This window comes from Lagopus leucura, unplaced genomic scaffold (genome assembly GCF_019238085.1).
Source record: "Lagopus leucura isolate 7727_CA_CO unplaced genomic scaffold, USGS_WTPT01 Super-Scaffold_1, whole genome shotgun sequence".
NCBI classification, from domain to species: domain Eukaryota; kingdom Metazoa; phylum Chordata; class Aves; order Galliformes; family Phasianidae; genus Lagopus; species Lagopus leucura.
In genome coordinates, this window is record NW_024962250.1 from 5,157,789 (window position 1) to 5,300,069 (window position 142,281).

Here is a 142,281-nt window from a genome sequence, read left to right on the forward strand (position 1 = left end):
GGAAGAGTGACTCTGGAAAGAGTAAGCCTGCTAGGCTGGAGCTGCACAGGCAACTAGGGAAGTAAATGTGGCCCCTCGGAACTCCCTTTGGATTTCCTCTCACCCAACCCCACAAATGTAATGGCATGTTAGTGGCAGGGAAGCAGTAAATAACTGTATTCCACTCTGGGCTCCAGGCTGCAGCAATCAGACCCTTGGGAATTCTGACTTCTCCTCCTGCTCAGCTGAAAGAATTACTGCAGCAGACTTGAGGGGGTTCCGCTTCATATTCCAGCTCCCTCGCCTCCCTAATTACTTCCATGTGTATTTGTGCAAGGCCGCGTGTTGTCGGGGGTCTGCAGGTGGCACAGTGACCTTTGGGATGGAGGTGGGTTTCCATGCTTTGCCATATGTTGCACAAATAAGCCAAGCATTCAGAAGGTAATTGTAAGCATGGAGGGCCAAGAAATCTCTCTGCACAGTGACTGTTGGATCCTGTTTCTCTGTCCTCGCTTCCCCCTTTATGCTTTCTCCAGCTGTGAGAGAAGAAGGAATTTCTGGCCTTAGACTATAATGTTTAATTAAAAAGAAAAACCTTCATGCAAAGATAGCTTGTTTCTTTGGCTTTGATGTTGGTGCCTGTGGGAAATAGATGAGTTGGAACAGCATGCTGGGTAACAAAATGTAAATGAGCGCATTCTCCCGAGTTGTTCAAATCTCAGAACCAGATCCATGCATTTTCTGAGTTGATTCTATTGCACTCAGTGCTGACTGTTTTTTCATGCAGCTCCCTCAGAAGGCCTTCCCAAAGGGGTTTTGGAGCCTATTTTTCCCTGCAGGGAGGCTGTGCAGGGAAAAAAATGCAGCAGTTCGTGCACGAACTTCTCGTCAGTGAGCCCAGAGATCCCCCAGCACTGTAGTGAGCCTGGGGCTCGGCAACCGTCTCTTTCATTTGTCTAATGGCTCTTTGAATATGGTTTGGTCATGCAATAGAATATTCCCCCTTCATTTCTGCCTTTTATCATCTTAATCTTTTGACAGTTAAAAAAACCCCTGACTTCTGCCTTTGATGGAGTAAACCATGTGCCTCCTCAGGGCTGTGTGCATCCTGCCTCCTGGCTTCATTGGATTTGAATCTCCCTGCAATGACTGTGTGCCCTGGTAGTTGTTTGCCTCCTTCCTGGTGCTGGGTTGCCACAAAGAGGCTGCAGGAGAATCCCTGCTATGTGGCTCAGTGGGCATGGCCCATGGTGCTCTGCTGCCTGAATGTCATGTGGAGGAAGCCTAAGAGGACAGGTTGTGCTGGGGACAGTTGATTTTACATGGCCAGCAGCCTCTGGAGGACTTCCAGACATGGGGACTGTCTCTGTCAGTGTAGGTGCAGCATGTGTGGCTGTGAAGATCTGTCAGCAAGATGCATTTCATCTCATTGTAGCTGTGTTCTTCTTCTGGACAAGTCAGGAAGGGAATTCCTCTTTGATGTGGGATTTCTTCTTAGAAGCATGCATCCTATGGCTGACATATAATGCTTCCTGCATCTTCATGTCCAGAGTGGCTGAAATGGTTCAGAGCCTTCCAGGCAGAGCAATATAGTCTCTGCAGAGTGGCTTGTAGAAGTGCTTCTGTGGTCTGTGTTGTTCTGTGCATCACTGTGTAGGGGGCAGATGTTATGAGTCAAGCTTAGGGACATGGTTTAGTGGGCATGATGGTGATGGATCAACAGCTAGACTAGATGATCTGAATGGTCTTTTCCAACCTAAACAGTTCTGTGATTCTAATCTCACACAAGTGAGATCCTTCTTCCCTAGGATTCCAGCTGAGGCACTTTCCCACTTTCCCTTAAGGGCTAAATAGTGGGAAAGTCAGGAAAGAGGCCTAAAGGGCATCGCTGAGCACTGTAACTATATGATAGAGGCCTTAGCCAGCAGCACTTTATTCTATAGGGTCAGGTTCCCTGCTCACCTTGCAGACCACCTGAGATCCTGGCTGTTCCCTGATTGTATTTGTGGGTAAGCTTAGTCAGAGGGACATGCGCAGAGGAGAGAGTCTGAGTGGATTAGGGTTGTTTCAATCCATTTGTTTTCCAATACGCTCTGTTTGGTTTGGGCCATGTGGGGTTTGTTTGATAAAGGAAGAACCATTCTAATTGAATTCACTGGGTCAGCGGCAGTTCACCCAGGGGGGAGGGCAAGGGTTCTGCCAGGGACCCTCTATTGGGCAGGAAGCTACAAAAGCTTGGCCTTTCATCCTGGCAGAACCCAGGGGTCAAATCTGCCAGCAGGTCTCATTGCAGGGGGATGCCCACTGCCTGGGAAACTCCCAGCTCTGTCAAGGCTTTCACCTGGTGCAAGAGGATAATGTGAGCTCAGGTAATGCCGCTGTGCTGCTGGGCCTGCTTGGTGGTGGGGAATAAGGGGCCCAAGGGAGCTGAAGAAATCCACTTAACTGTTTTCAAGCCTGCCCTTTCTCTGTGCAAATCTTATCCTAAGGGGTCCAGTGAGCAGCAGCAGCAGCTGTCCTACAGATTTTCCTGACCCAACGATTCCATGCTACTGTATTGGTGGCAGGGAAACACAGGCAAACAGGGAAGGCAGGAAGTAAGTGAGTGTCTGTGCCATGGAGTGGAACTGGGACCGCTGTGACTAGAAGCAAGAGGTGATGCAAATTATTGTTAGAAAAAAAAAAATAATTGAGAAGAGGATCTTTCATTTATCTGCTAGAAATTGCCACAGGCTATGTTCAAGGGCAAAATCTATAGCTCTGTATCTGCATCATAGTGGGGAATATTCCATCTGCCCTAGTAACCTCTCTTAATAATCTCTACTGGCTCCAGGGGAGGCTGGCAGCGCACACTGAGCACAGCTCTGTCTGATGTGATTGCCCTACAAATGGGCAGTGAGCACAGGAGCAGCGGGAGTCCCTAATTACTTCCACAGAACATAAATCCATGATGGCTTTGACAGCTCCTGGAGTTAAGAGCAGCGTCCCACTGCCTGACGCACCTCATGTCAGAGAACAGCTGGCTGAAATCCCACTTCCATCAGCAATACCACCACTGCTCTGGGAGGAAGGGGAGAAGCAGGAACACACCAACAGTCTGACAGTTAATAGAGAAATTGCCTATCAGCTACAGTGGAACTGGCGTTATGGATCCTGGAGCTCTAATGCTATAGCTGTACCTTTCCTCCTTGGCCAATGATTCATGTTTCGTATGTAATATTTCTGCTAAGGACATGATCTGACATAAGCAGAGAGAGTCTTGTTATTGTGGAGTCACACTAGACATTGGAGGTGCTGGTCACCTGGGGACTCAGCTTCATTAAAGTGGTGGATTCGATTAATGCTCAGGACAAATCCTGGAAGATAAGTCACGAGTCTGCGCTCCTTTTCCTCTTCCATAATTACTCTTTATAGTGATCCTGCTAGAGGAAGCAAGCTTTAATGAATGTGCCTGATTGATGAGGAAACCCATTGTGAACGGAAAAAGAACAGTTGCTCCTGCCTACTCTGGGAGCCACTTGGCCTTCCTGTTGTACATGGCCATATTCCAGTGCAAATCCACAGGTCGGGATAAATTGCTTTGGTGTAGGTTTGTCTTGGTTTCAAGAGATATGACAGAGCATTTTGATCTCCCGATGCTGTTGGCAAGATGTCGTTGAGCACAGTGACATCTACTCTCTGCATACAGGCAGCAGTGCTCACATCATCCAAGTATGTAACTGGTTAGTTGTTTTCTTCTTGCTGAAAGCAATATTGGTAATGTGACTGAGAAAATTTCACTAAACCTTGGAATTCATGCAGCCTATTGAATATGTATCTAAATCTTACACTTTGGAATTTTGGATGTATCTCTAATGTAGTGGAATTACTTTAGTCTTTATTGGAATGCACTTTCCTTTGGGTGAATCATGGTAGATTGGCAAAACTGTTAAATGACACTCTGGCAGGAAGTAAAGAGGATAATATTTCACTGAAGGAAAATTACAGGAAATCAGTAGAATGTCTGTTATCTTAGCTGGAGCTGGCATTTGGCCTGGTTACTAAAGATAACACCTTTTTTTTTCCTCCAAGTCTTGTCACTTGTTTTTTTTATGACCAAGTGTCTTGATTTACCTCTCAGTCAGAACACCTCCAGCCACAGGGCATCACTGGAATGACTCAGGGCTTCTCAACAGCATAGGCAAGGTCGAATCTTTCAGCCTCCAAGATGAGAGACTGGGGCAAGACTGCTTTTTCCACAGGCGAGGAAAGAGTAAGAGGAGGGGATACAACTGTAATTGCAGACCGAAGGGGAGAACAGTGGGGAACTTCAGCTGCTGTTGCCAGATACCTTAGAGCTCAGGTAAGTGAGGGCTCCACCTGTTTGGAATTATCTCAGGCTCTGCCCCACAGCTATAGGCACAGTCTCTCATGAGGATCAGCAGCATCTGAGGAAGCACAGGAAGTCCCTGGGCAGACTGATCTCATAGCAGCTGTTTTCCTTGTTGCTGTGATTGGCATAACACTGATGCTGGGGATCCTCATTGGGAGTAAAAGAAGAAAATGACATTTGAGTCACAAGTGATTATGAGATATAGATTTTATTTTCCAAGGCCTAGGAGCTAGAAGCTGCTTGGTTTCGAGGACTGAAAGGGTCTGCCTCCCTCAGAAGGCATGTGCATGGTGTGTTTAGTGATCACTTGTGCTTTTCTAATATATATGTATTTTTAATCAGGCATAGGAGTTTCAGAAACCATTGATTCTGGAGGTGTATTTGTGAGTTGCACCGTGTCAGTCCTTCTGAGCACTAGGGAAATACTGCTCTTGCTTCACAAAGGGCTGATGGGGTTACTGGGGAGAGTTACTTGTCAAGGGACACAAATTTGCTCTGCAGCCCGTAAAGCAAAAAGGTTATCTCTTCCAGCTGATACTCTCGTAAATCAATCTCTAGCGGAATCCCTGCTGACTCTGACAGGCTATGGCAAGAGCTTGCAACTTCTCTTGGTGGAAGGGGGAAGTTTCCTCATCTCTACAACAGGCATATCCTGTGACCTTGATAGCAGCTCATCTCAGGCCGCTGGTTTCAAAGAGCTTTGAAGTGGATGTTTTGCTGCTTTGGCATTTTTGCTCGCACTCCTGTATTAAACTCTTTCACCAACTTCCTTGAACTTTTTTCTCTCTGTTGCCATAACGTCACGCGTGCTTCTGGGAGGCATTCCAACTTGCAGTTGCAGAAGTGGGTCACTCCTCACACAGACACATGTGCAATCTGTTGCAGATGCCCAGGCTGTCAGCATAGCACTCAGGGGACCTGAGAAGCGCGATCCCAGCCTGTTGCTTTAGAAGATTCACAGTACTGCCAATCTGCGTTAACTCTTATGTTTGTTCTCTCTGCCAGTCTACAAAAAGGGGCTTGTAATGATCACCCAACTAAAGACGAATTATTAATTTCAGATGCTGAAGGAGATTTGTGTCAGAGCCCAGCTTTGGCTGGGTGACTTACGCAGAGCTTAAAAGCATCTAGCTCATCTCCCCGCCTCATTCTGCATTCTGTGCCATTTCTCTCACCGCCTCAGGGCAGAATGTTTCAGAAAGTTGGAGCGGGAGTATTTTTATTCATCCTGTTACATGAAGTTAATCTCGTGTAGCAAAGCAGCTGTGTAATGTTTTGTATTAAATCTCATGTCTTCCCTTGGGTGCGATTAAAATTCAGGTGAAGGGGTTTTTTAATTTTATTTTCATTTCCCCACTCCTGAAGTTCTCAAGGGGCCATTAGACTTCATTCTTAATAGCTTGCCATCCCCTTGCCTCCGTGGATCTTGCTGCACACCCAACTGCACTGCTCTGACTGATGGAGGGTGAGGGCTCTTTAGTGGCTTGTGCTTACTCTGTGTGTTAGTGAGGCCATTTCTGGCTCAGGTACGGGGTGGCTGCTCCCTGGCACACTGAACACAGCCTTGCTTGGCAAGTTGTGTACTTGCCTGATTACAGCCCTGGAACATCACGGATCCCAGTTGGAAAAAGACCAGCTGCTCTATCAATACCCTGGCCTTCGCAGAAGTGTTGCTTCATTTCAGTGGCTGTTTCCAAGGAAGCAAGAGTTTCTGCTCTCAGCCTTTCTAACACACTATTGCTTCTGCTTGAGATCGGGGTATTCACACCCACTCCGTCAGGTTAAACAGAAAAGCCCCTTTTTTTCTGTCTCTGGCCTTCCTTTCCCTGCTCAGTCTCTCTGCTTTGTGTTCTTCCCTATGCAACCCAAATCAGATCACCTGGAAGAACACTGTGAGAGACCTGACAAAAGTGATTGAGAAGATATTATGGGAGACATGAAAGAAAAGGAAGAATTAGCGAAAGTCCTACAGAAAACAGAGCACAGCTGGAGACAGTAAAAGAGTTCAGAGAAGAGGAGATGAAAGCTGGAGAGAGTACAGGCTGAGAAGGAGAGATACAGAAAATTACAGACTATTGCAAACTGCACAGGAAAAGCTGACCTGGGGGCTGGCACTGCTTTTTTTTTCCCTCTGAACCTCTACTAGAAAAACTGCAACTGCCTTAAAAGCAGTGCTGCAGAAACAGTTTTTGCAAACCCATATTTGATTCTGAACTCTTGAGTCTCAACTCTACTTCACTTGATTTCAGAAAGCCCAGCTAATTTTTTCTTATCACATTTTTAACTTTCACAGCCTCTCTTGCAATTTGTTATCATAGACAGCATCACAAGTTCCAAACCATGGCATGAAAGGCCACTGAGAGGGACTGGTTATGAGAGGGAGGAGCAGGAAGCATCAGAGCCTCTGCCAAGCTTGTTTCAAGGGTATGCTGGATTCAACATCTAGTGGTCTGGAAGAATATTTTGGGGATGCTTGAGAACAGAATCTGCATTGCCTGCATTCTGGATACTTCTCTTGTGTAGTTCAGAAAAACAGGAAACATGGAGAAGCTTTTTCTTTTCCTTGCTTTATAAGCTTTTGCAATGTATGTACAATAAGTTAACCCTGGTAGGTAGCTAGGGGCTGCTTAGAGGATGTGTCCTTGGCATTTTTCTTTCATTGAAATCAGTTTAGTTAAACCAGGGGTGAAGTTGGCTCCAACCTACAATAAATCCAGTTATCTCTTCCTGATAGGAAACAGCAGCCAGTAACTTACAATGTTGTTTAGAATATTCACAGCAGGAATCAATCAGATAAGGGGCTTGCATAGTTCCAACCTGTGTTCCACTTAGGCCTACAATAATTCATATTTTAGTTGTAAAATAACCATATCTGTGTAACAGTCATTCTGATAAATGACCCAGTGGAAGGTTTCCATTGTCAAGTAAAGACACCTCATGTCTCAAAAAGCTGCGAGGTGTGATCGTGTGCTCTGATCACAATTTAGGAGCTATGAATTCTAATCTTGATGCCCTCTTGAGGAAATCACCACCCATCCCTGTTACTCATTTGTCCTCACTTGTAAAAATGGTTGGCTAATTAACTAGTGCCTGGTGAAGAATTCACAAGGATTGCTCATTTTATTACTACGTTTTTAAAAATAACTCAACCTAGCCCAAAGTCTGCCCTCAATCCCACCACACAGTGATCAACAGCCATTCTATACAGTCATGAGCACTTATCCCACATTCAGGCACTGGACAGTCCTACACTCTGGATTTAATGAAGTTCCATTTTATCTGACAACTGGAGTAACTTTAGGTCTTATCACGCCAAAGATCATTATATCAAGTCTCCCAATTAACTCAGCAGTCCCTAACTGCTAGGGATGCTAACTCCTGCAGAACAGGGACTGGTTTTGTTGTAGGACACCACTGAAGAGGTTGGCAGGATGGCTGAGTTCTGATGACGTGTTACATGTGCTTCAGAAGGACATGCCTGGATGGGATCATCTCTTGTGTTCAAGGGGAGCTCTCAGCACTTTTCTGGCCAAGGATCCCTTTGTGCACAAAGACGGTAAGATCCATTGCTTCAGATGGCTCTCTGGAGGGAGTCATTTGGGGAGAGGGAAGCTGTGAAATAGTTTGATGAATGGCATCAATTTACATCCCCCAGGAGGATTCCATATGTTTTTAGCAGATGTTTAACAAGTTACAGCAACACAACTGACTGTGTTGAAACAAATTGCAGGGTGACCATCTCGCTGTTGTCAGAAGTGAAGCTTTCAACACTTCCATCTGCCCCTTGGCAGTTACTGCTTTCCTCTGTAGATGTCTGTGAACTATGTCCCTTCAATTTGTCAGAAAAAGCATGAAGAACACTAATTGTCCAACAAAGGGTTATTTAATTGGAACATCTCCTGGAACAATAAACCCTGAAGTTACGTTTGTTAGCTTCCTTTTTTTTTTAAGGAGGATAGAGGTGCTTTGTGAAATCTTATAAAAACAAAAATAGCTTCAGATTTTAGTGTCAGCTGGACTTCTAAAAGTGCATTTGAGCCTCCTCCCTTAGTGTTACAAGAGAAATGCAAATGCCAAGAAGAGTCAAAACATTTCGGGATAGATATTTGGATGAGTAAGGCATTTGTATGGGATCCAGGATCTCCTTGCTCACGTCCTGGAGCTGCCACAGACCTCCAGTAATTCATTCATTCTTTGTGTCTCAGTGTCCTGTTTGCATATAGGGATAGCAGTTGCTCTGTCGTCTTTTCAGGGCAAAGGGACCATCTGGTACAACAGAGTCTTCCATGTGGCTAGTCCTTAATGAGTGAAAACAGCTAAAAATGTTGTGGGGAAACAAATTTCGTTTACTTGTCAAGTTCAAGAAGTACAGGAAATGATCAGCTGCAAGTTTCAGAAGAAATAAGAAAGTTGAGAACTTTCTCAAAAGATGTGCAGTTGAAAATCATAGGTTTGGGCAAAAGCTCTTTTTTAGAAAACAAAACAAAACAAAATCCTATTTTCTATTTTTGTGTGTGTTGGTTTTTTTTTTTTCCAGCTCAATAATATAGAGCTTTATCTGTTGTTAGCAGTAGAAATGTTTGTAGTCTTAAGTACATTCAGTTTTCCTTAAAAGTATCCCTTCAACTGAATATTAAAATTAGTATTAAGGATTCTCTTAATACAGAATGTTATGGACAATGACCAAAGGTTCATTTACTCAGTGCTCTGTGGGATTTGGCTTTAGGCACCAGTGCCAGTTCTTCTTATAACTTCAAAGTTACAAAGAAGGATGGGGGTATGCAGACAAATGGTTAGCTAAGTGATGTCTACCTATTTGTGTATGGCAGTGCACATGGAGCTTCATGGACTGGAACATCACAGAAAGAGAGTGTTCATTGCCCTAGGATACAGGGTCCCATGTTATGGTCTGTGAGTCATCATGGATCTGACACAGAAGAAGGCTGTATGTAGAATTGTGCTGCAGCATGCTTTTCCCTCCAGAAAAACATACGTGAATGTTAATGGGATCAAGCAAATATGAAAACAAAATTGGGGAAAGATAAATCTCTTACTGAATATTCAAAAAACAACTTAATTCTTCATTTGAAAAAATTCAGTGCAAAGCTGCTTGAGGGCCTGATATTTCTTTCTCCAGAATGCTAGCTGTTGCTTGGCTTAAGAAGGTTGGGAAATGTGGATATTGACAAAGAAACCAAGTCATAGGCATTGTAGCTTCAGTTTTTCCAGCTGAGCCTGGGAAAGAAAAACTGGGTTGAAAAATACTCTGGCAAGGTTTTAATTACAACTGTAATGTTGAAGCTTGCTCAGACCTCTTGCTACCAGCACAGTGGCCGCCCGCTTCTGCTGCTCTCCCAGGCTGGCTGAGAGCCCTGGGATGCAGTGTGATGGCAGATGACAGCAGCCTGATCAGTGGAGCTTCAGTCAGCACACAAGTGCCTGACATTTGGAAAAGTGTACTTGCCAACTTTGGTGCCCTTATCTGGGAGCAGGTGCTGGGCCTCAGACAGTCCATTTGTTGCTCTCTGTGGCTGAGATTGAGTTTGCTTCGAGCTCTCAGAAGTGCCATTTGGTCTTGTGGCAGAGTTAATAATACTATGCGAATTCTGCTGAGCACAGACCGCTCCTGGAATGTGCCACAGATATCTGGAAATAGACTGACACTCGAGTTTCAGCAGGCAGATGCCAGCAGCTCTCTCTGCTCATGTGGCTGGGCATGGAACTGGTGGAGGGCAGGCCAGCCCTGGGGACCCCAGCCAAGCCGGGTGTGGCCAAATCACTGCTTTATGGCAATTCCAGACATTAGGAGGAGTGCTGAGAGAAAATAGTAGGGAAAGAAAGGGAGCAGTCTGCAGGCAGTGGAAGTGGGAGGGAAGGTAGGGAGGACAGGAAAGGAAGCAGAAAGGAAATGGTGCAGGCATAAAGCAGAGGCAGGAAAGAGTTTGCAAGTGCCGGATTAGCTGCATGGAGTTCAGTTCAACTCCTTCGACATCCATGTAGTCACACCAGCGAGTGTTCAGCCCCACTTTGTTTATGGCTTCCCAACACAGCAGCCTGAAAACTTGTATCTATCAGAAATACAGGAGATGTAATCGGTTTTATCCAAGGTTGGTGCTGCATGTTCAGTTTGCAGAGGACATGCAATATCCCTTACATGCAGTGACAAATGTAAACCCCGGCTTTAAATCCAAAACCCAGCTCAGTGCCGCCGGAATTCACAAAGGAGCTCCTTCATGGTGATGAGAGCACGCTCGTCTCGGGAAGCTTGTTCTCAGCCATGGCCCCTTAAATTGCACAGTTGAGCATGTAAGAGAGCTATTGTGTCGATGCGAGCATGTGGAAGATGGAAAGCCGGGGTCACGTCTAGTTGACTTCTGTTCATTTACAAAACTGTTTCATAGAATCAGGATGGAAAACAGAAAACACATATAAGCCTTTGGATACGTTGCTCAGTGCATTTTTCCAAAATAGTTTTGGAATAATGATGTCACTGGAGTACAGGGGATTGTTGGAAAAATGTAAGGGGGCCCCCAAGGAGGAGGGGACCTTGTCTATAGAGTGGAGCTGTTTAACACTGTAGTGTTTTGGGTAGGGCCGAGGCTACCTGTTTCCCTAGGAACCCTCAGCACAAGACCTGTGTACGAGACCACGACACAGGGCAGGACGCATGCATTGAGGCTTTTCCCAGCTTATTCATTGCACACAGCAGAACTGCCTGGCACGGGGGTCTCACAGCTCTGCTGGTCGTGGGTGTTATCTCTGTCCAAAGGAGCCCTGAGGTGCTCATGGAGTGACGAGCCTGGAAAGCTGCACACTGAGCCCTGTGCACAGGAATCAGAAGAATGAGGCTATTACCTCATGTCACACTGTGCCTAATAAAGACATGTAAATCCCCTGCACTGCCACAAAGACGGAGTTGAGGTAGACTCATGCTGTGACACAAATAAATGAATGGTGAACTGGCAGTGGAAAACATGGCTCAAACGTTATAAGAAAATATCAGACCTTAAAGTGATTGCCTGTCTTAAGCAGCAATGGACTGTAGCAAAACATATGTTACAAATATGATCTGGTTGTATAATCTAGTTTTGCTATTACACAGAAATGTATTTGGAGGCTGTAAATGTTAGATTCTGTGTATATCTCCTTGTTTTTATTATTACATTAGGAAAGAAAAAAATGAAAACCAACACCAGCAAATATTTGCACCTGGGGAGTCCTGTATCTCTTCATTATCCCATATGCGAGGCATTAGCAGAGATGATCAGACAGAGAGGCTGATGAAGAGATCTTCTTGCCTTTGCACTACGCTGCTAGAAACTGGCATTGTGTCTGGTTTCTCTACTAAGCTGGCAGGACCCAGATCCACATTCCCATCTTGTAGAGCATTGGAACAAGGGCTTCCTGACAGGATGTGGCCCTGCAGGACTGCAAATCCTTTAGCACTAGCTCTGTTACTGTGCATGAGTGCAGTGACCACTTTAGCAAATTCGCTCCCAAGTATTGATTGTTATTATTAATAATGGTGTTCCTTCTACATGCCTTTTCCTCTCTCGGTTTCTTTCCCATCAATGCAGTCAGTACTTCTGTGACCCCGTGAAGTGCTGTTTCCCCCGAGGACAGGTTACAAGTCTTTTGAGGAGCAGCTAAGGGAACTGGGATTATTTAGTCTGGAGAAGAAGAGGCCCAGGAGAGACCACATTGCTCTCTACAATTGTCTGAAAGGATGTTGTAGTGAGATAGGTGTTGGCCTCTTCGCCCTGGTAACAGAAGTAGGACAAGAGGTAATGGCCTCAAGTTGCACCAGGGGAGGTTCAGAGTGAGTATTAGGAAAAATTTCTTCTCAGAAGGATTAATGAGGCATGGAACAGGCCGCCCAGGGAGGTGGTGGAGTCACATACCATGGAGGTACCCAACAAACATGTAGATATTGCACTGAGGGACGTGGTTAATGGGCATGGTGGAGATGTGCTGGAGTTGGACTGAGTGATCTTAGTGGTCTTTTCCAACCTCAACGATTCTATGATTCCAAGTCACTTAGGTTGGTAAAGGCCCCTATGAATCGCCCTGTGGATTCTGTGTTGGACCCTGTTGGTCTCAGGATAGGCCTTCTGCGTGCAAAAGCCAGGGATGACCTCTCCCAGGCAGTTATCTGTTTTCCTCAAATCTGTGGATGCTGCACTGAATTGAATTTGCTCACCAGACTCGGAAGTTGCTGGCACGCACACAGAGCACAACAGCACTGCCTGACTTCCTTAGGAAATCAGGCTTAAAAAGGCTGCTTTCCTGTGTCACAAACACGGGCAGTCTTTGCCTTGCTGTGTGCTTTTGAAAGGTTTGCCAGGGGTGCCGCGGTGCCACTCTCACGTGCCCTCGGCATATCTCTGCGCGCACTTCGGGAGTGCTCCGTAAGTCCCAGGTCCGCAAACCTCCCATCCCTCACTCGATTCTGCGAACACGGGACATCGAGGCGCCCTCGGCTCTCTCCGGGCCGGGCACCGGGGCGCGGGACAGCCACTAGCGGGGCGGGCCGGGGCGCGGCCAGGAGGCTGGGCCGGCCCGGGGGCGGAGAGCAGGGCACGGCCGGAGGTGGAGCCGGCTGCGCTGGCGGCTCGGGCGCTCCGTGGCTCCGGGCACGGGGTGCGTACGGCGACGGGAGCGCAGCGCAGCCTCCGAGAGCCGCCCGCTCGCCCCAGCTCGGCCGGGCTCCGGGAGCCGCCGCCGGCAGGTAAAGGGCCGGGACTCGCTCTGAGGCGAGCCGCCCGCCTTGCCCGGAGACTCGCGGTGCCAGACGGGGTACCGGCTCCGCAGCGCCCGGGGCGCGGGGAGGCGGCTCGGCAGGCGCGGGGAGGGGGTGGTCCTGAGGCTGAAGGCTCCGACCGGCGGCTCCGCGGTCCCCACACTCAGCATTTCGGTGTTTCCGAGACCCGTCGCCGTAAAAACAGTGGGAGGGTTCGCTGAGCGCCGTGCCTCGGTGGTGTTGCGGGTGCGCGGCCGCCCCTGGAGCCGGGCTGAAGGAGGGGTGAGTTGGCGGTGGGAGTGTGTCATCCGCTGCTGATGTGCAGACCGCTGTCCGTCCCTGCTGTCTGATAGGGATTTAGGGCGGTAACAGCGCGTTGGTGAGCTGCCATCCCGCTGGGATGGGCGGGCGTTGTAAGCCGGGCATCTGGCACCTGGAGTCTGAGCCTAACTTTTGCCTTTATGTGTTGTAGCAAGCGAGTAGGCAGCGTTCTCTATGCATTGCGCTCTTTGGTAAGTGTAATTCATTTATCCATCATGCTTTTCTTGGCAATTGGTAAGATCTGCGTGCTTGCTGCTTGTATTTCTTTAATAACAGAGAATTTGGATGCAATTAATAGATCGTAGGCACGCATTCCCTGGAATAGCCAGTGGCTACCAGCTCTGGTTGGGCAGGAGCGTGCTGGCCATGGCTGTGTGCCCAGCTGGCTGCACTCTGTTCTGAGTACCGGCTCGCCCTGGCTTTTTACTAGCAAGTAAAAAGTGTGTGCTCTTACTGTAGAGTTGTCTCCGTTTCATGGGATATGCTCAAGTGCTTCATGGGCTCCGCCAGTAAAGTGGTGTTCAGTGCTTTCATAAGGGGCAGCAGTTGTTTAGTCTCAAAAGTATACGAGCTGAGAGCAAATGATAGGAATGTTGTTGGGAGACCTAGGTGCGCGCTTTCTTTTGCATAGTTTGGGGAGAATTTGTCAAGTGTAGGCTGTACAGTGTGATGTATGTGCTTCTTTGCCGCCTGCTGTCTCTGCAATACTTGTGTTGTATGTTCAGAGGGTTCAGCCGGCCGACCCTCCTGGGAAGGCAGTTAATATTTCATGTTTGTTGTGGCCGAGGCGCTGCTTTTGTTGGCGCTGGCTGAAGCACCAAGCAGTGCTGTTGCCATGAATGCAAGGGTTGGGGGGTGAGGAGGGGCAAGGAAGAGCCCTAACTTCTCCAAGGTAGCCCAGGCTGCCCCAACATTGAGAGAAGACTTCTGTTTCCTGCAGATTAATTAACTGGAGGAGCTGAGTCTAACCCCAGAAGAGACGCAGGTGAATGGAGACAGGGGAGGCACAAAATGTCAGTGTGCATCTGAGTGGCAGGGCAGGATCAAGCCCCAGGTGGGAGCCTGGCCCTGGGGATGCTGATGGGAGGGCTGTGTGCCATGTTGGATCCCCATACTCTGTACAGCTGCTCACCCCACAGGTACGGGCAAGCCAGCCAGCTTGGGGGCTGCCTTCATTCCTAAGGCAGGAATGCTATATTTCCTTTGTAAATCATGGGGAAATCCCTTTATTCTCTCCGGGGCGTGAGGATGCGGCATGCTGGGAAGAGTGTTGGACTGTCATTTCCAGACTTGCCTAAGATGTCAGAATGGAGCCCAGCAACTTTATCTCCCCCCCCATGCTGGACCAAGAGGAGGCTCAGGGGTGTTTTGTCTCGTTTTTTTCTTTTCCACAAAGAAGAGTGGGGATGTGGGTGTTTGCGTCTCAGCTGATGGCAACACACAGCTCTGTCCTGGCGTGATCTCACTTTTGGCTGCTCTCACGTGCATTATACTTCTCAGGGTGGGGCTGGGCAGAAGGGAAACAGGAATGGCTGTGTGCGTATGAAAATGCTGAGCTATCTTTAATTCTTTTGCCAAGTTGTCTGTATGCTGTTTAATTCAAACGATTTCATACACACAGCATTGCAGGTCTGTTGTTAAAAGGCAGAAACAATTGCTGTAACCAGGAATAACACTGCAGTTCATAAAACATGAGTAACATCTGTCACTGTGACTCCAATTTGTTTCACTGTTTGTGGAATAACCGAGGTGACAGCTCGGGCAGCCAGGTTTAATGCCCTGTGCTAAACCTTTGCTCCTGCCTCCTGCGGCTCACTGTGATTCACAGGATCGATGGATGCAGCTCCTGCTCTGCAGTGGGGGAGCAGGAAGGGCTCTGGACCACCTCACTGTGTGCAGCAGAACCCCGTTGAGTTTGCTTAGTTTGGGTCCCTGTGAACTGGTCTACCTCGTGTGTTTGCCACTTGCAGTGTGAGGGACCTGGTGGGGTTGACGCTTTGGGGCCAAACTCATGAGGGGTCTGTGCTGCTGTACGGGCAGCATTTTCACTCCTAGCACCTTTTATCTCCCCTTAATCTATCCCAGGTTGAATACTGTAGTCAGTTGAAGCAGAGCCATTTCATTCTTTGATGTGTGTTTATTGGCTCTAGCTTCTCATTCTCATGCTTTTTTTTTTTTTTTTCTTTAAACTAGTTCTCTCTTCCCACCCTGCCTCCCCAAACAAAATAACTAAAGCAGAGGAGGAAAAAAGTGAATCAACTGTCTTGGTGATTTTTGTGAATGGATTTTCTTGCCTTCCTTGCTGCCTTCTGTGAGATCTCTTCATAATTAAAATATTATGACTGTCCTTATGGTAGTCCTTTACTAGTGGCAAGGATCCTAATTTGACGTCAATGCAAAAATACTGGGTTCTGGCATAAGGGCAGATGACATTTCATCAACTGGTGCATGCCCATTTTTTTAAATCATAGTGCTAAGACCATATGGGCAGATAATGAGTTTAAGCTGATAAACAGCTTACAGATTTGCCCAAATAAAGGACTTTCTTCCTAGAAGACGCGTTTTCCTTCAAAATAAATAATGCAGTTCCTGTGTTTTTATTTAATTATCTCTAGTCCTGTCCGTTCTCACCAGGCTGCAGGAAAACAGACACCACTGCTCTGCAAACAGAAGCTATTGGCTTTATGGGGCCGTGGGTCTTGGCTCAGGAAGGACTTGAAACAAGAAGTTCAGATGCCGCAAAAAAGCTGAGGCTCCAAATACCTAAATAAGCAGACGGTGGTCCATGTTGTGCTCAGGGGGTTCTGTGAGGCAGTGCTTAGTTCTTGACATCTTGAGGATGAGTCACTGCATGAGGTGGTGGTAGATCCAAGGTCTGTTTGGGAGCTGTAATTAAACCAGATGAGCATCTATACTTCTTGGTAATCCTTAGAGGCTGGTGAAGTAGCTCTTGTTTGGCATTTGTTTACAAACCCAATGTTGTATTTTTAAACACTACTTTTTCTTTTCTTTAAAGAGTCTTTCTGACTAATGTTCACGTAATTATTTTTCCAAACTTAAATTGGTATCAACAAAACCCGAGGGAAAGATTTTAAATTCATTTTTCTTGGTTTTTTTTAGTAGTAAAATGGAAATTGGAAAGGCACTTGCTTTGGGAAGTAGAAGTTTGTAGTTGTGACTTCAAAATGGAAACTTAAAACCAAGTAGTGTTTTAGTGTAGAAAGGACACAGCCTACTTGTTTCTGCCCTAAGATGGTAGCAGTAGGCTATTTGCTTATTCCCTTATAAGCAATTTCTTAGGTTGCTCAGAAAAATTGGTCCAGATATCTGTACTGTGTCTCCTGATGCTTTTTCCTTCTAAAGCTTCCTTGGCTATGTTGTGTTGTTGTCTCCCCTCCCACCACTGGAAGTATTGCTGGACTTTCATTATGGTTTCCAGTGAAGGGATGTTCAGCTGACTAGAGACTCGTTGTCTCATGATCATTTCTGTCTTGTTTCTAATTGATATGACAGCAGAGTTGCATTCAGCCCTACCATTGTTTAGGTCTGCAGTGCTCATAGAATCACCATGTTTGGAAAGGGCCTCCAAGATCATCCAGTCCAACTGTCTACCTACCACCACCATTTCCCCACTAAATCATGTCCCTCAGTACAACATTTAAGTGTTTCTTGAACACCTCCAGGGATAGTGATTCTACCACCTCCCTTCCATTGGCAGCCCATTCCAGAGCCTGACCACTCTTTCAGAGAAGTTTTTCCCAACGTCCAACCTGAATCTCCCCAGCACAACTTGAGGCCATTCCCTCTAGTCCTGTTGCTAGTTACACAGAAGAGGCTCAGCATCCCTCACTCCCATTCCTTCCCCTGCAGTAACCTTTCTTATTTTCTGTTCCCTGTGCTTGAGGAGTCTTGAGTTTCCAAAATGATGCATGAATTACCTTGTCCCTTAGTTCCAGAGAATTCACATAAATTTGGTGCCTATCAAATAATCAATGGGACTTTTTTTTTTTTTTTTTTCCCACCTCTTGCCATGGAGCACTGAGCCATTGCTTAGCTGTTGGTGCAGATTCCTCATGGTCTGATTTAATATAAATGACCCAAGACTGAAAGAAGAGGCCATAAGAAAGTGTTGCATTGATCTTGTTTTGTTAACGCACCAGCTGCTGGACTAGTTTGTCAGGATGCTTTTATTTATTTTTTTGCACAGATAAGGTTTAAAGAAACAAATAATTTAAAGGTGTTTTATGAATTGACCCCAGATGAGATTTGCTTTTGCACCTCTGCCGCCTTTGCTCTTTGGGAATGGGCTTGGGGAGTTCCTTTCAGCCCAAGCTGAGAGGAAGCAGCATGTGTTTTCCAGGGCTTTTCCAGCTGGTAGAATCCTTCACTGGTCTTCTGCAGAGCTAAAGACAGAGGCCAGGAATTCTAGTGAGTTCTGTGAGATTTGGGGTCAGTTCCCCTCTGAGGGTATCTTGATGCAGGAGGCCTTGGATGGTCACATCTCCATGTGGATGATTCATGATTGCTGGGCAGCTGAAGATATCCAGCCTAAGTTTTAAAAATAAAGCAAACCACAAACCTGATATTTTGTAGCTGTCCTTAAAGATAATAGAGCAGTCAAGCTTCTGGGAAGGCTCCTATTTCTGTACTGGATCCCTCATGACATGTAGGAATCCCTACAATCAGTTTCGTTAGCGGTTTTTGTCTTTTATGTCTGTGGTGGTTTATTTTGCTGTCAGGGTGTTCCTTTTGCTATATATTTACACAAACTTGGTCTGAAATGGAAACATGCAGCTGTCTAGTAAATAAATAGGCAGGTCACTGTAGAAGTACCCATTGCTAAACCCACACGGATTTCCATTTTTTTGAGCAGTGTATCAATTCAGGAAGAAAGAGAGGATGCTTTAGATGAAATGCAGCGCTGAAACTGTCATCCGTGCCCTCACTATTACTGGACATGGTTATGAAAGGGGCTGCAATTATCTTGTGAATCAGGACGTAGGTTTGGATTTTCTCAGCTCAGCTGCTGTCTGTATTCAGCTTGTTCCCCTCTTTCTGTCCTTCTCGCTCTCCCGTTTGGTTGAGTACAGCCCTGTTGGAGCAGCCATATCTCTGGGTGCTGTTGTGCTGCCTCGTGGTCTGCAGCTTGCCCCATTTGATCCTGAGGAAGCAGTGCATGGAGCAGCTTGTTGATCACAGGGAAGTGTAACGGCACCGAGCTGCTAATGTGAAAAGTCATGAAGTACAGCAGAGATAATAATAGCTCTTATATTCTTTCAGACTTCTCGCTCGAGTCATAAACAGCTTTAAATAAATTATATGCCATTCCAAATGCCTGGAAAGCCAAGGGGACAGCTGAGCAGGCGGGGTGGGGGTCCACATGGTGACTTGTTCCCTGCGGTTCAGGCACAGCCTGGCAGGGGCTGAGGGGCCCTGGGCTGGGTACAGCATGCAGCTTTCCCGCGCTGACTGCTCCAGCTCCGTGCTTCTCACAGGGCTCAGCAATGCAATTGTAGCGCTAGCAGCTTTCCTTCATGGCCCTGTGCCCAGTTTGAAGAGGGGTGATTTTGGTCACGCTGCTAGACATATGTATTTATGGCCCTATTTCATCCGTTGAATTGAATCTGTTAGTGTATTTTTAACGTTATTGTGGAAACAGTTACTATATTTACTCTTTATGAAAAGCTCAGTGTAATGCGGAGGGAGTTTGGGATAATAAAGATTGCACTAGATGGTGATGTCCGCGCTTCTTCAGGGGAAAAAATGGACCAAATGAGCTGACTGGCACTGTGCCTGTTCTTGAGACAAGGCCCTGGCCGGGCACTGAGCTGGAACACATTATGCTGGGAAAACAGGGAAGGGACTTGTTCTTGGCTCACTTAATGGCACATCTCATTTCTTAGGGAGTTCAGGGAACCAGATCTTCTTGTACTGAGAGCTGCTTGGCTTGGTTGGGCTGGCTCAAACCTGCTGGGAACTCCTTGCTCAGGGACCTCTCTGAGGCTCACAGTACCTTCTCAGTGAGCTTCTCTGAATTCACTGCTGGATAAATGAGATAGCAACGTGGACACTCAGCATTTGCAATGGGAGTCGCTGTTGTCAATGTTCTTATTTCAGTAAGTTCGTGAAAACAGTGCTTTTTGTGTCCTTCTTGGCTGGTAATAATTGGTGGGGCTTTAACGGGGTCTACAGTGCACGTGCATGAGAAATAACTGAGAATGAAGGACTGAATGTCTTCAAGTGTTCTTAGAGGGGCAGACTTTGGATCTGGTGTATTTCTGAACTGCTGGGTGTCCTTTGTTCCTGTTAATGTCAGAGGGGAATTGTCAAAGCAGGTGCTTATCTTGTGTTCATCAGCAAAGCTTTTGCTTCCTATGGGGCCGTGGCTGAAGCACAGACACGTAATGGGTCTTCTGGAGTTGAACCACACTGTTACATACAGATAACATACAGGAAGTGCTGGGATTCTTCTGCAATTAGTTCTGCAAATGCTCAAGGCATGAGGCTGGAATCACCAATAGGTCTTTGACCTATGTTTTCCTTCAACAGCCTGAGAACTGACAATGTAATGCCTTGCTGATGTGATGCTGACTCTGGGTCAGCAGTCTTGAAAAAAGACCATACAGACTGGGGTGGATTTGAGCTCAGAGTGGCTCTTTGCCACTCTGGTGTGAAGGTATGAAGAAATGATTTTGTCCTTTTAAATGTTTGTTGGGTCACATCAATCATGAGCAGTAGTCTGATGAGATTAAGAAGGAACAGACTTCCTAAAAGCTGGATGGATGAAGGTCTTTATTGTTTTTCTTTTTTATTCCCTCACTGTGCTGGAAGGAATAGAAGGTCTAGTGCTTTGCATTTTGTGTTTGTATTTTGATACTGCAATGAAGATGGCTTGGCAGGAGAAAAGTTGGTTTAACTTTAAAACACTAATTTTATTTGTTAATGCCACTGCAGGTATTTCCGAGCATCACAAGCAGTGGATTTCAGTTAGTATTTCTGCAGTGTGATGGGAGCAGCTTTGAAGTATTGCATGGGAATACAACAGAATTGGGAAACAAGTGGGCTCTCCCTCTCAAGCCTTGTCATTGATTTTCATAGAATAATAGAATATTTCTAGTTAGAAGAGACCAATAAGGATATCTGAATCCATCTCAGAACTTGTGCTCAGAACTGAGCAGTGCAAATGCCAGTACTGTTAGGATCAGGCTGCTGTGAATAAAGCCTCTTCAGCTGCGGGCGACTTGCATTCCTTCTCTGAGCATCTGCTTTGCCAGCTGTGTGGAGACAGAAGCCTCAGTACACGAGTATGATAGGTGTTCTTGTTGGCTGATCTTGATAAAGGGGCTGGAACTGAGAAGCCCCATGGTCTGCAGTTTGGAAGTGCGGAGGTTTTATGTGGTGTAAACCACCAGCTTGCATCTTTGTTAGGGAAGAGAAGTACCAGCTTAGAGTCATTCTGGAGCAACAGGGTCAAAGGATTTGTGGGCTGGAAGAACTTGTCTAGGATACGGATCCCAGATAAGAAGTATTTCTCGTGCAGTCTGAATGGATTTACTTGGAGCTTTGTAAAGCATATGTCCAGGGCTGGATTTCACCTTTGCACCACAGGGTGATGCAGTTGCATTTCCTTTTGTGGTTTTTCCAATTCCCCCATGCTCCACGCTCTTGCATTTTATGATCAAAGCTCTGCTCTTTAAAGATATGCCAATGCCTTGTAATAGTGCTCAGAAAATTCCCTATGGGGAGCAGTTCTGATTAGATATTGAGGAATTCTTTAATTCTCTTCAGACTTTTTGCCATTAGGAACATCTTGCTTACAAAAGGTGTGGGTTTTTTTCCTGGCCGTTGCTGCCTCTCCTCCAGCTTCCCTCCTTTCCAGACAGTGCACTCATTCTTTATGCTCTCTCGTTGCCTTGTCTTATATCAACTTGGTTCCTTGGTTCTTGCGTTCAGCTCATTCTTTTATCTTCTACAGCACTCAGTGAATGTTTAAAAATAATAAATATTAATAATAGAGTCCTTTGAACCAGCAGGCTCTTTGCTGCTTAAGCTCACCTTTTCCTGCTGCTTATCCCCTATTAAAAGTTGCTATAATCTGCAGATTGTAACCATAATAACTTCTGCCACAGCGGCTGGGTTTGTGACAAACGTAGGATTATAGCTCCGGGTGGGGAAGTGGCAGTGGGAGCAGATAACCTCAAAGGCACAAAGCTGTTGTTCCACTTGAAATATTCATGGCAATAAAGGAAGAGAAGCAAAAAAAACCTTAGTGTGGGAATAGAGCTGTCTATCTAAATAGTCCTTCTTTTACAAGTTTCCATGGAGTGTCAGTGACCTATATAGGATAATCCTGTATTGCACATAAAACCCTGCGTTTAGAAGGGGAAAAGCATTCTTTTTGAAGAACCTGGCTTAAGAAGGCCTTAGTTTTGGAGGCACTTTCAAGTGAGCTCACAGGAAGCGTCTTAAAACAGCAAGACAGACGGAGGTACGTTTGTGCCATTACTGTGTGTTTTCTTTTAGCTCGCTCTCTGTCAGGTTTCCTTACAGCCACAGAGGGGAAAGCTGCCCTAGCGTCTGGCCCACATAATACGCAGGCTGGGCTCTGGAGCTTCCCCCATGTACATATGCTTACATGTTTCTGGACATCAGCAACATTTTGACTCTCGGATCACACAGACAGAGGAACAAGTGATGTAAACAGGAACGGAGTGTGTGAGGTTTTCCCACCACGCCTCCTTTCCGCTGTTAAACAATACAGTTAGAAGACGAAAGAAACCTGAAGTGTCAGAGGACAGACTTCAGGAAGCCTCGCTGGTTCCTTTGGCTTGGAGAAGTTGAGGTGTTCTGAGCAGAGCCGTTGCTGGGCAGGCTGCTTTCCAGCGTGCATCCTCAGCTGAAACCACATTACTTACTGCTCAGGACTGGGACTGGCTCGGAGTTTTTTCAAGGAAACGATTTGCCTGAAGAAAAATGCTGATTGATTGAAACCAGTGCTGCTTTGTGGGAAAGAGCTGGTCTCCACTCAGTTCTCCTTGGGTGAATTTCTTGGGTTTGGAACAGAATTTCTTAGTCAAAACAGAGATACTGGCCAGATGTCAGGCCGTTGGGGTTTTTCACCTATGTACACAAATCCAAAATGGGGTCCTGAAAGCAGGTTCCTCACATGCCAGAAATGCATGTCCTAACCACAAGACTGCTGTTCCAGTGCATGAGAGGTTTTGCATGAAGAGTTCCAAGGTGGATTTCATAGCTTCATCCCTAAGGGAATAAGAGAAAAGGAGAAGAGCAACTGTCCACGAAGCACTTCTGGTGTTTTTGGCAGGGTCAGGACGTCACAAGAGATTATAGGATGAAAACACTGTTAAGCTCCTGCCCTCTCTGAGGAGCATTGTTAGAAAACCACCTGAAGCAGCCAAGGAAAACAGAGCTGAGCACTGCTGATATGTTTGTGCCTGGGCCATTGTTGTTGGGCAGGGTATGAAAAATAATGCTTAGGGCAAGAGAGGAGCTGCCTGGAAGAGGATGAAACACACGCATGCTGGTTGATTACAGTGAGCTCAGCAGAGCCAGGGGTAACACGTGGTGCAGCAGGAGGCCTCTCTCCTCCACTTTCCTCACTCCTCCCATTTAATGGGGAGGAGAGCAAAATGGTTCATTCTTCATACTTTCTTAATCCTCCTTGGAGAGTGAGAAAGTAGCCAGGCTGAGGTCTCTAGGAAGTGAGATGTGTCTTACCCAGGGCATTTGACCTCTGTGGTTGCTGTCTGTGACCAAAGCTGCAGGCCGTGGGTGCTCCTGGGCCCCTCAGTCACGTGCATCCCGATGTGCTGCATAAGGTGCTTACCCAGATCTCACTGTGTCAGAATCCCACCCTGCCTATTCTTTGGATTTTAATTCCAGCTTTCAAAAAAGGAAGGGTGAGATGTGGCAAAGTGGGGGAAGCTGTTATTTTAAGTTGCTTTTTTGCATGGGCGAAGAAAAAAACGCTCCTTTTAAAGGCAAAAGGTTCCAAGCTGTTGCTGTGTAATTGAGGTTTAAATAATGGGAGTTTCCTGTTTCCAAAAGCCAAATGCATCCTCTGATGGTCTCTGCTGACCTGTTTTAAGAAGCCTTTTGTTCACACTGTGGTAGATGAAAAGCCCGAGCTTGCCTTTTTTGTTTTTGCTTCCTCCTTCAAGTTGAAGCAGGAGGCATGAGGTGTGTTCACACCAGGTGAAAGCACAGGGCAGCAGACGGCCTGAGCAGCTGGCAGCCAGAGCCAGGATATCTGTCCTGCAGCTTTGATGGCTCTGGGACCCACAGCAGGCTGTCAGCTCTGTCGGCTCTGGATCCTCTGTGAACTCAAACTGCTCCTGGGTGTGAGAAGAGCTCCAACGTGTGTGAGGGGGGCAAACCCCAGATACAAAGCCTTTAAAAAAGAACAAAAATGCTTTAAGCCTTGCTTTAATGTTTTTGGTGATAAGTAGACAGTATCTCTTTTGAAATATTAGATGACAATGATCTCTTAGTTTTCATATTTTAGATTGGTGTTATTTCTTACGTCGGTATTTTTAACTAATTAAGTCTATCTTCAATTGAAACATCAGCAGTTTTCTGCCTCTTACTTCTTTTGGTTGCAGTCATTGAAGGAACCTCTAAAGGAGCCTTTAAGAAGCTGATTGCTGAGGTTCCCTGGGTACCCAGGAGGATGAAGATAAGCTGCTGCTTTTCTTCAGAGGCTTAGATTCTGCTCTGAGTGACGGCTGGTATTTCGGGATGGTCAGCATGCATCTTCTAATCAGTGAATGAGCAGACTGCTCTGCATCCATTGCATGCCTGTGTTCTTTATATTAGTTAAATGTACTTGAATTACTGAGAAAAGTAAACCGTTGATTTAGGATTCTCCAGAATCAGGGTGGAGAACTGAAAAAAAAAATTCATTAATGAAATCATTTTCTCACTAAGTTGTCAACTTAAATACATGTCTCAAAGATGTGATCTGGAGCCAGAATTCAGATGAGGGCTGCACACTCAGACTGACATGCAAAATCCTTTCTGTGGCTGGAGCTGTCCTGAAGTCTTCAGTGTTGCAGTCTAGGGCTGGTCATGTAAAGCTGAGCAGCCCAAAAGAAGCCATGGAGTGGACCTTTTTTCCAGTATCCAGTATAAGATTATATCTATAGGCTGTCACTCAGCTCTGATCATTGATTCTTTATGAAGTGCAACAGTATGGAGCGAGCCCAAACATTGATTTTTAAATAGAATGTTATTAAATGCCAGATGGCCTCTGTTTGGCTGCCTTGCAGCACCGTGACTCTGCGTGGACAGGACTTATTGCTTCCTCCATCTTTTCTAACCTCCCTGAGCCTTTTTCCTTGTGATGAAGAATGGTAAGGATATGTCCAGATACACTATTGCTTAGCAAGGAAGTAGTGAAACAGATGCAGTTGTTGAAATTGATGATAAGGTAATTTTCTCACCCTTCTGATAGCCGTAAATGCAATTGACAGAAGATTTGCATTGGTAGAAATGTTTGTGATTGTGTGTATACTCCTGGACATCACTTGGAGATTGGTTGGTAGATAATGAAGTGGGCAGTTTGCTTGAGTGAGTAGCATGGGCAGGCACCTGAACTGCCTATATGTGCTTTCCCTCCCTGAGTGGTGCTCAGATCACCCTGGCACATGCAGCCTCTCTGCTGTGAGTCGCAGTTGTTGCCTGTCACTTTGTTATCAAGAGTTTATGTGTGGTCCACAGATCTCAGCATCTCGCAGTTGCAAATGGACTCTTTGTGACACCTTTTGCAGGCAGAGAATTCTGTTTACTGGCAACTGTTTTACTGATGTGTGTCAAATCTGAACGACTTGACAATGGTGATGCAAGAAACTTGGGACAGATAAGAGAATAGGAAATCTATTATTATTATTATTATTATTATTATTATTAGAAAGAGCCATTATCACTTTCTTCCTTAGCAGGACTTATCCAAATTCTGCTCCTAGAAGATATATTTTGGGCTTGAAAAATGGGTAGGGAATATTTCCTGTCTTAGAGGGAGAGTTTTGCCAGTTAAATCAATAGCTTTCCCTACTAATTTCATGGAGCTGAATGTTCTGATAGCTCAGAGTTCTGTTGTTAAAGTCTTCCCTTTTCTTCACTGTGTTAATTATGCATTCACTAAATTTGGATAAAGCACCTTTTTCTCTGTGAAATAAGCTCTGGTTGTTTGTTTCTCATAGGAAAAACAAACAGTTTTTGAAGTTTTGAGACGATTGATTGGAGTTTCTTATCTCAGCCAAATTAATGCACGTTTGTGGTTTGGGGATGCACGAACAGAGCGTGGGAGACTATGGGTCACAGCCCTTGGATCTGAACCTCAGTTTTCTACCTCCCACTGCAGTGCATGCGCTGCTGCTCTTGGCTTCTTTTGACTGCACTTTTGACTGGTTAACCTTCGTTAGAAGTGTGCACAGGTTTCTAATGAACATTGCTGGGTAGCAGTCTGTTCAAAGGAAAAAGCCTGTGCAGGGAAAATGTAATCAGGCCTAATTGTCCTTAACAAGTTAGTGACTCCTCAAGTCCTGAAAGATGGTGATCTCTCAGATGTGCTGCCGTCCTGCAGCACCCAGCTGGTTTCACTGCAGAAATCCTAATCACTGGCAGGAGGTGATGAGATGGCTGCTTTCCTCGCCCTGAGGCAGTCCTGGGTGCTTCCCTGGGAAAGCAATGTGCTTTAGAATTCTTAAGGCACACACCGCAGAAACTTCCCGGGCACAAGTTTGCAGTTGCTGAGTATTAATGCCAATTATGCAGTTCAAAGCCACAGCTTTGCTCTTGAAATTGTGCTAGTATTAACAAATTCAGCCTTGATCCTGACAAGGAGCCTCCAGTCCCCGAGCTTGTGCTGAATCCGGGTCAAGGTTTTAATTTGCTCATTTTAAGAAATGCTGAGTGCCCTCGGTGGTAGCTGCAATTAGTGGATGCTGGGAGTGCTTTGTGCTCTGAAAGAAAGGCAGCAGCTGTGAGCTGTGGTGTACAGAAGCCAGGGTCTCTGGGGGACTGCAGTGTCTAAGATGATGCCCCTGTGTTTGTTTCTTAATTCAACCTCAGACACTTCACATGGCTTCTCTTGAACTTCAGGACTCTGCTTTTCTTGAGTGTATTTGAGACCTCTAGTTTGGCGGCTCCTTGGAGCTTCCTATTAAGGTATTAAGAGGCAGAAAACCCCTTGGTTGCCTCAAGCTGAGGAGGAAATCTAGACTTGAAGGATTATCTCAATGCAATGAATTTTAAAGACTTTATGCTATACTTGTGTGGAAAGCTATCAAAATGCTAATGGTTCTGCTGTCTATTTTAACTCTCAACATACAGAGCAATTGGGGGTGGTAGTGGGGAAGAATGATGTTTTTTAACCACAAAAAAGCATGGTCCAGACAGAAATTAAGTTTCAAGTGGCTTTTTACCTCTGTTAGCCACAACTTCTCCTATCAATAAGGAATAAGGATGGAGGGGTTCTGAATGCTCATTTGTTCCAGTCTGCAGGTGTGGTGTCAATCAGGTAATGCTGCAACCTGCGCCCTGTGGGGAGGGTAGCACCCAAGGAAAAAGGAAGTGGAAATCAGGCTGGATAACTCCTAAGACTCTTCCCAGACTTGGTAAATGGTAGTGCAGACACTCCGTGCTTCCCCAACCAGTTTTTAGGATGTGTACCCTGTCCACAGTGTTGGAGATGTATCTGTTGTGTGAGGGGTCAGCACAGCCCATTCAGCCATGTCCTGGCACTGGATGGCTTGTCCCAGCTGCAGGTCTGATTCTTCTGGATTTCATACCTCACCATCTTCACTGAGGAAGGCTCAAACTCTGGATTACAGCTGGGAGGGCTGTGTGTGTTTGCCAGAAGGCATCTGTGATCTGGGAGCAAGGACCTGCCTAGCTCTGTGCTGCTGGGTCTGTTCAGGAGGCAGGGCAAGCATCCTCCTCCTGGGATATTAACTGTAGCTGTGACAAACTTCTGCTCTATTTATTTAGGTTTTCAACTGAGATTTTTGACATGTTGGAAATATCTCATTCAGCTCTCTAGAGATTCTGTGAATGTTGTGCTTTGGAGCCAGGTAAATACTTAGATAACTGGCAATATAAATAACTGAAACTTTGAGTGTTATTAAACCCATGAGATTCTGTCATTCCTTTAGCTGTCTCTGAAATGTCTTGGAACAATGGAGCTGTCTGTGCTTATCTTTAATCATGCCTGGCCAGATAATTTCAGCCCCTAGAAGTGCCTGAATCACTGAGCTGCAGGGATATCCTCGCCGTTAAGACTGAGACATTGAGGTTTCAGTGAACTTTCAGTGTGTGTGTTTGTTTTGTTTTTAAGGCATACTTTCTTCTAATATTAGCTCTCTGCCCAATTATTTCACAGCTTCAAAGTAGCAGCGCCTTCCCTCTTGAATTTGTTACCTAGAGGAGTGTGACTGCCAGCGCACACTAGGGCAGGAACAGGGGCAGGTAGTAGAGGAGGGCTTGCTGCAGGGGTGTCCTCCAGGGACAGAACCAGGAGGGCAGACAAAGCAAGCCAAAGGTAAATGGACTGGGTAGAGAAGAAAGGCTGGAATATGCTTCTTTCCCTTTCAGAAAGGGTATCGTGAGGTATTGCTTTGCTTGAGGCATCTCAAGCTGGGGAAATCAGCATAAGGGGTTGTTCTAAATGATATAAAGACAAAGCTATTGTGTAGTGAGCTAGGAATGGGATGCTTTTGAAATCCAATCTGTTTGTTGACCATAATTTCCTGTGTGACTTTTAACACATTGGGTGTGTGTGTATATATGTGTTTGTGAGAGGGAGTAGATTTGTTTTCTAATTCCCTGTGCTTTGTATTTTTCCCAGCATGGACAGTTGCAGTCTGCTTGCCATTTATGCTTAAAGATTGTTTCCATTGGGCTCATCTCTCTGTTTCTTACATTTCATGTTGGGCAGCTTTAGGTACTCTGAACAGTACCTTTCAATAATAAATGATTTCCTCTGAAATGTTAGTGTTCTATTGGGAAAATCTCATTACTTTTTTTGACATAAAGTTACTTATTTTTTTGCACAAAGTGTATGTTGGTTTATGTTGAAAATATGAGACTGTATGCATAAATAAGTTGTTTCTGTTGTTTCTGTAGTTGGCTTTGCATGTGCAAGGAGAGTGGATCTTGAGTTGCATTTTCCCACTCATTACAACCCCTTCTTCCATACTAATAGATGACGTTATTGGCAGTAGGAAAAGTAGGGCTTAGAGGACTGTATGTGTGTGACATATCAGCCTTACTTCTGTGATTAAGGATGCAGTTAATCTGCAGATTAAGTACTAAGCACAAATGCAAAACAAAATCCTCTACCATTTCTGAAGGTGCCCATCATTCAGAGCTGGGCTTTTGGATGAACTTGAGAAGCAGGCTCCTGGGCTGCCCAAAAAGGTGTCCTGCAGCCATGAGCTGTGGAGGGTGCTTCTTGCATGGGAATGGGTTACCTTCTCTTTGATGGAAAACAGTGCAGGTGTTTGTTTTATTTACAGTTGCCTTGGGAGAGTAATTATTGTGCAGAATAAAATGGGAATGTCTGACTTCTTCCTTTTTTAATTGCCTGCGTAATTTAAAAGCCCCAGTTTTCCCTGCTGATGACTGAATGCAGAAAGAAGGAGTGCCGAAACGCTGATTATCAGAAAACACAATCTAAAACCTGCAAGTCATCTGTACTGGTTTGTAGCTGATGGCCCTGTTTGCGTGTACTGGTCTTTTTCTGAGGTGAGAAGGATCTTGGATCCAGCTCATCACTGAGGAGGCTGAGAAAGCTTCCCTATTTTCTCACCTGGACAAATCTGTGATTTTGTGTCAAAGGAATAATGGGTTGGCATATTGGAGCTATTCTGCTCAGAGAGATCTCTGTAGTTGTTAGAGCAGTCATTCTTTCCAACAATTCCATTAATTCCTATTTGCAGACTGACTGAAGAATGCCCAGGATAAGCACCAGCAGGATGGATAGGCTACCTTCTGGGAAAGTCCTTGGTTCAAATTTTGCCTTGAAGTTAGGCAAAAAAGAGCTATGAACCAGTTTGCAGTATTCCAAAAGCCAGGCACTCAGTCAAATTACCAGCTGTTAGATGAGCTGTAATTGTTGTCCATGTGTAGTCTTCACCCATGGCAAATGCAAGGTAATGTAATTCAGCTGAACTCTATCCCATTAAAGTGAATGGGCTCCTATTAGCTGTGGGCCAGGAACGTGCACTTGGGGAGCTATCATAGCTTGGTTGTTGTGTGGATGGCTGTTATTGCACTGTACCACAGCTCTGCTGCAGCCTCTGTTTGTGTGGCCTGTTGATCAAGGGACAGGTATGGCCTGCCCCTAAACCTCATACTATTTGGTTGGGTGTTTTTTTGTGTTGGTTTTTTTTTTTCATTTGTTTGGGGGAGGGGGGATAAGGGGGCTGGGAGGAAGTGGTCAACATGCTGAGTTTGGAATTGATGGAAATAGTAGTTTGCCATTTCCAACAACTACGGCCTCCTCTTCCAGTAGGAGGACCTACTGCCTGTAACAGGTACTGTTGCCAAACACGTCTTTCTTCTCCTGGGAGTGTGCTGGCCTGCAGGACTCTACCTCCAGTCAATTCCCGAGCTTCAAAAACAGGAAACATTATTGCAGTTTTCACCTTCCCGAAATAACTGTGTTAACTTTTAACAGGACTAAAATTGTCCTGCTAGTAATAGACCAAGCAGCAGTTGGTCCTAATCTACGGTTTCTTTGTCTCTTGCATCAGTACCTTGCCCAGGAGTAGCAGAACAAGCAGAATGTCTCACCCACAGGCAGTTCAGCAAACCTTGGCAACATGGAGCCATATACAGTTTAGTGATCGTAAGGGTGTTTTGGAAGGAAATTGGAATAAAATGGTGTAGAAAAGAGTCTAAGGTGGTCTTGTGTTTGCAATTTATGATTATAGTTTGCTTTTAGGCATTTGGAGTAGATGATTTGACACACAGCACCACTGCATTGTTATGAGGTCAGGGTTGCATATACCTCTATACCCTTGTGATTTGGTGCTTTCTTCCAAGCCAGGGCTGACATCTCCAGTTACTGGCTGCTAAAAGCTTTCAGGTTATAAGCCATCCCATTCCAACTGTCTCCCAGAAATCATTTCAGTTTGGCTTTTTTTTTTTTTCCCCAGCCCTATTCTTCTTTACTGGGATTCTCTGGAAATAAAAGTCAGGATGTATTTCTTAAGCATACATGAGGTGTAACATCTGTTGTTTGCGACACAGATCACTGCACATGGCAGGATGTATGTGGAAATGTGTGCACAGCCAGCTTTCACTGCACAATGAAGATTTGGTTAAATGGGAATTAGGATTAATGCTGGATTTAAGAGTCTCATAGTTGGCTGGTAATAACCTAATCTCCTCAAAGGCTGCAGGCAGGCTGGCAGCATTCAGCCCAAGGCTGTTGTTTGCAAAACCTGAAAGAAATTGAATTTTGATACTAAGAGATCTTTAACCAGAGCCTTTCAATATAATGTATGCTCTTCTCATCCTTGTGTCAATTGGAGACATTTAATTTATTCACCTATGCTTCTAGATCTGATGGGTATTTGACTCTTTTTTTTCGTTTCCCTTTGTAAGAGATTAGAGCTTCTGATTGATTTTTTTTTTTTTAATATATTTATTTATTTTTATATATTTATTATATATTTATGAATAAATTGCATTCTGGAAGTTGATATACCAGATTCTCCACATAGGCAGAGTGAGATACATCTATGGAGGGCAGCAAGCACTACCTGGTTTGAAGCGGTTTAGGGTGCAGAATGTCTTTCGGGTAAGGAAGCTCAAGAGTCTGCAGAGGTATAGAGCTTCTGGTGTGTTGTGGTCAGTTCTCTCCTGTCTGATTCAGTTGTTGCTATGGCAGAGACAGCCTGTGAGAAATGAGTTGGTGAGTATGGGCAGGTCATATGAATCACTGCATTTGACAGCAGGTTGGAAATAAGGCATGTTTTGAGGTTAATTCTTGCTTCAGTTTACTGTGGCAGCAGTGCAGTTTTCTTTGTGCCTGGTCTGGAGTGAAAGTCAGGTATTTAGTCATCGAAGTAATCAACATTTAATTGTAAATACAAGTTAAGGTAGTGTTTTGGCAGGCTCAGTCCTGCGTTCTCAAACAGGATGGAGGGTGGTCCTGTGTGGAGCCAGGAGTTGCACTCAGTGGTCCTTGTAGGCCTCCTGCAACTTGGGGTGTTCTTGTATATCTGCTTTTGATTGCCCCCTTCCAGCCTTCTCTTGGCTAGCAGTTTTGTCTGATTCTGCCCAAACTGTGACAGCTGTCTTTTGCAAAATGTTCCATCTGCACTGTTGTTTATGGTAGCCTGGAAGATGATGTGCTTGCTCTCACTGCTTTTCCTCTGTTTTAAACCAACTGTTCTTTCTGTGAATGTATTCCCTTTGCAGAAGGTATCAAAGGCCTCTATAAAATGCTGTTGTGTGGCACTGACAATTGAGGTTTCTGTTAGGCCACTGAGGCTGGAAGAAGCAGAGATGTTTTGATTTGAGTGTAAAGCTTGTCCTGACACTGCTGATACAGTTCGGTATCTTTGTTGCCCAAATGAAAATGACTTATCTGCAGAGGTGATGGTGAATAGGCACCTTTATCAAAACCTGTCTTCTGTTTGTTTTTTTTTTCCTTATGTCCGCTCATTCAACCCCCACCTTGATGGATTTCATTTTATTTTGTTGCTTTTTGTTATTCCTCCTTGCCTTTTCTCTCACCACCACCTTGTGCCAAACCTACTATCAAATCCTCCTCTTAAAACAATCAATCTTTAAAGCATCGGCCATAAGGAAGGGCATTTCTTCTGAGGATTCTTCAGTTTGCTGTGTCACTTTATCGTCATTGGATGTGATATTGAGAAAGGCACTGAAGTTCTGCTTTCCCAAGGGTGAAGGCCCACATGATGACTTGATTAAAATTTGAAAGATAGTGACTTAGTCTACTGCTGCTAACACCCCAGTTCCCATTCATTTCAGAGAATGTGAAAGTGTCAGTTTAAATTCAGATCTATATAGTGGTTCACAAATCCCCCCAAAAGCACAAGTTTGTTGTAGGCAGGTTAATGGGAAAGTTGCTGTTTTAGTAAGTGCTCTGTTTTTAGAACTATAATCCAGCCTAATCTTTTCTCTTTCAGCTCTTTTTCTTTTTCTCTTCCACAGAGATTAATGGGAAGGAAAAGCGGGTAAAGAGGGAACCCAGAGGAGCCTGGCACCCAGCAGTGAAGGTTAGTAGAGAGCTGCATGAGCTGTCCCAGCACAAGAAGGTTTGTTTTGGCTAATTAAAAGCATCCAACTGTCTCTAGGAGACCTTAGCCCTCTGCAGGAACCAAACGGCTTGATTTAAGTCATGTCACAGTTCAGGGAAGAGCCTTGTGAGCATCTTAAAACTATTGCTTTGTTCAGTAATGTGAGCGGTTGGAGAGTTTGGTCTATGGCTTTTCTGGTGTGTGCTGCGAGGTGGCAAGGACTGCTTAGAACAACAGTGTGTAATGAGACAGAGCCGAGCCCTGGGGCGAATGAAGCTGTGATTTCTAAACCTGTGAAAACTCAGGAGAGCATGCATTAATACTGTAGCTCTCAGTCCTAGCCTCTAGTAAGGAGATAGGGGCCATTATACCCCTCTGAGCAGAACCTGGGATGAGGAGGAATCTCTCTGTAAAATCTTGGAGAAGAACGAGCATGGTGACAGTGATTTAAAAACAAGCAAACAAAAACCCTCTCACATAAGCAGGATATTTCTGACCCAGAATGTGAGACTTCAGCCAGCATGAGGCTTTGAGTCCTCTTAGTGTTGACACGGGCATTAGCCAGCGGTGTGTCCTTCTGCTGGTCTGAGCGTCTCATGAAGTCAAGGAATTTGTGATGACTATTTTGGCTGATGCTCTTTGTGTTACAAAAAAAGAAATTGTGCTGTGTGTGTTCTGTAGTAGCTGGTAGAGATGGATGGGTGTGAGTAAGCTGACTTGCCGATGGTACCTTTGAGAGTCCAGACTGATGGATCTTACAAATACTCAGTGGCAATTCATTATTCTCTCTCCAGTGGAGTCAGCTCTGTGTAAGACTGAGAGGTCTGCCAGAGACCTCACCAGCACGTGAAGCTGCACCTCAAAGCTAAGTGCTTGGAGCAGATCTAGTGGATGATGCTCTGCTTTTCTGTATTTGCAGTCTTGCCTGTGCTAACCCAGCCAATGTCACCACAGCTAGCATAGCTCCATCAGCAGTTTTTCCTTCAGGATTTCCTAACTGTGGCCAGGAACATGCAACATGAGCTGTGCTCTGGCGTGTCTGTGTTGTGATACCGATGAATGTGGTTGGGTGATCTGTAAACACTGCTGCATGTTCTGATGGTGAATGTGTGCAAGCTGTTTGCACAGTGTTACTCATTTATCCCCCTAGTCTTTTCCGTGCTCCCTGCAAGCTCAGCTGCCTCTCTATCTCCCCTGATAAGCGGGTGTGTGATCTGAGACAGAGCCAGCAACCAGAGCTGAAGGTGGGTGGGAGTCCCGCATGCATAGTTTGGGGGCAGCTTGGTTTCTTTTCTGATAAGCCTGTGCCTCTTGTGGCAGTGCTGTGCACGCTCCTCTTAAACTGTAATCATAATCCTCTTTACAGCAGGCGCTGCTATCCCCACAGGAGGCATTAGCAATATCACAAAGTGCGGAGACTTCATTGTTTTCCCCTAATCTGTGAAGGGAGTTGAGACAAGACAGAGGAAACTTTAACCTATTCTGTGCCTCGGTGGTAAATAATTATTTTTCTACCAGCTGGAAGAATGGAGGAAGCCTCTTAGTATAGATAAAATAAGTGCAAGGCTCACAGGCTTATCTTGTTCTGTGGAATTCAGGAAAGGACACGTCCTTGAATTCGCCTATCTCACATGCCCCGTTTTTTGTGTTTGGGAGAAATGAGTCTATTAAAGCTGCCCTAAGTGACTGCTGGATGGAAGGCACCTCTTGCCAGGAAACGCTGTAGCTGCGCTTTTGTTTGAGGACCCTGAACAAAAGGCTTTGGATGCTTAATAATGTGCAAATTTGGGTGGGTGGGAAGTAGAGAAGGTTAATAGGGCAGACTGACAGAGGAGGAGCTGAGCTTGGGAGAGGAGGAGAGGAATGCTGAGGACATGGCAGCACGCACGGGGAGGTAGAACAGGAGCAGCAGCCCCTTTTTGTCATGCTAAAGTTCATGTGGTCACCACTGGAAATTTTGGGGTAAGTATAAGCTGTCCTCTGAAATAGTGGGACCTCCAGCCATGGGGTGTGAGAGGCCCCTGTGTGGCTCCACATCAGCTGTGGGTGCGCAAGGCTGCGCTGAGCTCTGCCAAGAGCACATCTGTCATATAGGGAGCTGGCTGTGACTGCGTGTGTGGGTGGGAATTCACTTTGGGTCACTGCTTTACGTTCAACAAACTCCTCTTTGCAAGCTGCCTGCCATAAAATCTGTCGTGTCACGCTTGGCTGTGTGCTGCAGGGCAGGCCTGGGAATGGGGCAGACAGTGAGGGGGCCTGGGAGCTGCTTGCGGTGCGTGATGTCTGTGAAAGTTCTGTAATCAAACCACCACAACAGGAGCAAAGAAACAAAAGCCTCTCAAAACTGGCATGAGACAAAGATCCGGAGAATTTGCTTTTTATTTTTCTCGAGAGCCCCTGGAGATGACTTCTTTCAAGGGAAAAAATGTAGCTTTCAAGGTCGAGCCTTTTTTCCCTCTTTTTCTCCAGGCTTCAAAGGCAGCCGGCTGAGAGCTTCTTAGGAATGTTATATCTATGTGGAGCAACCATAGATTGGAGGAAGGACACTTCTTCCTCTTCCAGGTGTCCAAAGTTTCTGCCTAAATTACCTTGAAAGTGCAGTAAACAAGACCAGACCTCAGTGAGCATGGTTGGCACGACACAGCAGAGGGCTGGAAGCTGGCAGTGGGGAGTGGTGTTATGCAGGGGAATTCAGTTGTGATGCGAGCTTTATTTTCCTGGTACCTTAATAGAAAACCTTTTAATGTCTGTGCCTTGAAATAAAGTTGATTCTGAAATTGAAATTGAAGAAATTGACTGAAATGTAAACTTGTAATGCCTGCCTGCCCAGCCTCGAACTCTTAGCTTTGGCTACTTCAGTCGCTGCTGACACACGCTCTTTTTTTCTTTTTATTGGACTGCTTATCCTTTTTCCTTTTAATTTTAATCTGTGTGTATCAAACAGTGAAATCAACCAGTTTTGCTTCCTGACTTTAACGTCAAACTATTGTTCCTTCCTTGTGTTATCCAAACGTTGCTGGCAGTGAAGGGGCTTTGGATTGGGCACCTGACATGCTGCAGATAGAGGACAGAGCAGTTTGGAACAGGGGTTAGAACTTTGGAACTAGTTTAACACAGTTCCACTGGTAATGGGTGCAGATTTCTTGCTGATTGTGGTAGAAAGCTGATGTGTAGCACTGTCGAGAGCATTTGGAAATCTCTGCAGTAGAACCTATGGACACAATCTGGTTTCAAGCAGTCATTCATAACTGCCTCTTTACATCTCAAAAGTGTAACTCAACTGCAAATGGCTTTCACACCAATTATTTCACTCTTCCTTTTGAGTTGTTTATCCCATTTGCCCTGTGCAGCTAAAACTCAGTTTGTGCTGAAGCTGCTGTTTCCTCTGCGTTTGCCATACTGGGGACAAGGTGTGAGACGTGAGATTTGTTGCATGGGTACCCAGGCTGGCAGTGACAGTTGTCTCACTGCAGATTGGGTGAGTGTAGTTCATTTTGTGTGTTTTTTCTTTTCAACTAGGCTTCTTAAATGAAGAAGAGCAATATTTAAGCTTCTGAGTAAATAAGCAGAGCACCCTGGCTTCATCAGCCCAAATATTTACTCTAGGCATTGAATATCTGGGCAGGGTAATTTTGATGCTAAAACTCATGCGCCGAGAATGCTGTAGATTGACTAATCCTGCAAAATTCCAGAAATCCCTGTCTGTGTAAATAAACTTCCTATGTGAAGGATTATAGCTAAATAAATGCCATGGATTCAGATCAGCAGGGCAGAAGTGTAGAAGTTGTGTCTTGTGTCTGCTTGCTTCTGTATTTATTTATTTTCAATAAGGATATTCATCTTAGCCTAAATAGATGTATGAAGAAAACTGCATACACTGAAGCAGAGTGCTGTTGTATATTTCGGAGAGGAAATTTACCACTCTGCCTTTTTGTTAGCAACTTTTCTTTTTCAGATTTGTCAGCTTGATTTGCCTGGTCTGGGATTTTTTTTTTTAATTCTTTTTTTTTTTTTTTTTTTTTTTTTTTGGGGGGGGATTGGGGCATGGGGTTGAGGGGATGACATTTCTGGTGAATGTGTTCTGGAGGTCGTTTTCTCCTGCTTGTAATTGGCCAACATAAAGAGTTGATGAAATTGCTTTGTTGAAGATCCAAACATTGTAGCCCAGTTGCTGAAGATCCGTCTCCTCATGCTCCAGTTGCTGAGCTGAGCTCTCAGCGTCTGGAATTGCAGCAGTAATGTTGGCACCTCTGGAAGACTGATCCATTGTGTTTCCTGCAGGGAGGCCCCATTGTAAACCCGTTGGTGTGGGTATGGTGTAAGCAACCTCCTGAGCCATTTGGCTTCTCTCCTATTACTATATTAATCATCTGTTCTTTGTGAGACTTGTTTCAAGTACAGACTTATCTGGGATCCTTATCTCAGGGGTGTTCTGTTAGTACCCCTTGATGTTGCCATCTCTGTTATTTGAGATGGTTCCAGAGATGAGAAGGCTGTAAACACCTGGGGGAGAGGGATTAGTGTCCCTGTTGTAAAGGGAGTAACAAAGAAAAAGAGCGTAAAATTAGAGATATAAAATCAAAACTGTCTCCAGAGAACCTCCCAGCAGTGTTGTTCACTGAGTTCATGGAAAGCAAATGTGTGTTCTGCCATCTGAGAGTTTTGAGAATTATATGTAAAAATAACACAGGAGAACATGTGGCTAGAGGGATTTGTATTTTGCAGGCAGAGAAAGATCCCAGCCATTCTTACTCACTCCTTCCTACTTGTGAGGTAGAAAACTAGAAGAAACAATTGCCTGACTGAAGTTTCAAGAAGGTGTCTAGTCAGAAACTTGTGCCATGCGTGGCCACTTTGTCCTGGTAGATGATGCTCCCTGCTTGAAAGGGACCAGCAGGGGAGGAATTTAACTTATTTTACTTGCCAGCGTGCTCTGTAGGCAAACTTCCCTTCTATCCCATGTTGCATTAGTCAGTGCTTCTAACACTCAGTCTGAGGAAGAATCACTGCAGCTAGGCAGCTAATCTCATTTCTGTCCTGAGGTAAGATTGTTATCGGAGTAATTGTCTGTTTTCTCCCTCTCCTGTGTCTAATCAGTGTGGATTGTGCCAGTACCTCCTGGAGCAGAGCAACTCAGATGCTGATTGCCCTCAAAAGAAAGAAAATGCTCAGTGTATATTGAACATAAACTTAGTTTTGTTAGATGTTCATGGAGAAAATTGTCTGGAAATAACTTGCTCAGACATGTCTTGCCTATTTCACAGTAATATATTTTGTTCTGGTTTAGATTTTTAAGCTAAGGCAGGCAAGTTCATGTAGTGCATGCTGCGGTGAGGCTTTCAAAAGACAGTGCTGCTCACCAGGGAAGCTGGTACTTTCCCAAGCCCTGGGATAGAGCAAGTTCATGTCTGCGGAGAATGCATACTCTTAGATGTTGGTGTTTTGGACAACAAATAATTCTGAACAATTAGTATTTTTTTTTCCTTATTTCAAAGCAAATTATGGTGGTGGGTGGATTTTGCTGGTGGGGATGAAGGAGGCTCAAAGATATTAATTTTTCATGTATCTTTCAAGTTGGGACTAGAGTTTGTCTCTTGATGTGTCAACCCAAGGAAGCCCACTGTTTGGTCTCCTTTTAGTCATGTACAAACCATGCATAATGAAGCACTTTGGTAAGATACAGAAGTGCTATGTGCTCCCCCTGCTTTGTGGATGAGAAAGCTGAGACACAGAGGCACCACGGACTGCCATGGGAATTGCCAAGGCAGAACTGCATGCAGCGAGATCAGGAATTCTGCACCAGAGCCAGCAAAGCTAGCAGCAGCAGCAACTCCTGATCCCATGTCGAGGCTGCCATGTCTCAGCTCCAAAACCAGCCCAGTGCAGAAAGCAAAACGTGTTTTGTGTCCATGTTGCAGTTACAGAGATGATGTCTGTCTCAATCAACCCTGTACCTCTGGATAGCTTAACGAAGCTCTGTAGCTTTTGTGTGACACCTGCAGCAAGCTTTAAGGGAAAGAGTGTAACACTGAAGAGAATGCTCGTAGCTGCTGACTTGTATGCCTAATGTGTGAGAGCCACTGAGACTCAATCCATTCAATCAGGTTAAAAAGGGTGAATGAAAAGGACGCTTTCAGGTACATGCGGATGTCATCTTGGTACCTTGAAATAAATCTGTATGGCCGCAGCTGCCTCAAACCTAACGTGTGCTTCTCAAGCGTACTGTGAGTACTCTCTGAAACTTTCACAGTGTAGTTTTGCTGTTTCCATTAGACCTAAAATCATTAATTGCAATTGTACCTTCATGGTTGCAGTGCCTCTTATAGAAGGAACCATAACCACTTTACATTTGCTGGATGACTTGACTGTTATTGCTCTCCTCTTTACAAAATGAGAAACAGAAATACACAGAGAGGGGAAGAGAAGTGTAAAGGTATATGGAAGCTATTTTTACTCTTGACTGTGCCTCACGGAGGAGATGGTAGAACTGATGTTTACAAATCTGCTTTTGGAACTGAAATCATGCAGCTGCATCTGGCTGGCTAATAAACAGAGCCGCAGGTAGGTAGGCTGCAGCATTCACTTATCTGCAGATGTGAGTGTCCAGCAGTAGAGCTTGGGGTCCAGCAGACTCCTTGGTATGGATTATGCCTCATACATAGGGATGTAATGCTGCCCCACCAGCCCTGTCTCCACCTTGTGTGGCTTTGTGTGGCTTTTTTTGAGGTTTGGTTTCTCTTTTCCATTTGAAGTATATTTTTGTCAGTCTTTGGTCCTTTAATAGGCCCCTGTGTTATGGGGCATTATGGCTATACGTATATTAAATGTGCTCTGTTATCTGAGTTAAGTTCACTCTTTGTGAGCAATTCATATTTCAGAACCTTGTCTCCAGCTGTTTTTTCTGTAATGACACTGAGGCCAGTGCTGTAACTCACTTTGCTGCTTCTGCTGGTATAGCACTTCTGAGCCATCCCTGGTTGCAGTGCTGATGGTGAAACTGTACATTAAGGAGCTGTTGGCTGATTTACGGAAAACATGCTTTTGGAGGCTAGGAGCAGCCTATTCTTCCTCTGGCAGCTGCAGTCCCTGCCAGCTCTCCTTCCCCAGTGTTAGATCTGTGTTGCCCCCAGCACATGATACCCTCATGGGTTTGCTCCCTTGTCTAATGTGGCTCATGGCTGCACCCACCCTGTTTAATGCTACCCTCCGGGCTGTCACCCATGGTACTGTGGCTTTGATGCTATTTTGAAGCTGTAACTTAAATATCCCTATAATAGTCCCTGCATGTTCTTCCTAGGACGTACCTACTTATTTGCACAGTGGTGAATCACAGTTACTCCTTAAAAAAAATTACCCTTTAAGTCTGAATCCTGTCCTGGTCTAACCTCCCTTTGCAGTATCCTGCGCCAAGGAGCTGAGGAGCTTTTTAGGTGCTCTGCGTGGGATGGTGGGATGCTGAATGCTTGGGTTCATTACCAACAAGAGCAGGACCCTATAAACTGAGCATTCTCTGGTAAGGGGGGCCTACTGTGTAAATTTATGAAAGTGTACCATTAATCCAAGCATGAGTGAAGTAAGCGTAGCACGAGCTTATCTCAAGTTACTATTACTGTTTCTGCCAGCTACCATAAAAAGCTTTTCTAGACTCTATTAGCAAGTGAACAGAAGGGATGTCACAGAGTTGTCAGCTTGATCTCACCACGTCAGGAGTACATGACAGGACTGTGGCATTCCTGTACCCAAGTTGTAAGTGTGGGTCTCTCCCACGCATTCTCTGGCTGCAAAGCACTTCTTTCAGTAGCAGCTGGAGCTGTTAAAAATAATTGAGTATTGGCCATAAACTAGTTCTGCTCAGCCATAGCAATGGCCACGCATAGTGCAAATGGAGGTGATCAGTCTTGTTAAAAGATAATTTTAAGACAGATTGTGCGGAGAGGTTTATCGGCAAGGCCGAGAAGTAAGCCTTGCGCAAAGCACAGTGGCACGTAGCAGTAAGTTGTAGATACTTACTGCTTGTAACTTAGTGATACTTACTGGTAACTTGTAACTTAGGCGTGTTGTCAGAAGACTTTCCTCATGTTGCAGGGCTTCAGTTATCTATGACAGTGGTCTTTATTCAGTTGGATTAATCTACAGAAACTCTGTACAAAGTATGGACACGTTTACATATATACACCGTTTAAATTAAGATGCCAGCTTGTAGCCTGGTGGAGGAAATCCAGCTGATCTCAGCCGAGCCAAGAAAGGTATCAGCCTACTTTTGAAAGAGAACTTAAATAGAAATGACTTAGGGCATATGGAGATGTCCATTGTGATAATTGCCTCTTGCATACAAATGTAAAAATAAGGAGAAAGCAGAGAGCTTTTTAACTGCAAGGAGAAATCAACAGCACATGAGAGAGAGCAGTGAATAGGAAGCTGTTCAGGTGATCTGGAGGTCCAGGATCTCCTTGAAGGAAAGATGTGATCAAGGTTAACTTTCTGGTTACTTTCAGGTGTCAATCCCATTTTAGGATATGGATGGCTTGCTTCTAGCCTTGTTTCTAATCAAATGTATAATATTTTGTATATTTCCATCTGGGTCATGCCTTTGGGAATTTCTCAGATGACAGATCCCAGAGAATCTTCCTTTTCTCTACTGAAAGTTATGAAGAGACCTAGTTTGTTCTTCTTCACAAGATTTGTTTTCCTTCTGGTGGTTCAGGTCTATCAGTATAACGCTGGTATTGATGCACAGCAATGCCCATATTTTAAGAACCATAGTTCACAGCTTCCTTATAGTGAAAGTGCTGTCCACTTCCATTCTATTCCAAAAAATATGTGGTAGAGAAAGTCTAGAGAGAGCCCTGTCTTCCTACCTATATGCTTATGCAAGTGGAAGTGTGATGGTGACCGTTATATTTAGGACTGGTGCTTTCCTAGCCCTGTGAATTCACCGTTGTGACCCAGAAGCTCCCCAAGAAGCTTCCAGTGAAGGCCCTGGTCAACAGATCACTCCTGCAGTTTTGCTGTGGTGTATCTTCAGCTCTCATGGCATTTGATGAGATTGGTACCTGAACAAGGGCTGTGGTCACCCCATTCAGTAATAAAGACTGACAGCTAGCTGGCTTCCTGATGGCTTTTTCGCTTTGTATTTGCTGCCACTTCTATCATTAACAGCACTAAAGTGGCATGGGGTGAAAATCAGCACTAATTTGGGAGCTTGATTGCCTCCGTAATAAGCTTCTGTGTTATTCTTTGGCAAGAGCAGCAGCTAATATAAATTTTTTGCTGTCAGTTCTGGATGGGCCGTGTAACAGCATCAAAGTTAATCCCTCAAAATTGTGTTCCCTTGTAAATCTCTCTTCACGGATGAAGTGGGTGCAATTAGGCAGAGAGGTCCAGAAGTGTTGGAACAAAATAAAAAATAATTAAGGCTCTGAAGGACAAAAGCAGTCTGCCTGTGCATCACAGAATGATGCAGTATCTTCTTGCCAGTCAGCTCCAGAGAACACTCATTGCTCACAGTGTTCCTGGGACTTGTTTGGCAGTCACAGTATATTCTGAGCTGACCACACTGAAGTTCATCTTTTTGTATGCACAAGGCAGGGGGTCTTAGGAGTTACTTGAAGCTGCTTGTATCAGTTCTCTCTCATTTCTTTACTTTCAAGTACACACAGAATATTTAATATCGTTATTCCTGCCTGAGCCCTGGGAAATCAGAAGAAGATCATCAAGAGTCTGGTGATAGGTTAACAAAATCCCCAGCATATTTAATTAGAGATTATTCTTTTGATGTTTGGGTTTATTTTGATGCTTGTTTTTTATCAGGTTACTCTTGGGTAGCCTTCTGTATACTGAACAACTTCCCTGCTTTCATGAATGTCAAAGGATTGTCAAGGTTTGAATGTACTAGCGTGATTAAATTACTTTCATTGTTAAGTTTTAATGCTAATGTTTTGGTGGATAGGGTAGAGAAAGTGGAAATACTACCTCTGTTGTGACAGTGAGGACTGTAGGATGGCTGACTTTCTGTGCTCGTCTTGTAGCCCAGCTTAATACAGAGCCTGTTGGGAGTCCATGCTTGTCTCCATCTATATGGGGATGATAGCAAGTAACTCAGTTCCTGTTGCCCCCTTGGTGCAAACCCTAACAATATATGAAAATGAGATGCATTGCTATTCTCATAGAACACAAACTATCCTTTCAACCTCGCTCTCTGTCTTTCTCTTGGGAAGCTGAACAAGTGTTACGAAGTCTACCCTAAGAACCTTCCCTGAGGTGCAGCTTATGCAGTCAGGAGGCAGACTAGGCGCTGAGCCAGAGGAGTAGGAAAGCGAAGGCTAAGAATATGCACTGATGTTGGGTTTTCTTGGTGTGACCAAGAGGATGCTTTTGTCCATGTATACAAGAACTGGAATAAATCACTAAGTGGATTTTAACTACAATGGTAGTTTTGGTCTGTTTTTTGAACTTAGAGATGCTGCATTGTGTTCTTTGTACATCTTGTTTTGAAACGTGTGACTAACCAGCAGCAAGAGCCTATGTGTGCTGGAGTCTGCAGGACTGGAATCCTTGGCAAGCTTGAAAACAATGAGTTATAGTTGATAACTGATGCTGAGGTATGTACAGTGTTAACCACGGGAATCACAGGAGTGGTTTGCTTCCTCCTGATGTACCAGAGCTGCTCGTGGTGTACTCAAGGCTGCTGCTTGGGTTGGCAGAGAGAATTCAGCTTTGCTGCACACCAAATGGAGTGGTGAATAGCTGCCGTATGCAGAATCCATCATCTCTTGTGAGAGATGGGGTTGTGAAGTAGCTGACTTCTGAAAAAAAGCTTTCTGCAGATAGTTTTTCCCACCCAACAACAAAGGTCTTGTTTGGGAATGCTTTTTGGCTGTGGTCCTTGTGACCCCCCTGGGAAATGCACTGTGCATTTGCTTGCACTCACCAAAGGAAAAAGCGAAAGTAACACAGCTGTAGTGATTTACTACAAAGTTTTGAGGCTAATTGCTTCATATGTTTAATTAATAACTGACACATTCTGTCCCTCAAAGAGCTTGGAAAACTTCCATCTGGACCCCTGGTGATTACAGCCTGGAAGCCATCCCTGTAATTAAGGAGTGGGCTATAGGAGGCCTGTTCCCATTAAAGGCAATTACTGTGCCTGCTACTTTTCTTCTTCCTTTCTTACAAAATCATGGAGGAAAGAGGGCTCAGAGGCTAATCGGACAGAAAACCTTGACTAAAGAGGTGCTTTGTGTTGTCCTGTGGCAGAATGATGGGGTTATGTTTTGGTGCCAGCACTTTCAGAAAGCAGTCAGGAGGCAGGTTTTCCAAAAAGCCAAACGTCTTGCACCAAATAGAAACATTTGTTGGTATTAATCAACAGTTCAAGGAGCAGATTTTTGCAAAGAAGTGGGCAACTGAATGTTTTTGCTGTTATTTATTTCTCTCTCTTGCTCACAAGTTGAAACTTTGGCAGGCTTTGACAGCTGCTCGTCTGCAGAGCTGGGCTGCTCGGCAGCCCCTGGAGCAGGGGATGCTGTGTCTTTAAGCCTTCCGTACAGTGCTGAAATGTTATGACAGAGCATCTCACAGGGGGATGCGGTTCCCATGGCAACCCCACACTGTAAGATAAGCAAACTGGATTTTTTTTTTTCTGAGAGGTTCAAGAGCAAGGAAGGAATGAGGAGATCTGTCAGCGGGCGAGACTTGAAAAGAGGAAACCATGTCCATTAATCCAGCAGCCCTGGCTGTTTTGTGTTTTAATTAGTGAATGTTGTTACGGCAGACAGCATGGGCGCCTCACCCTGTTGTGGGTTTTTGAGGGCTTTTTTGTTTGTTTCCCTTTTTACAGCCCCAATTAAAAAAAAAAAAAAAAAAAGGTTTTAATAAAAGCTTTACTAAGCTTTACTAACACATTGAGTGAAGGTCCGAAATAACAAAGCCTCAGGATCTCTGTTCCAGAGCTTATATCCCAAGCCAGGAATGAGAAAAGCTTTCTGTTAGGAATGAATCTGCTGTTCTCAAATTGGGTGCACCTCTTTGGTGTACTTTGCCTTGCCACTGATGCTTAGCAGAATGGAAATCTGCCTTACCCTGCTACTTCCACAACCGTGGCAGCGGGAAGCAAAGCAATGAAGTTACCTCAGCCTTGTCCTCCCCAGCCTACCCAGATGCATTACGTCTTGCAGAGCTATCCTGCCTTCCTCTGCCGAGGGCAATGGATACCTTTAGGTTCAGCAGTGAGCCCTTGGATGAGAACCTCTGCTCTGCCCAAATGCCCCACTTCTGAGAGGCAGGGCAGTGAGCGGGCACCTCCCACTGAGCTAAGCAGAATCTCAGCACACAGGATATCTGCTGTAGCAGTCAGTGCACCAACTGGGTAGGGAACCACACTGGTCTGGTGAGCGCGCTGCGTGTAGGAGTTTGTTGTGGAAAATATTTTGACAGCCTTCATTATTTTAAAGCTTTTCTATGTCACCAGACAATTAGAGCTAAAGTAAGTATTGTCCCAGCAGTGGTCTTGCCTGCTCAGTTCTCTGTCCATCTTTCATGGAGTACTGCTTGCTTCTTGAAGGGAATTAAAGCCCACTGTAAATCTAACGGTGGAATGAAAGGAAATCATTCTAGTCCTATGAGAAATGAATATATGAAGTTCTTGACTATTTTACTAGAAGTAGCAATGTCTCAGCCTGTGTTTCAGGGGTTGGTGCTTACAAGGAATTCTTGTCTTCTCTACCACTGCCATCTTCAATACCCTTTCACCAAAATATATCTGTATATGTTCTTGCCAAACTAAGGTGCAAAGACCAAATGTGGTATGGGGATGTATTCCTCTGCTGGTTTGAATTTTCTCCACAGTGTATGAGATGGAAAACTAATATCCTGTTCCTGTGACTAAGGACAAGAACTTTTCAAGGACAGAGGGAGGTATGTGTCCGTTTCACTCTCTAGCTACACACCCTTCAAATACTACACTTGTTTGTCTTTATCCTACTGTTTCCTCATATTCTGCTTGGCCATTAGCTTCGCTGGGGTTTTCATGAGATCCCCAAAGAGGGAGGTGAATGTAGCAGATAGGAGAGAGTTGTTGCTCTATATCATGTATGCATAAGGAGAGTTGGAGGATTCCCCTTCCCTACATTTTTCTCAATGGCTGTTCTCTGCTGTTTCTCTCTTTCCCTCTACCTAAGACAAAGGAGGTGCCTTTAAATTGAATAAGCCAGGTGATATCAGCATTTAGCTAAGCAACCTGTTCTTCATGGAACGCTTCTAGTCATCATTCAGGTGTCTTACAAATGGAAGAGATCTACAGAAGGGTTTGAAGGTCAACAGCATCATCTGAGAGTGTTTGTGCTGGAATGTGTCGCTGTCTAGAGGCATGGGGCTTGTGTTCATTCTGTAGCAGTTGTGCTTTCTTATGCTTTTACTGCCTGTAGTTCTGGGATTCTGGAAAAACTGACCAGACAAAGGGAAACTGATGGCTGTGACTCCTGGACAGACGCATTTGTGCATATGGGAACTCTCCCATCAGTCTCCATCAGGACAGCATCCAACTTTTTCCTCCTTCTCCTGAACCCACCTTTCAGTCCAACATTCAGTGCGATTTGCAGTGTAGGAACTTAATCTCCAGGTGGGAAGAAGCAGAAGCAGCACAGAGGGACTGTATAGCCAAGTGACTTAGGAAATCTGTGGGGAAATGGGGCTTAAAAAGAGAGTGTCTGACAGGAGCTGCTCTTTCCCCTAAACCACTGAGCTTTTCCCCTGCACTACAGTGAGCATCAGTGGGAACTAATTCTGCAGGACAGGGGAACACTGTGATACTGAGGTATTCTGTGGTACTGCAGGCTCGCTCTTGCCAGTTGAGATAGTTCCCTCACTGCCTGAGGTTGCTTTACTTAGAAATTCTTTCTAATGAGCCCAAGCTCTTGAGGAAGAATTCAGCAAAACAAATTGCAGATTGAGGAGGGCCAAATGGTTTCATAACCACAGCTCTGGGTTGGAGTGCTTCCTCTGAAAATTGCTTTCTCCCATGGGTGCAATCCAGGTAGCAGGAATAGCTGCTAGCAGAGTGTGGAGTTGGAAGCCAAGGAACTGCTGTAATTTGTGGGAATTCAAGGCAAGGGCAAAATGATGTTTGGTCCCCTGCTGAGTGTGCTATCAAATGCTGTAGCTGACACTTAGACATAGTTTCTTTGAAGACCATTCTTTCTTCTTTTCTCCTCAACTGATGGGTGAATTCAGGGCTTTGGTGGCGATCAGCTTTACTTAATATTTTGATTTAAACTCCCTCCATGTCCTAAGATGATTTTCTGGTCTGTATTTACTAGCACCCTTGTGGTAGGTGAATATCTGACCGGGAAGCCGTTGAGATACAAAATCTCTTTATAGATCAGTAGTAGCAAATGTGAGCCACCCTTCTTTTACCTGCTTACCAGACCAGGGTATTCCTCCTGCATAAGGCCTCAACATGTAAATGCAAATAGCAGAAGAGTTTATTATTGAAGCAACATGCATCAAAGCCATGTTGACTGCAAAACTCTCTGGCCTAGCCTATAGTTGTTGTCTTTTCTGTTATTAAACATCACATGCTGTTGTGCAGCCAGACCAGGAGATTTTTCCAATCCAGAGTTTCATAAATCTGATAGAAATGGTCCTGGCTTTGCAATCCCTGGAACCTTGCATTGCTCTACAACCAAAGTAGGCCACAGCCTCTGCTGTGAATTTCTTTCTTCCTGAATCATAGAATGTCCTAGGTTGAAAAAGACGCCAATGATCATCTAGTTTCAACCCCCTGCCCCAGGCAGGGTTGCCAACCAACCACTAGACCACCCTGCCCAGAGCCACATCCAGCCTGGCCTTCAGTGCCTCCTGGAATGGAGCATCCACAGCTTCCTTGGGCAACCTGTTCCAGTGCGTCGCTGCCCTCTATGTGAAAAACTTCCACCTAATATCTAACCTAAACCTCCCTTTTCTCAGTTTAAAACCATTCCTTTTCATCCTGTCACTATCCACCCTTGTAAGCAGCCATTTCCCTTCCTGTTTATACGTTCCCTTCAAGTACTGGAAGGCTGCAATAAGGTCTCCCCAGAGTCTTCTCTAAGCTAAACAAGCCCAGTTCCCTCAACCTTTCTTCATAGGATAAGTGCTCCAGCAGAGTGCTCCTGGAGCTGTAGGAAGTGAGGAGGCTTCAGCTGGTAGCAAATGACTTCTTGGCCTTGGGCTGGTAGTTTAGAGAAAAAGTAAATCAGCATTTCTCTGTTACAAATGTTTTCTTTTGATTGTTCCAGTTGATGTTACTTGTAGGGGCAAGAAGCTTTCTTCTGAAAGACCAGAAACCAAGACTGCATTTTCATTTTCTTTTAACCTGTAAAAGGCCATAAAGGTTTTTGAAGAGAACTAGCTTTCTGAAAAGAAAAAAAAGAAAAAAAAAAAAAAAAAAAAAAGCAAAGCATAGCTTTAGAAATTGATCTTGAGTTCCTTGCTGCCAACACCAATCTAGACTCAAGACAAAGGTTTTAAATTTAGTAAAATCCAAAGGCCGTTTTTCCTCTGAGATCTGCTCAGCTTGTATTTCTGGTTCTGTGGGAGGTGGGATGAGGCAGAGAGCACGCCTGGCTTTGTGCATACTCATTGATTACAGTGCTGTAGTGCTCAGCTCCTCCCAGACCTCTAAAATCATTGTAAGTAATTGAGTTAAAGTCAGCATTTATCATCCTTTGTTAGCTTAGATCTAATCGTTCTTTCCAGAATTGTTTGCTGGATTGCTTTCCATGTCTAACCTTATTGGCCCCGTTAGCTCCTTATTCCTGTTTGACAGATTTAATCTCTGTCTTCCCTTCTGCAAAGACAGGCATCCTCAGGGGCTGCTGCTTCATGGTGTGCACCTCACCAGCAAGCGTCCTAGAAACCTGTGGAAGGATGCTTGCAGCTGCTAGAGAATACTTGAAAGGGATTCAGGTTTAATGGGGATGGAAAGTAGGTTTTCTTGTCAGGATGGTTTAGTCGTTCATTCAGTTTTCTGTTGTAGGGACATGAATTTTGCTGCGCTGGAAACAGAAAGTCTGCTAAAGATAACTGGTGTCAGCAGTCAAATTGCTAAGACAAGCCTAGAGCAAAGGCTACATACAGTGCTTTGTGCCTTGTGCAGCCCATGCCATAGTGTCTTGCTTGAGACATTTTCCTCTAGGCTTTTAAAATCACTCTTGGCTCTTGTTCTTTTCTCAGAACACAGTGAACCGTTGTACAGGAAACAGTTCCAGTTTGGTGCCTCAGCTGTACTCCAGGGACCTGGTTTTTCCCTCTCTCGCTCCCAAAACAGAACTGACACCACCAATGCAAATGGAGTCACCAATGCAAAAGGGCAGAGAAGCTGAGGTCAGCAAGAAGAAAATTCAGCCTATGTTCTGCATCATATGCACGTTTAAGGCTATTCTCTCTAGACTTGTGTATCCCTTTCTTTTGGGATTACAAGCACTCTACAGGCACACGCAGAAAGAGCTAATGCCTGCCTCAGTGGGGAGAAGTTTGATTCCCCACACTCCCTGTATGTCTGCAAGCATAATTTTACATAATTTACATTCCAATGCACAGTGCTGTCATTTGCCTCCTTGACTTCTAGCATGCTCAGCACAGCTCAGTCTGCTGAAGGATTTCTTGTTGCCATCAGAGGGAGAGGAAACTGAGTCTTGCCATGCTTTCATTGTGGAGATCTCTGGAGAGCAGCATCCCTTGTGCCGGGCACAGTGTCCTTAAGGGACTAATCTGCAGTGCTGCCTGCTGGGGCTTCAACTTCTTACATGCTTCAGTATGTTCAAAAGAACAGTGTCTTCCCAGATTTCTGATCCTATCCCATCCTAGCATATAAATGTGCGTTTGCAGCTAGAATCCCCCAAGTCTGGAGCACCAGGTGGTCACACTGCAGAGGGGTGCCTGTCTCTGCTTTTGAGGCAATCCCATAAATAACAGCCCCCTTACCAAAGGATAAATCAACATGCTTCAGGCTCATGTGGTTCCCTGTGAGCTGTGCTCAGTCAGCTCCAAATACTCTTTGAACACTATTTTCTTCAAAGCTCCTTTTTGAATAGAGTGATTGGAAAAGTGGGAGAAATTACCGTGGAACAATTTTTTTTCTCTCTCATTTTGGTTGATAAAGTTTGCAATTCAGAATGTTTTGACTGGCTTTGTTTTTAGAAAAGTCACCCAATATAGATGTGCTCTCTCTAGCATGGAAATGGTAAAAGGATGCAGTGCTTTGACAGCAGCCTGCCTGCTGATTGCTGCATGTACCAAGTGTCAGGATGAGACTGATAGCCTTAGAATGTAAATCCACTGAGGCAGGAAGAGTGCTTTCCTTTGCTTTTCCACAGTGTGCATGCACTGTCTGTGCCAAGCCTGAATATTGAGGGACTTACACTGGCAGAGAGAGCAGACTCTTGCCAACCAGTCTGGGGCAAAAGCATTCCTGGTTTTTCAGCTCAGTTTGAGCCAGCAGCATGTGGTTTGTCTGAGCTCCTTTGCCTTTTCTTCCCCGTTACTTTGAGCCCTAGGAAGATGCACTGCTTTTTGTGGAACTTATGTGAAGTAGGTATTTGTTAGTTTAAGACCTGGACGATCTTGGAGCTGCAGTATTTTGGTTTGGTTTTAGTTCTCAGAAGAGCTTTTGGCTAAAAAATATTAGATAAGCTGTGGCCTGGGGGAAAAAAACACAACACATTATCAGTAAAGCTACCAAATAATCTCTCTTCCTCATTCCAACTCTTTGTTTTGAAGAGGATGAAGTGTAACAGGACTTTGACTCTGTAAAACACATGTGCACCCAGAAAAGACAGATCTTTGCAAAGCTTTGCTCCCTGCCTCCGTATGCCTGGATGTTTCTAGCCCAGCTGGGTCCTGTTCATGGCACCAGTGCTGTCCACCTTAATTCAGAGACAGCAGTGATGAGCAGTCTGCCACCTGAGGAACTGACCGCCGTAAGGAAATCCTGATTTCCACCTCTCAATTAGATCTCATTGTGGACTTGTTTGAAAGGCTGTCTGCTACAGTTGGTATCCCTGGGGCCAGACTAGAGCCGGATGCAGAAAGATTAGGGATTCTGCCTAATCCAGCTAGAAACTCTGACAGTACCCAAAAGAAATGAGTCCCTGGCTGCTTTGCAGGCTGTTCCTGGCTTCATGCAGGGATTTGTCCTCTATGCCTGCCGTACAGTACAGAGCTGCAAGTCTGACTTAGTTCAGTGAACAGCTCTGTGTTTCATGGGTGTTTGGGGTCTTGTTTATTATCAGCTGTGCTTTGTTTTGGAACCATGATTGAATCCCAGAAATCTCAGGTTCTGTTTCTATTGGGGAGGGGAGATTTGTAAGCATGCATGTGGTGGCAGGTGGTTTCTGGCAGCATGGTTTTCTTTCGCATGTTTATGATTTTGACCAGGTTTATGGCTGCACTCTGTAAAATCCTCTTCTCATTATGCTAACACGCTTCAGAATTTCAGGCTCTGTCACCTTTTCTTATTATCTCGTATTTCTTTTTCTCCCCTGCCACCTCCTGTGGTCTCTGCTCTTTGCAGAATGAGCCCCGTTGCAGTTGCCTGTGCCAAGTTGCTGCAGGTTACCAATGCAAAACCTGATTTGTAGAACAGCCTGGAGGAGAACAAGCTGCAACAGGAAGGTGGTGGGGATGTTTTTTGGGAGCCTGACTGGGTGATGGTTTCTGCTCCCACCTTGCTGTGATATGTAGAGATTTTATATTTCTTTGGTTGATGGAGGAGGTTGCAGCTCTGAGAGTTTTCCAGCTTGGGCAGAACGGGCTGTGCTTGCAGATCTGTTGGGTGCTGTTTTTTTGTTCTGTTTTGTTTTGTTTTCCAGAAGGAAACACAGGAGAGAGAAAGCACTTACTTTTTATTAAGAATGCAAAATTTAGAGCTTGCCCTTTGGTCTCGTGATGAGGATTTTGTGAGGTTAGAGGTATTTGGGTGCCTATTGATGCTTGGGTTTATGGACTTTTGTTCTAAAGACAGTGAGGATAAAAAGCAGTACTTAGAAACAAATCTTGAAGACCTGAATTTCTTAAGGGAAACAAATTATTCTCTTGCTTGCTTTCTTTCCCTGCTCATCCTGTTTCTGCTGTACTAAGGAGACAAATTAAATTGAGACTAGACCTCTAGAGTTGCAACGTAAGGAAATGAGAAGACCCTCTTTGATCCCAAATGCTTAATCAAGAAACATTTGCTGGCAGCGCCAAATGGGATTTATTTGTCAAGTCCTAGACAGAGGCCAGCAGGGCCTGGAAGCAAACAAAAGGAGGAGGTACAGCACCACAAACTTGGATTCAACGTATTCACTGTTAATCTTTTGCCTACATAAAGTGAAGGTTATTAACCTGACTGCAAAAGGACCTACTGGGGAGTTAAGTGTCACGTGGAGGGGATTATTGCTTTTTGAAAAGAATTCGTGCTGCTGACTGTAACATAATAAATGTATTAGGTGCCTCTTTAGATCTTCCCTAAGTGGCAAAGAGGCATTGATCACCCTGTGTGACGGGGATTGGGGTGCTTGTTTTTGATGTTTTAATACTGACTCAGAAATAAGAGCTTGGAGTTGTTAATGAAAGGAGAACTTGCATTTTATTATTACTCATTTTTCTGCCTTGAAGAGACCAAGAGGGAGTTGGTGCGTGGAGGGGCGAGAAAGAAATCATTAGCATCTTCAGCTTCGCACTGCAGTTTAAGGCGGGGGAGTGAGGCTGGTGGTTTTTCAGCCAAGCGTGTATTTTCCAGGTGAACTCTTTAACTTGATCCCTCCTTTATTTTTATCCTTATTTTTCCTACCAAAAGGCTTTCCACTCGTGGATTTAAAAGGTCTTAGGGTTCAGCAGAAATCAGAAGCTGATTTATTGCACAGGTATCCTTAGTAGGCATTTTGGCCTATGCTGTATGAAAGTTATTCGAAAGTCAATCAATTTTTTTCCTTCCATTTTCCATCTGGAGAGATGTGAGTTCTCATACCTCTGCTCCACTTGCTTCTTGCCCATTTCGTAGCTCTTCACAGCATTCTCAGTGTAAGAACCATTTGCTGATTGTCACCAAATGAATGTCTAGGGGGGACAACTGCAGCATTATTTCCTACTGATCATTTACCTCAGTCTTCGTGTTTTGTTTCTCTTGTCACTCGGTACATAACAGGAAAGCCTTACTGGTGTTGTCAAGAGCAGAGGGCAGATCTGAACGAGGCTGTGCTGTGTCCAGGGAAGAAAGGTGCTGGATGCTGTGGTAGGGCAAAGAGCAAGGGCTAGGGGAGGCCTGTGAGGTGTTTCAGTGTCTTCAGGAGAGATGCGGAGCAGAGATCCTGGCTGCTTATGAGCACTAAACATCTCCTAACGCATGTTGCAGCAGCATGCGCCTCAGCCAGAGCAGTCGAGGTAATTAGTCAGTCTGCCTGCGTTCCTCCTTCAGCCTCAATTAATTATGTGCTCTCTTTAACTTCTTGTCAGAACCGTTCTGTAGTGGTGTTACATGATGTTAACCAGCTGCTACCTGCTGCTTCCATCGATAGTTTATAAATACTGTACAAGGGACTTGAAAGGCCAGCTCGTGAGAGCAAACTCTGCTCCTGCTGCTCTTCTGTTTCCATGAGCACTTGGTCTAAGGAAGGAACGACAAGATGCTGTCTGTGCTGGTAGCAAATACAGCATTTACAGCAGGCAAATGCCTCAGTATGCTTCGAGGAGAGAGCTGCTGTCTCTCGTGTTTATTGACTGAAACGCAAACACAGGTCAGCAATGAGAAATGTGGGTGGTTTCAGCAAAAAGAGCTGTACTGGAATACACACAGCAGTGGCAGTTCCTTGGGCAAAGCTTACAGGGAAAGAAGGTTGTATCTTTTATTAGTCCTGTTGATACTGCTGAGGGAGACGACCTTTTAAACACGCAAGTGTCGTTTCTCATATCTGAAATAGAAGCATGAGCCTTCAAAACTAAATAAATACATGTCAAGAACACTTCTCTGAGTTTAGCAAAGTTATGTTAATGACTTCAACCATCTGTTAGAGAAAATGTAGTTGTGAAGCTGGGATGAGTTAGGATATGTTGGTAGAGAAGTAGTAATAAAGTTGTTTGTCTCTTAAGGATGGCATCAAGTGGCCATTGCAAAGGTCTGTGGGGACCAAGTTTTCATTGCTTGCTTTTGCTTTTTAACAGTTACTTTTTAGAAGATTTAAAGAAAAAGTCTCCTGTAAGGCCTAGAAGCAGTGCTGTACTGGCTCAGCATCCTCTCCACGTGGCAGCTGAACCAGAGCCACTTCAGATTGTTGAACCTTGCACTTAATGTGTAGTATATTTGTGACCAGTCTCCTAACCTTTTCAATTACCTTCCCTCTGAATTGCAAAGACATTAGCCTTGTCTGAATGCTTCCTTATACTACGCAGCTGTGCTAACACAAGTTGTAATTTACCTTCATTACAGCACCTACTGCCAGGTAACCTCATGCGGGCCAGCAGAGGTACAGTCACAGGAAAAAGTATAAAGTAACCATCTGCTTAGGCTGCTGTGCTGCTTTTCTGGAGTTACCAGGTTGCACCTGAGAGCAAGTTCTTCGTCTGGCCTAGTACCTGATCTAAAAGAGGTCCAATTCTGTGACTCCATGAAGAATAACAGTGCCCTCAAATTGGCTGGGAGGAAGGTGGTACCTGCTTCTGCTGCTCTGATTTCTAAGATTTAACAAGTCCCGCAGCTATTACAGATCTCTTAGGGGTTCTTGGAAAATCTCTCTCGCTCTGTGAAGGGATGTGCAGTGTTGTGTTTTTTGGTTGGACAGCAATGACAAATCAGGTACTTTGAGTATTTATGGGCTATAAGAGTTTTGCTGCACGGAGTTAAGACACCATTGCTATTCTGCAGAATGAAATTACGACTTGGTATGACCATCCATGAGAATGAAAGCAAATAATGACATTATTTCATTAAAGTATCGCTTCATTGATGTCACATTTTGCTCAGACTTGGTGAGAGCAAATCAGATTACTTAGCCTTCAAGTTACATCATCTTGCCTCCGTCACTCACTAACTGTTTACACCTTGGGGATCAGCAGAAACAGCTAAAAATATTAACTTATTGCAACTGATTGGTTACAGAATATAATACACAAAATTCCTTTTCAACCCCTGGCATCTTTACTTCTGTGTCTTCATGATGAATCATAAATGCTCTTGTGATAGCGACATGAATAATTTGTAGCAATTGTAAAATATAATTTTCTATGTAAGTTTTTCTGTTGACAAATTGTCTACAAATAGCTTATTGACTTCTCAATTGCATGTGTTATTTGAAATCATTCAGAGATTGTTTCTTGTTTTGCTGGTTGTTTACAAGCAACTACTTTTTATTATTCAGTATTCAAGTGTTCAGCTTCCAGCTGCACAGTTCAGTTTGGATTTTGACAGAGGTCACACAATAATATTTCCTCTCCTTGACTAAATGCATGTAATCCATAGGACCCAGGTTCTTGCACAATTATTTGCATTGAATGACAGAATTCTTATTCTGCAGCCTGTTTTCAGCACTTGTTTAAAAAGAATTGTTTCGGTTTCCACTGATCATCTTGTTTAGAAGGGTATTTATGGAAATACTCATACACAGTGGATATTGTCACAAATGAACAAATTTGCTGTAAAGCTTCAGCTGTTTACTCATCTGTAAATTTAACAGTTCAGCCATCCTCTTACTCTGATATTAATTTTACCATACTTGTTTTTTCTGTATGTGAAAAAAAAACAACTGTATGAACAAGGTCCACCTATGCATCGTTAACAGTTGTAAGCATTTTCTGTGGAAACTGCTTATAGTGACCTCTGTCGTCAGTGCTGGCTGTGTTGTTCCAGTTGGTTTTAAAAGACTTTTCTTCTGCCTTCTTCTTCTTTCTTCTGTGTCCTTAGAACCCATCAGTTCTGTTCAGAGCTGCAGTTCTGTGAGTATAAAACCAGTAAGTATGTATACTCCCATGCTGTCACTGGATGAGGAGGAGCCATTCGTGGAGTAATAGCCTCACACCCTCCTAGCTTTGTCCCATGGCTGCTGCCTCTCTGCCCCTTTCTCCTTTTGTTGTCTCCACCTACCCCCTCTCTGGGGAGAGGGGATCAAAGATCACCTGTTTGGAGATGTTTCAGCCCAAGGACTGTGCTGCAAAGCTATGCAAAAGGACGTGTTTGAAATTCTTTTACATGTTTCTAAAGTTGCAGTGAGAAACATGAACTCTGGCTGCTCAAATATAAGGGAAAATTGCCCATGAAGAACTAAAGTGTCCAAAATATAAAATTTTGTTTCTGTTTCCTGTTACATTTTTGGATCGTTTTGAAAACGTCTCTCTTTCTTTGCACATTCAAAAGACCATAGTGTGAGGCAGTATGTATCTGCCCTCTTTGTATTACGTTTGATGTACACCTTTCTTTGGTCCCTGCAGCTCAGGGTTGTGTTTATTGTAAGCGAATGTTTAGTGTCTGCCTGGAAGAGCTCCTTGTCTGGATTGAATTTTCTGGTTGCGGGACTCTGGAAGTAGCCGTGCAGTGAGAGGGGCCCTGTTGAGCACTGCATACAGGGAGATGCTGTTGAATCTTGTGGCTCCTTTTCGTGAGGGCTTTCTTATTGTGTTGGTAGACAGTTGCTTTGGCAGAACAGAGCTTGGTGAGGAGATGACACCATTTTATTTTCTGTGACTTGGGAGGGATGTCTGATGCTTTGCCCAAATGGGCTGAGGTTGCGTAAGTGTTGAGAAACCTCTAAAGGCTGAAACCAGTCATTACCTCCAGGTAAATGAGGGAGATTTCACAGCCTCTGAATGCTTCACTCTCAGTCCTCATGTGCCAGAAGACATCACACAGCTCCTGGAAATTATTTAGTCCTGGTCCTGGCTTGAGCTGTTTTTAGCCTACTGCATCTTGCTGACTGGTAGCCAGATGACTGAAGTAATCATGGGCTGTAAGCATCAGGTGAACCAAAAAGGAACAAAGTTTTCCTCTCAGAGGAGCTCTCCTCAGCTTACTGCAGCTTAAAACTGCTTTCTGAAAGCCTCTGAACACCTCCATCCGAAACACAGTATGGCTGTAGGAAGCAGAAGCAGGTAGTGTTCTCTTAGCAGCTTGGCCATAACAGTGCTGGGAGCCATATTTTATTCTACAAAGTCCTAACAAATAATTCAGCAGAGGGGCTTTGTGCAGTAGATTCTTTTGTCATGGAGTGGTTTGCAGAGTGCAGTCCCTGCCTCATTAGTCTTCATGCTGCCCGCTGAAGACCCTTATGGAACTGCACACTCAGAAGGTAAGTGCTTGTAAAAGCTCCTGTGGTTGATTGTGAGGCCAGTGGGCTCATTTGCTTCACACTTTTTCTTAGTCTTTTACAACTAGTGTCAGTCTCTACTTTTTTCTCTGTGCCAGTGTTTCTAGTCTGGTACAAAACACTGAAGTACTGAAGTGCCACTTATTGAGATGTTGAAAAAACCTGAAGTTGAAATATAACTTAAAAAGAAAAAAAAAAAAAGGGATAGACGGGAAGGTCAGGCAAAGGTGAGTCCATGTTCATTTTCAAGAAGTACCTCAGCAAGCAGCTCAATAATAGAAAAATACATTGCAAGTCCTGGTTGGGAGAAATAGCCCTTGCAGTAAGCTAAGAGTACATGTAGTCTTGTTGTCAGGAGCAGAGCTTGGAGTCAGAAGTGCTCTGTATTGCACAGGCTGATACAAAGCTGCATTTTGGCATTCCTTACTTGACCAGGCTCTAAGAACAATACAGACCATAAAACTAGTATGATCAGTATGTATTTTATTTTGGAAACCCTTTTAAGGTTGTGGGACAAACTGGCAAGGCAGAAGTCCCACCTTTGTAGTTATGTCTTAAGTTTTGGGAGTGCATGAGATTTTTAGGCTCCATGCTTTCAGAGGGCCAGGTTTTTAAAAACTGTTGAGTGTTTCTTGTCTGAAGATCCTCAGGTAAACAGCTTGAGACGTTTTTATAAATGGAGTTCCCCAAGCCCTAACTGCTTCCATAGCTCTATCTTTCAGAGTGAAGCTTTCCCACATCCATCTCTCTGGGATCTGGTTGTGCTCCTGTTGCAGACACAAGGACGTTTGTCGTCGTTCCCAGTGGAGCTGTAGTTTGCTTGGCTGTCATCCCTCTTGTGTTCAGCAGGCCAGAAGTGTTCCTTCACTAACTGCCTAACAGACCTCTCCAGGAAGAGTATTCTCTGACAGTGTAGTGCTGATGAACCAAAGAGCAGTCTTTCTGCAGCTTTCAGAGGAATGGCTTCCTATTTCTCAAGTTTTCGGACATCTTTTGGGAGCTGAATTTATTCACTGGTGTTGCAAAACCTGAGGAGTGTTTTGTTCTGCCTGTGCCCTGTAAGAGAAACTTGTAAGAGAAACAAGTCTCTTAAAACATAATTTTCTATTTGTATTTTCTGAGAAAAGAAGAAAAGAATGGATGTATCCCTTTACCCCTGATTATAATGGAGTTTTTCCTTTGCTGTTGCTTGTCCCACTGACCCTGTGTATTCTCCATTCCTTGCACTAGTTTTGTGCTGAGTAGCTGCCTTTCTCTCGTGCAGGCAGATTAAACCCTTTTTAGGCCTTTAAGATTTATACTGTTAAGTGTATTTACATTCTGGCTTTTGATTCTTGGCTCTTGGAAACTCCATAGGTAGTTCTTTAAGGCCCAACTTTTCACTGACTGCAGTTTCCTCCCGTGGACAAGCCTATGCCTCAGTGATGGTGTGATTTCTGACCAGGGCAGTTGAATGATACTTCCAAGTGTGCTAAGTGTCTCCACTGCCTTATGTGTTCCTCATAACACAAAGTTAACTTTTATTGTGGTTTATTTGGATGATCGTGTAGGCAGAGCCACCTGAAGTGCTGTGAAGAAGACAGTGTAGAACAGCAGAAGGCTGGGTGCTATGTGATGGTTGGGGTGATGGTCATGTAAGGGAGAAGGCCCAGCCTGTTCAGTGGGGAAGGAGCACAATATGAGTGTAGAGGAAGGTTTCTCCCGTGCCTTGAAAAATCATCTTCCTTTTCTTTTTATGCTTGTCAGTCTGATTTCATGATCATAAAATTCATCAACCTGAAGGGTTGAAAGCTGCAAGACCTGTTTCTGGGATATGATAAAAATGCCAAAATATGATACAATGGCTTTGTTACTCTGGTCAGAAGGATTTAGACTGAGTTGCAGGCATTGGAATGGAATTTCACAAGCTTTTACTCTTCATTTCAAGAGGATAATAGAACTGTATTGCATATCCTTTTCCATAGCTGCCCATGTCTTTCTCCGTGCCCTTTACCATTTGATTATTGGGTTTTGTGTGCTTTTTCCTTTTGAAATACTATTGCTAAGTCCTTTAAAATTATTATGTCTTTGAAGAAAAACAATCAGGTCTTAAGAGGCATTTTTGGGGGGCGATGGGAATCTGGAGTTTGTTTAAAGAAAGGGGATCTGGAGAAGATAAAGCAGAGAACTCAGCTATGCAGAGCTGATGATGCATTCCAAAAGATAATTGAAGAGCTGTACTGCTCTACAGAGTGCTCTGTTCTATATTGTTATTATTTTTTCACTTAAAAAGCTTTTGAAGCACCAGAATCACATGTACCTATATTATATACAAACCTATGGGAACCAGCGGCCCATGTCTCTTTCTTGGAGCGAACAAATGACACTGATTCCCTGAGCAGAAATCCAGGCCTTTGCAAATGAACGTCACATACTTGAACTGCTCGAAGCAGCCATACACACGCTACAACGTCTCGAGCGCCTGTTTTCTTTCCACCCTTGGATGCTTTCATAATTCTGGGAACACCGTGCTCTGAGGTGTCAGTGTGTCTGCTCAGGTGGATCTGAGGGAAAAGAGGTATGAGAGACAGATGGGAGCCTTAGAAAAATACTGATATAAAACAGCTGGATTACCACAGCTAAAGGAGTTATAGACCCGAGTGTGACAGTACAAGTGCTGTGCCGCAGTATCCCAGAGAGCAGCCAGCCCTCTAGTTAAGTGAGGGTGATAGCAAACCTGAAATAACAGTTCGGACTGACAGAAAGCCTTATTTCTGCAACCTGGCAAACAAGCTAAATGTTTATGTACTACAAGCACTTTGAATACTTATTAAAAGAAGTAAAAAGAATAGAAATGCAAATGCTTTTGTTAGGCAACCAGCTTCCTTCCAGTGGGTAATTCAATCCTATTGCTCAGGAAGTGCCATTGGTTTCTTTTTCATTAGGTTTAGGGCACAGAGGGCATTTGGATGAATGAGAGGCAGAAATGGTGGGAAAATACTCTGTTATCCGTAGCCTTTGGTAAGCGTGGGTAATTAGTGAAACCTTCGCAAGCAGTAGCTTTCATTTCATTGTAATTGCAAAATAATTATCTCATCTGGTAGGGATATCATCTGTGTTGATTAATGACATACAGGTAATATACAAAACACCTGCTTCAGAAGTATGTGAGCTAGCGTGGTTCCAAGTGAGTTGGTCAGCTGAATACCCCACAAGTAGGTGTACTGTACACGAAATAGCATATAGCACTGTTTGCTGTTCATTTTAAGGGGGTGGAATTTGCCTCTTTGGGGCAGTTTTTGAGTGCTGCTGAGAATTTGTTGTCCTTACTGGTTTCAGAATCCATAAACTTACCCCCTGGAAATAAGAATTAAATCAGTTGGTTGTGGACCTTGTTATTAGGGATGAACTTTAGAATCTGTAACAAAACAAAACCAGTAACAACAACAAAAAACTTTCAGAGAAAGATGCGAGAATAGGAAAGGAAGAAACAATGATCTCCATAAAGATCCATGAAGAGTGAAGATGTTCCATTCACAGTTCTGCGACTGGTTTCCTCCAGCATTTCTTTGGATTTCTGCTTTACATCTCCAGTGTGGGCAGTGTTAATATTTCCTGCGTTTTGTCTTTTTAGGCAGCAAGCCCTTTGGGCAGAGCCTCCTGGGACACTTGTGTCACCAATAGTAACTTGAGGGCAGGAAGGTGTCTGGAGGCACGTTTTTGGAAAGAGGGACAGTCATTTCCTTTTCTTCTTCCCTCCCCCCTCCATTTTTAATTTTTTTTTTTATTTTTCTAAAGGAGCTCCACCTTAGTAACCAGGGAAGTTAATGCATTTTCTGAAGTTTAACTGTTAGTAGCTTAGTGTGTCAGTGGGCTCCATGGATTCCTCCTGGTAGTCATCCCCTGTTGCAGTGGTTCTGCGAATGTATCACTGTTTGCTGTTCTGTTGGTGCAGTTCAGTAGGGCAAGCTGAGGTCTGGAGCTGGAGCTGCATCTGCTGCTCTGGGAACGCCAAGCCTTGCATCTGATCTGGAATGCCAGTGAGCCCATATAAAGCTGTTAATGTCTGCTCGAGTGTTTTTTTTAGTCCTCATTACCAACCTAATAGAAAGATAATTCCTCAGCTGCTGTTCCAACCTGTGGGATTTTACCCACTTAATTAATTTTCTTTCTTGCTAAGCAAGCTCTTGTTTTAATGCAAAAGGAGCTGTGCCCTACTTGCTTTTGAGGGACTTCTCATATCTATATCAAAGGCAGCGATGCACAAAGACCCACTCTGCTCTTCTACCACCTCTTTGCACTGAAGTGTGAGCTTGTGCCATGACCCAAGGATAACAAACTGCTCTCCCACTGCCTTCTGGGAGTTCAAAATGCCAGCCTACTGCACCTCCCCAACCTGTCAGCATGTTGGCAAGCTGTCTTTGTAAATAAATACAGATATCAAACAATAAACAGATGCCTTTTTAACATACACTGTTTCAGGCTGTAATGTTCCTTTTTGCTGCAGTTCGTCTCAGCATCTGTCAAGTCATTGCCAGCTCCACAGCTCCCTTTCAATTGTATTTAATGCACAAAGATTTGTGTTGTGGTGGGTATAAAATAGGATCGGGAGCTGGCTTGTTTTACATCTGTTTTCGTGTTACTTGTGATTTATAAAATGTGAAACATGAATGCTTCTGTGTTCCTTCCCATCTCTGTGTCAGGGGATAGTGCAAACTCTTGTTCCTTATGCTTGATCAAGTGGCTTTCTGCAAGGATGTGTATGATTACAGAAGTGTACTGGGATGTGAAAAAAAGTCATTTGCAAAGCATATCACCATCAGAGCCCTAAAGTTAACAAACACCAAAGTGGGGGAAGAAGCTGTGAACCAGGGTCAGATGGAAAAAACAAACAAAACCCAATTAATTCCAGTCCTCATGTTGCAACAGACTGAAGAGGCAGGGCCCAAAGCCCCAGGGGTGCACCTCAGTGCAGTGCTGTGGGAGGATTGGCTGCTGGCTGCTGGGCTGGGTCAGGCTCTTATCTCTGCTAGTAGCCAGCAGGGGTTAGAGAGAATGTAAGAGCAGGGCAGCTAATCAGGAGAAATGCCATGTTAAGCTTCTGTTTGTTTTTGTTTTCATATTAAAAATGTATTGAGCCCAGATGACCCATAATCTATGGGGTTAAATCCTCTTTTGAGAATTTACCCGTGTGGTTAAAGGAAGCATTGGGTTCCATAATGCTGCAGTCCCTTTCTGTCTCTCTCCATCAGCCCCATAGAAAGTCCCTACTTTTTATTGTCCTCATCCAGTTCTCACATATGCTGTTGGTTTTGCTGTGGGGAGATGCAAAGGAATCACACTAATTAACAAAAATTAGACTGTTTATGCAGGTGGCAAGTCCTGAAGACAGCTCTGTCAGGTTTTTGTGAGATCTGCTGAGAGAAAGGAGAATATTCCCTCTGTCTGAGATGCTCTAAATTGGATTAGATGGGAACATAGCCATGCTAAGAGGGAAGACGCGATCCTCCACTGGAGCAGAAGATTTAGGCGATCCATAGTATCTCCTGTTTCCTAATGTTCCTTGAAGAGTGATGATTGAAATCTCTCATCTGAGCATGTATGCACACAAGACAAAATGCAGTGTTAGTGGCCCTAAATGTATTAGAGCTCTCTGCTCCTGATCACAGCGGTACATCACCTGGAATAGTAACAGGGAAAGAATGGGTTTTACCTACAAGGGCAACACGGTTCTCTCCGTAATGGAAGGAGAAAATTGGTACTAAAAGTGGCTTTGAATGACATTTCTGATGTCTCTCAGTAGCTTGTGCACCTGCCTGTGACACTTCGTATATAATGGTTTCAGAGCGTGTTACAAACCAGAATAAATAAGTCTTTTCTTTTTTCCCTGGCTGTCTCTGAAAGCTGGGAGGTACTGCCCAGTAACGTGTGTCTGAAAGGGCAAGGACCAAGTTCAGAAGGGTAGGGTTTTGTTGGGCAGCAGCCACTTTGTCCTCGTGCTGCTTTCTACGCGCAAGCACTTGCACCTCTCAGATGCTTTCACTTCCCCTTTTAAGAAACCAGGATGTGGGCAGTGCATGTGTGTTTGAATTGCTGGTTTGTGCAGAGCAGGGAACAGGCTTGTAAACAAACACCAACAGGAGGATGAAGCACAGCTGAAGAAGTGTGAGCTCACTAGGGATGTGGGCAAGAGCAACCACACAAGTACTGCTTCAATGTTCCCTTGCTCAGACCACATACAAAATGAGCACCTGTGTTGTGGAATTTTGGCTGCTGCCCTGCTTCAGTGTCCTGCAGGGCTGTGGGGAGTGCTTGCAGTAAGGACCTTGCCCCCAGCTTGTTGCCTTCACCCTGGGAGAGCTGTTGAGCACTGTGATGCAGTGGAGCAGACAGTGCTCCAAGGGGCACTTGCACAGCTGCCATTGGCTTTGGGATGGTGGCAGGACTGGCTGTGGCAGAGAATTTTTGTTTTGAGAGAGGGCAAAGCAGTGAGTTAAGCGGGGATGGAGAGGAAAGGAGCAATGCTACGAAATGGGTTTGCATGGCGCCAGCTTAACGTCTGAATTGGAGCTGTCAGGGAGAATGAGATGCAGGCTCAGTGCTGTTCTCTGGAGAGAAGCACTTACAGAGAAATTGCTCTGTTAAGCGCTGGCTCCACCTCTGCCCCAGGTCTGGCTGACTTCTGTAAGGGGAAGGCTGACAAGGGTAGCCTTCAGCCAACCTCCCTTCGCATTGGCCTTCTTTTCCTTTTTCCAGGCTCTGATTTACCTTCTCTTGCTTGCTCACTGCTATCACCACCTGTGCATCTCCCACCAAACCCTTCTCCTGGCTACACTGGTATCTTTACCCCATACTCCTGGCCTCTCTGCTCCTTCACCTTGCCCTCTTTTTCGTTCTCCTCTTGTTCTCTGCTCAGAGCCTTTCTCTATCCCATCTAAGTGGAATAAAAAGTAAGATTTGTCTTCCTAGAGTTGTCAGGGTTTTTGTCAGATGGTTCCCCTCACTGCATTTAGATGTGCAGAAAAAACTTGATCTTTACCTGAATAGGAGGAACTGACTGAGACAAAGTCACAATCCTCCTTGGGCACAATATCCAGGTATGTGTCTTACGTGTGTCACTGATGTTTCCAACAGGTTGAGCAGCCTGGATTACTGCACTGGGGTCCTGAAGCAAGGAAACCAACTGATGTGTGTTTAGCACGGCTCAACTTGTGGTGACCAAGCACTTCTCTGGAGGCCTGTCCCTCCGAGCAGCACACAGGTAAGAGGCAGCACTGCTGCTACTCAGACTGCTGTTGCTGAGCTCTGCCCTGGCTGGGGCTTGCTGCAGTGGGCTGAGCAGAGGATTTTTCTATTCATTTGGCAGTGTCACCTCTGCCTGACTTAACTGTAGAGGTGAAACTTTACACTGTGTTTACAGAGCAGGAAATGCTTTTCATCAATAACGTACTTCAAGAGGAGCAAGACTGCTTGTATGGATAAGATAAAAATAGGTTAAAAGTGTGGGAGGAGTATACTGAAAAAAAGGAAAAATCTTGCATATGTATAAGCTATTAATAAAGTAAAACTTAGACCTTTTGTTCTAAAATAACTTTATATTGAACATTATCTTAATATAAACAGAAAGCTTTTTAAGAAAAGGAAGAAAGAAATGTATATGGGGGAAGGGGGTTAAGTAAGAAATGAATTTAATTGTTTACTTTTGGACCAGGGAAGACGTTTCAGGTCAACCAAAAGGGAAAAGAAAAACCAAACAGAAGAGCCCTGTAGTTCTGATTGCGATGACTCATGGAAACCAGATCTAGAAAAGTTGAGGCTCTTTAGTCCAAACTCTTAATCCCCTACTAGTATGAAACATTGTTCCCAATGGTGCCTACCAGTCCTGTTTTAAATGATCGGATTTTCCCTTGTCCCTTTGGGATACTGTTCCACGGTCTAATAGAATTAATCTGCTTACTTCTCTTTCAACCTCTGACCACTGCAGATGCAATTAGCAGTAGGCAATGGGAGGATTCTGTTTCCTATGCTGTATTATGAAGGCTTAGGGCTGTATTGTGTTAAACCAGACATCGGTAGCAAGCGTGCATGCAAGAGTGTGGCTTATCTGTCAGTACTCATTACAGCCCCATAAACGTCTTTGAACTAGAATTCTCAGACTCATAGGAGCTTTTCTACAGTCGTAATTTAGGATCTGATAAGGCATGGACTAATGTATTCGAATGCCTGTGAGAAAAAACAGTATGATTGGAAATTAAAATTAAATGTAGAGTCATATACTGCTTGTGCTAGAGACTCTGTTAGGCAATTGAAGTCTCTATTTCTGGAGTGTTCTCTAGCCTTGCTTTTGATTTCTCTTCTGAACAAACTGGTAGGGTCTATATGATTTATTTTTTTTTTTTTAATATGTCAGTGGTGACTGAGGAAAAGTGTACCTTTTCAGATGTGAATCTTAGGACTTGAATAAAAATTGTGGGCTGATGCTAACGGAAAGTCTCTAGCCAAATAGTCAGTTGAATATAAAGCCAAATAAATTAGAGATGAAAATTATAGCTGGTTTTATTTAGTCTGTCTTTCCACTCATTACAAATCTGAGCTTTCTTCTGTGATGTTTCATCCGTTTTGCTTCTTAAATTTGGAAGTGTTCTAGCAGCAAGAACTGTCACTCAGCTTCTCAAACACATGGATGGGGTTTGAACCTGTTCATGCAGGGAGGCTCCAGCACCAGCTGATCTGTACAGTCTGATGCTTGGATTCATCCACTGTAAAAGTGAATTAAAACACACAATCAAACTGGAAGCTATTGCAGTGTAGTTGCTGGTGGGTGTTTGACTGAGACTGCAATGTGAAGCAGGGCCAGGGGTTGTGAAGAGCTGGGCCAGCATTCCACATGGGCTTTATTCAGTGGTATTAAGGGAGAAGTTACAATCCTGCTCCTCTTCCCTTCCCATAAATCCCTGACTCTAATGTGCCGTAGCTTTTCTGGACTATTTCTTCAAATAGAAAGCCTCAATATAAGCATATCCACTGGTCACGCATTTCATTATTGAGATAAGTTAATTAAACTTATTAAAATTTGACTGTATTTATCAGATCAAAATTTCTTAAACTGAAGATTGAGTTAAAAAGCTTTGATGTGCTCTGTGAGTCCAGTGCTAATTTGCCCATTATTTTTAATCGGTTGAAATTCTTTTCAAGCTTGGTGGTTGGTTGCTTCATGTGGTTTTGTAACATACTTTAAAGGATGGGAAGGTGGTGAATGAAGCAGGGTGTAATGATCCATAACAACATACGTTCCCTGCCCCACCTTTGCCAGGCAAGCTTCATTCCTGTGAAAGTGTAAACCCAAGGCAAAAAACTACAGTTTCTCCTTCATTCTTCCCTTTTTCTGTTGCTTTATCTTGCTGCTCGCTTTTTAAAAGCACCGCATTAGCTGGGGGGCTGTGAAGTAAAAAGCATTCTTTAATACAGATGCTGGTTGATAGTCCTTTCAAAAGCTGCATTTCTCAAGCTGGGAGCTATTGACCCCTTTCAGTGCAGTCACAAAGAAATCCAAGAGGAAATGGAGGGTGAGGACTGGCAGGGAATATATATATATATATATAATTTCCCCCCCCTAGGTTGTCTTCTCACTCCACCTCCTGCCAGACTGGCTATTGTGTGAGACCCACATGGGATACCAGTCGCCATATAAGGAGAATTGCATCATGCTGCATTCTTTCTAAAAATTGATTTTTTACAGTTGCCTTATATTTTTCTTCCTCCTGAAAGTTTTCCAGCTTTTGTGGAAGATCTGGTCTAAAGGAAAGCAGTAGATTCAAGAACCGTGTGTAGTGTCACAGTCTGTGCAGAACTCATGGGAGCAGGGGATTATCTTCTTGCACCCTCTTGTACGGGGAGACAGTCTTCAGCATAGCTCTTTGTGGCTGCCAGCACTTCTGACTCCCTGGGATGCCCTATAAAAATCAGCTGACTTTCCTTTAAGAATCTATTGATTCATCCGGTAATAATCTGCCTATTTTCCTATAAGGAACTGTTAAAAATCTGTTTAGCAACTGGTAATCTTGCAGACTTCTTAAAAAACAAAAACAAGCAAAACAAGGAGCAAACAAAAAGAATGTTCCCTCTTAGAAACAGCAGCATTTGGGGTTTCATTTGCCACGGTAATGTCCTGGAGTGGGTTTGCAGCAGGGGAGAAGGAGGAAAATACTTTCTATTAATGTTTTCTTTTGCAGAAAATTAGTTGCTTGGTATTAAGAACTGTGTATGCATTGGAAATCAACCTTTTTTTTCCTTTCTGTAATGTTGAGACAGCACTTACGCTGCCATTTTCTCAAAATTACATGTGGACTTTTTGAAAGATTTGTTTTTAAGAAGGCCTAGAAATTGGGGCTGCATTGACCAAAGGAAGGAGATAGCATATTTGGGAGGTTGTTATTTTCTGTGAGTTCTCTTCAGACTGTGCGTTGAATTGCTAGGAAAAGCTGTGCTACTCTCATCCTTCTGCAAAATAAGTTCTCCCAGATAACCTTCTGTTGTGAAAAATTGGCCTTGTACTGAACGTATAATTGTGAGAGCTTCCTGAGATGCTTGAGTTTGCATCAAAATAGAAGGGAAATGCCCTCATAGAAAAACACAGGAAAACTTTCTTCACAAAATATAATTTGGTGGCTCATAAATACTGCCCATTCTGATAGCAAAATGAGGTGGCACTGACTTGCTGGGTTCTCAAATTACCATTGAATTGGCTCATGATTTTTGGTGGTTGTCATTGGTCATTTGATTTGACATGGTACAAATGCTCCTCACTGATGCAAACTCAGCCATATCATGGGCAAGGTGCTTTGCCAAAGGACGGTTGGGTTTGCTTGTGTGCCAGGGAAGGGAGGCTGAGCTGCCTTCCAGCTCCATGCTGAGCCCTGGAATGACGGCTCTGTGCAAAGTGAGAGGGGCTCTACATCTCTTAGACTGAGCCCTCTAGAAGTAACGTGTGCTTTTGATTTGTGAAATAAGTGAAGCTGGGGACTTAGTTTTAGAGCTGTTGGAATTATTTTCCATCTGCAGAGATTTCTCAGGGAGCAGATACATAAGACGGGTGTATATGCGTGTATTGAAGCTTTTTTTTCTTTAGCTTTTGAATAAGAGCTGGGATCAGTAAAAAGTGCTAACTATTAAAATCAGGAGTACGGATAGTATTATCTTGTCAGAGATGCGGTGGGTTTTGACAGTTGTTCATACACTTCCTAGCCCTGCTCCTCACATTCTGACAGGTGGAAGCAGCTTGTTTCCTGTCTGCCTTTCTTTCTCATCTCTACAGGGATGGTAAGAGGTTGGACTTGGTGATCTTAGAGGTATTTTCCAACTTAAATGATTCTATGAATCTGTGATGAGAGCTGGTAAGTTTTCTATTGTAGAAAGTTGTGATTAAAGTATTTTATTTTGTGCAGAAACTGGCTTTCTGAAACTTTGCATTCATTTTCAGAGAAACCTGAAGATGAAAATGGTTGGGGTTTTTTTGGAGGGTTTATCTTTTTTTATCTTTTTTTTTTTTTTTCTTATTTCTGTTGCTAATTCTTTCTGTGACACAACAGGAATAGGCAATGGTGAAAAAAAAAGAAGTAATACAGAAATTCTGTTTCCTTAAATGAAAGACAAAAAAGAAAGCAAAATAACTGACTTTTAAGCTTGCAAAATATGAAAAACTTGAGCATGCTTGTGCTGGACAAGGTAATAGTGGATAATTGGATGGTTCTCGGTAGCACGTGGCAGGAGTGGGAAGATATGGACAAAAAGTAGGAGTTGTGTGGTTGGATGTGGTGGGATATAGTGGCAATGCTTGGCCTGTATTTTAGCTTCCGTACCCAGCCTGTGGAAGTGTAGAGCCAAACTGAGCCCTGTCTGCAGCTATTTCTTTCCTGAAAAAGCAGAGCACAATGCTTCTAGGAGTGGACCAACCCCCCAGTTTCACATACAAAAATAAATATGTTCCATAGCAGTCATGTTTAAGCAACATAAACTTCCTTTTTTTTTTAATTATTTGTGAAAGGTTTATTGTCATATCTTCCAACCACTCGGTGGGTGTTAATTTTCAGACCTGCTGTAGCATTGGCTTGAAATGTCAAAATATCTAAGAGCTGTAATGGGCTCAGTCTTTCCTTGCTGTATAGCATGAAGCAGCCACTGAGTACAGGAGGGTAGGAGGAAGGTTCTCCTGGGAACTGCCTGTGCTGTAATTGTCATCTTGAGCCTCTTCTGGCGCTTGTCCCTGGAAACTGTTGATGACAGGATATTGCAGCTTGCGACTATCTGACCCCACTCATTTTCCCATGTTCTGCAGCAGGGCAAGTTATGGGGTTTGGGCATTCCTGCTGACTACCCATGTACACGTGATGCTCTACAAATGATGTATTTTGGGGCAGAATTTGTCACTGAGTCCTCAAACTGACCCATGCTATTTATAACCTTTGTGACTGCAAAGGACATTTCAAGGAAGCTAAAAATAATATTCTCAATTTAAAACTATTTCTCCAGTAAGCATTTACTTAACGAGAAGACAGAGAATTTCTTTGTCCTTTTTTTTCCCGTGCTTAAGTATTCAACCTTCAGGATGGAGCTAAAAGTTTATCACAAGCTATTGGCCTGGTAGCTGAGTTGGCTTTTGAGTAGGGATTATGTTACTGGAAAGTGCAGTCCCTTGCCAGAACTGCTTTTGCTGATCCATTTCCCTTTCCATATCCCGATTTTGCATGTTATCTGGTTGCTGCACTAAGGCCAAACTCTTACTGCATTGATGAGAACCAGGAGTTGGCATTCTGCTTGTCTATCTCCTTCTGCCAAAGGCCGGTAGGCAAAAGAGAATGTACAATTTTACTATTTACATGAGTACAGTTTATGGTCATTTGAAACACCTGAAGATCAGCACATCAAAGCTCTAATTCTCCTAGTGGCTTAGCATGACCACAGTGTGGATAAGATTCAGTACATTCAGATCTGGTTGGAAATGAGTCTCTTGCAAAACTTATATCTAAACCAGAATTCAGATGTTTCAGGCTAGCAGTATAAACCCCTATGGATATTCAATAGTTCTGAGTATTGGGTGTACAAAACTGAAAAAGCTGCTTTAGTCCACTGCTTAAGGCCACAGTCATTTACTGTGTGCTTTTTCTATTGATCAAGAGTAATGGAAATCGATTAGAAGAGTGGCAGTCTGTTTCTTTGGAGAATAGAAAATCAGCTGTGTGTATCAAATCTGTGAATCACACCTCTGTACTACATTGTTTTTATGAAAGAAGGAAATTTTGCAACTTTTTTTCCAAAATCTTCATGGAGACCATAAATCTTTGTGAAATCAAGTTGAAATGAAGCAAATCGGTTCAGTCAGTGAAAGGGTTATATATATTAGTTTGTAAATACCAAGATATTTGATTCCAGATTTTCTTTAAGGAATACTATTTTGTTTTAGAAATGTCTAAGCCACTCTTTTTTACATTTGAAAACTAAAACCACATTTTCCTATTCAAACATGATCCAAATGTTTTATAAAAAGAGCTGGGTTTTATTTTAAAAAGTTAGGGTATGTTTTTTTAAAGAAAAAAGTTTCATCTCAGGTTGAACAAAACTGGGCAGTTGGGCAAAGAAACATCTTTGTATTGTTTTGTTTCAGGGAAAAAAAAAGTTCAAACTGCAGCACTTTTTCCTTCCTTCTCTTTTTTTTGGATTTCTTTTTTGTTTTGTGGTTTTGTCACTAAAGCTATAAACTCTATTGATCATCCTGATGGTACTGGCACGGTCTCTTTTTCTTGTTGTTCTTTTTTTTTGCATGCTTGTGGTTCCTCACTGGAAGAGTTTGTCTGGCAGGAGCATGGCACTAGGGCTGTCCTCCTGCTCCTCTTCCTGCTGCGGAGTTGCTGTTGTCCCCACAGGTGCAGATCACCTGTGTGCTGCAGCTTTCTTTTTTCCTTCTTCCCCATTTGGCTTTGTTGAGTTGCTGAGCACTCCCAGCTGCAACCCAGGGAATAAAGCATGAGTGCACCTAGTAAGCACTATTTTCTTTGTTAATTCTCTCTGAACGTGTCCTGATGACTGTAGCTGGGCACTGAGTTGACTGCCCTCAGCAACCATGGTGGGTCATATTGGAGACCTCCAGAGGACACTGCCTGTATTCTGCCCATGTCCCTTGTATGATGCCTTCTTCAAGGAGCAGCTCTCCCCTCCCCATCCCAAGTGATGCTATTGCTGAGGAATGTTGGACGGAGACCATTATACAAATACTGGAGGTGCTGCTGGATTTGGGGTTTGAGCTTGATTTAAAAGGGAGGAGATGTGGGAAGGAAATGTTGTTTTTAGTGGGGACCCAGGCCGTAGCGCGCTGCAGAGCTGTCTGAAACATGCTCAGTAGGCAGGGAGGTCTGCGGGTGCTGGGAGGAGCTCAGTTAGCCTTGCAAACATTTCCATGCAGTGCTCGAGGCTGCTGTCCCAGGCACGTACTTTGTTAATGCTTCTGGGGAAGGCGCTTTGGGAATAATCAATCAGCGTCGCTCTGCGTTTCTTCCCTGTCAGAGCTGCTCTGTCTTGTCCTCTCAGTGCTGCCCATTTTGGTTTTAATTTCTGCACAGAGCTTCAAGTTGCACAGGCGGGAAGGTTTTGTTGTGCAGGAGGCTAAGGCCTTTGTCTCCACAGAACAAAAACATGTGATTGAAGTTGTAGGGCCTGAAGAAGGCAGTGGTGTTGGGGTTTGCTGAATGTACTCCAAATGGTTCAGTGGTTTCCTAGATCAGGACAAAGCTGTGCTCCTGGATTCTGTGAGCTCCCATTTAGAGCACTGCAAGGACCTTCCCCATTGGCTCTTCAGGGTGCCGCATCCCTGACCCATCATATTTTCCACCTTTCCTCTGCCTCCTTTCTGTGCCTCCAGATGCTTCAGTGCAGCCAGGCTCTGCTGCAAACAGCTGCTTGTTGTTTTGCTTTTCCTGAGGTGATGCTGCAAAGGGCTTTTTTTTCTTCTTCTTTTTTTTTTTTCTTCTTTTTTTTTTCTTTCCAAAAAGGGCACATAAAGGGAAAGGCTATAAAAAAGATTTATGTAACTCAGGACAGTTTTTGTACGTGTAGGAATGGAGGAATTTTGGTAGGATGACTGGCTGACTTAAAAGATCTAGATAACTGCCTTTCCTCTGAGTGAATCAGTGGGCAAACTAATTAAAAGCCAGAAGTACACAATACCCAGACAAAGGCTGACACTTCTGTAAGCAAATTTTTGTAGAGCTTGTGTAATTGGATGGGCAGGGCACACCATGTTTTGCAAAGGATCTGGCCTCCTGGCAATAGAGCTGCACTTCACAGCAGTAATGGGAGCTGGATACTATACATTAATCGACTCAAGGACACCTGTATAATGTGTCCTGTAACCAGTCCCTTCTGATGTTCCATGTTAATGCTCACAAAGGAGCAAAGAAGGACTATACTTATTTTTCTCCAGGCAGATTTTGCCTTGAGAAGGTGCAGATCCAGGAACTGAGTGCTGTGTCATGGCTGGTAAGTTTGGGAGGTTACTGAAACAGGAGGAGATGGACCTGGGTGAGAACATGCACAGCACTGAGGAGTAAAGAAGAAACTCACAATTAAGCTGGAGGACAGGCCTTGACACTTTTCCTGTCAGAAGTGCTGAGAAAGCACAGGAAAACCAGGGAACGTGCTTTTGTTTTCAGAAGATAGATCGAGACCTTGCTTTATGCTCTGCCTTTATTTGTTAAAATGAGGATATATAAAAGAATCCTTCTGATTGGTGAGATCTGGGGATGCCTGCTCTGCAGTGCTCCTGGGCACTGCAGGGGCTAACAGAGCTTTATCACTAGCCATAGCCTGGAGAGATGAGGGGATTAATCCCTGAGGCAGGGGCAGTAATTACCTGGTGCAGCTGGTCAGCTCAGGGTTTCCTTTTGTTTGCTGCCATTATTATTATTTATCATTATTACTGATAGGAGAAAAGTGCAAGCCAGCTGCTCAGTGCTGAGGTGTGAGGGCTCCCGCAGGGTGAAGCACCCCATGCCACTTAGAAAGCCAGCCATTGTGCCATCTCCTCAATAAGCATTTTATTTCACACAGTTGTTCTAAGCCTCCTGCTGTCGCTCATGCTACAACCACTGACGAGTAGCCTGCCTGGCAATACAGCGTCGGAGCCGGAGAGCTGCCTTCCCTCTAGCTGGGCTCTGGGAGAACAACACGGAAAAGACAAGTGACTGTTGAATATTTGAAGTCAAGTGTTTCCTCTTAAACATGGAAATGCTCTTTGCACTTCATACACATCACTGCTTGGTGACAGCAACTGGCCACATCATGCATTATTCCTATCTTCAGATAGGGCCAACTGTGCAGTAGGAAGTTTCCTCGTGCTTCTCGATGGAGCACTTGGAAAGCTCATCATTAATAGTGTGTTGTTGTGTAGTACATAGATTATATAGTATGTAGTACACAGATTGTATAGTAAGCCTGTCTTGTGACCTTACTAGGCACTGAGTTGGCTCTCATATAGCTTCTACATCGGGCTTCTAAAACATATCACCATATTCTCTGAGAGATAGAGCTCGACAAAGTTTGTCTTGTGTGAAGACTGGCTCATCCTTATAGCTGAAACAGGAGAGCACCTTATTTCCACTGTGCTGATATTATAAAATGTATTGTTCTGATGTAGCAAACTGTCGTGGAAATGATAAGTCATGGCTTGAACCAGTGATTGAGCACCTGGCAGAATGTAGGGCCAACCTGTGCATGTAGTGCCCTGAGTGACTGGAAGGGATGGATCCTGGCTCTCAGACCTCATGTAAGGGTTGGCAGCGGAGGCAAAGGTTTCTTGCTGGAGTTCCCTGCGTACCTTACGTCTTCTGAGGGTAAGCAGCTTTTTTCCTTTGTTTCTGCATTCACAGCTGCTGTGTTTGGACTTATCCTCACTTGCTGCAGCCTAGGATTTTGCTACCCTGCTATTATTGCTGTGCTTTCCATCACACTTCAGCGTTATGCGCACACTTCGTGTTTCTATTTATGTATGTATGAAGAGTGGCAGAGGTTGAAGGATATAGCTCACAGAGACTTCTCATGAGGCAGCTGTTGAAAAACCAGGCTGGCGGCTGCAATCCGTTCTGCCTTGGCTTTTCTGAGTGGAAGGGAGGGAAACATTACATATTCATAGGCTCTGTGTGTAGAAATATACATATATACATACATGCATAAATGAAAATACGGACACAAAGCCACTGATTGTCAGCAAATAACACTATTCACAGAAGCTTAGAATCTGTTTGAAGCAGAAGGTGCAAGCCCCCTTTCCTCTCCTACCAAAGGCAGAGTTGGCTATAAAATTGCTGGAGACCATTGCAGGTTGTTTTGATTTTTTTTTCAGCTTGATGGTTTCAAAAATGAACTTGCTGGTGTTTTACCAGCTCTTTTGTGTTGATAAAACAAAGTACATGCAAATTAAGTGTATCAATAAAATACTAAGTCTTAATCTGATTTTAATATTAACATCCCTCTGAGTCGATTAGATTAAACAATTTACACCATAGAAATTTTCCTTAAAAGCAAGAGCACGTCCCTTTCCCTTCCGTTACTTTTTGTCCATGGTGTGGTTTTGTTTCGTGTAGGCAGTAGGCAATAGTGCTGCATGATTTCTGGAATGAATGAGTGAATGAGAGGAGTGGATGTGCACTCATTTCCTGCTGAAATGAAGACTGGAGTAATGTTCTGTGATTCTGAGGTTTTGGGGAACCACATTAGCACAAAGGAACTTGAAAAGGCACTGATTGGGTGAGAATGAAATTCTTAACCTCACACACGGATCAGTGTGAGTGATGAGACTGGGCTGAATGTTAGGAAGGTATCTTTGGGCATTATTGAGAGTGAGAGGAATTATCACTACTTAAGTACCTCTGTATGGGAAAAAATATGGCTCACAATATACACGAGAATAAATTGTCATGGAACTGCAACAAATTCTCATTAAAAGAGGTGTTTGAGAGAGTTGAAAGCCAGTGTTAACTATCCCATACAACTGCATTGTCTTCTCCTAGCCAGCTTACAATAAAAAGTGATGTGATAGTAATTGAATTGAACATATGTAATATTGAAACACTGAATGGAGATAAAGAAGTATACGGTTTCAAATTTTATTTCAAACAAATGGAGGGTGTTGTGTTTTTCCAGAGGACTTATGTATAACCAAGATGTTATAATTGCAATATAATCAAAAGAGTAAGGCAAAGTGTATAACCAAGATGTTATAATTGCAATATAATCAAAAGAGTAAGGCAAAGCAAACAGGGATCACAAAAGAGAATAAGTAGAAGAGCTTACCCTTGGGTTGAGCTCACTAGAAGATATCAAAGAGGAGGATCTCCAGAAGAGATCCTTCCCCTCTGGTAGCCAGCTCTTAAATAGGTCCAGGAGGGGTGGAGCCAGGCTCCACCCCTTCCGGTAGCACAGGTGAATTGCCTTCACCTGTGCTCCTCTGGCTGACTCATGGCTCACCTCAGGTGATCAATCAGAGGTTCAGGCCGTGACTCAGCAGTTGCCATACAACTTACAACAGGTAGATCCAGAGGCTGTAGGAAACCTTGAAATCTTGTCTCATTTTATGTAGCAATTGCATAGATGCAGTATTCACTAAAGAATTTATCAGTCTGTTGAGCTTCAAATCCTTTGGGAAACTAAAAACGTGAAGCAGGCAAAAAGCAGCACCAGAAGAGGCAAGATTGTTTTTGTAAGGTTAAACAATTAACCTCTCTTTCTTGATTCAGCACTATCCAAAACTCAAAATTGAAACTAATGAAAGGGAAATGGCACAAGATTAGTGAACTTTTAACTGCTGTCTTTCCTTCCAGCTGTAGGGCATCAAAGATGTATAAACCTTCATTCTCTGTGGCTTTATTGAAAATGCTCTCTTATCCTTCTGAGTGATGTGGAAGGGATGGGATGTTGCAGCTGAACATGGCCGTGGCCTCAAGAGCATTTGGCTAGTTTTTCATGATGTTGCAGAGGCTTCTTTTGCCCATTACTGCTTTTTGTTGTTCTTTTGAGACAATATGCTTGGAAACCAGAAGGTCTTGAATGCCTTCAGAGTGGTTTCTGTGACAATGATGAGTTAATGTAGTGGAGACATCATGTGTGTACATTTGGAGTTGAGTAAACTAAATTAAATTCTTTAAATAAGTAAGATACAGTATATCAGCCTATGAGAACCAAACCCACTAGCAACTCAGTAATTAGAGAGAAATAATTAGGAATTGAATGCTAAATTTGAAGGCAGCTGTAATTTACAGGAGTGCTTGTTAAGAGAAGAGCCAGCACAAGAAATCTTGGCTCTGAGCATCCCCAGGAAAAAAGCCTCTTTATTTATTTTGGCCATGTAGCAAGCAACTCCTGTGATGAGTTGCTGGAAATAACATGTCTGATTTATTGCCCACTGCAGCTTTGAGAGTGTTTGCAAGCTGAAGTATCTGCTATGGTTAAGACGATTATAACTGTGCTTAATTTTATTTTGGAAAGACTTTTTTTTCTTTTTTTTGGTGTGAGTTCTGGATGCAGATGACTTCTGTGGTTAGTTCTGGACCTTAAGCAATGCCAGCCTGGGCTGTCAGTGGCACTAGTGCTTTCCCTGCAGCGAGAGGAGTGCCCAAACAGTGCCCAGTGCTTCCTCCACTGTCCTGTGAGGGGACAGGAGGTAGATCTGGCAGGGTAAAAAGTCATGTCAACTGCCTGATGTTAATTCCTGAGCTGGTAGTCAGGGCCCACGCTCCCTGCAGAAGCTTTCTGCTGTTTCTGCTATACCGCCAAGTCTGCAGCTGGTTTTGATTCTGCCTCTTCAAGACACAGTGTGACTGTGCATTGGAGAGCATCTCCCAGTGTCCAGTTGCAGTGCTCCGTGCAAGATACTAACATCTGTCTGCTTGGTTGTTTTATACACTATTTGTTCCAGGAGTTTCCAACACACCCACAAGTTCCCGGCACATTTCCTAACCTGTACAAAATTGAATTGCATCCCCTGATAGCATAAGCCTTCACTGTGCCAAATCCCATTTACATACACATCATAAGAGAAGGCTGTCTCTTTTGAGCTAAATGGAGCAGAAGAGCTGTAAAGGTGAGCTGGGCAGTAGACTGACAAAAAGACAAAGAGATGTCAAGAAGCTATGAAATATAGCATGGAGCACATATTTTGAGCTTCTGATTAAGTTGTTGCACAATTTTTCTATTGTTTCTGTTTCTGCTCAGGGAAAAGGGGAAAAAACACCTAGTGAAAGCAAATTATTTCAGATAAGATCCATCTTTTTGTACTACCTGTACTGTCAATATAGTTTTGTGTTTTGCAGGGCCCTGGAGAATATTAACTGGCTTTACAGAGAACATCTTTTCTAAGTTGAGTAATAATGGAGAAAAGATGAACAATCCCCTTAAATTCTGACTGCTCGCTGCAGCTGGCTGATTCCCTCCTGCTCTCTATTCCAATATCCCTGTCAGTCTGTTGGCAAGGAGCTGAAGCTACGCCAGCCATCCAGTTAAAATATAGAGTAGCCAGAAGTTTCAATTAACTCAGATTTCCGTGAGCACTTACTGGACATTTGTTCCAATGCCTATAAAAATGTCTGTGCAGCTTATTGCTTAGTGTTTCTCCTTATTTTAAAGCTGCTACTTTATGACACTGATCTTAAAGTGTAAGTAATTTTACAAGTGTTACTTTTAACTGGCTGTGTTTTCTTTTTCATTGTATGTTTTCAAATGAGCCAAAGTAGAGAGGTAATACAGAGTGCTGGTTGGTTTTGGTTCCATTGCTTTTAAATGTATTTCCACTGCTTTGGGTGATTGTAAAAAAAAAATAATAATACTGTATGTGGGCACTCAAAATGCATTTATAAAAGCAAGCCTTTGTTTAGGAAGAAATGATCTCTGTTCAATAACAGCTGAAATGTTTGCTGGCCCCATACCTTCCCAGGAAGAATATTCTATTTTCCTCTTCTGAGCATAGCTGCTTGGATACAGAGCAGTGCTTCTTGTGAACAAACCTGGCCAAGGAAAGGGCAGGGCTTTTTTCTGCAGGCACTTTGGTCTGTCACAAAGCTGTGGGATTGTGGGACTCTGCAGTGAGGTGGCTTCTTCACCACTACACACAGATTTGTCTTCAGAAGTGTCTGCTGAAGTATAGACCTGGAAGAGGAAGTAATGTGGGGCCAAGTGCCACAAAAAGCAGTGCCTGTGTGGGAAGGGCACAGCCTGGGGCTGAGTGATGCTCCTTTTGGATTAAAGGAGGTGAGAAGGGAATGGCACAGGTCTTGGTCCCTTAGGAATACAGCTGGCTCTGTCATCTTCACAGGCAGTGGGCACACCTCAAGTCTGTGCCTTCTGTGCTTTATATTCCTTGCCTTCCTGAACAGTAATCCCCTAAGCTCATCTGAAAAATTGTGACGGTAAAATGAGGAAGCAGGAAGACTTATTGAAATCTTAGTCTGAACGGAGCTGCATTAATAAGACTGCATACCTGATTAAAAAAAACCTCAACGTGCTGGAAAATAAATCCCACTGAGTGCTCAGCATCCTGCCTGAGTCACTAATTCCCCAGGGCAGCGAGCAAAGCAAGGAAAGCAGTTGCTTTTGTGTAGGAAAGCCAAAGCATGTCCACTTCTGATGTGAATCCTGGGGACGTTTCTCTTCAGAAATGCAATATGGGTTGGTGTCGGTGAGCTGACAAGTACACAAATTGATTATTTTTTTCTCATCCTTTAGACAAAGCACCTACTAATTTCAGTGGGAATCCTGCCCACTTGCATTCTGTGGCTGGAGCTGTCCCAAAGACCGAGGATTGTTAGCACTGGGGCACGGGGAGGGTTTGGACAGATGAGTCAGATTTTCCACAGTTCCAACTCTAGTTCCAGCACTGAGCATCAGCAAGACTTTATCCTGTTTCTTCCTCCTGTGTGGCTTCTGCATGGGCTATCCCCACCACTCCTCTGACACTTCTTGCCGTCTGCAGCATCCCCACAGAAAGGCTTCAGCACCGCAAGGTTTCTACTAATAATATCTGTAACTCTTGAGGGAAACAACAGAGCATTCCTCTGGCTCCCAGAGGCTTTATAAATACTTGCCCAACTAAAGACAGCTTACAACTCTACTTCGCTTCAGAATCTCACAGATCTGATGGAAATTCTCAGCTTATGAGACAGAAGAGTGCTAGTAAGTGACTGCTAATGCTTTGAAATGAGCCGCTGTGGGGCTGAGGGCTTGAGCCAGAAGCACTGCAGAAGGTGCATGATTGTTGCTGGTCTGATTATGGCAGATGATTTTGCTTTTCTCATTTACAGCTTTAATGGTTTACTAATGTCTGATCTAGGAATATCGTATAGCCTATCAAATAGGAGTGGTGTAATGGCATTAGTAAGGGTAATTGAGGTTGTTGCGATAATCTTATTTGCTCTTTAGTTTGTTAATTGAAAGTGACTTATCTTAATATATGACAGAAAAGAAAGTTGCCCTTCTGTGCTGCCTGGACATCTCAAAGGGAGAGGGGAAGTGTCAGTCTGCACTGGTCTTGTGTTACTGTGGGGTCTGTACTGGCAGTGAGCATCCAGAAGTGAGTCAGTGTAGTATGTGTCAGGCTTTGTGTGTCCACGTTTCCATTTCGTATAAATAACAGCGTGTGCTGTTACCCAAGACTCTGTGTGTCTCCTGCTGCAAGGCTCAGTGTGTCAGTCTGTCTGCAATGTGTGCGGTTGTTTCGGGGGCCTTAATGGCAGAAGATGGAAATGAGAGACATCCGGGCTCTCGATGCTTAACCCTGCAGAGGAAACTTGGCGTTTTGTCTCCCATCAGAATTGCTCGTCACTACAATTAACATTAATTATAGAGGTACTTATGTGAACACCCTGTTAACCCTAATTAGAGTTAATGGAAGATACGTGTGGATGTTAACGGGACAAGAGACAACCAAGCTTCCATTTCGAAGGTTAAATATTCAGTAGCTCCCTCTTAGACGTGTCAGCATCCTATAATCACCATCATACTTATGCAAAAACAGAACCTTTTTTTTCCCCACCAATTATAGCCACCTTACACTATTTTTTTGTTAAATTAAGGAGCAAACAATGATGTGGCAGTGCCTTCAGCTACCATTGCTAATGTAATTGCAGTGAGTCTTCCCCATTTGTAGTGCATGTTCTCAGAGACAGACTTCCTTAGCAGGCACTCTGCTGTCCCTTTTGCTGTCCTGCTAACAGATGCTGGTAGTCAGAGGAGCTGCTTATGGCAGATGATTTTGTATTATTATATTTTATTTTTAATGATTTTGTATTATTATATTTTATTTTATTATTATTATTATTATTGTATTATTTTGTATTATGACAGTCTTGGCTTTGTTCAGAACATCTTATGAGAAGGAGCTCAAGGCCTCAGCTCTTGAGTAGGTCACGTAATATTTGAGGTCTGTAAGGTTCTCTTCACAGAGGTATTACTTGAAGCTGTAAGGACAAGAGGACATTCCTCTTGCTTGCACTCGCTCATTAGCTGTCTTTGGCATTTTGACAACCACTGTCAATGAAGAGTTAAGGCTGCAAAATGCACCCAGCTTTGCAGGTGTTTCTTTCTGTGTGGCAATCCCAAGTATAAGAACTTGGCTTAGGTCTTTGCCCATTTCTGGAGGAGATCATTGCTGCCTGGGGTTCTAACAGCTGGGATTGTGGAGCGACAGGCTGCCCACGAGCTGGTGAGGATATGACAGAGTACTTGGCATTTGGGCTTGATGTGAAGTTGGCCTCTGCTCGCATTTTACCCACAGAATGAACTCGAGGAATATTGGTAGGTTGTGATTTAGCCATTTTTTAGTATATCCTGCTGATGTTTTCATGTCGTTTTTTTCAGTTGTCGTTAGAAGTGCATATTCTATTTGTGGTGGTCGAAGAATCTGTTAAGCTTTGTAATTAATGGTAGATCTCTAGTTTAATGTGTGAAGTAATGCTTTCGCAGGTCAGATCTAGGTGAGCCTTTTTTCCTCTTTCTTTTTTTGCTCATGGGTGTATATTTTTAATGGCCATGCAAAGCTCAAAGTGCCCACTTTTAAACTGATGGGAGCAAAAGGCTTTTGACTGTATTTTGTGCTGGGATTTGGAGTAAGCTGCACTGGTTTGAGAGCTCAAACTGTACATTGTTTGAAGAGGGCAGATGCTAAGAAATTTTGTTCTACACTATGCGGGGTTGCTAATTTAGCTCTTCCTGCATAGTTAGAGCATCAGAATCCCCTACTGCGGCATGGCTTACCCCAGCTTATGGGAAAAGACAATTTTTTCCGGTGTATCTACATTTAGATCTTTTAACAAAAAAAATGTACGTCATCTTAAAAAAGGCAATTGCACCCATATTTAAAAGTTTGAATTAAAACACTCACTATGCTTTTAGTTGCAGTAAGATCCTGGAAAGGGAACATAGTCACGACATACCTTCTTACATACGTACTTCAACTAGAAAAAATGTGGCCTCCCTTGGAGGAGAAGCTGACAAATCAGGCCACAGTTTGGTTGTGGGATTGGGAAAGTGAAGCACAATCTGAACAAAGATAACTCAAACACGTTGAGGTTAAGGACACTTCGCTCCAAGCGAATTCCTTTGTTTTTATAAGCTGCTACAGCTAGGCTGTAAAATGGAGGTCTCCAAACAAAGCTAAGGTAAAAATAACCACCAGTGGTAGCTTAAAACCAATGTCATGAACTGAATCCTTCATTGTGTTTCTTCAAAATAAAGAAGGGATGTGTGTGGTAAATTTCTTCTTATCTCATCTATGATTCCTATAAATGTATGATAACACTAGAGGCAGAGATCTTGGCCATTGCACCGTTGCACAATTGATATCCTAATTAAAATCAGTTTGTTTTGTTGGTTAATTGCTGATACTGTATCCACCAATGTGGTCATTTTTTTCCCAAATGAGATCTGATATTAGAAAAATATCCTGCCCTGAGATGAATTTCTTTTTTTTTTTAAAAAAATCTGTAGACCAAGTAATAGTCCAGCTGAAGGGACTAATTTTGGAATCACTGAGCCAACAGTGAAGATTTAGTGGTAATAAAGTCATTGTTCTGGGTTTTCAGTACAGGCTTAGCAGTATTATTCTGACTTATACGAATGAATCCCCCCAGTCTGTATTGACACCTTCTATAGTTATCTGGTCACCTCTGACTTTGTCAGGAGGATATCCTAGCTATTCCCCCAAAATGCTTTGGAGTCACCTAACTCACTTGTAATCCTCCAAGATAGCAGGGAAAGCAGCAGATAAGTACTAGCTGAGAAGCCTGAACTGTTTTGCCCAACGATAGTCAAAAAATAGGATGTTGTGTAAGGAGATGTCATCAAAGACTGAATTTCTGGAGCTGATATTTCCATACAGGATATGTGAAGTGCTTAAATGAGGGCTTGCTTGGCATCCGCTTTTATTTTTTCATTCATACATTTTGACTCAGAGATTTTTGGATGCTTCTGAGCAAAGTCACGTTTGCTGAATTTGTCAACTTGCATGTAAAAGTCAGGTGACAAACAAGAATATTGTATCCAATATATAGTGCAAATATCTGTGTCAAGCAGTGTATTTGCAGAAGAGAGGGAAAGCTAGGAAATAAAAGAGAAAAATGGAGCACTAGAGCAGGGGGCTGCAGAAGCTGCCTGGAACACTTGCTGGGTAACTTGGAACAAAAGGCAGGGGGGCTTTCTGGGTCTCCGTACCCACATGTAAAAGGAAGACAGGCACAGTGCTTCATAAGGGACTCTCAGACTATAATGTATAAAGCAAATGACACTGAAGTGGTATTAATGACACAAGGTGGTTTACATATCATTAGACATGAAAGATAGTGACCATAATTCATGAACTGAAATTTGTCATAATTTATCTCTAAATGCAGCAAAACTCCACAGTGTTTTCAGAAAGATTCCTCTCCCCACACTGACAGCAGTGATGGGTGAAGAGGCCATTAAATGCTGTGTCACTCCAGACTCATGGGTGCAGAGCTCAGAGCAGTGTCAGGCTAACCAGGAGTATGCCTCAAGAGATCTGATTGGCCATGCTAGGCCATTGCTTGAACATCTGCTGCTTCCTATGTCTGAACCTAAACCTGGGCTGCTTTGGCTTTTTTTGTCCTCCAAACATACCAGTCATGCTTTGAAAAATATGCTAGTTCTGGCTGGAAGGCAGCATTGCTTTCAAATGTCATGCTGATCAAGAGAAAGGCACAGCTGAGATGGAATATAGTCAGCTTCAGCCACCAAAAGTTGGTGTGATTTTTGCAGACAGAATTCAGATCAATCCTGATTGACATGGAGGTTAGCTGGCAGAGACCTGCCCCTTGCAGAAGATCTGGTTTTGTCAATATGTTCTGTTCGTTGTTCTCCCTGAAAAGATTACTAAGTCTTTGTAAAAATAGGAATTGCTGGACCCGATCCAACTCTATTCTTGCTTCTTTTGAGTGTGAATGGCAAGGCGCTCTGCTGCCCAGCCGCAGAGTGGGTTCTGTGCTGTTTGGAGACCATGTGAACTTCCTCATGGTTGGTGTTTCAGATCATGCCTTCATCATTCACTGGTACATTTGGAATTAATCCAGCCTTCTGGCTTGGATTAGAGGAAATTTTATGTCTTCAGTTACTTACTCCTGACAGGTAAAATATTAACAAAGGCTGAGTAAAAGAAAATTCATCAGCATCCTGAGTATTTCCACGTTTAAATTTGCTGTTTCATTTTTGAAAGAGTCCTTATGACACCCTGTCAGTGCTCGCCAATTCTTACATATAGGGATGATTGATGGTGCTTCAGGTTTTGCCCCAGGCTATTCCCAGCATCTTGCAAGTGATTCTGGTAGAGAAGTTTCCACTGCTGCCTTTGTGTGTTATTCGGATTACAATGGAGCTAAAACTGCGCAGGGCCTGAACCACTTCAATACAAGAGATGCAATCCTTTCTGCCTGGAGCTCACAAACCTTAAAACAAAGCTTGCCTGGGGAGGCTTTTTGGCACTGTATTAAATATCCTTGCTGAGAAATGTTTTCTCACAATTACAGCCTTCCTAATAGGCACTGTGGGTAGTATCAACACAAAGCTATCTGTATTTCATCATCTGACCCGCCTTAACCCCGGCAGATCTCCTGGAGATGCAGAAAAGGACTGTTCTGCACAGAGGTCTTGTCTTTCAGGCAATGCAGAAGTGCTTGCTTAGAGGATGAGCTCTCTAAGAGCAGATGTGATATTTAGTACGGCTGAAATTCTCCCCACAGAGCAGGCTGCCTGAAAGCCCTGCACCATCCCATCAGCGCTCAGGCTGCACTCCTCGTGTGCCAGGGGTCTCACTCCTCACATCTCTCCACTTAAGCTCCCTGTGGATACGTTGTGCTTAGGGATTAAGGGCAGTTTGGGAAAGCGTGGATACTGTACGCAGTGTTCGTTTCCCTAAGGGAAAATAAAGGTATGCTCTTTTAACTTTTTCACTAATGTGAAATACTTGACCCAGAACCGTAACGAAGATGAGCTCCCGGATTTTACTATGTTTTTCCCACCTGAAAAATTCTTTTTATTCTTCTTCTGAAGACGTTTTTAAGTCTGTCAGCAATGTGAGTGGGATTTAGATCAGGCTCTGAGCAGTTAAGCATTAAGGATAATGTTATAGTAGAGAAAGCATTACAGGTGACAAAAGAAACTAGCTCCCTGTTACTCTCACCTCAGGAAAGCAAAGCCACAATGCAGTGGAGAAAAATGATTGATTTTAAAATAAGAAGGCAATCAAAATGGATTACTGTGAGCCACAAGGCCTTCCCCTTTCAAAGCGATAGATGTGCTGCCTAGCTTACTGCCACGACAAACAGGTGCCTCCTACCCAGAGTGTGCCATCAATAGGTTCTGCTAGCTGCCCAGAGACATGAACTGGCTGCTCAATGCCTCATTCTGTTGGGTGTCAGAAGGGTTAGACTCATTTTTTGTCACTTAATCCCCAGAAGTGCTGCAGTTTGTGATCCAGGGCTTGATGTTCATGTTTCCCAACACCTGCATGGGTGCAGCAGAGGTGACGGTGCTGATGTGGCATTCAGCTCTGTCAGGCAAGTGGGCACTCAGCAGCACCTCCTGAACAAATAGAGAGTTCCATAAAGGCTGTAATCAAAGAAGCATCTCTTGCTTTTTAATATGTGCTGAATGGGTTCATTTGTAAGCTTATTATGACTTCAGAGAGAGAAGCTATTAGGGTGATCATTAGCTGCCTGTGTGAACAGCAAGAAAAACCATGGCGCTTTCCAGAATAAGCCCTCTTTTTAATAGTCATGCTCTCAGATGCATATAAGCAGCCACCTCTCTTTTGTGTTACCTTTGCCACAAGTTAAGGACAAAGGAGAAGGGGGACAATGAACCACACGCTTTCAGAATAAGTTCAGATGGGGAGAAAAATTAGGTGTTATGAGAGCAACAAATTCACCAGCATGACATTGTGCATCTTGATGCAGTATCTGTTATTCATTTGGAAAGCAAAAGCAGCTGGGAGCCAGCCTGCACGCCTTGGTTAGACCTCACTTAGTCCTGCCCCCTTGTCTGAGCTGCACAGAGGGGAGGGTCATTTTCTGCCTGAAAACTGATGGCTGCTGGAGCCCTGGGTTGTGCTGCTTCTGAGGGAAGGGAGAGCAGCTAGGAACACATATGCTAAGGTTGTGGGATTCATTAACTAGTGCTGATTTTCCTGTAGATCAGCTGAGACTCTCTTGTGGGCTGTGGTTGTGGTTCTCCCTCTGCTCCTTCACCTTCTTATTTGGTGGATGGTTGTGTGTTCATACCTTAATCAGAACAAGTGTGCTGGAGATCACTCGCGTTGACCTTTTAGACCACATTAACTGTGATTTTATGTTCTGGAGTAAGTTAAAGGTACTGATTAAGTGAAACTAAGTTTAGAGTTACATGTGCAATATGTTGCATGTGTATCAGTTTGGCTCTAAGCAGAATAACTTGGATTCCACGTCTGCCTCTCTTCACCTAGGGTGTTTCTTACCACCTCTGTTGCATTCAAGTTTTACTTAAAATATAGCCCCTATACCTTGTGAGATTTATTTAGTTTCTAAAGAACTACATTTTGAGTTATGAGCTCTGTGAGCTCAAGAATTTCCTATTGTGTATAGAATTCATGGCACTTTGAGATGTGGTTTTCTTATTGTTAATAGGATTTAAAAGATGACCAGGATCTGATAAATAATGCCACTTCTCAGATTTCCAGCAGTTTTATTTTATTTAGAATTCCTGAGATCTTTCATTTAAGATAGGCTGTTTTTACAGGATGTTTCTCCTAACCTTTGATTTTCTAAACTACCTAAACCTGACAAAACTGTTCTGTTTTAGCATCTGTGTAGGCAGATGGAACAAAGAAATTATTTAAAATTTTTTTTTGGTAGGATAGCTAATACATTCCCTTTTGTTTGGGATTTTTTAAAAGCAATTAAGATTACTAGTCCCCCCAGTTAAAAGGTGTTAAAGGGTAGGGGTATTTTTCCCACCTTTTCCTTAAAAAAAAAAAAAAAAAAGAGAAAAAGAGAAAAAGAAAAGAACCCACTTCTCTGGAGTTCTGTTCTGCATTAAAACAGATGATAAACGTGTGGGTTTTCAAACTGCCTTGTCCATGGGCCCTTGCCTATGCCTCACAGTACTGCCCTGCAGCTGCTATTCCTTGCCAAGGAGAGATCATTATCATCTGTTTGATAGGGCAAGGCCATGTGGCTCATGGTGATCCATTTTGATTGCCTCTTTACTTTAAAATCATTCATTTTTCTCTGCTGCATTGTTTCCCTCAAGTCTGCAGAGTATCCAGGAACTTCTTAAAGCATTGGATATCATGGTCTGAAGAGGACAGGGTTGCCACAGCAACTGCCCAGTGTTTCTGAGATCTATTCCTGCATCTTTCCTAACAGTCACGAATGTCACAAACTGCCGAGGCATTTGCTGCAAACAAAGCATGGCTATAGAAGAAGAGAATGAAAAAGAGCACCAAGGAGCTGGTGGTTGTAAGGGTGAGGTGTGTCAAGCTACAGGAAGAAGTGGCAGGCGTTTATGTTTTATGTTTAGTGCCCTAACTGTCTGGAGTGCTGTGCAAACGTCTGGAGAGTCTCAACACTTGACAGCACCTGATGTGACAGTAATGTCACTCAGCTTGTGATGTAGCTGCATGACCCACTCTGAGGGTGACATTTATTCCATCCTGGGGGAAAGTATTTGCAAATGTAGGAGGCCAAAGTTATCTACCTCCCTTTTTGTATGCTAAGTAAGTTTCTCTATAGGACAGAAAATGTCTTGCAAAGAGTGAAGTTTGTCAGCCAGAAATAATCATCCTTTTCATGGCTCTCAGCATGGACCGGGGAGCAGCTTGCTGTGTTTTGGCTCAGGAGGTCTAGCACATCCATTCCCCTTCTAACCTTGGTTTTCTTATCTCATGAACAGAGTTAATATTATTATGTTATCGGCACATATAATCTTTGGGTGATCTGTTTAGAAAGACGGTCTGTTCCATATGGTTCTGTTGTACTCTGGTTAATATGAGGGAAAGTACACCTGTGAGCTATCTTTTCTTTCTTTCTTTCTTTTTTTTTTTTTTTTTCCTTTGAGGAACAGAACTTAAAAGAGTTGCAAGCAATCAGATGCATTGGTTCTGTACACAGATCTTCTTATTTAGGGTGGCTGATGCCTGTGTGAGAAAGGCAGTATGAAAGAGCCAGACATGATTATTAAACTTGGCTTGGGAAAGAGCCAAAGTGAGCAGTTCATGTTTTGAATAGTGCTGTAAGCACATTTCCACTAAATGGAGTGGTATGGCCTGTGGCCTCTTGCTCTACTGGTACTTCAAACACGTGCATGAGCACTTCTCCAAATGTTGCAACATTTGGGAGACTATGTCCCACTCTGGGATTTCTTCCTTTCCATCCAGAATGTTTGCATATGTGTGGGAGATCTTACCACCATATGATTTCATGTAGTCTGTGCACACATCATGCAAAGTTGTAAATATGAAACTTAACTGCTAAGTATTGTATTATTGTTCTTGTTGCAAAGCTGGTGTTGTCTATATGAAGCTTAAGGGGATTCAGTCCAGTTCTCTTTGTCCTCCTGTGTGTGACTGGTGTGCTCTTAAGCACAGCTGCTTTGTGGCTGAAATGTCTTCATTAAGAACAGACAGAGAAGGATCAGGGGGAACATGGTCCAGTTGTCCAGAGAACTCTGCTTGGAAATGAGACAGGGTGGTTATAGCAGCAGTTCAGATTCGTATAAACACTATCCCCAGCTTCATATGATTTTAGCATTATAAAAACCAATCAAGTTATTGTTTTAAGACACAAAATGCCCCTAAGGGCCTTGCTTGCTCAACTGTAGTGAGGAATTAAATGCTCTCAGGCAGTGCAACATCCTCATTCACGGTAGTGTTGCAAGGCAAGGTAGTCATGAGTGGTAAATGGGCCCGTATTACAGTGACATTAGCATTTTAATGCAACTAAAGAGGAGGTAGATTGACTGTAATTTAGTATCTAGTTGCATGGCCTTGTGCAGGTCCCCTCATTGCTGCTCCACAGGGGCCGATTATAGTTGCACAGTGCACTTTGGGATCTAATTGGATTTACATGCAGTAATGGAGTTGTGTCACAGCAATGACTTTGCTATGTAAGCACTATGAAATTCCAGTACAACTAGTTATTTATATAAAAGCTATTAGTTACAGGATAATGCATGGGACTGACAGATTGTGCCAAACTCCAGGTTCCAGGCCAAACTCCAGTTCAGGAATGGCAAATGTTTTACCTTCTTCTGAAGCTGCTGCATGGGTCTGATGTGAAACGGAGCCTGCTGCCGAAGAGATGTTTATCCTTAGTATAAAGGCAGTGACCTGTTGGGGAGATCCAGCAGGATGCGACTTCTGCCTTCAGCTCCTCCTTTGGCTGGATATGTGGGCTGGCATGTGTTTCTGTTTCCTAGATCCTGCAAATGTGGTGAGCAAAGGGGGCTGGCAATAGCTAGAGGCACTAGTTAAACCAGGACGCCCATACGCTGTTCTTCTGGTGGTCTTCCTGCACCAGTTAACATGCAGGAAACTGGATTTGTCTCCAAAACCAGTCAGATATTTCTCCGTGACCTACTGCTCATTCTTTTCTTTCTCATACAGCTGCCTGCGGACTCCATCAGCTGCTTTTTGCCTCCTGTGTCTTTGCTCTGGCTCTTCAGCTCTCTTCTGAGCTGCAGAGACCAGCAAGAGCCTCAAGCTGAGCTGCTTTTCCTTTATCAACACACAGTCTCCACAAAGAGCTGCTCTGCAAGCAGTGAGTGCAAGGAGAAGCTAGTGCTGGCACGGAGCTGGCTGTGGTGGCCGATGGCATGGGCAGGGTGACAAGGACAGTGTGCCAGGCGCAGCTGCTCAGTGGCTGAGGCAGCACGGCTTGCACACGCGTGGCCTGAGGAAGGAGGTTTGGCCTGCACCATAGCTCTAGCTTCCACTGTGTTTCCCCAGCGACGGTAATTAGAGGCATCAGCTTGCTCAAGTCACAATTAGGCATGGTGGTTTTGCACTTTCTACAGTTCTCCCTAATGACAAAATCGTAGCTATTAACCAAAGCGAGTCTGTTTGGCACGGACTTCCTCCCCTTTAGGGCTGCAGAGTAAGATGGAGTATTGCTATTGTTTGGCACCAAACATGCTCTTTCATCCCTTCTGACACAGCACCTGCTGGTGCCTCTGAAGCATTCAAGCTCTTCCTCTCTGTGGTGCTGTAAGTTCTTTTAAAATATTGTGACTTAAGGGGAATAAAAAGAATAAAATTCCTCTCCCACACAGACCTTTGAAAGCTTGTATGGATGTAATTATATGCACGCACAGTAGGAGCAGGAATCCCATCATCCTGGCGATTTTCCTAATGATAGGTTTCTATAGCACAGTGCCATTTCTGCTTTAAAGTTAGAGGCATCTTTTCCTGGCAGCAGCTGTCCTGGGGTAAAGGCATCACAGGATGGAACAGCTGGAGAAATTGTCTCTCAGCTGCATGTGCAAAGCTCGGGACAAAGCGTTCCCCGCACACAAAAGAAAAAGATAAAAAGGTGAGGGTGGGTTTGGTGCGCCAGAAGGAGCTCTCCCTTATGTGATGGTGGCTCATATTCTGTCTGCAGCTTCTTCAAGCCATCCTCTGAAGGTTTCCATGCATGCTGAAGCCAGCTTGGATGGTTGCATGGCATGTTCTGAAAACATGCTGACCCCCAGATGTGGTACCAATTTGGGGCCCATCCGGTGGTGCAGTGGGCGTGTGGCTCAGCTGCTGGCAGTACCCAAACTACTTTGCATCAGGGCAATTGGCTGAGACTGTTTGCATCATCCATGTTTCCAAAGGGCAGCCATCCCCGCTCGTTGTTCAGAAATGTAGTTCCATGGTGACAGAGGAAGGACGTAAAATAAGTGGGATTAATGCAAAACAGAAAGGCTATGAATATTCATTAAATGCTTTATACTGTACTAGTTTCAGCCACCTCAAAACTCTTTGTTCGCTTCCTGCCGACAGCAAACTATAGACTTCTACTCACAGAAGTCTTCATGGGAGGCAGTTTTCAAAGGCAGGTTCACAAATGTTTGTGGGAAACAGATGTTAAATACACCCGCTCCAGAGATCCTGCTGAAATTCTGGCATGTTTGCACCACAAGGGAGCAGAAAGAGGGCCAAGCACCTTATTGATCATTTTGGAATATCTGCGAGTTCTCCCATATGATCTGAGGAGGCTGAATTATTTGCTTACAATGCCTACAATCCCAGGTGCGTGCCGAGCGCTAGTGGCCCAAGGTGCTGATGGAGGATGGGGGCTGCCCTGCCTGCAGGTCTGGTAGTGGCAGTGGGGCAGGTGGAGGAGCAGCCAAGGGGCTGCAAAGGCAGGCACCGCTGCAGCTTTTCTGTTCATCTCTCATTGCTCCCAGACAGTGAGAGAAAACTGTTTGCTCAGCTTTGTGCAGGAGGTGGCTGGGGAAGCACCCAGCATCTCTGACCATTGCTCCTCATGAGCCTCCTGGAAACACATCCCATCTCCCTTCCTCTGCCTTTTCCATTTTCCCAGTAAATGGGCTGTAAAGTCACAGCAGATTAAAGTTTGTCTAAACCTCCTATAAAATATTGAAAGCGCAGCTGTGATTAATCTAGTGCTGTTGTGGTATGAGGTGCATACATAACGGCACTACGGATTTACGTGTGGTCTGTGGGCATTAAAAACACCCCAAAGGTTGTTAAAGAGATTCTGAGGAATCAGATCCTTGCTGGGTATTAAAAGCTCTTCATTAGTGCTAATGTACACTAAATTAAGGTGGTTAATTAAGGCGATGGTCTGTTTTAATAAGTTATGTATTTAACATGACTGAATTTTATTGACTTCTGCAGTAATTGTGTATTTTTCTCTTCCAGGCGACAGAGAAAAATATGGGGCGCATAGGCAATTAAAGACTAGAAAAGACAGTGTGCTTCAAGTCCTGAGATTTGCTAAGGTGAAGCTTGCTTATAGTTCCGTTTTTCTGCATCTCAAATGCTCTCTCTGTTTCTGTCAGGGCTGATTTGATGTAGCTGTAGTGTGCAGGAGTGGAATAAGAAATGCACAGTTCACCTGCTGTCAGGTGAAGTCACCTGTGAGGTGTAGCACAGCAGGTCATCCCCCTTCAGTCTCCTAGTTATAAATCTGCCCTTATCTCTGTTCTATCAAGAGCAATACTCTGTTTACTGGAAGGGAACCATCTGTTAGACAAGGTCTTTTAGCAGAACTCAACTACTTTTGTTTAAAAGGAGTTAGATACTGCTTGCCAGTGGTGAGCATAGAAATCCTCATGGAAGAAGGATACACTTTGAAGGCAGGCAAGCAAGCTGCGCCAAATTTCCAGGCCTTCAAGCTAAGAGGCATGTTGCCATGTTGCTGAGGAAAGGATGCAGTGGAGTGAAGCCAAACCGTGGCAGTCCTTCACCACTGGTGAACCTGAGAGCTTCTGAGATGTTTCTAGTGACATATCCACTGGGACAGTCCCTGGGAATTGATTCACTGACATGGAAGAGAGCCTGGTCCATGTTTTCTAATTCCTTTAAGGGCTGTCTGGCAATGAATCTGGAGAGCTTCAGCAAATATATCTTCTATTAGTTGGTTGCATTGTGTGTGAACATGGGGAAGGTGTAAGTTAGCACCATTTGCTCCTCAAGCTGTTGGCTAATATTTTGTACAGCAGATACAGATACAGTTCTGATACAGCAGAACTGCCCAGGAGACTGGGGAGTCTCAGTCCTTGGAGGTACTCAGGACTTAACAAAATGTGACCCTGAGCACTCTGCTCAAATTTTTAGTCTTGGATTAAACCTTGAAATTGGCCCAGACTGGGGGCAGCGGGTGTTTTATTCGGTGGCATCCAGAGATCATATCAAACCTACATTTTTCAGTGAGTCTGTCTTCATGATAAAGGTGAGAGTGCAATTGAAGTGAAACTACAGGTTTCAGTCCAGTGTGAAAGTGATGAGGGAGTAGAGGAGAATGTCAGTGGTATCAAGGAGAAGCGTGTAAGCAGTTTTTGGGAGAGTGGTTGAGCAGCTGCCTTTAGATATGTGAAGTTCAAGGTATAGCTTCAAGGCGTGCAAAAATGAATGCCAGAAGGAAGGAAACAAATGGTGGCTGGAGAACAAAAAATTGCATCGCCTTGAAAACCTGGACTGTATTCCTAACTGATGAGAGCAGCTGGGGTATGTTTCATGGCCATGCTGCTGGGGTGTTTTAGACTCCTCATCATTTTCCAAGATAAAATTTGTATTAGGGGGAAATTGTTGAATAAGCTGCCTAAGAGAAAGTGGAACATTTATAGCTACATTTCAGACAAAAACAAATGTGTCTCATATGTCTCACAGATCTGAGATGGGACAAGCCAGGGAAAGCATCTGTCTGCCGCTGTCTTCTGCAGTTCTGACTGTTAATGTTTGCTTAGCATTAAATGTCTCTTGCAGAGGAGAACTTAATCTCTCACAAATTTGAGGCCTGTAGAAGGGGAGAGAAGATATTTTTAAAGGGTAGATTAGGATGTATGCGTTCAGATTTTATCTCACTTGTACCAGTGTGCAGCAGGAGTAACAAAAAATTTATTTGTTGTGTGTGTGGCTGAGAAGTGGGTAGGAATGCATCTCTTGGGTCAGGATTGCCCTTTCGTGTCAGTTATTTTCTTGCAGCTTGTGATTAGTGACTTCATGTAAAATGGTCTAATAATTACATTAGTTGCAAGGAATATTATTTGCATTTTGCTTGAGTTTGTTTGTAAATAATGTTAGTTATAGACTATTCCAAGTCTAAAGCACTATGCATATGTGAGCAAGATGGTAATATATTTCAGGTTTGTTGGAGTGCTTCCACTCTTACTTGAAATGGTTTTAAGTCTTGTGTAAGAAATCAGATCATGCTTTTGGTTAATGTCCCCTGTCACCCAGATGGTGAGTATTCATGTGCTGTTTGGGGACCCATGTGCCCAGACAGGGTGCATCGTGCTGCTCTGTGCAGGTGTCCCCAGGCTGTAGGTATTGAGGCAGTCACTTAAGGTTGTATTTATTTGTTGCTCTGCTGTGTGAAGCCTGGTAATTTTTGAAATTACAAATCTGAGCCCAGCAACAGCACTGGTAAAAATTTATGACAAACAAGGGAGCCCTCACTAGTCAAAGCCAAGTGTGTATTTGTTTCTAATGCTCCCATATGACTGTGACTGCATGACCACACCAGCACTGGCAGTCATGTTCGGAAGACCTCATTCGGAACATGTTTAGTCACCTTTCCTAATTCATACCTAGAAAACATTTTAACATACCCAGTATGGAGAGGAGCAATGCAAGAAATGGTAGCTTGTCTTTGAAAAGACACATGAATCAGAGCTGTTCCAAGGGAGCTCATCTTACAGAGGAAGCAGACCCAGACATGGATAGTGAATCAAGGCAGGAATGTGATTTATCAACCCTGCAAAGTGGCAGGACAGGGTAAGACTCAGAAGTTGCTGTTATCTAGTGTGGTGTCTCTGCAGTGAGATGAGTGTGTGTGACACAAAGTAACACAATACAGCTGAATTAGTTTCCTATTTATCTTTTTTTTTTTTTTTCGCTTTTTCTGCCTATGATATAGATTAAATGTGAGCACTCAAGGCAGCAGGACTTAGAAGTTTCTCTGATAATTTTCAGGCTGTGGCTGCTAGAGTGAGATTTAGCTCTCCTTGTTTCACTGGAGCATAATCTTTGTGTGATGGTGGGGACATTTGGGTGTCACTAATTCTGAAGCTCTTGAAGTATCTCTATCTTCTCTTCTTTCTGGAATATTGGCAGATGTGGCTTTAAACCCTCAGGAAGATGTGGGCATCTATTCCAGGCCCAAGTAAGAGCTCTGTGCCCCACTTCATCTCCTGCATTCACAGCTAGGCTATGAGTCTGTCTGGGTAGAAGAGTTAGATGTAGGAGGTAAAAGGAAACAAATGTTGAAGAGGAATATATTGCCTTGGTTCTCAGGTTCCAATAAGGTGGATTGTAGAACTGGCTTTTTGGATGTATTGAGGATTCCTCTCACAAAGGGGCTCCCTGAACAGCCCCAGGCCAGCAAAGGCACACTGTAGTGCTGCCCAGGAAAGCTCAGGTGCTGTGGAGGAGCAGTTATACATGTGCTTCATAGTCTACAGCGGCTTCTGAATTGCTCTCTATCTGTTTTGCCACTGGGAAGGAACTGCGTTGATTTTTAAACCAAGAAAAAGAAGTCAAGCAAACACACACAATGTGAATCTGACTGTTTACCTCAGCATCCTCTTGCTGGGAGACTTGAAGTCTTCTCACCCCTCTGGTTAAAGAAGAGCAGTTTCCACGGCCATAGAGGGAAGGACAGCACCCCAAAGTTTCTGTGGCTTAACAATAACAACTGTTATTTCTATTGGTTTTTTTTTTTCCTTTCAATTGGATTGTAGAGTGCTTCATTAGCAGCATATAATCAGATGTGGGTACATGTCTACTTTGGGAATGACATTCTCTGTAGTGTAAGGGGAGGAGATGGGCTAAGAAGCACAGGAGCTTTGGGCGGGCTTCTCCAGAGAGCTTATCAAAATTATGCTTCTGTTTGCATATGTATGCTTCCTTCTGTACAAGGTGCAGTGAATTCATTAACTTCTGTTTCAGTGAAAATTTTACTATTTTATGAATGCGTTTGTACTTGTAGGGTGATGGGAGGTGAAATTACTTTTTGGAAGATGCAGCCACTTCATTAAACAGCAAATTTTTGGGGACAGGAACTTTCTTCCAATGCAACTTCACCTGGTCAAACTTAGTAGCTGCTCTTCCAATACAAATACTGTCCTAAGCCCTTCTATGGTCTGAATTAGACCATATCGAGATTCAAAACGGACATTTTTTTTCCTGTGATTAAAAGCTTGCCAGCTTTGATCCACAGGCTCTGCCTCAAAAGACTTGTGCAGGATGCAGTTTGAATAACAGGACTTCAGCAGCCCACTAACATGTCACATTGCATGACAAGGAGGGGTGTGCCCCAGTGTGTGGAACTGAGCTGAGGATGGCCTCCTCAAGCCCTCTTTCTTTCACACACCACAGTCATTCTCAGTGTCTGAGCGTTTTCCTGAAAATATTCTCCGTTCACGTGGCTTCATTCCGTAAGGGAGGCTTGTATGGAGCCAGCTGTCCAAGATGCATGTTTGACTAGCCGATGGGCACAGCTTCTGGCTCCTGTGTCAGTACAGCTTTCTTCCTTGATTTGAAATATCCAGGTGTGTTCAGTGTTTCTTCAACTTGACAGACCTCAGGGACTAGAAAAAAATAAAATAAAATAAAACCAGCCATCATTTGCAGACATTTTTTTTCCCCCAGCATTTCACCCTGCAAGCAACGCCAAAGCTTTCTTTCAACCTTTCTATTTGCATTCCCCTCTACACCTGGAAGAATGCAAAGGGAATTAGCAGTGATCATTATCTCTTATTAGCCTGAGCTTTGGTACTCTGTTCAGGTAAAAAATGAGCACTTCTGTATAATGAACTCTACAGGGTCTGGAGGGAATAGACATGGAAATAGGGCTGTGTCATTCAAATAAAATTGAGTGTGCTAAAATAGTTTTGGTGTTTTGCAGGAAGAGTTGGATCAAGTGGCCTGAAGACCATGGAGGGAGACTGTCTGAGCTGCATGAAGTACCTGATGTTTCTTTTCAATTTTTTTATATTTGTAAGTATTTGGAATCTCTTGATTCTTTCTTTTTCCAGCAGCCAACAGAATAGGCTATAATTCAGTGAAGTTACCACAAAAGATCCCTCAGCTTTGCGCTAGCAATCACCAAGGATATTAATTTATGGCATCTGAAGGTGTTAAGACATTGAGTAAGGCAGCCCAGTGGCCACTGCTGTCTGCATTAAGGTTGTCCTTGACAAGAAAGACAAAGTAGGAAAGCTGTAGCTTATATTCATGGTCTGTCCTTGAATAGCAGAAGAAATTGTTTTCTAGTCCTGGGTGCCCTGCTGAGGTTTTTGCTAGCAAACAGAGATTTTTCTACCACATTCCTGGTGACCCATGTTGCTCTTGTCTTTGAAGGGTAGGAGCACCCAGCCATCCTGCCCCAACTGGGGCAAAGTGCCACTGTGGTGGAGAGGGTTCCCCTGTGCCTCTTCACTGGGCCATCCCCTGCAGATGTGGCAGACTCAAGACTCAGTCTTTCAAGCACTGGGCAGAGAATCAAAAGTTGGTAGAGCGAAGTGTTAAGAAAGAAAAGATGCTTTTGCTGCTGATGTTTCATTGAGTGAGCAAGAAATGCTGAGAGCAGCGTAACAGCATGTCAGCAGTCACCTGCTCAGCAGAGAATGTTTGCCACAGAAACAGATTTTCCAAAACACCTTTGATTAAAAGATACTGATGAAACCAGCATTCCTGCAGCAGCTGTTAATGTTGACCTGTCTCCTCCTTTCCCCCTCTTTCCTCTCATTGTGCTGTGACAGCTGGGAGGAGCATGCCTGCTAGGAGTTGGGATCTGGGTCATCGTGGATCCAACAGGTTTTCGAGAGATCGTGGCTGCCAACCCTCTGCTCTTCACAGGAGCATACATCATGCTGGCTATGGGAGCAATGCTCTTTCTGCTGGGTTTCCTTGGCTGCTGCGGTGCCATCCGTGAGAACAAATGTCTCCTACTTTTTGTAAGTGTCCTTGGACTTTATTAGCCTTTTGGTGCTCCCCAAGAATGGGGTGACTCTTAATCTAGATAAGTGATGCTGCAATTAGTGCATGAATGGGTGTCTATTTTTGCAGCCATTGTTCCCTTAGATATTAAGTACACTTAGAACACTTTTACAGACAGCTGGAAGTACAGGGAATTTGCTTCCTTCCTGAACCAGGCTTGAGTCTTGTGAGTCTGAATCTGGGGTTGTATTTTAACTTTGTCAAGCTTTGTCTCAAAAACATATAGAAAGTGATCAAAACCTGGATACTTTTCATATTAAAACCATTAGCTCCACTTGTAGATTAATTTCTTACTGGTTCACAACAGAGCAGAGAGAACATATAGAGTGAAGCATCTATGTAATGAGGCCCCACAGCAAAAATGCCCAGCTCTGAACTTGGATGATGTCCTTGTGTTTCAGCTCTCAATAGGTAGTTGATCCTTCATGCAACCTGGTCTGCTCCTGAAATGAACCAGGTTTGTTCTTTTCAGGCAATTTTCCACCCAAGGAGTTAAATTTCATTCCTTCTAGTCATTAGATAACACTTAAAATCAGTTTTTCTGACCCCTGCCTTAAGTTCTGATACTGCAGGGTTTCCAGCCATTATCTATTTGCAGAAAACATTATCAGTTATGTGTTAAAACACAAAGCTCAGTGGTTTTGTCAAAGGTGGCCTTTTGTTTCTTCCTCAGGATCTGCAAGTTTGTTCTTATTTATTTTTGTGTAAATGTTGATCTTACACTATTCTGTTATGATTCTGTCTTGCACAGCTGCTTCACAGTAAAAAAGAGGCTTGTATCTTAGCAGAACAGGAAAGTCCACTTTCTTAAAAACAAAGCTATTTTTTTTCCTAGAGTTCAGCCTGGCTCCACTGAAGTGAATTCTCTGTAGCACGTGGCTTGCCCACCCCTAGACTTTATAACCAGCATGTGAGAGCCCCTCTCTGGAAGCCTTTGTGGATAGGATCGCTAGTGAATCATCTGAGAAGTAAATAAGAAAGTTCAATATATCACCTGTCAAGTCAGGGAAACCTGCCAAAAGGAGCCTCACAAAATGTGAAGAATCAGGCCCAGTGAGCCTGAGTTTACTCAGAGCCTAACATAATCAGATTAAGAAACTAAAAGTTATATTTGATGAAAAGTATTGGTTACAAGTGAATGTGAGAGAGAGATTTTGAGTTTGGACCACATAAGCAGCATACAGATAGAGGACACGGCTGGAAGAGGGGACTTCTGTGCTGTACTTTCCTGACATAGCATCACTGAGGTCAATAGTTACTTGAATATTCCTCCCAGTGTTTTATTTTTGCTCCAGTGCATTCAAACTTGTGGCTATTATTTCTAACTCATAGAAATTGTTCTGAGCCCCGCTGCTTTATTTATTTAGTTTTGTTATTATTTTATTATATACTTGGAATCTGAGACTTCAATGGGCATGAGATAATACCTGGAACTAGCAGGAACTCTGAAAGTAATCACTGGATGAGGAATTAGCATTCCAGCTTCTGACGTCAAAGTCAGCTCCCATAACCTGTCATCCGGTGTCCAACAGCGGCAAAGCACTTGCACAGTGATCTGTGCTGATGCCAAGTGAGAAGAGATATTTTACTAATTTCTGTTTTTTGGGAGGCCAGACCAGCTGACATTAAAATGCACAGAAGATCTGTGCAACCAGAAGTCTAATGGGAGTATTTTAGACATAGAAAGGGCAAACTATTCATGAGCGAATGCCAGTGAGACTGGGAGCTCGCTTGCAGAACTGAGAACGTTTGGCTTTAGAGGTGGTACTTAGGGAGAAGTTGCCTGATCAAATCAAGTCCTCTTACAAAGCTGTTAAAGAATTCATGAGCCAGGGCTGCTTGAGTGAGATTTCACAGTGATGCATAATATATATGTGAAGCTTTTGGTTCAAATATAAATAAAGGATAGAAGGGACAAGACAGATGCACACATACATGTTCTCTAGGTTCTGACTTCTGTATTTACAGTGTCTTTTATTTTACATTAAGCTGCTTGTCTTTTGGAAAGAAAGAACAACAACCCACACTCACCACCACCACCAACAAAAAATCCTTGTGAAACCCAGCATGCTGCATTAAGCACAAGGCTGTGAAATGTTTCTAGATTTTCCAGCATTTGGATGTGGCTCACAAAATACAACAAAGGTGGGCCTGAAAATTCAGGATTGGCTTTATTCTGGGTTGTCCTAAAGACCCTATGGCTGTAAAAGAACACTGTAGAAATCAGAATCCAGAGTGCTACTGAGTGTACAAAACAAAATGTGTGCACATGTTTTTATTTTGCCACAGGAGACTGAATTCAGGTTCGCAAAAGAAGTCTGTGTTAGCTTGATTTGGCTTAGCTGTGAGGGTGGATGTCCTTTTTTGCACTCTTGTAATACAGATACTGCAGCCTCTACAGCTTTCCAACATGAAAACACAAGTCCTTTGCATTTAAAGGCAATGACTGCTCATTCTGCAACAACTGAAGCTGGAACAGTAGGTGTGTTGTAGGAAAGAAATGTGAAACATTGACTTGTGGAAGCTTGTGACAATTGTGGAGCTGTCACCAAGACAGGATTTTTATCCACAACAGGAGATCCCATTTCTAAGGATGATGTTCAGACCCTCACGTTGGATGAGTAGGGTGCCTTTACACAAGTGCCCAGTCTCAGGCATGGGCTTGTATGTGAAGCTGCTGTGTCCCATACACTGCGTTGACCAGTTGGCTGTCCAGAGTGCTCGTATTTCAGTAATTGCTTAATTTAATTCTGTGAGGCAAGACATAATAAGCAGATGCTGTGTTGCCTTAAAATGCAGAGTGAGAGCAAGTTCTAAGACACGGATGATCCATCTCTTTTTTTCTCATCACCTCCAGTGTCTGCTTCTGTGTTTTCTACAGTAACTATTTTTCAGATCTGTAATGCACAATGTAAGTGTGTATCAGTTTGGGAATGATAATGAGCCTTATCAGAGGTAATCTGGAGATGGCTGCTTATACTTCTGCACAGACCTGAGCTGGAGCTCGTATGAACTGTATCTTCCAGCAATCAGTAAATGAAATGCAATTAGCAAGGTGATGAGATTAATCACTTGATCACCACCTTAGACCTCTTAGTGGCTATGCTGAGATCCCTTGATGGATGATGATGTGGATTTGCAAAGTATGGTTCATCCTCATCACTTGCTCTTTGCCCTCCTGTGGTGAAATTAAAAACAAAATAGTCTCTGAGCAGGAAAAATAGAAGCTGCATGTAAAAGTCTGGCAGTAAGAATAAATTATAGAATTAACTAGTTCAACTAGTTAACTAGTGAAGCAACAGCATTCTGTTAGCAGCCCTCTCCGTGTGACTTGCCTTGTTTGTCATTTGAGCCTGGGATCCTTTTCTTTTGTTTCCATTGCAGAGACAGAAAGACAAATGGGACAGGTTAGTGCATGCACTTTTCCAGTGGGGAAAAATCACTTACAGCTCTGGTAATTGACACCAAAAGAACACTTTCTCATTCCAATTTGGTAGTAGGAATTTTCTCTCCATTACCAAAGTACACGGTGCATGGCATTCCATACGTTGTTTATAAATCATTGCTTGGGGACCTTAAATAGCAATTCTGGCCCCATCTGCCTTCCTTCTGTTTCAGAAAGACCCTCAATAGCCTTTTTATGCAGAAAAAAAAATCAAGATCTCTTTTGTGTTTATTTCTGCTGGTTGTTTCAATCACTTGTACCGTGTGTTTGTTACCTTCCATGTGAAGTAGTCTTACTGGGTTCCCTATTCACATGGTACCAAAACCCAAAGTCATTTCCAAACTGCCACTCAGACTGCTAAAATCATGTTAGCCTGTGGTCTAAATCTTGGAATCCTTACGTTTCTCAATTGATAATGTCTTTGTATGACCATAGCATCATAAAAACGCCCATTTTGAGGAACTGTAAGTCTGAACTAACTTAGTGCTTTGTTTCCAGAAGCGAAAATTAGAAATGCTGTTTCAGGAGAACGTGTGAGCCTTACCACTTTCTGCTCTGTTCCCCTCAGTGTTCCTCTGCATCAACAATTGCTGTTTGAAGGATGCTAGAGAACACATCCCTGCCTGTTTCTTGTAGTGTTTGTTGTGGACTGAAGTGAGGCATCAGTGTAACTTAGGATCAGTCCTAAAGACAGACTGAAACGTGAGCTCTCTCTTTTCTTCTCCTGGGAGATTTGTTCCCTTCAACACTGTTTTCTTCTCCAAACTGTACTTCAAGTTGTGGATCAGCTTTCTGTGCTGCCTTTGGGACCCCCGCATTTGGCTGTGGCTTTTCTCAGTGTGGTTTCTCAGGGGTACCATATCAGCATGCAGTTATATCGTTTCATAGCAGCTGAGTAACTAAGGTACCCCGTGCAACCCCATTGTGTGGAAGGGGATACTTCTAACCAAGGCTAATTTTGCCTTGAGATAAGCTCTAAAAAGATTCCATTTTTTGTCCCAGGTATTTCAGTGTATGTCCCACTACCTTTTTCCAAACACAAAATGAGCCGTGGTTATATTACAGTGAAGCTTTTTATGACTGTGATGAGCGAAGATGTACATATATATGTGTATGCATGGTATGGGTTACCTACATCATTTCCCCTTGCTGTGTCAGGACAGTTCAGTCCTATATGAGCATCTACACAATCGTATAACATTTTCCATCAAACTAGGCTTTACTGTTTTAACTTGGTGCCGATTCATCAGGGGACACTAGTGGCCACTTTACACATTAGAACATGGCAGAACATGCTGTGAGCTCTCATGTCCTGTGGCAGGGTCAGAGGATGGACTGCCCCAGGTTATTGTCATAGGTTTTTTTTTCATTATTTTTTCCATCTCTGTGGTAAAACTTGTAAAAGCTTGTGTTCCTACTGCCTAATGTACTCTTGTAATGAAATGTCTCTCTGTTTCTCTCCCCTCCCGCCCCCCCCCCCATTTTCTTTCTTCTAGTTCTTCATGTTTATTTTGTTAATCTTCCTGGCGGAGCTTTCAGCTGCAATTCTGGCTTTTATCTTCAGAGAAAATGTAAGTATCCTATGGTGGGCAGGCTCTGAGCCCTAGTGGGATTGTACCCAGCTGGAGGATGGCATTAGTGCCTGATTCATTTCACTGTAACTGTTTCAAATACCAACAAACCTGCTTCCTTACTACTTGCGGTCTGCAGAACTGCCAGCAATGCTAGTTAGGCTGGTATGTGCAAGGTGGATGCTTTATGTACGAGGGATATATATGTTGTGGGACTACTTAAATCCTGAAGACTTTAGTCTTCTCGATTCTTTCACAGCCAAACCAGCTGCACATTCCATCAGGGGAAAGTTTTGCAATAATGCCACACTAAGGTTAAAAGCAACTATTTTCTTTTTGCAATATAGCATGTGTTTAGTATTAATATTAATAGTGAAACCTCCTGTTTCCCCAGCAGAACCAATGCTTCCTCTGTCTGCAGTGCAGAAACTCTCTTGGGCACTGTCTAATATTTCTTCTTGAATTTTCATGTTCTGATAGTTGCCAGATTCCTTTCAATTCTGCCTGCAAGATATGCCTCCCCTCCTGCTCTGACTGAGTCTCCCCTGGCCCTTCTGGAGTCCATTCAGAGTTCTTTTTCATGTAGCCTTGCTCACAGATTTCGAGTCCTTCTCTGCACAGCTTCATATGATGTAGCCTTTTTCTACACTGCTGCTGAGCATGTTATTAAGTGCCCATCATCCCTCTCCTATGTTAGCAGTAAGCTTGGTCTCATGTTTCTCAGACATGCAAGAGTTTGTGGCTTTTGACCAAAAACAGGACAACAAGCACACAAAGAGGAGCTGGGCTGAACAAGGCTTATCCTTCTCAAGGCAGCTCACTTCTGAAATGTGACTCTGAGTGATGGCTGTGAAAAGACATCAGTTAGTAACAGTGGTCACTGGTGACTGTTAGTTTTTATTTTGTTTGTTTGGTGCCTGCCACTAGTTAGGGAGCTTTTAGCACCTTACCCATGCTGATCATCACAGAAATGTAACGTGAGCAAAGGAGGACTTTGTAAAACAGTGATAACAGTGGTAACATTTTCTTGAGCCAAGATACACTTCTAGTTTTTTCATATAAAGAGATTTTGATAAGCAAAGAATTAAGAATTATGAAGCTCACAATGAAGTGGTGTGCTGTTGTGTGGTGAGATAGTCTGGGAAAAGGTGGCAGGAGGAATTTTTCCCCTCTTCTTCCCCTCCCCCCCTTATTTCCTTCTTTTTTTTTTTGCCCTTTTTGTTCCCAAAAGTCAGTGGTCTTTTGTCTTTGCCTCGGATTTGAAGAGTTGGGAAAGAGTAGCACTTGGTGCACAGTGTGGGAACTCCATTACAGCTCAGGCTTTGAGGTTGTGCCTTTGTGGGAGTAGCTACAGCGCTGTAAGTAGATTTCAGCACGGGAGGTCTGGTGTGCTCTGGTCATTACAGCTCTGCTGTTAGGAGGTTTTAGGGGATTCCTCTGTTACAGCACGAGCAGCAGACCGCACACATAGGAAGTCTGTGTGCAGCACTGCCCTGCAGACCCAGGTACAGTGTTTGTGGAGGAGGTATAAGCAATCCCAGTGAGTGATATGTGGGGAACTTAGAGCAGGAGTGAGAAACTGGACAGGCACAATTCTTCCTGTATGTGGAGTGGCTGTGCCTTCTTCCCTCAGCCACAAGGATCCTGAAAAGCCTTGTGTTCTTCCAGTACCATGGTGACCATGGGATATGTGACAATGTGATGCTCACAGATAAGGCCACAGTGGTTATTCTAGACTTCTGTGACATCTGGTGATGCTTTGTGAGTCAAAACCTGAAGGAGAACAAAATATTTTATCTTTCCTGAGCTTATCTCCTTGTTTGCGTCACCAGCTTCCCACCCTGTCAGAATGACTGACAGGAAGGGCAGAAAAGAGAGAAATGAAGGATGTCAGAATCCCAGCAGTTGGAGATGTCTCTATTCAGAAGTTAAACTCAGTCTGAAAATTCTTGTGGTTTGTCTTCTCTTAAAGGTTTCTTCTGTACAAAGTCTTGCTTTGCTGTTGCTATGTGTTTTGGTGATGGCTCCTCTGGCTTGGTAACTACTAAGAACTAACGTTGTAATTGCTGGGTTGGTGTGAGGCTTGATGGCTGGACAGAATGTCTGTGGGGACGAAGGGTTGAACTTTCCATCCTTCCACGACCACAGAAGGTCAGGATCAGATGTGCTTTTCTCTTCCCTGTGTAATGACTTATTTTCAAAGCTTGCAGTGGTAAGTGCACATTTAGGCAACCTACATTTTCTGTAGAGCTGCCGGATGCTTTCCCATCGTGGTCATTGCACCAGTCCCTATGGCTTTGGCCACACAGGGTGTATAAAGTGAGACAAAAGGGATACGCTCTGTTTGCTTTCCAGATGATGGTTGGTGCAGCTTTCTCTTGTGTAGTTTTACATGCAAACTAGCTCCCAACACTCAGAAGAGTTAAATTATTAATAGCTGTGGGAGTAAGAGGAATTAAGACACAGAAGGGAGGAAAGAGATGTTTTCTGCAGAGATTGGACATGAGAGGAAAAGTTGGTGAAGCACAGCGTGGTGGCGAGGTGAGTGAAAGTGATGTTAGCAGTGATGAGCTAATATGCCATGCAAGACCTCTGGGACTCCCACATTATTGCTTTAAAGCAGTCTCTGAAGAGGAAGACTGTGGTTAATTGAATGTGGGAGTACCAGAGTTTCTCTTCCTTCACAAAGAAAATTTGGGGCAGCAGAGAACCCTGTTTTTCAACAACACTGGTTATCTCAGTCTCTATAAATAATGTGAACAACAGAGAGGCATCGCTTAGAGTCCATGGAAAAGAGATTCGACTTCTATTCAGGATTTGGTCTCCATGTGCCAGAGGAGTGGAGGGGAAGAGCTGTGGAGGGTGCTGGACTTTTTTTCAGGCCTTCGGTGTGACAGAGCTAATGACCACACCTGAACTTTGTGTGGCTGAGATCAATTCTCTTCAAAATGTGTTTGTGCTTGAATGACTGTGTCCATCTGAGAGATTTGGTGAATTGCATTAGCAAGCAAGAAAGCACAGGGTGATAGGGACACGTGAGTCCAGTGGCAGGGCTCTGAACAGACTCAGAATGTTTGCATTTTCATCTTTGGTTTTGACACTTGAAATACAAGTCGCTTTGGTTTCTGATAGCTCTGTTTCCTCAGACATGGGGGAAAACTAAAGAAAACGCACAGTCTGTCCCTAGGTTGACATGGGTAAGGTCTATCTTACTGACTTTTGTCCCACTTCGTCAGCAGTTTACCTTTGCTGATTGATTCTTAACTTTTTTTCTGAACATCACGTCCTCAGGACAAACAATTTAAGAGCAGCAAAATGGAATCAGTTATTTCCCTGGCAGACATGCTTTTCCAGAGCTAGGCTTTGTTTTGGGCCAAGTCTCGTAAAAATCACACACAAACTCTGAACAATTTCCTCTGGGATTGCTGCTGTCAAAATAAAGGTTTCACTTTATATTTAAATGACTCTTTTGTTTTAGACCCAGCCAAAGGCAGCCGGCTGGGATTATTACCAACTGTAATATCAGTTTCAAAGCCTGCGCTTCAGAAACAGACAAGCATCAGAAAAATGTGCTGCTGTCTCTGCAGGAGAGGATGCTGGGTGGGTGAAGTATGCTCTGAGAGGGAAGGAAAGGAGAAGACCGAGGGCAGGTTTCAGCATCTTCAAACCTAGGGCACCAGATTCCCAAGGGAAAATGCCAGTCCTTCAGTCCTTTCTGATTCCCTGGTATTTTAATGTTGAAAAGAAAAAAAGAAAAATTAAAAACTTAAAAATCTGTCTCATAAAAGTGATTTAGGAACTTAGCGGCCCATCTAATTAAAAAGTAATGAGATTTAGCTCCCTGTGCCATTCAAGTCTTTGTGACTACCCAGTATTGATGCAGTCATTAAATTTTGCCTTTGTATCTGCAAAAGAGAAATCAATATGAAGTGGTATTCTGGCTCTTTTAAAGAATCACAGCAGCCTTATTGGCTTTCCTTGAGGTTTGTGGTATAGTTACAAAAGAAATGGTCAAGTTTGTGCTTGTGCTTTTGTGCCCACCCATACGTCTCATACATATGTATGTGTATGTATTTCACATTGTGTATCAAGAACTTGAAACCAACTTGTAGCAGTTTGTGTTAGTGCATATGCAATGCTTTGTGAACAACAGGAAAGAAAAAAAAAAAAAAGGCTCTTTCTCAGGCAGCTTAATTCTCAGTCCAGCAAATACATAACACAGGAATAATGCTATATCCAGCAGAGTCCAATCCCTTTCACCCAAGCTTTGTGCTGGTGTAGAGGTGCCTGTGTGGACCACAAATCAGAAGGTATTTTAGACAAGGGACCACACAACTCAGGGCCTACTGGGAACATGGAGAGGGGGATGTCTTGAAGTTTTCATCCTGAAGTGATAGAGAGGGCACAAGGTTGAATCAAAGTACTCAATTTAACAGGACTTTTAAGTTTGCATGGTTATTGGTCCTCCAGAGAGCAATCCTGCATAAATGTATTTTCAAGGTGTCTAACTGTTTCAGGAGTCTCTGAGCAGAGATGTTGGTTTGTTTTTTCTATTTTACAATAAATGCAAGCAGGAGTAAATTAAATTCCATTAGTTTTTATCGTTGACCTTAGGAAAAAAAATGTTTAAATTATCTAAAATTGGAAATATAAAGAGGGTTTTTTTCTTCGTGTGTGGGTGAGTTTAGATACTCCAAAGCATTGTGAGGGAAACAATCTCTTCTCTGATTTGTGAGTTGACTTGAACATTTTGCATTCATTCCACGTGTTTTAATTCCTTTTCCTTCCAAGGAAATTTAGTGTTTGGGCTTCATTCTGCTTTCTCACACATGGAAGTAAATTCAGAGTTCCCCTGACATTAGTTAGAAGTTAACTGGTTTGAAATGAAAGTGAGGGGAAAAATCATGTCTTGATTGCAGACTTCAGGAAGCATAGTAAGTTAAGCTACTATTTGGGCTTGGACTTCAAGATCTTTCTAAAATCTACTTTAGTCATTTCAACTTATGGAACACTTTCAAATACTCAATATTAAAAAAAAAGAAGCAAACAATACCCATCAACCTTTAAATGTATACATTAGCTTGCAAATATAGATATAATTCGCTCCCTGATGTTTAATGAGCAGTTTTATTGAACAAGTACCAAACACCCTGGGCACAGCAATGGTTCAGCCAGTGGCTTTTCCCATGTTTCTCCTCCGAGGTCTGCATAAAAGAACAAAACCACACCAATCAAATCAACCAATGCCCAGTATTCACAACAGGGAGGTTTGAGAAGTGCTTGAAAGAGAGATGTTGGCAGTAACCCTCTGCATTCCCACTTGTCTCTGTGTGTTTCAGCTGACGAGAGAGTTTTTCACCAAGGAGCTGAAGAAGCATTACGTGAGGAACAATGACACAGATGTCTTCTCCTCCACCTGGAATTCTGTTATGATCACAGTAAGTCAGGCCATGCTGGTCCTACGCTACGGATGGTCAGCTGCCATTCATGCTGAGCTCAGCCAACACCTCCTGGCTCTTCCTGGCAATGGTGGGAGAGAGGTGACCGTTCATTGGCAGCCAGGTTTTCCCACAACTAACTGCTCCTGTTGCTGAGAGTAACACTCACAATGACTATCACCCACTGTGGTTTGCCAGTGCTCAAGGATTTGAGCTGACTGACTATGCCCAATTCTAGAACTGGATACAGAAAGCTCTGAAGCTGCCTGTAATGGGCCAGAATCTCCATGCATTCGCCCTAGACACATCACTTTTGAGACTACTTCAAAACCATTCCCAGCCAACAGCAGCCAGAACAGGTGCTAATTAATGGCTTCTTATTACCTCCTGGGAAATGAGATTGTAGGTGACAGATGAGGCAGGAATAGCTTAACAGAATATTTTCAGTGTGTAAACAGTCACCATTGAAGTTGTGTTTGTTGTTATGGATCTAAGCAGCTGGACTGAAGATCAGCTGAGTTGCTGGCATTGGAATTTTTCTTATCTACTACAAACTGTTTGTGCCTGCCTGCTGCAGAAAGTTGTGTGTGCTTGTGTTTGCATGTACACCTGTGAACTTTGTGCCTGGCACAGCCCACATCGTAGCTGTTCAGGAGTGGAAGAGTAGGATGTCAGATTCTGCAAACTAAAAGTCATTTTTAATCTTTAAAGAAAAAGATGACTGCTGCCCTTCATGCTGATTCAGGACTTCAGTAAAGACATTTCCTTTTGGTGGCTGAAAGGAGACAGAGTATGACTTGAATCCTTAAAAAGGCCCTGACTTGAATCCTAAAAAGAGAATTTTCTTGAATTGCCTAGCAGTGCCTTTGAGCAGAGCAGTCCTGGTCATTAGCTCTGGGGAGAATGAGCACTCAGAGCCTGGATTGCACCGCTGGCTCTTTTACAGACTTGCTGGGTGATCTCAGGCGGGTCATTCTGGATGCACTCCAAAGTCCTGTGTAGTTCATGGCAATATTCCCAATGGTACCTTAGAGTCTACTTTGTGACATGGGAACAGTGGGACTTTATAAAAAGAGGCTTTGATGAAACAGAAGCTCCAAGGTACAAGTGCAATCCGCTTCCTTGGAAACAACAGTTGTTTTGTCTCTGCTTTGACTAAAGCTTTGATCCCTGCAAAAATAGGTCTTTGGAAGATGTCTGGTATCTCCTTTGAGGCCAAAGTGTAAACTCTGTCTTTCTTTCTTCTCCCCAGTTTGCCTGCTGTGGAGTGAACGGACCAGAAGATTTTGACGCTGTCCCTCCATTCCCACACTTGTTGGAAGAGGCTATACCAGAGGCTTGTTGCCAGCGAAAGCTCCAGAGCCGAGAAGGGATGATTGTTAACAGGCAAGCCTGCCTCCGAGGCAGCGAGAAATTTCAGAACCGGCAGGTAGGGGCAGCCAGATGGCTGGAGAAAGGGCTTCCCAGCAGGGATGGCTGTGGTTGCCATGGGTTACCTACCCATGAAAGTGGCAGGTTATGCTGTTCTGACTGTAGCTGAGGATGTAACTGCACTTACACTGTTAACAACTTTTGAAGTCACGGACATGTGATACTATAAATCCCCTTTCATTCTGTGTACCGTTAAGTCTGCTGTGCTGTATCAGCAGAAATTGATTTTCGCAGGGGTTTAAGAGGTGGAATAGAAGTTTTATGTCAAGTTTTACTGTGGCTTTAAAGGTTAGTATTGTCTGACAAGTTAACTGACAAGCCATTGCAGGTCAGTGAGGATGGGATAGAATTTGCTCTTACTGGCTGCTGCAGGAGCTCCACTTTAGTTCACAAAGGCTCCTCATCAATACTATATTCAACCAAGAGATTGAGGTTTGAACAGCCACAAAAAAAATTGTGTGTATTTCCCAAGAAAGAGGTGTGTTGGAAATCTGTGTTTTTCTGCCCTTTCACAATTTAGAGTAGAAAGAGTGCATTTCTTTGGACAGGTCTCTTGACTTGGCAATTCTTCTCTATGCTAGACTGGAAAAAGGCAACTCAGAGTAAATTCACTGACATTGATACTACCAGCACCCAAGTTTCCTTACGTTTTCCCCAGTACCTGAAGTTTCAGAAATTTTCTAGCAAAGATCTTGACTGTGTTTATTGCAGCCTTCGCGAGCCAGCTGAACTCTCTACTGACTTGTATGTACAAGCCTTTTCTCTCCGTGCTAACTAGCAGTCCTGTTTTCAGCACTTGATAGCAGATTGTGAAAGAGAGTAAAGGAGTTTGGAAGCAGCGGGTGAGCTGTTCCTTGTCAGACAGCTGGAAACAGTTGGCAAAGGCACGCTGGGTGAGAGATCATAGCAGACAGCGCCGTACTGCATCTGCCAGGTCTGATTGCCATGAATTGATGGGGAGAAGTGAGAGAGAAGAAAAGATGACAAACAGCAGGGAGGGGGGAAAGAAATGCGTTCTGAGAAACAGGGATATAAAGCAGATTAAAATTTTTGCTTTCCTTAAGTGGTGATACTGAAGCCTCCCATTTCTATGGGAAGAGATGTTTTTCTGTGAGCCTTTGTCCTGCATTGTGGCAGTGGGAGAAATTGTGTGCACAGCAAATGTCACCAAGCACAGTGAGGCATTTATATAAAATGGGAGATGCTCCCAAAGAACTGATGGCTGTATTCAAGCATTGCTGGAGCAAAGTCAGGCTGCTGGGACAGTCCTTGCCACATCTGTACTCAGTATTGTTTTCAGCCTGCTGAGCAGGGCATGCTGAAAGTTGGGTTAAGGCTGCAGTTCTAGCAAGCACCCAGACATCTTGTTGCTGGGCTGGATGTTTTTTTCCTGAAAATTGGGCTGACAACACAACAGGAGCAGAGCCTCATGATGACAAGAGTGCTGCTGCCTCAGTCATCTTCATTCCCTGGGTTTGTAGCATGAATGAGTCTTCTCTTTCCCTTGCTTTCTCCTGGTTGCTTCACTCCTAGTGAGCAGAGTCTGACATCACTATGTAACTGTCATTGCCATCTCTGCATTTCAGATATTTTCCTTTTAGGTGAAAAGAAAAAATCAGGTGATTGAGACATCCCAGATAAATGGATGGGACTTGTGTATTTTTAGTGAGCAGGAGAGGTGCATTTTTCATTAGGCAAAATTCAGTCTACTTTTCTCTTTATGTATGACCTATTGTCAGAAATTTGCTAGTGGGTTGGAATTTTAGGCTGAGAAGTGAGGATTTTAGGGAGAAATAAGGCCAGGATAAGCTGGTGATTTCCTGAAACACCGAAAACTTTGCAGAGTGTCTCCATGCTCTTAAATTGTATAAGCAATAAGAAATTACATTAAAGCCAATGGTAGCTGTGCTGCATAAATGGAAGTATTGTAGTAGAGCATGGCCCCGAATTCTTCATGACATCAATTCTCCCATATCCAGAAGAGCAGGTGTTCATCCATGCGCCTGCAGAGGGAAGGGTCAAAGAAAAGGTCCCAGTGTGTGAAATAGCTGCTGGCTGTGACTGAATTACAAGTGAAGAATCTCCTGCCTTGGCTTTAAATAAATAGCCTGTATCCCCAGTCTGCCACAGCTGCCTGTCATGTGCCCAGAGGGCCCTTTTCTTTGTGCTTAGTCTCTTCCCTTTGCAGAGGGAATGCCTCTCTCCTGCTGCTCCTCTCTGTCCTGCAAGAAGTCACGGTTCCTCCTGCTCAGTGAGGGCTTGGGGGGCTGTGCTGAGGGAACAACTCCTTGTGTTGCTCATGTGGTATCTCACTGTGTTCTGTCCCTCCTAGGGCTGCTACACTGTGATCCTGAACTCCTTTGAGACCTACGTGTATCTTGCAGGAGCCCTGGCCATCGGAGTGCTGGCCATTGAGGTACTGTTGTTTGATCATAAAAGCAGTGTTGGTGGATGTCCAGCAGCGAGACAGGGAGCTGCTCCTGCAGAGTGCTAGCAGGTTATCCACTTGTGGTTTTAATCGCCTAGAAAGAGGCGGGCACTTGGTCCCTTGCCACAAGAGGCAGGGAAATAATCTCTGTCATGAGCCTGCAGTGCCGCCTTGTGTTGGCCATGGCACAGAGTTTGCAGCCGTGGTACTTTGGCCACAGAGGCTTTGGGAACCTCACTGTGTGCCCCAGGGCATGATTCTTATTCCCATTACAGCTGCATCTCAGCAAGCTGACTCCTATGGTTAATGTGCTCAAACTCTGCCTTTGCTTTAAGAATTTCAGTTTAGAGACTGACATTGTACTGGGCTAGGGGCATCTCCATTATCATCCCACATTAGCTCTTTGGTGGTGTTCCAGTGGAACAGGGTTGCCCCACAAAGATGTTAGTCCTGGAGAGACGCTGGGTGCTTTCCCCAGTGCCCGTATTGTGAAAAGGAGAGGCAGCCCCCACGAAGGCCCCCCTGCATCATTCTTCTGGAAAATGTAGCCGTTTCTTACCGTTCAACATTTTATTTCTTCCCTCTTCTTCCCCCCTTAGCTGTTTGCCATGATTTTTGCCATGTGTCTCTTCCGAGGGATCCAGTAAGAGGCACCCTGCGGACCACCACATTCCTAACATTGGAATGATGCTTGGAAGAAAGAAGGAATATCAGACGAAACACAACCTGAAAACACATGAGAAACTTTATTTTTTTTAACAAAATGGGATAGGGGGGAAAAATGGAGGGGAAAAAAAAAAAAAAGAGGGCTGTAATATATGAATGACCAAAAGGATTGTACTTCAGGGGCTGGAACTTTGAGGTGATGTGCACTACACTGTACACCGGAGCCTTGCCCAGAGCCACCCACGGCAGCTGTGGAGCAGGAGCCCAGTGCAGCCACTTATGCTATGGACAGATGGAGCCTATGGGGAGGAATGGGAGGACAAGCACAGCTGTCCCTCTCACCTGTCAGTGCAAAGCAGTGCCTACCATCCGCAGCTTCATCGTGATTTAGACAGCAAAGGACTGAAGAACAGCAACCCAGGGGCAGCAAGGTTGCATCAGGCAGCGACGTTGGCCAAAGTATGGAAACCCACCTGGGCAGTCCCGACAAGTGGTGCTGGCAGCTCATCTAAGAAACAGGCAATCATTGCTTGTGTGATTCCGGCTATAATTCCCAGCCACAGAGTGAAAACACACATTCTTCCTTGTACGTAAGTTTTGCCCCTATTGCCTGAAACTTGTCAGAGAAGTCAAACACTTCGGGCAGTCTGGCTTTTCTCTGGAGCCCTAAATGGGGGCAGAGTGGTCTCACTTAAACATGGGACTCATCCAGGGCTGGCTGATGGTCAACAGTTTGGGGCCTGCCTTTCTGATTTTTCCTTTTTTGTTCAGTGTTACTGGGAAGGAAAAAAAAAAGAGCAAGTTGTTCCCTGCTGTGTTCCCATTCCCTGGGAAAAATGATGACTCTGGTCAAGAATAGCTAATTCTGCTGCCTTCCTGAAAGGGGAAGCAATAGTGTTTAACACTTGTCAGCCTTTGCCTTTCACTTCATCCTTGCAAAAAAACACTCTGTGGTGGTGTTATTAGTATATGAGGGCTGCTCTGAAAGTAAAGCCTCCTATTGTATTATATTTGCCCACAAAGTCAGAGGCGGATGTTGGTAGTATGGCAGTAGTGGTTGAACCTTCCCATCAATATCCCATTACATGCCATTGCTATACATCAGATGGCAGGAGAAGGGGCAGTTTGACAGAATGGTGTCAGACATGCCAGTGCTATGAAACAAAGGCGTGTCATAGAATTCATCCTTGTGGAAAAACATGGCACCCGTTGACATTCATCAACTTGCTGAATGTTTCTGAAGACCAAACAGTGGATGTGAGCACAGTGAGGTGCTGGGTGGTGCATTTCAGCAGTGGCGACAGTGGGACACCTCCACTGGTGCAGATATTTATGAGCGTGGCATGCAGGCTCTTGTTCATTGCTAGTGAAGGTGCACGGCTAATGGTAATGATTATGTTGAAAAGTAGTGACTTGTAGCTGAGAATTTGCTCTATCAAATACTGTTATTGTGCTCTTTGTTGTAGTTTCCATGGAAATAAATAGGAGGCATTACTTTTGGAGCAACCTATGTATATTTGCAGTGGATTCTTATAAGCTTTACTGCTCCAGCAGGATTTCCAGGCATAGTACACGATGAGCCTGAGGTTCATCAGCCACTCCCATGCTGTTTACCTTATGCTGTCTGTGGTCTCCTTTCTGCTCTGGGGATTTCCCCTGAGGCTTTCCCACGGGCTCATAGCAGAAGCATCAAGTCAGGATTGTTCTTGCCTGCCTGTTGAGAGCGTTTCCTCCCTTAAGATAGTTTGATGTTTTGCTGATTGTTATCTACTTAATCATTTGGAAATGAACTTGAGAAACATGCCCAAGACTGGATGTTGGTCAGAGATATTAAGGTGGAGCTGAGGTCCCAGGCAGGATCTGGGAGCATTCGGTGCGCAGCTGCTGTGACTACTCCAGCTGCTTCTCCAGTGTTTGTGGTCATTGACAAAAACAGGTCACTGGTTTCTATCCTCTGGAAGCCTCAGCCCCTGTTGGCTTTGTCATTCCTCTGGTTGCTCCCTGACTCCAAACTCGCTTTGTCTGGAGGAGGATGGCAGGGGCTACCTTTTTCTGTTTAGCTTACATCTTTTTATAGTCTTAGATTAAGGAGCACTTTTATATAGGATTAAACCAGTCCATCCAAAAGCGGTAGCCACTGCCAAGGAAGGAAAGGGGGACGAAGGCAGCAGTGAGGAGCCAAGCAGCAGCCTCCTGCCCTGGCTTGGCAGCAACAGGTATCTTACACCATGGGGTCTGTGTCCGCCATGCGGATGCAAGTGAATGGATGTGCAGGCTGCAAGGCAGGAAGGAAAGCAGAAGAAAGAGTGGTCCATAATAAACAAAGATCTTGGCTAAATATCCTGGCTGGAGAATTGGGATACAAAGGAATTGGAAAGAGGCCATAAAGCTTTTCCAGGCTTCACTTGAGAAAAGCAGGATAAAGCTGGGGCAGGTAGAGCAGCAGCCCACCTGCACTGTGTCAGCATATTCCAGCAGGAGAGTGAGGCCAGGATTGCTGAGTGGCCTCAGATGTTGCATTAAACTTTATGGAAAGCTTTTCTGAGTGGTTTCCCTCTGGACCTGTATTTAATGATGCATTTTAGCATTAAATTCTGGCCTGTCGTTTAATGAAGGAAAACAGTTTTGCTAGCCAAAACCAGCAGTATTTTCACTAAATAGCAGGTGCTGCTCTTAAGATAGGAAAAGTCTGTTGCATCTGCTGGTCTTGCAGGAATGGGGCACTGCACCGGAGCCAAACTCAGAGGCAAGGAAGCGTAACTGTTCTACCTCTGCTTCAGGAGCTGGTGTCAGTGGCTGTTCTGATAGAGCCACTGGCAGGGGAAGAACGACCCCATGAGCAGAGATGGCAATTTGGATAGAGGTGAGCAAGAGAAGCAGAAATACTTCAGAAGATTGAGGTAGGATTGCTGCAGGCTTATTTCTCTTTGGCTTTCCCAGTTCTGTACTGTTTTCTTTAGTTTTAGCTCACATCCTCTCTCTATCTATCACTTGTCCCTATACCTTCAAAAGACCCTTTATTCTTCTAGTGTTCTGGTCTTTGTGCAGTTGTTTCCCCTCTCTTAGCTTCTCTGATCCTCCACCGCTCTTTTCTGGATTAAGACCTCAATTCTCTGCAGCTGTGCCATTGGGAGCACAGCTTAAAGTCACCGCAAAGGCCAGGCAGCACATTTAAATGAGAAATGGAGATCGTTGTAGAGATAAGGGCAAGTCTGAGAGTACCTGTGGAAGTAGGCAACGGGCAGAAGGAGTCGATTCCAGGGGCAGTTAATGAACAAGGGAGCACAGAAGGCAGACTCCTGTTGTATGGCAAAGTGTGTCAATTTGTTGTTTTTGTCCGATGGTAATGTGGCCACCCCCTCTGTTGTACAGTAGTTTTTCTCTTTTCAGAGTAGGCAGGAGAAGCAGCTGTATTTTTGTATTTGTTTTTAGCAGCTCTGGTGAATCTGGGGGCTCAAGCTGCAGTCGCTGCTGGCTGCAGAGCAGAGGGGGCTGTGGCTGCCGTGCAGTGAGCACAGCCTATGCACCTTGGGGGGAATAGTGGAGAGCAGCCCCCCATCCTGCCCCCAGCTGTTATTTAATGCTCAAATGACCGTCGCAAATGCCTGGGGAAAGGGCTGCGTGTGAAATAATGATGTTGGAAATCTATTTTAAAAGAAAAACCTGTAAATGTTCTTTTTATTAGATAGTGGAGCTAATTTATCCTGTATTCCCTACTGTAATGCTTTTTTATATTGAAAGGAATTTTTTTTGGTAATATAAAGCAGAACACAAGGCTGAAACACTCCACGGTTTTTGTGTGCGTTTCTTAAAAAAAAAAAAAAAAAAAAAAAAGTAAAAAATAAAAGAAAGATATTGTGACAGTGAAGTGAAACAGCTTTAATTTTCACTATTTGCTTGGTGTTAAGTACAGTCACTTTCTTACCAAAGGAAAAAGAATAAAGTCAGTTACAGCAGCCAAAATGAGGTATAAACTCAAGTGTCCCATTCTCCCCTTCCCCCCAAGTAAAAACCCTTGACCAGAAAGAATTGGCCAGCTTAGGACAGACAGACAGACAGCCTCTCTTTTGTCACCAGCTCCAGTTTGCCAGATGGTGGTTAGGCGTAAATAAGGCGATGCAGAGAGTTCCGTAAATGTAAGCTTTCTTCACCCTCAAAAGCGAGGGCTCGAGGAATGCAAGGCTTTGGTTCTCCCCCATGGAACAGGGTCAGTCCTGCCTGTGCCTGCTCAGAGCACAGCCCTTGGAGAGCATGGCCTGCAGCCCTGCCTGGCGCTACATACATGCAAGCAGGTGAACTGCAAACTGTCCCTGGAGAGATGACGTCAGTCCAAAGCTTTTCTCACACTTTAACAGATAAGGAAACTGAGGCCAACAGAGATCTTCTCTCAGCACATCAGAGCCTGAAGTGATGCCTCAGGCTTTTGATCCCAAGTTATGTACTCAGCTGTCACCTGCAGCCATGATCCCAGCGCTGCTATCCTTAGAGATGCAGTACAAAAGCTTCAGCATTCCCTTCCCTTTTTCCCCCCAGTCTTTATCGCTGAAGACAAACAACCACAGTTGTTTTCTGGCAGCACTGCAGGTAGACATCAAATGTCAAAACCAGAAGTGGCTCACTGTTCTAAGTCCTGAAGAGACAACAAGGAACTAAAGAAGAATCTGACCTCATTTGATGTAAAGCTCCCATTGGAGAGCTTTCACGGTGCCCCTATCTTCTTTAACCATCAAGAAGTTCTAAGAAAGCTGCTCTCACATACATAGTGCACTGACTCGTTTCTCTCACCAGCTAGTTGGCATTTCCAGGTACCCTGATCAGGCAGCCAGCCACAGCCCCAAAGTCACAACACAACTAAGATCCTCAGTCTGCTGCCAAAGTGAAGGGGAGAGGACAGCATGAAGAAGGCCCTCCATTTCCTCTTCTGTAAGATTGCTCTTAGCTTGGTCAGTTTTACTTGTGTTTTTTTTTTTTTTCCCTAGAACTGCTATTTCCCACCCCCTAAACCCAACAATCAGTCTGTGTATACATTCACGTGACCCCAAAACACAAAGACTCACGCTTCACTTACCTATACCAACAACTGCAGCTGCAGCACTGGGCTGCATGCACTGTGCTGCCCATGCGGCCAGTGTGCAAGGTGGGAGCAGCAGCCATGGCTGCTGCCTTCTAGCTCTGCTGCCAGCTCTGTGCTGCCCTCAGGGTTGCATGTCATCATTTCTTGCCTCACAGGGAGATGATCTCCCTTTCAGAGCCTAACACTTCCACCTGAACAGGAAGGCTTCTCTTAAATAGAAATTTTAGTTGCTCACTATCCTGTTTTGGACTTGTTGAAAGCAGCTTGGCAGAGTAGGAAGCTCCAGCATTCAGCCTGCTGCTGGATGTTGCCTCTGCCTTGGATTAATTTGTAGGAAAAAGTTGCAGTGTTTCCTGGTTCAGCTACTCCCAATGTTCTTACCTGACACTTTGCATGGCCAACACATGCATCACATCCAGTGTTCCAACACCAAGGCAGCTGCTTCTAAATGCCCACAACACAAAAACACCATACAGTAACTACCTGCTAGCTTCTTCTAACTCTATGAAGGTACCAGACAGCAAACAGCTGTAGCTCCCTGTCTCACCAGTGATCTGAGGTCTGCTGGTCACACAAGCACTGTTTGTGTAGGCATCCTTCTACTGGGACTTTGGGATGTCAGCTCAGTTCCAGGGCTCACTTTGATCCTGCCAGCAGTAGCCCATTAAGTCCGTATCCTGTTGCAGCCCTTCTGGCTTCAGTCCCACAGAGAACAATGCAGCCTCCAGCTGTGGACAAGGATAACCTACAAGGAAAGCACTAAGAAGTTGGGCACCCAGTGCTGTTAAGCCCAGGATATGTAGGAGAAACTGGCCAGTGAACTCTACAGAACATTCAGTCCTTTGCTAATTGACAGTAATGCCTTCATATGCTGCTCCACCTGTGCTGTTCTTTGTAGCAGTTGAACAGTATCCTAAGCACCTCAGTGGGACAAGCTTTGGTCCGACAAGCTCACTGCTTTCTCAACAGACTCCAGTTCCCACTTAACTGAAGCCACATCCCCTCTGCCTCACAGTCACCACTACCAAAACTACTGCAAAGCTGCTGCTGTAAAAAGTGTTCTGGGATGAAGGAGACAGGATGCTGGCCTAGGAACATCATGAAACATCCCAACCAAAGGGATGTTTCTGCTTAACAGGCTTTTTTCAGTAGTTTCCTTTACTTCTCACCTAGTATAGTTCAAGCTGTGCCACTGTTCCCAGTGCTGTCCCTACATGGGGAACAAGCAAGGAGCTTCTTTCACTGCCTCTCCTGCCAAGCTTTGCAAGCACCCAGTGCAAAAATAAAACCAGGACTAGCATCTCCAGCAGCAAGGGAAGAACAGCTGTCTGCAAACTCAGCAGCACTGACCCCCAACAAGCTTCCATCCAGACAAGCAGTCAGCACGTGCTAACAGGGACATGGGCCAGGCACACGAGGATGCATGCCAAGAGGCACATGTGAGACTCACCAAAGAGAGCAGACGAGTCCTTCACTGGACAGAGATTTGGTTTCTTGTTTTGTGCTTTGTTTAAGGGTTTCAGAGCCTGTGATCCCATCAGCCAGTTCTCCAGGAACCTGGCTCCTTTCCCTGAGCCCACCTCATGCTCTTCACTTGCCACCTGCAGAGGGGCTGCTGGGGGTTCCGCAGGATGCTGCTCTCCCCAGACATCACCTGACAATGCCACCAGCACCGAGTTACACACTGATTCATGCCGGTAAGTGGAAAGGAAGTAAATCACTTTATAACAAAAAGGGACTAACAAAAGAAAAGTTATAATGCAAAATTACCGACACAAACCCCCCCCTCCCACCCTTCCCATGACAAAAAGCCCAGGAATTAGACTTTCTTGGGACGGCGTCCAACTTGGTAATAATAATAAATGCTGATGAGAACAAAGAAGACTCGGCTGACCAGGAGGAGTACAGCACCCGTGGCCATTCGGCTGCTCTCAACCAGGGAGACGGTGGTAACTGGAAGAGAAGGAAGGAACTCAGGCAGAGATAGGTAGAGGAAAACAAACTCAGTGGCACATCCCTGCTTGCTACTGCCCTCTAACGTAGCTTCTTGGAGAGACCTGCTGAGCCTTGGGAATGCAAAGGCTTTCCACCCTCACACATGCAGCAAACCTGCAACGCAAGTGCTTAGGTAGATTGATTTCACAGCCTTAACATAGCTACAGGTACACAGGGCTCCCATTAATAAGGGCACTTCTCTAAAGTTAGCTCTGTACAGACACAGCCAGCAGTCTGATGCCTGGACTCAAGTGTTAACCATGGGATCTATTCTTAAGTTTGTTGTGTGGTTCGACCTCTTCAGTGCTGATAAATACGTAGAAGCACCCATAAGATGTGCATGGCCCACTCCCTGTTTCCTGAGCATCTCTTTTCTGTTACAAATACAAGCTACTTTATAACATAATTAGTGAACTGCCAACACACAATACAAAAAACCTTCAAGTGCTAAATATAGATATGCTCCCCAAAAAACAAGCTGAGCTACGACCCTCTGTTTTGGTAAGACTGGAATTCCCTCCCTTTTTATGTAGGTTACCACAGCCTCCTCTGGACAGACCCAACATCTCAGCAACCCTTCCAGGAGGTGACCTGTGCTGGCTACAAAGGCCAGGATGTTCTAGGGTAGCAATTGGATGAATTGGCAAATAGATCAACTGGCATCTTCCCTTTACCTGGGCTCCCTCTGGTGAGCAGCCGGAGGCAGAGGCTACCCCTATGGGGAATGAAAAGGGAGAGCAGCTGGCAGAGAAAATGTCTCCAGAGACAGTTTTAATCTCTGCCTTGTCTGGTAGAGCAAAGGAGCCTTCTGTAATGCTGGCTAGACTCAGCACAGGGACAGCTGAGCAAGGGGTGCTAGGTACAATCCCTCTCCCTGAGCTAGAGTCACAGCCCACACCCAACCCCATGCTTCTTCCTCCAGTCTCAGCTGCTCACCCAGGAACTGCACGGCAAAGTAACACGCCTCTGTCAGCAGGGTCCAGCGGATGATGACTTTCTCAGCCGTGTATAGAGCGTTCCACATGATGAGCGAGATGCCTGCCGAGCAAAAACAGCAAAGCTGCTCTGAGGGCCAGGAAACACCAAGACAGGGCAGCCCACCCGCCTGCTCCAGGTGAAGCGTTTCAGCACCCAGGGGTTGGATGCAGGGGAAGCAGCACTGCCAGCAGCTGTGCTTCCCTTTGCCCATTGTGGCGGCTGCACTTCCAGCCATCCCCACGAGATGCTGCTGTAGCCTGCAGGAAGCAGGCAGCCGCCAGCCCACCTATGTGAGGGCTTCCCAGCCCTGCTGCCTGCCTTCCATCCCAGCCACCTCCCCAAGCACTCCTTGCCATCACCCAGCTGCCTTTTTGCATCAGGCACCACAAGTTGACAGCCTCTAAAAGGAGGCTGGGTGGGTGCCTAGCAGCTGTATTGCCTGGTAGTGCAGCTCACGAGCACAGCAGTCACAGGATACCATTGTGAATGGGAACTGTTGAGTCACAGCCTAAAGCACTGATTGAGCACGTGGGGAAAGGACCTCGTCAGCCCCAGGAGCACAGGTGAAGGCAATTCAGCTGTGTGACCTGAAGGGGTGGAGCCTGGCTGCACCTCTCAGACCTCACTTAGGGGCTGATGGCCACTAGGAAAGGATCTCCAACCAGAGATCCTTCCCTTGCGGAGTTTTCCCTGGAGTCTTGATCTTCAGAGCTGGGTGAGCACTTTCACTTTGTAACACTACTCTATTAGCACTAGTCTCTTTGCTACTAAGCTCCTTATGCTCCTGTACCTTACAGTATACTATAGTGTGTTGACCTTCCCAATCCTAACAAACCCTCTGCCTTTGTTCCCCTCCTGCCCTCTCACCCTACTGCTCCACACCCAACACTGGCATAGCACTCACTGAGTAGGGCTCCTCCATAGAGCCGGATGGGAGTCTTGCTGCTCACTGACTCCTCGTTGAAGATGGCATCGTAGAGCTGATCAGGGAAAGCCAGGGCCTAGAGGAGGAATGGGAGAGGCTCAGCAGCACCTTGCCAGCTCAGTCAGAATGTGCTATCTCAGGCAGGGGGAAGTGGTGCTTGATGTGATCAGAGCCCTTGGCCAGGAAACTGGAAATTAAGGAGGTGTGAGAGATAACAGTGTGTCGGTTGCTCACTCTAAGGCCAGTTTCTACGAGCAAGGCTGTCGTGCCGTGTGAGGTTTATGAACCTGCAAATGAAAACAGACTCTGGAAATGGGAACAAACTGCCAAGGGCACTGCCGGCAAAACTCATTGCAGAGTTACAGTGAGGGCAAAGGCCTCTCAGGAGAAAGCAGTGGTGGTTGTAGAAGGCAGAGAAAGGGGAATAAATGGCTGAGGAGCCACACTGAGGCATCCAGGAGCTGGTGGTGCCTAGGCTGCTGCCCTCACTTACCATGATGGCCACCCCGGAAAACATGATGGCGGAAACCAGCTGCCAGACCCTGCATGGAAGACAGAGGACCTACAGTGAGCACAGAGACAAACATATCACTCCTGCTTCACAACACACTCCTGGCTGTCTGCATGGTTATAGTTATTCTCCATCCTCATGCAGCTGAGGCAGTCACAGGTCTTCTGCACAAGGATGTGGGCCCTCTGCACGCTGCTAGTTCCAGCCTCACTAGCCAGGGAGAGCTGAAATCCCACCCTGCACACACACAGAGCTGGGAAGGGACTTTACAAAGAGGACAGGGAGCACCTCTGGCCCTGTACAGCCCCCACACTTTCCAGCACCTGCCAAGAGACCAGAGCTCATGTCATTCAAGCTGTTCACAGGGGAAGAAAGCAGGACCAGTTTGGCTCTGCAGCCCTGAGAAACCCCTGCAGGGAGCAGTGAGGCTATATGGTGTTGGGGACAGGGCTGGCAGGAAGAGTGTGGCCAGGTGCTCTCTAATGGGCCAGCTCTGAGGTGTGCCTGTGTCTTACCTGAGCCCCAAGGGTTCCCGGACAGCAAACTTGATTTCATTTCCCAGGACTTGACTAATCTGAAATTCAAAGAAAAGGCACAGGGTGACTGAGCAGACGCTTCCCCAGCCTTTAGGCAGCATTTGTCATCCCAGAGGACACACCTTAACCCTAGGTGGGAGTTTATCTTCAAGAGGGCTGATAGGAGGGGGGAAGAAAAAAAAAAAAAAGGAATTCCTTTACGATCCCTTAGTCCCAAAACCTGCTGAAGACTGACTTGATTTTCATCAGGGTCTGCAGCTTTCACTGCTCCTGACCAGGATCAGTAGGGCTGATGTTAATTAACAGAATGTTAATTTCTGTTTCTCACTACTAGGTAAGTAGGGATCTGCCTCTTCCCACATGTAGCCTGTTGATCCTCACTGATGAACCACCACAGCTGTAGAGGCAGAACTGCTTGGGAATTTACCATAGAAAAGAGGTGCAGGATGATTCATAGGAGGGCAGGAGCCAGGCAGTGCTCAAGAGAGCACTTGGGACAGGGCTCTTGAGAGATGAGTCCTTACTCTCCATACTCTGGTATTTTGCTGAAACAGATTGTGCACATTCATTTGCAATTCAGACCTCTTCAGAGAGGCGCCACTTTGTTTCCTGAATCACTGCTGCAATTTGCAGGGCACAGGTAACTGGTATGTGATGAACAGCATAATTGGCTGGGCTTTGCTCTGCTGGCACTGAGCTGGATAATAGGTGTCTCAATAATAACATTTCACCAATGGATTAAAACAGCTTAAAGGCAGAGCTCAGTACTTTACTGTGAAAGGTGTTTTCAGGCAGCTTTTGTGCATCCACCAGGTTACAGTGCCTGGCCCTGCTAAAGAGCAGCAACAATTTTCTTGTGGCAGCCCTTACAGGGCAGAGCTGGTAGACCTGGTTTTGTCATAGAGGCTGCAGAAAATAAAGTGACACGTGCTTTAGTTACCCACTGGAGGGCATTTCACAGATTTGCTGGCTGCTTCCCTGCAGCAATGGCCTCATCACTGCAGGGAACAGCATGGAGCATCCCAGGGTGGGACCAGGGACATTTCCTACACCACTGGTGACCCACTGCCTCTCACCTTGGAGCGATGGACCTCGCCATCATCATCCTCGCCACCGACCCCCAGGATCTTGCGTGTCTTCAACCTGCTCACCAGGTCAGTCTGGCTATGCTTCTTCATCAGCGGCGGGGGCTGCTTGGCTGCCATGGTGATGGGTGGGCCACAGGCCTCCAATCCGCTGCTGGGAGAGCTGAGGGGAGAAGCCTGAGCCACACTGGCTGGGAATGCTGTGGGGCCGGGCCCACACTTGCAGGGCAGCCTGGGGTACAATTCTCCTGCTGGCCTGGCCACAGAGGGAGAGCTGCTGCCTCCAGCCCACCGGGCTCACAGCTGCAAGGCTGTAGGAAGTGTTTTCACATGAAATCTCACAGGGTTCAGAAAATAAAAATTAAAAAAAAAAAAAAAAAAAAAAAAAAAAAGCACAAAAACCCTTCTGCTAGGCCAGCAGATGGCTCCTCATCGCCCTGGTGCTGAGGTAGGGAGCTGTGGGCTGCCCATCCCAGCTGTAGGGAAGTTGTCCAGGTCTGCAAGGAGGACGGCACAGCTGTCACCACGACCTGCTGGAGAGGAAATAAAGAATCAGCAGTGTGGCCACGGAAGCACCAAATGGGCTGCCCTGCCTAGACGGCCTCTGCCATCAGCTCTGCCACAGGAGCTGTGTGAGCGTGGGCACCATACTGCCATCCATAATGTGCCTTGTGTGCGTCCCTATGCGCTGAGTGCAGCCTTGAGCTTCACCAGCATGTGCTGTGAGCTGTTCGGACCTAACCAACATTAATGATAGAAAAGACCACCAAGATCATTTAGTCCACCCAGCAACCCATTGCCACCATGCCCATCAAACAAGGTACATTCTAGCACAGCAGTGTCTGTGGCCCTTTAGGAACAAGGTACCTCTTTGCCTCTTCTCACACTAAGGCAATTAACTGTTGTTAAACATTTCCCAGATGAGAGGAACTGAAGTCATTAAATGATGCTCTGCTTTTTGTCTCTTTCTGCTCACCATGCATTACACCCTCCAGCTCTATCTTGGGCAAAATGCCATGCAGATCTCAGATATTTGTTTGCTTTTCCCCCCAGACACTGCAGCCCAGTGTAGTGCCAGAACACATCAGCCCTACAGACGCAAGATTCCAGAGGCAAGATCCTCTGTGAGGACATGTTGCTTCCTGGGAAACAAATTTGACGGCAAACAGAGCGCAAATACTGGCTAGGAAAAGACAAGGCAGAGATAACTGACAGAAGCTGAAATAGAAAAGACAACTTCTGAGTAAGTGCGGAGGTGTCAAGCAAAATCACTCTACATCATCATCCAGTCCTAAAACCCAGGAAACTCTTGATTCGTGAAGTCTTTCCTGCTAATTTGTTTTCCTTTCATCTAAACTCAGCCAAACACAAAAATATATTTTCACTTGCCATTTCAGCCCCCAAGAGAGCAGCAGAAAGGTCCCCCACAGGCAGCAGACATGGCTCAGCTGGTCCCAGCACGCATAGGAATCAAGCACAGGCAATCTCTCACTCCAGTTGTACTTTCTCGTGGCTGTCCCAGGAGAACAGAATTTATGCTCATGTCTAAAGAATTCACGAGTCCTCAGGGAGTCATGAAATGAGGTGTCAGTCTGTTGGCATCGTGCACACAAGTGTTCTCCCGCTGTCTTGCAAAGGATTTGCCTCTCAGGAAAATTTCTCCAGTGTTGTCCACTGGAGCAGAGTCACTTCTGCAGGACCTCAGAGCACACTGGCATAACTCTTTGTGATGCAAATCTAAGAGAACTTGCTGGGACAATGTAAAGGCTGAATTCACTGCTCTAGTATTTAACAAGACCCCTTCAGCAATCCCAGGCAAGATGTTTTTCAGCAAGCCAGTTCAGTTACTTGGGGCTTTGCTTCTTTTGGATTGGAGGGGCTTTTTCTGGTCTTGTTACACCATCTAAGCCCAGGTTCCCAGAAGGTCACTGCCTGTAGCAGCTGCAGTCTAGAAACACTTAAAAATTGAGAAACAGAAGGAAACTGCAAGCTGTTTTACCCACTCTCACACTGCAGCATAAAAGCAAGAAGATCAAAAGGTGACTGCTGGTAGAACAGACTGGAGGATGCACAGTGTCCCAAGCGTGCCGTGATAGCAGCCATTGGGAGTGCAGGTGCAGGGCTGGGGGCTCTCCCTTCCCTCACACTTTGGTGGGGAGCAGAGTGAAAAAAAGACATCTTCAAATGCAAAGAATCCTGAGGGCGTGACATAAAGGGAGGCAGTGGGGGTTAAAGGGAGAATTTGTAGGCTAAGAGAGAGAAATGACTCTGGGATTACATGGGCAGCCTTGCAATTCTGACCACAGGCAAACAGATCAAAATTTGGCTTCAGCAGTTGCATTGCCAGTTGCCTTCAGGGCGTGAGCTGGTGGAAATGATGATGTCAATAAATTAGCACTGCTCTCCCACGAAGAATTTCCACTAATTTGTGGCAAACCAGTGGCCAAGAGCCGGGACAGCACAAGCCAGCTAAAAATGCCGCTAAAATAATCACTGAAGGCCATTCTGATGCATAAAACCAGGCTCCCACTGTGCTAAGCACAGCTGTGGCACAGCCCTGCAGCCAATGCCACGTCTCATTATTCCCATCTTCCAGGGAAGGAGCCAGTCTAATGAATATTGAATATTAATGAAGAATGAGCTAATGAATGCATTAGTACTAATTCAGTGACATTCAGACAGAAGATGCCGAGGATTTGAACAATGTTACACTTACATTAATGTATCCTGACACACTGAGAGTTTTGAGGATGTTTTCTATTAGCATACGCGTTTTCAAAAGGGAACCTCCAACTCATCCTGCCTTGATTTTCTCCTCAGTCCTCTTTTCCAGTATCCCAGTGGCTGAGCAGATCAATCAGCACACACAGGAAACTCCTATGCACCCCCAGCAATGGGCAACACCTAGTGCAGATGAAAGAGGGCTTCTTTTCCTCCAAGAACTCTTCCCTTCACACTCTCCAGCCACGCATATGACAACATTTCAGCAGCTGGAGCTGCTGGTTTCAGAGCTCCTAAGTCAGTATGCCACAGGCAACCCAAGGTCTTGAGCCCGCTGAGATTTGTTGGTGCCACACATTTAACCAAGATGGTGTTATACTTGCACAGTGGATGATTCTTTGCTGGAACTCTGACAGCAAACCTGCCATGCCCAAGCATCTTTATTGGCCAAGCAGTTGAAAGCCACCAATTAACACCAAGATGCAGCACTATAGCACACACTTCACAATACCACAGGTTGCCACTGCACCTGCAAGCCCCTGGTGTTCCCCACATAACCTGAAGAGGCATTTCACAGGTGTGGGATCTGAGCCAGGCAAGCAAAACCATGTCTTCTTGTGCCAGGGATACCTGAGTGGGCAGAAACAAAGTCTGGGCTCAAACACAGGGGCACAGCAAAGAAGTGGGTGCACGGATCAGAGGACTCAAATAAGAGCAACATCAGTCAGAAAGGCGAAGATAGCTGTCTGGTGGAAATTAATATGAAAGTTTTTCTTTTATTTTCCAAGAGACTCATCACCAAAGTATCTCAGTGTCTCACAACCCTGCCTCACTATGGCCCTCCAGCCGAGGGACAGCTGATATCCTGCTCTGGAAACACAAGGAGATTAAAGATGGCATCCACAGAGGTACTCATCACTTTTGCTCCTGCAAACACTTGGCTGTTGACTCAGTAAGCGGGATCTAAGACACTCCCTCGCACACAGAAAGGCGCACCGTGTTTAGGGGTGTCCGTGATGGACCTGAGGCAGATCTCCCCCTGGTCGAGGTAACAACAGAGGTGCAGCCATCTCCATGTTGTGTTTCTGCAGCTGCGAGCCAGCCCTTTCCTAGAGTTCTATCTTAGAGCTGGGATTTGAAATGATTAAGACCTCTCTGCCAGAGCAGCACTCTCCTCACTTCCCAGTGGATTTGCTGCAGCACGTGGCTTTGCACATTCCGGGCTACCAGCAGATCCTAAAACAATAACAAGATCAGTCATGTTTTCTGCTGGGAGGAATACAGAGCAACCCTTGCCCAAACTGAAAGGTACAGATCACTAGCATAGCAGAAAGAAACACCCAAGTAGTTTATGCAGTCAGAAAGTCTTACAGACCACACAGGGTCAGACCTGATCTAACTGAAAATAATGGGATGCCCAGGCAGTAAGGCAACTAGAACTCAACCATCAGAGCAGTGTGATGGGGCTGCTGCTCCTGCCCAGCCTGGCACAGTCAATACAACCAAGCAAAGAGGCTGCTTCTGTATGATTTCTCACCCGGAACAAGCCAGGCACACGGGACTCCCATCCCCAGGAGTCCCATGAACCAGGGCCCAGCTGTAGCATCAGGAGTGTGTCCCCCTGTTCCTCGTTGCCCATAGGCTTCCAATTTCCTCTTGCAGACAGAACAGGAAAGTTTCTTTCTGTGTCACAGGAAGTGTTATACAGCAATCCAAAGCTGCCAAGGGCTCAGTTTCCCCAGCAGAAAATTTAAAAAAGCTCTATTTGCTTCTCAAGGAGCAATAACTAAATCCAACAACCACAGCCCTGCTGCTCTGCTAACTACCACCTGCAGCAACACACCAACAGTGAGCCCGAGCTGTAGGCTCCACCTCAGGCAAGAAATGCTGCTCTGCAGCCAGCAGCAGCATACAGAGTAAATCCGGGACTCCAGCACACTCTGGCAGAAACCCTGCAGACCCACAGCTACCATCACGCACAGCACCCACATGTGCTGGGGACACAGATAACTCAGACATCATGAGCTGATGACCCCAAGGATTTGAGTGCCCTGGGGCACACAGGAGCCAGGAGGATGAAATAGGAGATGAAATAAGTCAGGAATGGATGCTGTTTTTCTTTAAGGGAATGAAAAGAGAATTCCTCCTTGATTTCCCAGCTGTCTCAGACAGGTGTTTGCAAAGACGGTCCCAGCAGCTCAGTGGGCCATCTGTCCTGCAGATGAGTTCTACAGGGAAGCATTAGAAGGAAAAATAAAACCCTCATGCATACACTGGTTAAAAAAAAGAAAGAAAAAAAAAGGAAGAGAAAAACCAACCCCCCCAGAAAACACATATTGAGCTTAGCTGCTGGAAAAATAGGGCTTTCAAAACGTTTCAAAGGTCTATTGTAAAGAAAATCTGTCTGTCATCTCCTCTGTCTCACACCTGAGCAATGAGAGAGGCTCAAAGAAACCCCACAGAGAATAACCCTGGGGGCAGGGAGAAGCCCAGATATACACTGCCTTACCTATGGCAGACCAACCTGAAACCTCAGACTTTCTCTCCATCGTGCCCACACTCTCCACAATTTTCATTCATAAACTCTCCATGAAGTCGATGCCCTTTGCTCCTAACCATCATCCAGCTCTGCCCCTGTCCAGAACTCAAAAAGGAAATAATACAAAAATTACATTTGGGAAGGCTCAGCCCCCTCAGCCACAAAGCAAGCACAATGTCCTTTTGCATTTCATCACCGAGACTGTAATTTCAAAGCTATTCTTGATGGCTGCATCTCCAGCAACACTATTTCTACATCTGCAGTCCAGTAGGTTAACTCATACAATGTAATGACTGCAATTTAGAAACTACTACAATGGCTACGAACATGAAACAGAAAATAAAATCAATACGGCTGTACTGCTCCTGCATCCTATAAGCAGACTTTTGACCTGCATTGCATATGGATATGCAGCCCCAGCCTGAGAACAGCTGGCTGGGAGAATCCCCAGCACCAGCAGGGTCCTTTTTGCTTCCAGTTTTGTAAAAAGGAAAAAAAGAAAAAGAAAACACAAAGGGCTCCTCTTCTCCCATCCTCTGCCACAATCTGACCAGATGTGCAGCCTAGGCACACACAAAGAGGGGGGAAAGGGCAGACAAATACATTTGCATTAAGCAGTGAGAGTGCCTTTTAGTCTGGGCAGGACACTTTCTGAGCCCCAGACACATCGACTGCCTCAGCACTCAGGTCTTTCCTTGTGCAAGTGACAAGATTTTCTTCTACCAAGCAGAGCGCATGTAAATCAGTCCTGAGATGGGATGGCCTCCACGAGCACCAGCCAACAGCTACTTCTCATCAACCCTATGCAGTAGGATATTTCCCATACCACATGGCCACAACCCACATGCTACTAATTCACATTCATGTGCTTTTATGTGCATGTATCTTGTACAGCATATATGTGCTTAAATAAATAAGAAAGATATGGTTTGAGCTGAGGAAGAAAGGAGGCGATCTTTGCTCCCGTCTGCTCAGTGTTGGAAGGGCCATTGGAGCTGCCAGACCAGAGGAGCATTTTGGCATTACCCGTACCTCAGTCTCATGGGACAGCAGAACACGGGGAGCAAGCCAGCGGTGGGAGGTCAGGGAGAAGCTACCTCCTGCTCCATTCACCACGCAGGAGGCAGATGCCAGATTTCATCTCTCAGCCCCACCAATCACCCTGGGACCATGTGCTCACTTCCTCCCAAAGCGATTTGCCAGCACTAAGCCGTGCTCATTTACACACAATTGCAGCTCCCGGTTCACCACTCCCCAACGGCTCAGATAGGCTTAGGAGATGCTTAGCAGAAACCCAGCAGGGACAGGCTCCCAGTGCAACACATACTGCAACTATTTGGTAGCCTACCCGAAAGTGGCAAGAATCTCCCTCTGACACCCTTCTGGTTTCTATAGCAACAGGTTAATGTTAAAGACGTTAAGATGCAGAACTCCTCAGGCTGGGCAAACAGAGACAGCACCGATTTAGGAAAGGGAAACTTCTAAATAGCTGGTGACATGAGAACAGAAGATTTGCTGCCTTGCCTGTCAGCAGTGCTGCCCCTCTATGCAACCTCACCCAGGCTGTTTAAGCTTTCCCCATTCCATCTGTCCATTCTCCATGGAAAAAGAAAACCACTGCCCAGGTTCATCTCCAGCAGAACCCACAGCCTTTTCCCACAGATGCTGTTCAGCTCCCGACAAGTAGCTCACACAAACCTGACTTTGCTTTTTCTTTGGCTGCTAATTCAGGGGAAGGCACTGTGTGCATGCATGTGTGTGCGTGTATGTGCACATGTTTGTTTATGCATGAGCTGCCGGCTCCGAATTATGCACAGATCAACAAGACACTTTGAATTCCCCAACTGTGAAGTGCGTGACATTTAATCTCAACCTTCCTTTCAGATTTCATAATGCGTGCTATCAGCAATGGGCACTCAGTACACAAGCACCCTTTAGAAAGGTTTCAAAAGAAAAAGATGATAATATAAAGAACCTGCAGACTGAAAAAGAGACAGCAGCTTGGATGCGAGTGTTCTCCAGTTTCCACAAGAGGCCAGCTAAGTGCCCTGCAAGGACAGAGACAGTCTGCTCCTGTCACAGGATAAATGCATTTCACAGGTGAAGAGAGCGGGGCTTGGAAGTGTGAAATGTGTCACGGACCCAGAGTTCTCCTCCTCTCCCCATTTCTGGCTGCCTGGGAAGCAGGCAAGGGAAGCCACCCTCATTGGTGCCTACTGCATCTTCTTTTGGAAAGGTTCCTTCCATGCACCGAGCTACATGAGGCTTTTGGTTACAATTATATATAGGCAATGTACATATAGGAACTCCTGATTTTAGAATTCAGCTTCTCACTACGTGTTCCAGGCAAACACTATCTCACTTCTGCCCACCTCACAGCAGAGAGTCACGCTTTGGGATTATAAAAACCTGACAACAAACAATCTACAAGGAAAGGGGTTCCCTTCTCTTCTGCTGTGCATGGAAAAGTGATGTCCTCGGCGGACCTGCTCCTAAGTCACAGCCACAGAGGATGCACAGCAGCCTAAGGAACTACAGCAAGATTTCTCTTTTTATAGCAGAGGGAAAGCAAAGGGTTGGGCATCAGACAGAGCACAGCATCAATAGCCTTGCTGTCAGGTTGTCACTTCCAGAGACAGGAAGAACTGAGAGGTTCTCAGAATACTGGATACAACAAGCTCCAGTAATATCAGCATCATACATCAGCAGCAGTGCTCATGTGTATACGTGCATGTGTGTACATACACAGGGCAGGGCAGGGAGGAGGGTGACAGATACATTACAGGTGTCTGCTGCTCAGAAACATGCCGAACTACAGCCAGCACTTGCTGAGACTTCAGTGCTGGCAGCTCAACTTTATTCTCAGTTACTGCGTCCAAGTTAAGTGCAGCCTTTGACTCCTGGCAGCCTCCTGCTTTCTGTGAAGCAAAGTTTGGGTGCTCTTACTGCTGCTTACTTTTGCAGTAACTTTCTTCCCAAGTCACTAGCAAATTCCAGCTGACTTCAGACAGCACACGACCAGCTGTGAAAAGCCCCCTCTGCATGCAGTGCTTCTGTGTTGTTTGCATTTCCCTCTCTCTTTGCAAGAGGCAGCTCGGGCTTCCGTCTCCTTGAAATACAACCCCACGTGAAGTGCCAGGCAGCTAAAATTTAGTGTTCAATAAAAGGATTCAGAGGGACTTAAAAATCATGTACCTTTAAAATACTGTGATTCTCAAGAGAACACCCTGTGTTCTTAAATTCCTCCACGGTCAACAATCCAGAATGCCATTTCTGTAGGCACACGGCTCCTTAAGCTCTGTATGGCATGGTAGAATCTAACGCGGGCTGGAGTGATTTTATGGCTCAGCAATAAGACTCCTGAAATAAAGTCTCAAGGCTCTCCATGGCCACAAACAGCCGAACGACCAGAGGTCTGCACTTTGTTCATCAGATGGAACCAGCACAAAAGAGCCCTTCTGTTGAAATCATGGGTTACTGAACAAATCTGTGCTCGGACAAAACCACCAGCTGAGTCACCCGCAGGGTTTCCTGAAGATCTGTGGGTTTTCCCTGACACTCTCTTGTTCAGATGCTGACACAGCTTCACACTGTTTACTTTCTCAACCCAGGCAGGATGCAGCCACCAATGACACAGCCACAAGCCTTTGTGTGGAGCTCTGCCTGCACCTGCTTTCCCCCTGTGCCAGGGCCCACAGTTGAAGCCTGCCTGATTTTAATAAGAAAAGGAGGGATTTCTCTGCTGCAGGCAGCAGCAGGCAGCTGCAAAGGGGCTGTGCGTTCATCTCCCTGTGAAGCACAGAATCCCTTCAGACACTGGGCTGCTGCAGGCAGCATGTCCTGGTGCTCCAGCACATGCACCTCTGCTACATCACTCGTGCTGCTAATGGCACTCCCTAGAAGAAACCACCATGTTTGATCGATTCCTGGCTGCTCTCCCCATGCTCTCTCAGTGCCTTTGACTTGGGTGATCTTAAATCAAATCCCTGACAGTAACTTCAAGGAAGCTCAGCAGCCACAGAGCCTGCTACCAGCCTTTCTGAATGGGCTTCTGAGCCCACTGGGCCAACAGCAGAAAATGAGCACAGGGTAAATGTGGATGACAGCTTTCTGACTGCCATCATTTGCAGCTCTGGACATCCCTTTGGGTCCCTGTTTGAATCCCACCAAGGGAGCTGGGTAATACAGCACACAGTCCAGCCAAGGTCTGGCAGGGATTGCCCAGGTGAACATCGACTGTGTGGTTAAGCTGAGCACTGGAGGCAACACGGCCCCATGCAGAGACTGTCCCGCAGGGCCCCGCACATCCTATAGCCTGGTGCTCTCCATCTGCTCTTTGGGCATAGTGCAGCACCACAGATGGGCAGAGACATGCCTGGAGTGGCATTAGCCCCTCCACGTGGCAAAGAACCTCACAAACAGAAGAAACTGAAGAAGGCCAGAGGGTCGTTTATCATTCTCCTTCATGTCTGAACTACAAAGCAGTCTCTGGCTGTAGCTGGGTTTGTCTCTGTGAAAATCTTTTAGCATCTTGTGCATGAACCCTTCCAACTCAGAGCGGACTCATGCCAGCCCACAGACAGAACTGAACCCACATTTTCCAGGAAAAGGGAGGGAATGATGCTTCAGGGAACACCTGGTGACCTCTGAGGTTCTGCTTTTGTTGGTCTGGGGAAAGTCCAAATATATTTGGGGGAAAAATTGGGTCTTTTTCTCCCAAGACTTGTTTTTACATTCTTACATTTAAAAAAAATCCACAAAACTCAGAAAGTCTTTCTATAAATAATGTCCCAGTGGTGCCAAGGTCACCAGGCCATTCCCCCAGCGTGAGGACAAAATCAGAACATAAACAATCTCAGCATCTTTCTCCTGCACATAGGCCTTTATTCCCTTGTGCCAGGGGAGGGCCTGGAACCCAAGGCAAAGCAGCAGGAGACAGACTCCCACGGCCTGATCCCCTAGGAGCAGCCCACATTGTGAGCACCCAAGTCAAGGTGGTTTTTGTGTTCGGGCAGCATCCAAGCAGACCTCATTAGAGGTTTGGGTACTGGCTATGGTACACACATGGCAAGGAACAAACTGAGCTTCAAACAGCTCCCAATGGGGTATATGGCCAGTAACTGGCACAGCCCTTTTCAGTGCAGCCCCGCTGCTAACCTGGGCCTCTACAGTGCTGCAGGACAAGCAACCAGCAGCTGGAGATGTTCTCTGTGCACTCAGTGCTCATTGGGAACAGGAGCATTTCCCTTTGGATCAGCTTCCAGCAGCTCCAAATGGATAGAAAGCCTCAGACAGAGCATCTCACTGGTTTACTCTTCTGTGGATCTAATGGACCCCCAAGGCATGTCTCTGGAGATGCTCTGCTGTCCTGTCCTCTCTGCAATAAATCCTCGCTACAGCTCTGCCAGCAGAAGGGACAAGTGTCTCCTGAGATCACAGACAGACGCCATCTCTGCAGCCTCCTGCTCGGGATGAGCCACCCTCCTCTTTACGCACAAGCGTACAAACAAGGACACAATTGAAAGAAACCAAACCCCCACACGCCCTGTTGCAGGCACCGGGACACCGCTGGCTCACAGCATCCTTCCCACACTGTGCGTGCACCAGGGACAAGACGTGGCTATGAGCAGCTGGGTACCTTCGTGCCCAGTCTCAGGAACTTGCTTATTTGTGGTTTTCACCGAAACCTATGATAACTTCCTCTGAGGGTAAGAACTTCCCTGTCTAAAGGATAACTGCTATTTATTTATTTTTAAAAAACACTCCTCACCCACAGGCCCTGGACGTCATTACTCAGCAGACCTTGCTTTTGTACAGATAGAGTTACCAAGCAAGTTATTTATGCCAAGTCCAGAATAGCCAGTGCTCTTGCACACTCTGTAATTTCTCATGGCTCAGCTGTACCGCTGTTGGCCCTAATGTCAACACAGCTTTGGTCACCGCTGGCACTTCCACCTCCCAGCTAGGAGGAGATGGATTACACAGCACCCATGTAACCGCTGGCAGCTCGGACTGCCGGCCCTGCCTCAGGGGCAGCTGCTCGGGGAGCTGCGACGCTGCAGGGGTATGGGAGGTTCAGAGGCCTCCAAGTGCTGAACAACCACGCCCCATCCCGCACTCCCTCGCGCCTGGTTCCATCCTGCAGCACGGCTCGTACATCTCCCTCCATCACAGGCACCGTTCCCTGGGACCGAGCCCTCCCCGCCACTCCTGGGCACCGCGCTCCTGCCGTCACCCCACGAGTAAGCGGAGGTGGACGCGGTGATGCGATGCGGGACCCGAGCCCTCGGGCAGCGCGGGGAGAAGCCGCCCCCAAGCCTCCGCCGACCGAGGGACCCACGTGCTCTCCTCTCGCCGAGCGGCACACGGTCGCCGTCCCCCGCAAGGCTCAGCCGCGCTCCCGGCTCTCCCCCACCCTCCCCCGACACCCATCCCGCACCTCCCGTTGCACAGCGCACGGGCAGGCGGAGACGTCCCCATCGCCGGGGCTGCTTTGCTCTCCTCGTCCTCCTCCATCCCAGCCTGCGCGGCTCTGGGGCTCGCTCCGAGCTCCCGGACCCGGTGGGACCCGCGCTCCCCATCCCCGGCAGCGCTCCGGTACCGGCGCCGCCCCCTTCCTTATCCGCTCTTACTCACCGCGCTGCCGCGAGTCTCGGCGTTGGCGGGGGGACCCGGAGCCGCTGCCCCATGGGCACAGCGATGCGGATCAGCAGAACTAGCCGAGCACGGGCGCCGCGCTGCCTGCAGACTGAGCCCGGCCCCCGGCGCGGCGCCGCTTTACCGCGCCCCTCGCCCGCCCCGCCCGACGGGGCGGCCCCGGCCCCGCCGCGCCCCCGAGCCGCCCCCCGCCCGCCCCGGCGGAGGTCACCCGTGGGCTGCGGGGAACAAAGAGCGGCGGTCGAAGGGAGGAGGCGCGGGGTGCTTCGGCGGGCTGTGCGTAGCCCGAAGCCGCCGGGAAGGCTGCCGGGGTGGGGGTTTGTCCTGGCGCAGGGTTAGGTCGGAGGCTGCAGGCGTGTCCCCAGCTCCTGTAATAATGCAGCGAAGGGGAGCGAGGCCCTCGGTGGTGCTGTTCAGCCCGGAGGCCTGCCGCACAACTAACTCTCTTCAGAAAACCAAACAAAGGGAACCTGGGCGCGGAGGCTCGCCCTTGCTTCTCCCAATGAGCAGCAGCCTGGCTAATTCCTGCTGTTCCTCTCCGGGGCTACAGGGCAGCTCCATCTGTGCATCCTTCCATATATCCCCAGCGCCTGGCCCAGCAGGAGCACACAGGCACTAAGACACTTCAGTTAGCTCAGGCCAGGTGAGAAGGGGAGTGGAAACGTGAGAAACAGACACCAAATGCTGGCAACATTTGGCACACGGAGCAGTGTTAGCAGCAGGTGGCTCTGGCTCTGTCCTGCTGCCGCCACTCGGTTTTCTGAGCAAGGATTTCGGGCAAGGATGTGTGATGTGGCACGTTTCTCTGCCCAGTATGTCCAGCTGAGGAAGCAAACAGAGGGGGAATGGGGTGAAAGCCATGTAACTCTCTCAGACCCCATGGACAAACCATAATGGGAAGTAGTCCTGAAGTGTGCGCCGCGATGAGGTCACCCCCAACACAAGGAGTCCTTTGAGAAGCAGAAGGATCCTCTGCTGGGAACTGAGATGAGAGTTGCCCAGAGGCCAAGCAATGAAGCTGTAGGAAACAGAGCATTTCTTCTGGGGGAGAGAGATTTGACATTTCAGTGGCTGGGTTTGCTGAAAACGGGGGAAAAGAAAAGCTGAATTTGTGTTTTCAAAGAAAAAATTCAAAATTCCCTAACAAATGCAGTCCTGACTTGGAGCTGGTGAAACATCTCACTGTGTTAACGATAAAATTTTCAGTGTGATAATGCCAAAGCACATATACAAGAGCTAAAGCAGTGTCTGTGCTCCATCTGTGCTCTACGATATTGAAATATTGCAGTGTAATACAAAAGCACACAGAACAAAATGAGACAACCATGTTTTACATTATTGAAGTGAAATAACTGTGATATTGTCAAACAAGGCAAGTCAAAATATGTCGTGTTCACTTTTTAAAATAGCAATTTGCATGTAAAGAAATCTCTCAGAATTTTACCAAAGCCCATGAGCAGTTTTCAGGCAACAGTCAAGGCTGTGGCATCAGGGTGAACAGTGAGGAGCAAATGCCATTTTGCAGAAGTGATCCAAGCATTTGTGTCACCCCACATCGCGAGGAGCTCCCGCGGTGCTCCTGACAGCAGCACAAATGTGGCCGTGTTGCCCTCAGACAAGATCTGAATCCGTAAACTGGAGCCCGAGGCCTTTGGCAGCGATTGCTTTGTTCGATCCCACCTCCCACCAGCATGCTTTTAATTCAAAGCTCTGGGCAACGCCTTTGTCCGCACCACTGAATATGCACAGGGCACTACTGCAGCCCCAGCGTGACACATCGGACCTGCTCCCTCCCTGCTCCTTTTGCAGGGCGGATATGATGACAAGGACTGTGCCTTAACCTGCAGCTAGGCTCAGGCAAGGTTTGCTCTGGGGATGGGAAGGGGAGCACAGAGACCTGGGGTGGGCTTGGTGTCCCCAGGCTGCTCTCTTTTTTGAGGGTGCTGCCATCAGACAAACCCACGTTGCACAGAAAACGTGCTGAGAAAGTGGTGGTTTCTGATATGTGAGAAGTGGGGAGGCCTAGAAAGAAGAAAAAGTAGGTTCCAGATTGCTGTACTTTCTGTCCTTTTTTCAAGGAAATTTCAAAAACTGACATTTCAGGTCAACAAAGCATTTTGATTCAGGGCATTTAGAGTGTTGCATGTGAACCTGTGTTGTTAAATGTTTTTGTGTATATCCAATTAAGCAGAAGAATCAGGTGCCACTTGGATAAGAACAATCTCTTCCAACTTTACCTGAAGCATCATGAGACCTCCTCAATGTTTTTGCTGAAATGGCTTTTTCAGGGTGGAAAACCTCCAAAATCCCAAGACAGCCAGCTATTGCGAGGGTGCCATCCAGGGTCTCAATGTGTCCCTCTGTGCAGGGATCATTGGTGGGGACCCACCAGATGCAGGGTGCTTCCTTGTCCCATCAGGATGGGCACAAGCTCCGTCAGCTGTAAGAAGATTATGTCAAGAATGTTTTCCCTCTTTGTCCCTTCAGCAGCCTCCCACAACCCTCTGGACTGTCATCCTTGTTTTCAAAACTTGGCCATGCTTTCTCACTGTTGCCTTATCGCTGCCTTTGGCTCTGCTTACTCGCCCCATCAGCTCTGAGCAGCCATGAGAGTCCTCATTGCAGCCCTTTGATGCTCTGTATCTGATTGTCTTGTTGTCCCTGCAGCACACTGAGATCTTGCTGACTTCAATTTTCACCCTTCAGATCATCATTTTCTGACACTAGAAAATATTTCCTATGGTTTCCTTTGAAAGATGCTTCAGAAAACACACTGAGTGGTACATCTGTAAGGTGTAAGATCAGAGGAGATAATTAAACCCTCCAGTCCAAACTCTCATATCCATCACAGCTTCTTGCCTTTCCTCCTGTTAGAGCTGTACCAAGTGTGAGAACATGTACTTTTCCCAGGACAGACAGGCTGCAGGGCAGGAGTCGTCCCATTGCCCGTGTCCCATTGCAGCAGCTCGAAGGTCTGTGGCTGGCAGCCACCTCTGCCTGGTGGATGGGGGATCAGGTGCCTCTCCTGTTTCAGTGATTGACCAGCACTGTGGAAAGGAGCCTGATTTCTCCATAGAGTTTGCTTGGCCTCCTCCTCTGCCCATTAGTGGTTGCTGGATGAAAGAATGTGGCATGCCTGGAAGCAGGGGGTAATGTGCTCCTCTCAACAGCGATGGAGCAAATGTGCAGAAGAGCTGTGTTGGGTGAGATATTGTAGCACCTCAGAGTTCCCTCATCTGTATTTCATCTCTGGACACCTTCTGGTCTGGGCACCAGGTCTCATTCTTAGCCTAGGGAGTAGCAGTGCTGTAGTTCCTGTCCCTAAAGGCTCTACATTTGGTCTTCACAAGGGACTGTTCTTGGAGCATACATATGTTAACATGAGGCCATGAGATCTTCTGTAAATAGGTGGGTGAAGTAGCACAGGGTCACCCCTGAGTTGACTAACACACTGCCTTTTCCCTGAGTGCCCCACCTAGGGCAACCCTCTTAGTAGAGTTAGGGTTAGGGCTCCTCAGGTAGAGTTAACAATTCATGTGTAGGACATCAGAGAGGGGCAAACCTTGTGGGCTGAGCAGGAATCCTGGTGGGATATCCCCCGACACCTTACGTGACTGCATGCAGCACTTGCAGAGCTGTGCCCCTCTCTGCATGCATGACAAAGCCTTTGAAATTAATTTATAGGAGCTGTACAACCAGCCATGCTTGCACAGCGAACTGTGGATTAAATCTAACATCAAAGAGCGACTGTGAGGCTTCTTGGCATATATAGGCCATCACTTTTAATGGCTCAGCCTTCTCTGCAGTTAACTGCTTCAGCCCCTGGACTATGCCTAAGGACTGAGGGTTTCAGCAGAAGCATGGAAAGGGTGTCACACCGACAACATCTACGGTTCTTGGCATGCCTTGAAATCCACCTGTAAGCAGCCCAGCAGCAGCACCAAGGGGAAAGCTTCATTGCAATTTGGAGCTGTGTATTTATTTAGTCTAAAGTTCATTATTGTCATATGGAAGCAGAGAAATGAAAGAAATTCTCAGAGCAGGGGAAACAGGATTTCTTCCTTGCATTTATGAAAATAAGCATGAGATCAGATTGCTCCCTGCTTGGTAAAAAATCTGCCTTATCACAAAGTGGATGAGGAAGAAAACAGCGAGTATCAGCCTGTAACCTATTCCTCCAGGAACCATGGCACCAGAGCAGAGGGAGAGCAGGGGCAGAGAAACTTCTGTGCTGAGTACTCCAGCTTTCCTCTCTGGTATTCCAGTCCCCTTGCTGATAGGACTTCACTAGCATCTTTATCTGCATGCAAGGTATGGGAGACCCATCACTGAGTCTTTAATAATACAGAAAACCCATGAGGCTGGGCAAGGAGAGAAGTATGCATTATGCCCAGGTGCTGACCTATTTGGACATGCATGCATTTATCCTGAAGCTCTTGGCAGCCAAAGATTGAATACTGAAGGCACCCCTGCCTTGGAGAGCAGTGCCTTGGTGGCACTCTAGGGGATGGAAACATTCCAGTGCCTGCTAACTATGCAAATATAATGCTTGGCACCTTTACGTGTATACTTTTAATGCCACAAATGCGTTTGCCAACTCCCATATTTTCCAGCATGTTGAGTTCTGCTCTCTGTATATTTTGCCAATCTACTGAACGTGTTTTCAGTCCCATTAGGGTAAATAGAAGGCTTCCTCCAGCTGGCCTCCTTGTGCTTCTGGGCAGACAGACGGCTACCCTCATGCAGAAGGGGAGCCAGCTCCTACTAAAGCCATCACGAGGTCTGGGGAATGAGGGGAAATGGGCCCCTAAAAGTGGGGTTTGCAGTTGGGGCTAGGTGTGGGGTGGAGGGACACAAAGCTAAGCTGGCAGGAGGCATTGCACAGATGCTGGTGCAGATGTGATCCTCGGAAGTGAAAGATGCAGACTTGGTCCTCTTCCTGCCCACTGCCCCTCCTAGCTGCAGGGATGTGCCTGCACCCCAGAGGATGAGCAGAGAGTGACTTCTGTCCATGCTTTCAAGTAAAACTGTGATTATATTTTTCCATCCTTTGGAAAGATGTAATTTCTCTGGGGCACATGGAATTAAGTAGGGCCAGGTAGTCAAGGAGACAAATGGAGTAAAATTAAAACAAACACTGCCAGGGAGATGAGAACCTGCTTTATGGGGAATACTGGGAATACTGAGAGGAAACCTAATTAGCAGGTACAGCTCCACTTTAGTGGAAAGGACATGAGGGAAAGATTGTGAAGCCCATAATTGCTCAAACTTGCTTGTCACAAGAGCAAACTCCAACTTGTGTTTGGAAGTGGATCTATAAAGGCTGTGTACTCTCAAATGATACAGAAGTGGAGTAGAAACCAATTATCACTCAGCAGCTTTCCTAGGTACACATCTGACAAATCTCACTCATTTTAATAGGGAAAATCCTTGTGGGGAAGGATGAAAAACCCCGCAGTGTTCACACACTTTACTCCTGAAACCAAAAGTGATTTGTCCCGTTAACTTCAGCTCAGGTTTGTGGAAGTCCATTAGTTATGTGTCCAGGGGCCTGAGCCCCTTGCCAGGCCCATCTGTGTCTTTCTAATGCCTATAATATGCAGGGTGATCTTCTGGTTGCCTTTGCCCACTCTGCCTTAGTGCAGAGCTCTTTTTGGTCTGCTGTCTCCTGTAAGCATGAGCGTGGCAAGCCCTTGTCTTTAGGTGTCAGTTGAGAGCAGAAAAAGTTAGGGACACTTGTACAAACACCAGTCCCTCAAGTAAGCTAACACCAGGCAAAGGCAGAACTGAGCAGTAGTTGGGGATGCCAGTAGTGGCAGCTCCTGCAGCACATCCCTGATCCAGGCAGAGGATGCGGCAGGTATGGCAGGACATGTGTGACTCCCAGAGTGCTGCCTACAGTTTTGTACAATTTTTGTAACAGTTTTTGTAATTTGGTTTCTACTCTTTTACTGAGTTTTGTTGTTACTTGTAAATTATTAAGCATTAAGTTAATATGTGCCAAAGAACAACCACTCTGACTGCAAAAGACCTTCGTGAAACCGTCCACAAAAACCTGTAGGTGCTTTGTAAGAGAGCAACTGCCTGGGTTATAACAACCAGCTGTCATCACAGTATTTTAAGCTAAGGCAATGTATATATGAAGGTAAACAATGTGTACTTTGAAATGTCTTGGCTGCCTTAAGCCTCACAGTTGATGCAGTGTGCCTGGCGCCGGGCTGCACAGCTGCTGGCTGCCCACCTCCTGTGCCAATAGCCAAGGCCCCGCACAAGGCCATGGGGCTGAGCAGTGCAGGCAGCAGGGGACAGGGCATGGCAGCAGTTGGGCTCATTTCACTGCTCCTGAAGCTGAAGAAACCATCACTTGCAGCAAATCCCAGAAATTGGGTGCATCTGGTCCTGGGAAGCTTCCAGGATGCTTACTGGCAGAAAAGAAGAAAAAGACTGTTTCTCCTCAAAACAGTAGAGAGAAGTGGGAGTCTGGGAGAAAAATAAAGACCAGCTTGAATTCCAGAGGGCCCTTGACTTTTAGAAATAACGTAGGTTGCATCTGATTTTTTTTCCTGTTATACAAGAGAAACCAATTTAATTCCACTTGTAGTGAAGCATAAGATTAGATGGGACTAAATATGTGTGTAGGTTGTTTATTAGCAAATGGAAGAGAGCAGTGAAGGAAAACAAACAAGCTTGTTTCAGGGAGGTTTGTCACCATATTACTGGTCACAGGAGTTCCAGGGGACAGCAGGCATGTTTCTAATTGGACTTGGACAGCCACATTCATATGGGGCAGATCCTTGCTCCAGAATAGGAGAACTGCAAAACTCCACTCTACTGGAAAAACTTGCTGTTTTGCCTAGTGATGGCAACCCCTGAGCTGTTTGCAAGTATTGGTCCTTTTCAAAGTTGGTAACTTGATGGTTAGTGGGTCTTGTGCACCCAGAGCACCAGGAGGCAGCTCCATGATCAGTCACCTGGATATAAGGGCAGTCTGTGTCAATCCTGAGTGGTCCCTGCAGCTGGAAAGGCTTTTGCATCATC

The 142,281-nt window shown here is 45.0% G+C and overlaps 2 protein-coding genes across 6 annotated transcripts; one reads left to right on the forward strand and one right to left on the reverse strand.

Moving 5' to 3' along the window:
- The first annotated feature begins 13,005 nt into the window (after nt 1–13,005).
- Nucleotides 13,006–112,542, forward strand: TSPAN18 (tetraspanin 18). 4 transcript variants are annotated; one of them, XM_042880886.1, is made up of 11 exons: nt 13,006–13,079; nt 32,622–32,686; nt 64,129–64,255; nt 91,442–91,521; nt 96,150–96,241; nt 97,006–97,200; nt 102,185–102,259; nt 107,599–107,697; nt 108,950–109,126; nt 111,461–111,544; nt 112,156–112,542. In XM_042880886.1, exons 5-11 carry the CDS (start codon nt 96,179–96,181, stop codon nt 112,201–112,203), a joined length of 741 nt encoding a protein of 246 aa, XP_042736820.1. In that variant the 5' UTR covers nt 13,006–13,079; nt 32,622–32,686; nt 64,129–64,255; nt 91,442–91,521; nt 96,150–96,178; the 3' UTR covers nt 112,204–112,542. The 4 variants fall into 4 exon arrangements, with proteins under 4 accessions (XP_042736820.1, XP_042736680.1, XP_042736744.1 ...); XM_042880746.1 differs by lacking the exon at nt 91,442–91,521; XM_042880810.1 differs by lacking the exons at nt 13,006–13,079; nt 91,442–91,521 and adding an exon at nt 13,506–13,603.
- A 6,557-nt stretch (nt 112,543–119,099) lies between these two features.
- On the reverse strand, nt 119,100–135,322 carry TP53I11 (tumor protein p53 inducible protein 11). Of its 2 annotated transcripts, none has more exons than XM_042881190.1 (7): nt 135,223–135,322; nt 123,318–123,856; nt 122,221–122,279; nt 121,688–121,736; nt 121,174–121,270; nt 120,228–120,329; nt 119,100–119,249 (listed from the first exon to the last, which is right to left on the reverse strand). In XM_042881190.1, exons 2-7 carry the CDS (start codon nt 123,444–123,446, stop codon nt 119,116–119,118), a joined length of 570 nt encoding a protein of 189 aa, XP_042737124.1. In that variant the 5' UTR covers nt 123,447–123,856; nt 135,223–135,322; the 3' UTR covers nt 119,100–119,115. The 2 variants fall into 2 exon arrangements, with proteins under 2 accessions (XP_042737124.1, XP_042737031.1); XM_042881097.1 differs by having other exon boundaries at nt 123,318–123,859.
- Between the last annotated feature and the right edge of the window lie 6,959 nt (nt 135,323–142,281).

What these genes read in the sequence shown, in the direction of transcription:
- TP53I11 (XM_042881190.1), bottom strand. Translation starts at nt 123,446, where the DNA reads ATGGCAGCCAAGCAGCCCCCGCCGCTGATGAAGAAGCATAGCCAGACT. An exon ending in GCGAGGTCCATCGCTCCAAG is followed by an intron (nt 122,280 to 123,317) that starts GTGAGAGGCAGT and finishes TTTGAATTTCAG; the next exon opens with ATTAGTCAAGTCCTGGGAAA. An exon ending in CTTTGCCGTGCAGTTCCTGG is followed by an intron (nt 119,250 to 120,227) that starts GTGAGCAGCTGA and finishes CTTCTCTTCCAG; the next exon opens with TTACCACCGTCTCCCTGGTT.
- TSPAN18 (XM_042880886.1), top strand. Translation starts at nt 96,179, where the DNA reads ATGGAGGGAGACTGTCTGAGCTGCATGAAGTACCTGATGTTTCTTTTC. An exon ending in AGAAATTTCAGAACCGGCAG is followed by an intron (nt 109,127 to 111,460) that starts GTAGGGGCAGCC and finishes TGTCCCTCCTAG; the next exon opens with GGCTGCTACACTGTGATCCT. An exon ending in TCGGAGTGCTGGCCATTGAG is followed by an intron (nt 111,545 to 112,155) that starts GTACTGTTGTTT and finishes TTCCCCCCTTAG; the next exon opens with CTGTTTGCCATGATTTTTGC.